The sequence below is a fragment of the Anolis sagrei genome, chromosome 1, assembly GCF_037176765.1.
Source record: "Anolis sagrei isolate rAnoSag1 chromosome 1, rAnoSag1.mat, whole genome shotgun sequence".
Taxonomy (NCBI): Eukaryota; Metazoa; Chordata; class Lepidosauria; order Squamata; family Dactyloidae; genus Anolis; species Anolis sagrei.
The window spans coordinates 21,689,194-21,796,710 of NC_090021.1; the positions used below are offsets into that span (position 1 = coordinate 21,689,194).

Here is a 107,517-nt window from a genome sequence, read left to right on the forward strand (position 1 = left end):
GTCCCAAAGGCAAAGGTAAATCCAGAAAACAATGATTAGAACAGGAACATGAATTCCAAAATAAGTCCAGGAAAAAAGGAACAAATCATGAACATAAATCCAAAGGTAAATCCGTAAAACAAGAAGCAAAACATGAGCATGAATCTTGAGTCTTGACCTAAGGCATGAACTAGGAACAAGACAGGAGTGCCTCACTCCAGTAGCCACTCTATGAACACCTTCGCAGAAGCATAAGAGAAGCTTGGCCTGTCATTGAAGATTGAGAAAACCAAAGTCCTCTTCCAGCAGTCACCAGCCAACCCCTTTCCAATGCCAGAAATACAGCTTAATTGTGTAACATTAGAAAATGTTGACCATTTCTGCTACTTGGCAGCCATCTCTCCACAAAAGCCAACATTGACACTGAAATTCAACACCGTCTGAGCTCTGTGAGTGCAGCTTTTTTTCCGAATGAAGCAGAGAGTGTTCGAGGACTGTGGACTGTCTACAGACGTCACATGCAACTCCTGGAATGATTCCATCAGCTCTGCCTCCAGAAAATCCTGTAAATCTCTTGGGTAGACAAGCAGACAAATGTCAGCATGCTGTAAGAAGCAAAGACCACCAGCATTGAAGAGATGGTCTCCGCCATCAACTCCGCTGGACTGGCCATGTTGTCCGGATGCCCGACCACCATCTCCCAAAGCAGTTGCTCTTCTCCGAACTCAAGAATGCAAAACGGAATGTTGGAGGACAGGAAAAAAAGATTTAAAGATGGGCTCAAAGCCAACCTTTAAAACTCTGGCATAGACACTGAGAACTGGGAAGCCCTGGCCCTTGAGCACTCCAGCTGGAGGTCAGCTGTGACCAGCAGTGCTGCAGAATTTGAAGAGGCACAAATGGAGGGCAAAAGAGAGAAACATGCCAAGAGGAAGGTGCGTCAAGCCAACCCCGACTGGGACCACCTTCCACCTGGAAACCAATTCCTTCACTGCAGGAGAACATGCAGGTCAAGGATAGGGCTCCACAGTCACCTACAGACTCACTGCAAGTACACTAATCCTGGAAGACTATCCTACTCAAGGGATCACCTAAATAAGTAAGTACTCCAGTAGCGACGTTGCTTGATCTAAAACCCTAACAGCTCTCTCACTGATTCAAGGACTGCAAAACATGAACGCATTCCTTTGATCTTGAGAGGCCTGCTTCTACCTCTCATTCTCACAGATTCTTTCTGATTTCCTGAGCCTGAGTCTCTGCCACCTCAGAAGCCTGGTATCTCTGTCTAAGCCAGCAGCTCCCTCAGATGAGCTAATGTTATCCTCCTCTCCATTCCTGTTGGATTCCAAAACAATTCCACTTTCACACTCTGTTGCAGCAACAGCATCTTGCTCCAAAGCCCCTTCTATTCCCTCATCTACAGAAACATCTTGCTCTAAAAACCCCTCTGTTTTCTCACCTAAAGAACCATCAGCCCCCAAACACCCAAACTCCTCATTTTCATCTGGCTGAACCACAACACTTTGTTAGTTTTGCTGGGGTTAACTAACATTTGGCTTGCTGTCTACTCATTGTCTTCATTGTGCCTGAATTTGCTTGCTTTGTTTACCTCCCTTTTGACTGCCCTCTTACTTTTCTATTGTGCTTGCAATATTATTTGCCACTATTTTAAACTATGCATTAGTTTCCCCAGGAAGTTCCACAGGCCCTTCCCTTTCAAAATTTTAGAAAAGCATTGAAGAGAAGAGCCACTTGTTTTCACTGGCCTTTTCATATTATTGATGTACCTGCATTTGTTTGTTTTGTTTTGTATTTGTTTAACAACTGATTTCATTTTATGTGCCATCTTGAAATGATTTAAGCTTTGAAAGCACTTTAACACTCATTTAAATCACCCTGGCAGAAGGCAATTTATAAATTGTAAACAAAGAATTCCCCCAGGCAGCAACCAGCCAGGCCTTGAAACTGCAGGCCATTAAATGCTAATCAATGTGGCCAATTGCAACATTCACACGTTCCTCAAGCAGGCAAGAGTCCTTTCCCTCACCCTGGACATTTCACAGATATATAAACCTTACTTACTTAGTTTCCAACAGACCCCTCAACTTCTGAGGATGCCTGCCATAGATGTTGGTGAAACGTCAGAAGAGAATGCTTCTGGAACATGGCCATATAGCCCAGAAAACTCACAGCAACCCAATTTATAAATAATGTCTCATTCTGCTACGGGGATGCAGGAATGCAGCTATTGTCAGTAGAGGCCTGGGAGGTAAATTGGGCTGAGAGAGAATGAGAAAAAGCTCATTCTCTGCCATGCAGTGAGGTCCTTGGTAAAGTAGCCCTCTTCTTCTTGATTTTCTCTTATCCCAAAACAGAGATTATGCATCAGTCTGCCATGCTTTCATAGTAGTATGGTTTGCCTTACATTTAGTGGAATTTATATATCAAACAAGCCGTCTGGTTGCGCTACATCCCGATCTATGTAGAAGGGGATATTCAACATGTACAGAGAGTGACCAAAAGGGTAAATGACCTAGAAACCATGAATCCCTTTAGAGAGCTGGATATTTTATCCCGGATGATGTTAAGAGGCGACATGATAGCAATGTTTAAATATTTGAAAGCATGTCACATCAAAGATGAAGGAAGCTTGTGTTCTGCTGTTTCAGAAATTAGGACACGGATTCAAACTACAGGAAAAGAGAGTCCGCTTAAACATGGTAAGGGCTTTTTGATATGCTGGCTTGGAGTCTAGTGGAGTCTCCTTCCCTGGAGGCTCAATGACCATCTGCTGGGAGTGCTTTGATTGTGTAACCCTGCATGTCAGGAGTTTGGACTGAATGTCCCTTGGGGTCCCTTCCAACTCTATGATTCTATTAAATAGTAGAAAGTGCTGTAGCATTTCAGATTTCTCTGCAACCAGAAAATGAGTCCATCAAGAGGGAGAGTTTATTCCAGCTCTTTGCCACCTGTAGTAGTTTTATTTTAGGGTTTTTCTATTATTACATTCATCTATCTGCAGTACCGTATATTCAGCTACTATCAGCATTGACCAGATCTTGGCTGTTGCAGGATCTTGCCCTTATAGACTTTTCCATCAGTCACTTGTCTCCAACAAAGGATCATTGCCTTGCCGCGGAGCACCTCAATGATGTCACGAGCGAAACCTTGAAGAGACACCCAAGACGAGAAGGTCATGGCAGAGAGGTCTGACCAAACACAATCCCTGGAGAAGATAATATCAACCCATCCCAGTATTCTTGCCATGAAAACTAAATGAATCAGTACAACCAGAGATATGTTGGTATGCCATCGGAAGATGAGACTCCCAGGTTGGAAGATGGAAGAAGCAGAGGCAAGATGGATGGATGGTATCCTTGAAGTGACTGGCTTGACTGAAGGAACTGTGGGTGGTGACAGCCGACAGGGAGCTCTGGGCAAACTTGGGCCCTCCTGGTGTTTTGGACTTCAACTCCCACCATCCCTCAGGCCCCTTCCTTTTCCCCCTCAGCCGCTTAAGCTGTAGGAATGGCGGGAGTTGAAGTCCAAAACATCTGGAAGGCAAAGTTTGCCCATGCCTGGTATAACCTCACACTATTTAAGAAGTATACAGGCAGTCCCCAAGTTATGAACAAGGTAAGTTCTGAAGGTTCGTTCTTAAGCAGAATTTGTATGTAAGCTCTGGATAGCAGAGAGAAGGGTTAACACCCCTGATGCTGAAATTTGTAGTTTTCTAAGTCCCCAGGGATGCCTGGCGAGCTCATTAACTGTGGGTGCCAAATCCAGAAGCAAAGACCTCACCAAGATGAAGGAAAATGAGAGAGACTTTATTCAATTTGCACAAAAGGGACACTTGTACAACACGGATACTGGGAGGGTACAACTGTAAATATGTATTCACAAACAGACATCTTTATACACCTAAGTTTCCATTCACTGACATTGTTCCATTTCAAAAATTCCCTCCTTCTCCCCTGATTGGCCAGCTCCAGGATGTCAGCCAGCATCCTCCTTGGCTTCTGATTGGTTGGGAGGCAGGTTTAAGCTGGTGTTTGCTTTGATTGACTGGGGCACCAGTGACACAGCTGAGGATCTCCTCCCAGCTGAGCAGGGAAGCCTCAAGGTGGTCCAAGGGAAGGAGTTATCTCTGGAGGTTGTGCCCGCCACTTGGGTGTGTGGCGCTGGAAAATGACAAACAAAGACATGTCCAAAAGCCGATTTGACAGGATTATGCAGATATGGGGTCCTGTCGAAGAACACAGTGGGGCTGTTTGTCCCAGACATTTCCTTATGCCAGGGGACAAAGGAAGAGTCCCAAAGATGTATATTGGTTGATGGGATTGCAGTCAGTTTCGGTCCAGAGCTTTGTCTCTTGGAGGTCTGGGATCCCCAAAGGGAAATTGCTGGGCTGGAAGCAGATGGGCTCCTTCCTGCTGGGAAGCAGGAAGGTCCTTTATCCATGGATTATAATAATAATAATAAATAATAACACTTTATTTCTATCCTGCCCTATTACCCCAATGGGGACTCAGGGCAGTTCACAACATACAGCAGCAATGCCATAAAGTGCTAGCAAAAAAGCAAATAAACAAACCATAAACCAAATAATAACATTTTAGATTATGTCCCGTCTCTGGCTGTCAACCCGAGTGTCTGGAATTGCTCAAGAGAGGGGTTCCTGGAATTCATAGTCCTTGGGTTCATGTATACTTGCCTTCATTTTATTAAGTTTAATAATAATAATAATACTCCTGACCTCACAATTGTGCTAAAAAACCAAGTATGGATCAGGAGTATTATTGAAGAAAAACAACTGGAAAAGCTGACATAATATGAGAATTTAAAGATCGAACGCAAAGACTGGTACAAGACAGTCAAGGTGGTCCTAGTGGTGATCAGCACACTGGGTGCAGTGCCTAAAGACCTTGGCCTGCACTTATACACAATCGGCGCTGACAAAATTACCATCTGCCAGCTGCAGAAGGCCACCTTACTGGGATCTGCACGCATTATTCGCCGATATATCGCACAGTCCTAGACACTTGGGAAGTGTCCGACGTGTGATTCAATACAACAGCCAGCAGAGTGATCTTGTCTGCTGTGGACTCATCTTGTTGTGTTTCAAACAATAATAAATAATAGATGACAAGAAGAGCAGACTTTGTGTGGTGCTTGGTATGAACCACTTATGGAGAGGGAGTGGGGGTCTCGCCATGGCTTACCAGCAGCTGGAAGGATCATCTGTAGCATTTTGTTATAGTTTTATAGTTTGCAGAAAAGGAAAAAGAATTTAAGATACAATAATGAAGAGATAGAAAGAGATACACAATAGCTTTGGGAATGGAGGTGCTTGGGTTACTTTGTGGCCATCCAGCCAGCTCTCTGGCTGGGATAAGGGAAGAGGATCAGCTGGCTGGTCTCTGCTGGAGCTGTGGAGGCCAGCTAGAGTGGACCGGCCCAAACCTAGTGGTTGGGCCAGAAGTACTTGTCTGAGTGTGAGGGTTCGGAGGCCACGTTGGGTGAGCTCCTGGTGGTCCTGGGGGAGGCCCCAAGGAGACCGTGGGGACAGAGGCCGTTTCCAGTTCATTAGATCTTCCATCCTTGGAAAAACTATAAATTGCAGGGTCCAATTTATGCATCTTTTTCATCAGGGGTGGGCTTGGGATCTTCAACAACACCCCTGTGGTGTTTGTTTTGATGTAGATGCCCCTATTCAGAAGATTTCACAATGCTTTCTGTCCCTGTGATAATTGGATTTTGAAAATTTTGGCTTGTTGTGGGAACAAAGATTGGTGATAAAGCTTCAGTGGAGACCCCTTTTCCCCATGATAACTCTCTCAGGACTAAATTTCCCTTCCGAGGGGTAGATTTTACTAACTTCCTGTTGTCTCAATCCGTTCTTAACTAGAAGTCATTTGTAAGTCAGATGTTTATAACTCGAGGATGGCCTGTGTAGGTATATGTTAGGGTGTGCATGCCTCCAAATTGTCTGTTCACTTACCTCCTGGAATATAAATCCTACTGAACCTAATGGGGCTTTTTTCAAGTAAACATATTTCAGCTTAAAAGGAAAAATAGTTAGACAGCAACCCCTTGTAAAACTCACTTGGTTTGATTTTTAAGCAGTGTTGGAATCCCAGAGATGTCTCCCAAGGGAGTGACAGAACTAATGTTCTGCTAATTTGTTAAAAATGGAAATAGGATGGCCCAGGCAACTGCTGCAATTTAGCAAGAAAAGACAAGGATGAAGTTAAAAAGCTGTGAATAGGGAAAGACTTTGAAGCATAGTTGATGATTCAGTTGAAAAATGGGAGCAGTGGGGTGAGCTATCATCTTGAATGGCATTTTGGTTTGGTTCCATCGTCTATATAATGTTTAGTAAGGCAATTTCCTTGAGGCTGAGCATTCAGTGCAAGACAGCAAAGTCAAGCAGATCTTCATTAGCTAACATCTCAGATGTCATCTACATGCATGTACTTTTCCTAAAGAGAGAAGTGGTGAAATTAGATGGAGAAATCTGTCCCGTGGTTTCTTAATGACCCTATTCCACACGATAATTTTTTATGTGACCTGAAATATATGGGCATATAAAATAGATATAAAAATTGAACATTTACTGATCATACATCAGCATTTTCAAGGCTTGCTAAACAAACTGATTTTCCTTTTTATGAAGTACAAATGAAGCATTTTCTGCAGAGATTACTGTAAACACTGCACAACTGATTCATGTAAATGTCTAAAACAGCCACTAGGTGGTGTTCAAAAAACTTTTACTGTTGACAAATATTTCGAGAACCCCAACATTAAGCTAAGGGGACCCCATTTGGGAGTTGGAACCCACAATTTAAGAAGCAATGCTGTAGACTATGCATTGAATTAGATCAGGTCCATACACCTATGCCCTTTACCTTGCCTAAAAAGACAAATAAATGGATCCTAGAGCAAATGAAGCCTGAAATCTCCCTAGAGGTTAAAATAACAAACTGTCATGCTTCGTACACATCATGAGAAGACATGATTCCCTAGAAAGGACAATGATGCTTGGTAAGATAATACTGATAGTAGTTTGAGCTCTGGACTACAACTTGGTCCAGAGTTCCCACTTGGCTAGGAAAACCTCTGGATGAATATGGAGCATGTCATGCTCTTTCAGTCTAAGAATAACAACAACAACAACAACAACAACAACAACAATAATAACACTTTATTTATATTCCGCCCTTCTCCCTGTTGGGATTCAGAGCGGATTACTGTGTAAACAGATACTGGCAAACATTCAATGCCTTGTTACAATACAATGAGATACACAAACACAAGCAAAGGCAAAAACTTCTCCTTTCATTTCCAGCTTTGGAGGCAGTGCTCATCTCTGGCTCTTGGCATTTCCAAGCTGAGGAGCTTGCGTTGTCACCTCCTGGTGGTGTGACCGGCATGACCGCTTGAAGAGTCTTATGCCTTTCCTGCCAAAGCAGTACCTATTTATCTACTTATATTTGCATGTTTTCGAACTGCTAGGTTGGCAGGAGCTGGGCTAACAGTGGGAGCTTACTCCGTCCCATGGATTCAAACTGCCAATCTTCAGGTTAGCAATTCAGCAGCACAAGGGTTTAACCCATTGCGCCACCATGGCCCTAATTAAAGAAAGCAATTTAAGAAAGTTTGAGGACCCCTGCTCGAGTGCATTTGATTTATTTATGCAATCCTTCGCTGAGTGCTTTGTGCATCTGAAGAGAATGGGCGCCGATCCATGCAAGTCTGTATGACAATAAATGGATCAGACTTTAAGGTGCCACAGAACTCTTGCCGAATCACTGCCAACCTATAATAAAAGGTTTGTCCAGAGACAGATCAATCATGGTCTAGTACCTCTGAGATAATAGCCAGTAATGGAGTTTCCCATTCCTTGGCATCCCTTTCCAGCTTCTGGCACTCTTAATGATATTTTGTGTCCGTCTGCTGTAATGGGGGTGGCTGGTTTGGCACTTTGCCCCTGTTCTAGACAGGCAATGATCCAGAGGCCCTACTGGGCCCATTTCCATTGTTCATTATGGGAAAAAATGTATTATGGGGATTTGTCATTGGTTGGGATGTGGAAACTTTCTTATCTACATTTAGCCCCATTCCAGCTTTGCTTTCTTCCATACTGTATTTAAAAACAATAGGCTCTATAGTAGGCATGGGCAAACTTGGGCCTTCCAGGTGTTTTGGACTTCAACTCCCACAATTCCTAACAGCCTACCCTTTATTTTTCCTTAACCCACATCATCTTTGTGAAACCTAAGCAGGACTAAAGTGCTTGTGCTATTTATTGGTTGGGTTTACAGGGCAACCTTTAGTTGGAGCTTCCTCTATCTGTACATATCAAAAGTTTTATGTAAATGTGTTCCTAAAAATAGATTGAACAAATAAAGCTTTTAGTGATGGATTATATAAAGAGGGAACACCTTGCACAGTCTAACAGTAATTAGATACCCCTGGGAAACCTTCGCTGCAGGTGATAAAGAGCCTTATTTATATTGGCTGAAGCTGCTTCTTGAGTATTGTATCTTTTGTATTTAGAGAGTAATGTAATTTACTCTGAACATTTTAACACCTAATGATAAAAATGATAAAAGCCCAATGATCAGCACAAATCAACCTTTTCTTTCTTTTCTTTGTGTTGTTCCCCTTGTGTGGCAAGATTGCAAAAGCGTATGGCTATGGTCCCAGAGTCAGGCGCAAAAGCATTACATCATTGGCTCAGATTGATGAATGATCTCAGAGGAACTCAGTGATTGATGCCACTATTTGGGGTAGAAAAAAGTGGGATATACATATGGAAATAAATAAATAAGTTTAGACTCAGATGGGTTTTTTGGGTCTTCTCTAAAAGATCATGCTTTTCTAAAACTTTTGTATGGAAAGAACAAAGAAAATGGGAAACTTAAAAAAAGGTATGAATATTTGTCAGATTGTATGATACAAGATTATTATATCACGGAAAGGAGAATAAAATCGCTGAGCCTGGAACCACAGGTTTTGGCAGTGGCCAGGGGAGCTTTTGCACAATTAAAACTTGTGCGCCAGCTGCGCTCGTACCTTGGGAAGTCTGACTTGGCCACACTGGTCCATACTCTGGTTATATTCCGTATAGATTACTGCAATGCGCTCTATGTGGGGTTGCCTTTGAAGACTGTTTGGAAGCTTCAACTGGTCCAACGAGCGACAACCAGGTTGCTCAGTGGAGCGACGCTCAGGGAGTACACAACCCTGCTGTTGCGTCAGCTCCACTGGCTGCCAGTTTGCTACTGAGCACAATTCAAAGTGCTGGCTTTGGCCTATAAAGCCCTACATGGTTCCAGCCCAGGCTACCTGTCCCAAGTATCATCCCTTATGAACCAGCACGTAGATTAAGATCTTCTGGGGAGGCCTTGCTCTCGGTCCCGCCGATCTCACAAGCACGGCTGGCAGTGACAAGAGACAGGGCCTTCTTAGTGGTGGCCCCTCCATTATGGAACTCTCTCTCTAGTGACATCAGAGCAGCTTCCTCCCTATTAGCCTTTAGCGAAAGAGTGAAAACCTGGCTCTATGAGCAGGCCTTTGGAAACCAGGGCAATGCAGTATTTTGAATTGAGATCTTGTGCAATTTGACCTTGGAATGGACTCAGACCATGAACTTTGGAGTGCGTGTTTTCTAAGTTTTTAATTTTAATCTGTTTTAACTCTGTTTTAATATGTTGCAATGTTTGAAATGTTTAGGTAATTGTTCTTGAGGCACATGTGTGCCACTGTAAGCCACTTTGAGTCCCCCTCTCGGGGTTGAGAAAGGTAGGGTACTGTTGCAACCCAGAGCAGGAAATGAGACCATAAGAAAACCCCAACTCCACTCATAGTAAAAAGGTGATTTGAATGCCCCAACTTTGGCAGTCTTTAGGAGGAGCCTGAAAATGTGGTTGTTCCAGTGTGCCTTCCCAGAATAAGGAAACTCCCAGCAATATGTCCTCTAAATGCACTTTACTATGGCTCTAGGAATGTCTGCATGCCCCATCCCTCTCTGAAAACTCTATCCTAGTTCATATTTCATCTGTTCATGCTCAGCATTATCTTTAAATTTTAATTATTACATTTGGCCCAGCCATAGGTTTTAAATGTCATTGTGTTACTGTTAATGTTTATTGCTTATTTTTGTTATGAGTTTAATGTTATTGTTTTGTATTATTTGTTGTTATTGCTTTTATTATTGATGTATTGTGGGCTCAGCTTCATGTAAGCTGCACCTAGTCCCTTGGGAGATGGTAGCGGGGTATAAATAAAGTATTATTATTATTATTATTATTATACTATGTCCAATTCTGGGCATCACAATTGAAGAGAGATGTTGACAAGCTGGAATGTGTCCAGAAGAGGATGTCGAAAATGATCAAGGGTCTGGAGAACAAGGTCTGTGAGGAGCGGTTTAAAGAGCTGGGCATGTTTAGCCTGAAGAAGAGAAGGCTGAGAGGAGACATGATGAGGGTCCTGTATCAATATGTGAGGGGAAGTCATAGGGAGGAGGGAACAAGCTTGTTTTCTGCTTCCTTGGAGACTAGGATGCGGAACAATGGTTTCAAACTACAAGAAAATAGATTCCACCTGAACATTAGGAAGAACTTCCTGACTGTGAGAGCCGTTCAGCAGTGGAACTCTCTGCCCTGGAGTGTGGTGGAAGTTCCTCCTTTGGAGGCTTTTAAGCAGAGGCTGGATGGCCATCTGTCAGGGATGATTTGAATGCGATTTTCCTGCTTCTTGGCAGGGGGTTGGACTGGATGGCCCATGAGGTCTCTTCCAACTCTTTAATTCTATGATTCCTGACTGTGAAAGCTGTTCAGCAGGGGGACTCTCTTCCGCAGAGTGTGGTGGAGGCTCCTCCTTTGGAGGCTTTTAAGCAGAGGCTGGATGGCCATCTGTCAGGGGTGATTTGAATGTGATTCTCCTGCTTCTTGGCAGGGGGTTGGACTGGATGGCCCATGAGGTCTCTTCCAACTCTTTGATTCTATGAGGCGACAATTGAAAGAAGGAGGAGGAGGAGGAGGAGGAGGAAGAGGAGGAGGAGGAGCAGCCTGCTCTTGTTTTGGAGAGCGTCAGTACTACGCATGCGCTGCCGCAGCCAGCCTTTGCAAGAGTCACAGCAGCAGAAAGAGAAGGAGGAGAAGGAGGAGGAAGAGGAGATATCCTGATTGGGGCTCTCCTTTTGCCGGCATCCCGATCCCTTCCCTTTGAGCTTCCCATTCCAGGAAGGGAGCCTCTCCAGTGGGTGCAGGAGCCCCTCTTCTCCTCCTTCCTCTCCTTCTTCTCCTTCTTGCTCTTCTTGCTTCTCTCCCGGGTCCAGGATGGCGGCCCCCCTGACGGACAGCGAGAAGAGGAAGCAGATCAGCGTGCGGGGCATCGCCGGCCTGGGCGACGTGGCCGAGATCCGCAAGAGCTTCAACCGGCACCTCCACTTCACGCTGGTCAAGGACCGCAACGTGGCCACCCCGCGGGACTACTACTTCGCCCTCGCCCACACCGTCCGCGACCACCTGGTGGGCAGGTGGATACGCACCCAGCAGTACTACTACGAGAAGGACCCCAAGGTGAGGAGACCGGGCACAAAGGGAAGCAAGCAGCCAGGTAGGCAGGGGCAAGCTTGGGCCTTGCCTCCAGGGGGGTTGGACTCCAACTCCCATCATTCCGAACAGCCTCAGGCCCCTTCCTTTTCCCCCTCAGCCGCTTAAGCGGCTGAGGGGGAAAAGGAAAGGGCCTGAGGCTGTTCGGAATGATGGGAGTTGGAGTCCAACCCCCCTGGAGGCAAGGCCCAAGCTTGCCCATGCCTGGACTACACTGTAGAATGGATGCCCTCTGCCCTAGCTCAATGCTATGGCATCCTGGGAAGTTCTTCCAAGGCCCTAGACCTCTTTTATGTATCTATACTAGGCATGGACAATCCTGGACCCTCCCTCCAGGTGTTTTGGACTCCCAACTCCCACCATTCCTCCTAACAGAGGCAAAGGGATTAAATACAGCAATTGCATCATAGAAATGTGATCTATTTCTTGTGGATAATTGAATATATATATTCATATATATATACACACACACACACATACATACACACACACACACTTATACATACAGGCAATGACCAGCATCAAATTATATATATATATATATATATATATATATATATATTACAGTCAATGACCAGCATCAAATGATTATCTATCTATCTATATTACACTAAAATGTTGTTATGTGCATATAGACAGACAGACAGACAGACAGATAGATACTAGCTGCCCCCTACCTCACGTTGCTGTGGCCCAGTTTGTGTTTATGTGTTTTGTGTGTGTATATATTTGTGTTTGCTTATGTTTTAATTTTTGCTTTGTATTGAATTGTTATTGTTTGCTGTTGTTGTGTTGAGGCCTTGGCCTTTGTAAGCCATATCAAGTCCTTCGGGAGATGCTAGCGGGGTACAAATAAAGTTTAATAATAATAATAATAATAATAATATATGTGGTTTTGCACATGTGTTGTAATTTTTTTTTAGTTTTTAAAGTCTCTTTTGCTGTGTTTTTCAGTGTTTTTATGAAACTGGTTTAATAGGTGTTTTGTGTCCAAATTTGGTGTCAATTTGTCCAGTGGTTTTTGAATTATTTTAATCCCACAAATGCACATTACATTTTTATTTATATAGATTATACAGTAAGAATATGTTGTATGTGTGTGTGTATATATATATATATATATTCATAATACATTATAATATGAATTATAATTATGAATATATATATATAATATGTGCATATATTATAATATGTGCATATATATAGTGTGTGTGTGCGTGTGCGCGCATGTGTGTATAATTATATAAAGCCCCCAGTGGCACAGTGGGTTAAACCGCTGAGCTGCTGAACTTGCTGACCAAAAGGTCTCAGGTTCGAATTTGGGGAGCGGCGTGAGCTCCTGCTGTTAGCCCCAGCTTCTGCCAACCTAGCAGTTCAAAAACATGCAAATGTGAGTAGATCAATAGGTACTGCTCTGGCGGGAAGGTAAGGGCACTAGGAAAATGGGTTTATATAGCTGGAGCTACGTGTGAATGTTTCAACTGACCACCTTGATTAGCACAAGCATGTGGACAATTTCAACAGAAAGGAGGAAACAATGAAAATGAAAAAAATCTGGCTACCAGTATTGAAAAAAACTCTAAAATTACAACAGCACAACAACAGAGAGGAAACAAACAAGGACATCTAATCACCTCTCAACAAAAGTTTGCTCTAGGCATTGTCAGGCCATTATATACTAACCAAGGTGGTCAGTTGAAACATTCACATCTAGCTCCAGCAGACAAGAGTCCTTTGTCCCACCCTGGTCATTCCGCAGATATATAAACCTTTTTTCCTAGTTCCAACAGACCTCACTACCTCTGAGGATGCTTGCCATAGATGCAGGCGAAACATCAGGAGAGAATGCCTCTAGACCATGGCCATATAGCCCGAAAAAACCTACAACAACCCAGTTACCCATCTTTCAATGGGAAGTGTGGGCCTACTTTTGGATGATGAAATAGTCAAGTTAATTAGGATTGTTGTTGTGTGCCTTCAAGTAATGTCAGACTTAGGGCAAACCTAAGTCTAAGGTTTAGGGCAGGGGCCAGATAAATGACCTTGGAGGGTCGCATCCGGCCTATGGGCCTTAGTTTGGGGACCCCTGCTCTAAGGCATCATATAGTTCTTACCATCAGGAGATATTTCCTAATGTTTACATGGAATCTCTTTTCCTGTTGTTTGAATCCATTGCTCCATGTCCTAGTTTCTGTAGCAGCAGAAAACAAGATTTTTCCATCTTCAATGTGACATCCTTTCAAATATTTAAACATAGCTATCATGTCACCTCTTAAGCCTCTCCAGGTTAACCTCATGGCAGTAGATGCATATCTAACAGAGATGTTGGGACAGTGAGCTTGTTGTGTTTGGAGTGTGCCAGGTCAGACATAGGCTCCTGCTGTGTTTTTGTGGGGAGTGTGGGGGACACAGAGCAGCTCTGCATATAGAAAGCAAAGTTGATGGGGTGGGGGTAGTGAAGTTTGAACTCTTCACCCCTCTTACACATTGGCATTGTGGAGTGAGAACCTTTGTTTGGAGGAGCATTAAGTGTTTGTTTGAAGGCTGTCCTTGGCTGTTAGTTAGTCATTGGAGCTGGGTGTTACCTCCTGTCCCAGAGTGTGTTGCCAGAAGGACAGTGACTTTGCCTTCAAAATGTTATTTAGTCTTTGGAGGCTTGACTTTACACGTCTGTCATATTATTAGAGTACCTTCATAATGCCATGGTTGCAACCCATCGATTTCTAGTATTGCAAGGAGCTTAAAAAAGCCAAACAGAGCTCCAGTGCTGACTTTCAGATCCTAGGATTCCTGGTCAGTCGTAAGGCCAAACAGGGGATAGGGTTACAGCCTGTGTTAGACGGGGTTACACTGCCCCTGAAGACACAGGTTCGCAGCTTGGGAGTGATCCTGGATTCATCACTGAGCCTGGAACCCCAGGTCTCAATAGCGGCCAGGAGAGCTTTTGCACAATTAAAGCTTGTGCGCCAGCTGTGCCCGTTCCTTGGGAAGACTTGACCACTCTGGTTACATCCCGAATAGACTACTGCAATGCTCTCTACATGGGGCTGCCTTTGAAAACTTCTCAGAAGCTCCAATTAGTCCAGTGGTCAGCGGCCAGGTTGTTAACTGGAGCTGCGTACAGGGAGCGTACCACTCCTCTGTTGCGCCAGCTCCATGGGCTGCCGATTAGCTTCTGGGCACAATTCAAAGTGCTGGTTTTAATCTTGAAAGTCCTGGCCCAGATTGCCTGTCCGAACGTATCTCCTGCTATGAACCATCACGAAGCTTAAGATCGTCAGGAGAGGCCCTGCTCTCGATCCCACAAGTCTTGCAAACGCGGTTGGTGGGGACGAGAGACAGGGCCTTCTCGGCAGTGGCCCCCCATCTGTGGAATTCTCTCCCTAAGAATATCAGGTTGGACACCTCCCTCCTGCCCTTTAGAAGACAACTGAAGACCTGGCTCTGGGGCCAGGCGTTTGATTAGAGGCCAGCAGCAATAGGAAAAGGAAATTTGGATTTTGCGACATGGATTCTCCCGGCTTGGCTTGGTTTTTACTGGCACGTTAATCTATTAATTTATTAGGTTCTTGTGGGTTTTTTCGGGCTATAGAGCCATGTTCTAGAGGCATTTCTCCTGACGTTTCGCCTGCATCTATGGCAAGCATCCTCAGAGGTTGTGAGGTCTGTTGGAAGTAGGAAAAATGGGTTTATATATCTGTGGAATGGCTGGGGTGGGGCAAGGAGCTCTTCCCTGCTGCAGTTAGGTGTGAATGTTTAGCTGATCACCTTCATTAGCATTTGAAGGCCTGCCTGAGCCTGGGAAAATCTGTTGCTTGGAGGTGTTAATCTGTGCTTGGTTTTTTCCTCTCTTTTGTTTAGCTGTTATAATTTTAGAGTTTTTTAATACTGGTAGCCAGATTTTGTTCATTTTCATGGTCTCTTCCTTTCTGTTGAAATTGTCCACATGCTTGTATTAATTTATTGTTAAATATTACTGATGATGTACAATGTTTTAAAATGATTTTATTGTGAATTGTAATTTTTATGGTATTTATGCTGTTAGCATCCTCTGCTCATGTGAGGCCACGCTGAGTCCCCCGTGTGGGGAGAAGGGCGGGATATAAATATATGAAATAAATAAATAACATGCTATTGTTGTGTAGTGTAGATGAACCAGCAGATTGAAGAGATACAGATACAACACAGACTCACATTTTCAACGAGAAATGGGAATCCATGGAATGTTAATGGTGGTTTCCATGACTTTTTGCATACATGTGCCTTCAAGTTGCCTGTTAATTTATGGAAACCCCATTAATTTCATAGGGTTTTCTTAGGCTTGAATGCTTAGACTCCTTCTACACTGCCATATATCTACTTTGAAGACCCTTAGAGGGCCCTTAGAGGTGGTTTGGCCAGTTTCTTCCTCTGAAATATAGCCTTCGGCACCTGGTATTCATTGATGGCTTCCCATCCAAAATACTAAGCAGAGTTGACCTTGCTTCCAAGATCGGATCTGATGTGTTGCTATACCTGCTCCAGCTTTCAGTATGAACGTCAAAGGAACTGTTGAAGATACTTAACCCATTTCAATGCATTTATAGACCTTATGCAGTTCAGACCCAAAATCAAGAGCAAACTCACTGCTTACAGCAGTGGTTGTCAACCTGGGGTCCCCAGATGTTTTTGGCCTACAACTCCCAGAAATCCCAGCCAGTTTACCAGCTGTTAGGGTTTCTGGGTGTTGAAGGCCAAAAACATCTGGGGACCCCAGGTTGACAACCACTGGCCTACAGGGTCAAAAACAGTGTTATATCATTGGGTTGTTATAGGTTTTTCAGGCTATATGGCATGTTTCACCTGCATCTTTGGCAATCATCCTCAGAGGTTGTGAGGTTGTGTTATATCACTGCTTTTGCATTGTTAAGCATGTTAGGAATTGTGGGAGTCCAAAACACTTGGAGGCCCGAAATTTGCTCATGCCTGGTGTATTCACACCATCTTCGTTAGTGGTTGCCACCATGTTTTTTGGACAGTGCAGAGGACTCTTTGTTTTGTCCTCTACTCAACAGGCCACCACCTGATTTCTAGTGTCCTTGAAGATTAATTCTTCACAGTGCACTTTCCACATACCATTAGCTTTTATTACTCTTTTCTGTACAATCTCCAGCTCGATAGTAATGAGAACATCACTCACTGCTTGCCAAGCACGATGCAGTGGTTTTTCCATCCTTCATTATGGCAGGAGATCATTCCAAAAGTACCAAACTATGTGATGTGTGTGGGTGTATTTGTGTGCATAAGGACAAAAAATAAAGGAAAGTAAAAAGACTAAGGGCCCTTCCATAGAGTCATATAACCCAAAATATCAAGGCAGATAATCCACAGTATCTGCTTTGTACTGCATTATCTGAGTCCACACTGCAATATAATCCAGTTCAATGTGGACTTTATACAGCTGTATGGAAGGGCCTAAGTTTGCAATCAAGGACATCTTCTGATGATAAAGGTTAACTGAGGAAATGGTGGCTGGGAAATAGGAACTTTTTCTCTCTCCTTGATAGAGGTTCAGTCTTCAAAAAACAGCAAAGCAACTTAATTGTTTTTAGTGTTGTTAGCTGCTTTAGGTCTCTTTTTAGAGAGATAAAGCAGGAGAATAATAATAATAATAATAATAATAAGAAGAAGAAGAAGAAGAAGAAGAAGAAGAAGCCAGAATTGAAAAGTCGACAACAGATCCCATGTGTAGACTCAGCAAGGAAGCAGATGAAACAATACATCACATCCTCAGCTGCTGCAAGAAGATTGCACAGACAGACTACAAGCAGAGGCATGACACCATTGGTCAGATGATTCATTGGACCTTGTGCCACAATTACCATCTGCCTGTGACAAAGAAATGGTGGGATCACAAGCAGGAAAAAGTTACAAACGTGTCAAGCTACTGTGGGACTTCTGGATTCAGACAGACAGAGTTCTGGGGCACAATATTCCTGACCTCATGATCATGTTAAAAAACAAAGTATGGATGGTCAATGTTGCAATCCCAGGTGATAGCAGGATTGAAGAGAAACAACTGGAAAAGCTGACACGATATGAGGATTTAAAGATCGAACTGCAAAGACTGTGGCACAAGCAAGTAAAGGTGGTCCCAGTGGTGATCAGCACACTGGGTGCAGTGCCTAAAGACCTTGGCCTGGACTTAAACACAATCGGTGCTGACAAAATTATCATCTGTAGAAGGCCACCTTACTGGGATCGGCACGCGTTATTCGCCAATACATCACACACTCCTAGACACTTGGGAAGTGTCCGATGTGTGTTCCAATATAACAGCCAGAAGAATGATCTTATCTGCCGTGGACTCATCTTGTTGTGTTTCAAATTATTATTATTATTATTATTATTATTATTATTATTATTATTATTAATGTCATGGTAGGTTGAGCAAAATCTAATCATCTGGTGCCTGTAAGGACTGGTTGAAAATGTATCAAACCAAAATAAGTCTCTCTGATGATTTATCATTTGGGTTTGTTCCTAAGTAAACATGCATAGTAGTTTCAGAAGTGTAATGTCCTTATCACTCCTGGAATCTGCCCATTATATGTAGAATTGGCCAGTATTATCTTAGATCTGTTCAGGGTTTCACAATTCTGCCCGCTGCTTCCATCCCCATCTCTGGAGCTATCCAGGCCATGGTTTTCCATGGTTTTAGCTGCAGCAAATGCAAAAAGCTAGCAGATGGATGGGCTTGAATCTGAGTGATATTTGACAATCTGGTCCCCAGGCGTTTTGGATAGATGTCCTTAGTTGTGCTGTTGGATGCAATCTGGCAGATTTTATCGTGACCACAGAGAGTGAAGTCATTCTGGTTTCCCTTTCGCAAACAGAGGATGGATTTGTCAAGTCACTGCAGCAAAAGGTGTCGTGTGAAGGATACATTCTCAGGGGGTTTTCTCACTGTGTTCTTGAGCTTTCTTAGACACTTTCCATGCATTCCTCACCAAATGGCTAATTTTTCCAAAAAGCAGTCATACTTATGTTGGTGTATATATATGTGAATGTGTGTGTATATATATGTGTGTGTGTGTGTGTGTGTGTGTGTGTGTGTGTGTGCGCTTCTTGGCAGGAGGTTGGACTGGATGGCCCATGAGGTCTCTTCCAACTATTTGATTCTATGATTCTATATGTTTATTAATCCAATTGAAGAGGCACAATAGTAATAATAATAATATTTTTAGAAAACTTTATTTCTAGTCCAACCTCTGTCCCGAAAGGGACTTAGAGAAGTTTACATACAGAGACAGGCAAACATTTTACAAAGTAGGAGCCCCAGGTGGTGCAGTGGGTTAAACCCCTGTGCCGGCAGGACTGAAGACCGACAGGTCACAGGTTCGAATCCGGGGAGAGGCGGATGAGCTCCCTCTATCAACTCCAGCTCCTCATGCGGGGACATGAGAGAAGCCTTCCACAAGGATGATAAAACATCAAAATCATCAGGGTGTCCCCTGGGCAACGTCCTTGCAGACGGCCAATTCTCTCACACCAGAAGCGACTTGCAATTTCTCAAGTCGCTCCTGACACGACAAAATTTTTACAAAGTACAAACAACATCAGAAATAATAACAATAGTAAACTTATAATGAAAAAAATAAATATTGAAATTGGAACTAGGTAGCAATAAACCAATTAGACAATAAAACTAAGACATAAGTGAACATTAAACATATATCATTAAAATCAGTTGAAATAAATTGCATTGGAAATGGCTAACAGACGTGTTTATTAAAAATATATTGTAGCCGTCATATAGTGCAAATGGTTCGCCAATATCCCGATGGATTAAAGCATCTTAGTCCTCCTCCTCTCCATACGCTAAGGTGCATAAGTGCATTTTCAGAAGTTTCTTAAAGGAGAGGAGATTGGGAGCCTTTTTTATTTCTTTAGGGAGGGAGTTTGGGAGACGAGGAGCAATCACAGAGAAGGCCCCCTCTCTCATTCCCACCAGTTGTGCTTGAGACGGGGGTCGGACCAAGAACAGAGCCATCTCCTCTGACCACAGTTTACGAGATGGCCTATATAGGGAGATATGATTGGACAAACAGCCTGGACCCAAAAGGATTAGGGCAGTGGTTCTCAACCTGGGGACCCCAGATGTTTTTGGCCTTCAACTCCCAGAAATCCTAACATCTGGTAAACTGGCTGGGATTTCTGGGAGTTGTATGCCAAAAACATCTGGGGACCCCAGGTTGAGAACCCCTGGATTAGGGCTTTATAGGTACTGACCAGCACTTTGTATTTAGCCCAGAAGTGGACCGGCAATTAGTGAAGCAGCCATAGCATGGTAGTGGTTTTCTCCCTGCATGGCGCTCCAGTTAGTAATTTGGCTGCTGATCTTAGGACTACTTGTAGCTTCCGAACTATTTTCAAAGGCAGCCCTATGTAGAGAGAGTTGCAGTAGTCCAAACTGGAAGTGACTAAGGCATGGATAACCATGGCCAAGTCTGGAGTCTCGTGTGCAGTCAGCAAAAGGAATGGGGTATATTGACAATTTAAAAAATGGGATTTAGAGACTGCACTTTCCTCATTGCTGCTTTAATTCATTTAACTTTTCGTTTTTTTAAAAAAAACTTCAGCAAAAAATGTTGAAACGTATGCACATAATTGTCAAAAGTGTTGTTTCCAAATCAGTTTGACAATCAGAGAAAGGTTGTAAAAGTAGAGTACTCAAATATGAAAAATATACATCAATAAAGATAAATCCCTCAGTTTAGTAGTTGAGCATGGCCAGCCCTGGAGATAGAGAACTACTATAATTTGCTGCTACTACAATTACAATTTGGATGTTTGTTGTTGCGTTGCTTCTGGTGTGAGAGAATTGGCTGTCTGTAGAGATGTTGCCCAAGGGATGCCCAGATGTGTTACCATCTTGTGGGAGGCTTCTCTCATGTCCCCTCATGGGAAGCTGGGGCTGACAGATGGGAGCTCACTCCATATTGCGGATTCTAACCACCGACCTTCAGGTCTTCAGGTCAGCGGCTTAGCTGGCATAAGGGTTTAACCCATTGCGCCACCGAGGCTGCTCTGTGTTGTATGACCTGATAAGATACCAGATAAGTCCTGACCTCTTGTGATCTCAAAACACAATGTACTCCTGTCCCAGCATCCCTATCAAAAAGAACAATGGATGAGGATTTTGAAAGTTGTTATCCACCAGAATGGATTACAGCTGACTTAAACTTTTCACTCAGCTACCCAACTTGAACTGTGATGCAGAAATTGGGAAATATTTAGGTTTTATAACGCCATGTAACATTTCAAATTTTCAGACAGAAAGAAAAAAATCCTAGTAGGTGTTCTGAAAAAAACTTGAGTCTGCTTAGCTTTAAGTAAAGGTAAAGGTTTCCTTTTGACATTACGTCTGGTCGTGTCTGACTCTGGGGGTTGCTGCTCATCTCTATTTCTAAGCCAAAGAGCCGGTGTTGTCCATAGACACCTCCAAGGTCATGTGGCCAGCATGACTGCATAGAGCACCATTACCTTCCCACAGAAGCAGTACCTATTGATCTATTTAGATTTGTATGTTTTTGAACTTCTAGTTTGGCAGAAGCTGTGCCTAACAACGGGAGCTCACCCCACTCCCAAGATTCCAACCATTGGCCTTTTGGTCAGCGAGTTCAGCAGCTCAGCAATTTATCCCACTGCGCCACAGCTTTAAACACCTATATATTATTATGAGAGGGACACCCACATTGTGCGGATAGATTCAGTGCATCATGTGAGTCTTCCCAGCTATTAATATTTTTCAGCTAGTGGTTCCTTCTTATGTGGGACCAAATATGCTTCATCATGGCTGTTGTGGGAGCGTTTGTCAGGAAAAAGAAAAAAATAAGAAATGAATATTTTGCAAACTACCACCAGCACTTGGCTCCTTTCCCTAAGTTAGGTACTTTGAGGCCACATTCTTGCGACACACCTATAGTATATTTCCTCCTTTGGTGTCCCTTAACTTACCACATACAACCCAAATAAAGAAAATGCTACTAAACTCGATCTGAGATGTGGAAGATAATATTCCTTAGCTTATTAAGCATGCGTACACAACCATTCAAAACATTATCTAGTCAAGCAGCAGTTTTTTCTTTGTCTAGACCAGTTCCCAACATTGCATCCTATTTGTAGACATCCTTATTTCTGTCCATTCAGCAAAAATGTCTTTGTAACTCACAAAAGAGCAGACTTTTGGGAGTTGTAAGCCAACAGTTTAAGGGCCTTGTGATTGGAAAACACAGCTCTAGGCTTCCGTTCCATGAATGCACAATAAAATATTTCTGTGAAAGAAGGTTTCAGTCTTGTTAGCTGGCATAGCTCTGTATTGCCAAAGGCTTTCATGGCCGGAATCACTGGGTTGTGGTGAGTTTTCCAGGCTGCGTGGCCATGTTCCAGAAGCATTCTCTCCTGACATTTCACCTGCATCTATGGCAGGCATCCTCGGAGGTTGTGAGTTGTTGAAAACTAGGAAAATTGATTTATGTATCTGTGGAATGACCAGTGTGGGAGAAAAAAGTCTTGTCTATTGGAGGTAGGTGTGAATGTTGCAATTGGCAATCTTTAGTCGCATCTAATGGCCTCGCAGTTTTACATCTGGTTTCTTATTTCGTAGGGGAATATTTTGCTGGGAGGTGATTAGCTGGCTCTGATTGTTTCTTGTCTGGAATTCCCCTGTTTTTGAGTATTCTTTATTTACTGTTATGATTTTAGAGGTTTTAAATACTGGTAGCCAGATTTTGTTTATTTCCATGCTCTCTTCCTTTCTGTTGAAATTGTCCACATGTTTGTGGATTTCAGTGGCTTCTCTGTGTAATCTGACACGGTAGTTGTTAGAGTGGTCCAGTATTTCTCTGTTCTCAAATAATATGCTGTGCACAGGTTGGTTCATCAAGTGCTCTACTTTGGCTGATTGAATTAGTCTGCAGTGCTTTTCATGTTCCTTGATTCTTGTTTGGGTGATGCTGTGTTTGGTGGTCCCTATGTAGCCTTTTTTACAGCTGCATGGTATCTACTATGGCTGACTTCTCTGGTTGAAGTAGTCTGCAGTGCTTTTCATGTTCCTTGATTCGTGTTTGGGCAATGCTGCTGCATTTGGTGGTCCCAATGTAGACTTGTTTACAGCTGCATGGTATACGGTAGACTCCTGCAGAGGTGAGAGGATCCCTCTTGTCCTTCACTGACCGTAGCATTTGTTGGATTTTCTTCGTGGGTCTGTAGATAGTTAGTAGGTTGTGTTCCTTCATCAGCCTCCCTATGTGGTTGTGTTTCTTCATCCGCTTCACCTCCCAACAAAGAATTCCCCCAGGCAGTAAGAAGCCAGGCATTGAAACTGCTAATCAAGGTGGCCAATTGAAACATTCACACTTGCCTCAAACAGACAAATGTTCTTTCTCCCACCCTGGAAATTCTACAGATATATAAACCCCATTTTCCTAGTTTCCAACAGACCTCACAACCTCTGAGGATGCTTGCCATAGATGCAAGTGAAACGTTAGGAGAGAATGCTTCTGGAACATGGCCATGCAGCCCAGAAAACTCATAACACCCTGGCATTAACAGCCTACGGCTGTTAGGAATTGTAGGAGTTGAAGTCCAAAACACTTGGAGGGCCCAAGTTTGCTCATGCCTGTTATAGGCATATGTTCGGAAACTATCTAGCCAAGTTGAAACATTCACACCTAGCTCCAGCAGACAAAAGTCCTTTGTCCCACCCTAGTCATTCCACAGATATATAAACCCATTTTCCTATTTCCAACAGACCTCACTACCTCTGAGGATGCTTGCCATAGATGCAGGTGAAACGTCAGGAGAAATGCCTCTAGAACATGGCCATATAGCCCGGAAAAACCTATAACAACCCATTGATTCCGGCCATGAAAGCTTTCGACAATACATTATATCTAGCCAGGTTTAGCAGGACTTTAGCGAGTCTTAAAAGACATCATCTGAGACCCCAAACTTTTCCAAACTCTGCTTCCGTTACTAATTTAGCGTTTGGAATGAATCTTTTCTTGATTTTTTATCCTGATTGCTTTCTAGGAATCTGTATTCCAGGAATGGCAAGCCAATATAAGAGCTTCAAATACCTTGTTAGTTCCTGCATCCATTGGGATTAACTAGACCTCCTTTCTTAAAGAGGTCTTTCAGAGGCTATGTACTGATGACCTTGAGCAAATAGCCTGGGTTAATAATAGTCTCTAATCTGGGTTAGTAATAGTCTGTGTAAAAAAAGGGTCTCATCTCAGCCACCATTTAAATCAACTACATGACAGTTCGACATCACATGAGTAGTAACAATGCTTTCCAACTATTTGCTGAAAGCTGTTAGGTTTTTAGAGGAGAAGATGACTCCACTTTGTCCTTTCATTCTTTCCTTGACTTTGATGCTGAAGTTTATGTTGTTTCTGTTGTTCCCAGGTACAGGCAGTCTCCCAAGTTACGAACAAGATTTGTTCTTAAGTTGAATTTGCTTGTAAGTCAGAACAGGTACAATTTTGTTTCAGTTTCACATAGGATTTTTTCCCTACCTACCCTTACCTGGAGCCCCCGGTGGCGCAGTGGGTTAAACCGCTAATCTTCTGAACATGTTGACCGAAAGGTCACAGGTTCGAATCTAGGGAGTGATGTGAGCTCCCGCTGTTAGCCCCAGCTTCTGCCAACCTAGCGATTTGAAATTATTATTATTATTATTAGTTACAGTATTTATATTCCGCCCTTCTCACCCCGCAGGGGACTCAGGGCGGATTACAATGTACATATACATGGCAAACATTCAATGCCATAGACACCCAACATATATAGACAGACACACAGAGGCTGTTTAACATTCCCGCTTTTTCATGAGGGTATTCTGGCCACCAGGGGAGCTGTCGCTTCACCATCCATTTGTGACACTGATGAAGTATTTCCTCATTTTATGCATGCTTGCTGGAGATTTTTATGGTGTCCTAAATTAGTTTTCCCGCATAAGCGGTACCTAAATTTCCTACTTGATAGATGCAACTGTCTTTCGGACTGCAAAGGCCGACAGCAAGCTACACCAATTGGTCGGAAACTCACTCCAACCCAGGCTGGCTTCGAACTCATGACCTTTTGGTCAGTAGTGATCTTAATGCAGCTGACTCCCAGCCAGCTGTGCCACAGTCCCGGTGCTGAAAGTTTTTAGACCAACCAGGAGCATCTCCTATGGAAATCAAGACGTACATATATCACCAGGAGTGGAGGACAAAATATTCAAATGTGAGTCAATCAGTAAGTACTGCTCTGACGGGAAGGAAATGGCGCTCCATGCAGTCATGCTGGCCACATGACCTTGGAGGTGTCTACGGACAACGCTGGCTCTTTGGCTTAGAAATAGAGATGAGCACCAACCCCCAGAGTCAGACACGACTGGACTTAATGTCAGGGGAAAATCTTTACCTTTACCTTTACTTAGCCTTACCTGAAATTCCTTGGTACTCAGTGTTTACTGGTGCGCTCCATCAGAGTATTAACATATTCAAAGTATTGAACAGGTCGTTCTCCAATTAGCTTTCATCCCTGATTAGATCTGAGATGTCCAGGATTCTAAGCTGGTAACTTTTCCAAGGGTTTGGCATATTACAGGGATGTGATGTTGCTCAGGTAGTATTGGAAGGGATATGACCCAACTCCAGCCCTAGAATATTATCATAATGGTGGTGTTTACATTTTATTTCTGGCTGCTATTCATCATTTATGGCAGGCATGGGCAAACTTCAGCCCTCCAGATGTTTTGGACTTCAACTCCCACAATTCCTAACAGCCTGAGTGGGAAAAGGAAAGAGCCTGAGGCTGTTAGGAATTATGGGAGTTCAAGTCCGAAACATCTGGAGGGCTGAAGCTTGCCCATGCATGTGCTAGATTCTCCTACTGTTGCTGAGAGCATCTAGGAGCTAACATACTATGACCATCACCACAAAATGTTTTTGTGGTCTCACAGTTCCTTGTTCTGCCTCGTTGTGTTGTTTTTTTATTGCCAGCACTGATCTGGACCTTGCCTGCCTACTTTTAATTTATCTAAATCATTTATATTTGTTTATTTCTGATGTTTAAAAAAATCACTCCAGCTTTCCTTTTATGATGCACGGCTTTTGGAAAGAAGCTTACAAGATTACAAAATATATGACAATATGATTATAATGAAATCCACATGCACAACAGAAGCATTAGCTCAAGTTTTGTTTTTGTTTTTTTTTTGTTTTCTAAGTACAAAATGTAAACTGGAACAAATGTGTGTTCAGCAAAAGTCAGTACCCTTGAAATCTTCTGTAATGCTCTAAAGCAACGTTTCTCAACCTGGGGGTCGGGACCACCGGTGGGAGGGGTTACGAAGGGGTGTCAGAGGGGTCTCCAAAGACCATCAGAAAACATAGTATTTTCTGTTGGTCTTGGGGGTTCTTTGTGGGAAGTTTGACCCAATTCTGTCATTTGTGGTGTTCAGAATGTTCTTTGATTGTAGGTGAACTATAAATCTCAGCAACTACAACTCCAAAATGTCAAGGTCTATTTTCCTCAAACTCCACCAGTGTTTATATTTGGGCATATTAAGTATTTGTGTCAAGTTTGGTCCAGATCCATCATTGTCCACAGTGCTTTTTGGATGTAGGTGAACTACAACTCCAAAACTCAAGGGCAATGCCCACCAAACCCTTACAGTATTTTCTCTTGGTCTTGGGAGTTCTGTGTGCCAAATTTGGCTCAATTTCATCACTGGTGGAGTTCGGAATGCTCTTTGATTGTAGGTGAACTATAAATCCCAGCAACTACAACTCCCAAATGACAAAATAAATCCCCCCCAACCCCACCAGTATTCAAATTTGGTTGTATCGGGTATTTGTGCCAAATTTGGTCTAGTGAATGAAAATACATCCTGCATATCAGATATTTACATTACGATTCATAACAGTTGCAAACTTACAGTTATGAAGTAGCAACGAAAATAATTTTCTGGTTGGGGGTGACCACAATATGAGGGACTGTATTAAGGGGTCGTGGCATTAGGAAGGTTGAGAACTACTGCTCTAGTCTAAAGAGAGGCCACAGCATAGACTACTCACCATCTTAATCGTATTTTCTGGTAAGCGAGATACAGTAGGTCAACCTTCTACTAGGCCTTCAAATGATATAATCCCAAACCATTTCAGATTTTAAAGACTTTCCAGTGAATTGTATGATTATTTGATACCTGTATTAAAGAGATAGTGTAGCCAGCGCTTTATATGAGCTTTATGATGTAAAACAGAATAGAAAATAAACAGGATGATCTTGTAAGGTTAAATAAATGCTACAGAATCATCGGAGTTGTAGTTTTGCAAGGTCTTAATAGCCTTTTCTCCAAAAGGTATTGGTGTCTCACCACACTACAACTCCCATGATTCCATAATGCTGAGCCATGGCAGCTAAAGTGGCGTCAAACTGCATTAATTTTATAGTGTAGATGCACCCTTTAGCAGCACCATGGCCCTTACAAACTGTGAAATCCCAGGAGTCATTGCCTCAAAAGGAAACATCTCCAAATGCCTTCTAATGCAAGCATTTAGCTCCTAACAGCGTAGCAGCTGCCACCTCTTGTGAATCTGCTCACAGCGATATCCGCATAATCTTTTGGACAGGATCTCATCAGGGGGCCTTTTGTTTTTAAAACGGACATCAAGGTTTCCTGTGGAAGTTTTGTGGCAAACAGTTGTCAAGAACAAAAGGAACTACATGCTCCAATTGTGATGCTCTGATATGCCAATTGTGCACTTACGTAGTTGTCAATGGGTCAGTCGATCGTGCATTCAATAAAATATTAATTAAAATCAGTTAAGTATATTTTAGATTAACTTGTGTGTAACTATACATAGAGTGAAGCAAATATTAGCAAGTGGGGTTATTTGTTAATAAAACAGTCTTTCGAAGTGTTTACAATTAATATTGGTAATGAAATTTAGTATTATTTATTTACAGTGTTTATATTCCGCCCTTCTTACCCCGAAGGGGACTCAGGGTGGATCACAGAACACATACACGGCAAACATTCAATGCCGTTAGACGTACAGGATAGACAGATAGATAGAGGTATGTGTCTCGGCTTTTTTCGAACTTCAGCGTCCTGGAGGTTATGCTCGATTCTGGCCACAGGAGGGTGCTGTCGCTCCATCCTGTATGACAACAAGCCTTTTTGATCACAGACTTTCCTCCTTGTTCTTTGATCGCTAGCTTTTTTTATGATGCCGTAAAATACCTCCCTGCTTAAGCAGTGCCTAATTTCTCTACTCACAGCTACTGCTTAGGTGGAGAGTAAGCTGGACTGAAGGTCGGGTGCTCACCCCGACCCAGGCTCAAACTCCCAACCTTTCAATTGGGAAAGATCTATTGCTGCTGGTGATTAACCAGCTGTGCTAAAGCCCAGCAGTCCACGACTTACTAACAACTCATAGTTAAGAACGGGGGTGAGATAACAGGAAGTGAGAGAAATCTACCCCTAAGAAACGAAATTCACTCCTGAGAAAGTTATCATGGGGAAAAGGTGTCTTCTCATCAATTTTTGTTTCCACAAGTCAAAATCTTAAAAATCTGGTGATCACGGGGACAGAAAGTGAGGTGAAATTTTCTGATTCAGGGGCATACAGCAAAACAAACACCACAGAGGTGTTAACCCGTCCCTATGCTATCTAAAGCTAAATATGATATATATTTGGCTGGTGCTATACTTAAATAATGTACCTGTTCCGACTTACAAATTCACCTTAAGAACAAACCTACAGAACTGTGCTTGTTCGTAACTTGGGGAATACTCTACTGGTAATCTTTTTTGTCGTATCAGGAGCGACTTGAGAAACTGCAAGTTGCTTCTGGTGTGAGAGAATTGGCCGTCTGCAAGGATGTTGCCCAGGGCACACCGAGATGATTTGATGGTTTTTATCATCCTTGTGGGAGGCTTCTCTCATGTCCCTGCATGAGGAGCTGGAGCTGCTAGAGGGAGCTCATCCACCTCTCCCCGGATTTGAATCTGTGACCTGTCGGTCTTCAGTCCTGCTGGCACAGGCGCTGGCTATGTATTATGTTCCTTCAGGTTTCCTATGGAAGAGAGTTAATCCCTAAAGCAGAGTTTTTTTTCTTTCAGCTGCTCATCTGAATGAATGTGTGGATTGTTATTAAGTCTGTGCAAACCTGAGTGTCCCTTATTTGAATTGCTTGGTTTGGAGTTTGGAATTTTTCTTAGATTTTGGACTACCAGCATTTCTTTATGTGTACATAATGAGATATTCTGGAAATGGAACTCAAGTCTATAGCCAGAATTTGTGTTCCATATACATTTTGTACCCCTAGCCTAATATACAATGCTTTTTAAAAAAAAATGTGCATGAAATAAAGCTTAAGTACCTTGAACCGCTAGAAAGCAAAAGTGTCACTATCTCCGCCATCTATGTGGACTATTTTAGATAGGTGTTTTGGATTTAGGGATTCCACAAAAGGGATGCTCATCCTGTACCAATTGCAAGGCTCTTCCTCCATTTTGAATATCATTGGAAAAGTGATTTGCATCAAATAGACATGAAGGCCATGTACAGTTAATGATGATGAGATCAGAGGGCATCTCCTTCAGGTTTACTATGGTTTGAGCAAAAGTGAAGGATTTCCATTCGAAGTCTGCTTCTTAAATCCTTGTCCATTTTAACTGAGAGTTAGACCAAGACCTCATCAATATTTCAGAGCTGCTTGAGAAATTTGATCAAGTTGATTGGTGAGGTGTAGCTTATTTTATCACTTTAAATGAGATTTGTGCTTAGTTATATATAGCATTGTCCTCCAAAGGTTGCTGAAATGAGCTCCATTAACATGAATAGGGCAAGACTCCCTGCTGGAAGTTATGCCACCAAAGATTTTATTTATTTTTTATTTGCAGTATTTATATTCCGCCCTTCTCACCCCGCAGGGGACTCAGGGCAGATTACAGTGCACATATATATGGCAAACATTCAATGCCATTTAGACATACAACATATATAGACAGACACAGAGGCAATTTAACATTCCAGCTTCCGGATTCATGAGGGTATTCTCAATTCCGACCACCATGAGCTGCCGCGTCACCGTCCTCTTGATGGACACTTGGGGTACTTCCTTATTCTTCCGCACACTTGCTGGAAGGTTTTATGGCATCATAAATTAGTTAAATTAATGTCCTTGCATAAAGCAGTACCTAAATTTCCTACTTGACAGATGCAACTGTCGGGCTGCATAGGTCGACAGCAAGCTAGACTATTAATGGTCGGGAGCAACACAGGCCTGTCTAAGCCATCAGGTGAACTGCATTCAGACCCCGCATCCCTAAACCTAGGCCCAGGAAACAGACCATCATCCCCATTCCCTTCAGAAATATCTTCATGAACAGCATCCCCATTCCCTTCAAAAGAATCAACTTGAACATGAACAACATTGTCATTCCCGTCATCCAAAGCAACTTGATTATTAAAGACAATCACGGGCTGAACAGGCTGACATACAACCGTATTGTTGTTAATGTTTTAACTGATATTTGATAATGTTTTAACTAATGCTTAATTTGTGTTTATATTGCTTTTGTTTGTTTTGTTGCTGACATCTAATGGTTGCCAGTTGTAACCCACCCTTAGTGCCCCCCCCCCCCCGGGGAGGGGGTTGAGAAGGACGGGGTTATAGCTTTCTTTATTCAGCAATGTGCAGACTGGGATGTGAATCAACGCACTGCTCATAAACTCTAATGGTGTTTTCTCATCCTTTGCTTTAGCGGATTTATTACCTGTCCTTGGAATTCTACATGGGACGAACGCTTCAGAATACAATGGTCAACCTGGGACTGCAGAATGCCTGTGATGAAGCCATTTACCAGGTATGTTTCTCCTCTGAGACCTAGTTTGATAATGTCTCTAATTTTTAGCCTGCTGTAACATGAGATGCTTGGGCATATTGTCATGGTTTCTGCCTAACAATATACATTTAGACTGAAAATTAGGTTGTTAGGGGAACCTGGGCTATGCAACACGTTGCCAGGAGGAGCTGTGGAATCATTATATCTCTGTATTGTCGAAGGCTTTCATGGCCGGAATCACTGGATTGTTGTAGGTTTTTCCGGGCTATATGGCCATGTTCTAGAGGCATTCCTGACGTTTCGCCTGCATCTATGGCAAGCATCCTCAGAGGTAGTGAGGATGCTTGCGAACCGCACCTCCTCCAAAATGAACTGAACCACCTAGACTGGGCTCTCCAGGCCAATGGATACTCCACCTCAGACATCAGAAGAGCTGCAAGACCAAGAACAAGCCACGAGAGTAAAGATGAAGATCCACCCAGAGGAAAAGTGTTCTTGCCATACATCAAGGGAACCACTGACTGCATAGGGAAGCTGATGAGGAAACACAACATACAAACAATCTACAGACCCACCAAGAAAATCCAACAAATGCACCGTTCAGCAAAGGACAAGAGGGATCCTCTCGCTTCTGCAGGAGTCTACCATGTACCATGCAGCTGTGGACAAGTCTACATAGGGACAACCAAACGCAGCATCACCCAAACACGAATCAAGGAACATGAAAGGCACTGCAGACTACTTCAACCAGAGAAGCACCTGATGAACCAACCTGGACACAGCATATTATTTGAGAACACAGAAATGCTGGACCACTCCAACAACCACCATGTCAGACTACACAGAGAAGCCATTGAAATACACAAGAATGTGGACAATTTCAACAGAAAGGAGGAAACCATGAAAATGAACAACATCTGGCTACCAGTATTAAAAAAACTCAAAAATTACAACAGCAAAACAACAGAGAGTAAACAATCAGGCACATCAAATCACTCTCAACAAAAGATTCCCCCCAGGCACTTCCAAGCCATTAAATGCTAATCAAGGTGGTCTGTTGAAACATTCACACCTTTGTCCCACCCTGGTCATTCCAGAGATATATAAACCCATTTTCCTACTTCCAACAGACCTCACTACCTCTGAGGATGCTTGCCATAGATGCAGGCGAAACGTCAGGAGAAAAATGCCTCTAGAACATGGCCATATAGCCCGGATAAACCTACAACAACCCATTATATCTCTAGTCTTCTGCTGTTTTAATCCTTTAGCTCAAATGCTGACTTCAAGGTCCAGTGCTTAGTGTTTCTGCCTATATACTTACTTAGCCATGGCAGTTGAAGTGGAATCATACCTCTATAACTGTGCAGTATGAAAGAGACCCTGTTTTTGAAAAATCTCTTTTTTATTGTTAAATCATTTGGGTGGGTGGATGCAACAAGCAAGTCCTGGAGGCTTCTAGGAGTAACAATTAACTCCATTTAACGGACAGAGAAGAGATGGGTGCATACAGAATCCAGGGCCAGAAATATAGCCTTATTTTCCCCACTCCTGTGTTAGAAGTTAGACCACTTTTGCAAATTTGAATCAAATCATACTTTGAGATCCTAGTCTGACAACTTCTCACAAACTATGGCTTATTTATTTATTTATTTACAGTATTTATATACCGCCTTTGAAGTCTTCTGCCAACAGTTGACCAAACAGGCACAGAAAAGAGATGTAGTAGTCATGGGCGATTTCAACTATCCCGATATTTGCTGGAAAACAAACTCGGCCAAGAGTACAAGGTCCAACAAATTCCTCGCTTGCCTGGCAGACAATTTCATGGTCCAGAAGGTAGAAGAGGCAACAAGGGGATTGGCTACTCTTGATCTCATCCTAACAAATGCGGAGGACCTGATCGATGCGGTCGAAGTGGAAGGATCCTTAGGGGCAAGTGACCATGTGCTCCTGCAATTTGAGGTACAAAGGAAGGCCGAAACTAAGACAAGTCAAACCCGCATTTTGGACTTTAGGAGAGCTGATTTCCAAAAAATGAAGGAAACGCTGAGCAGCATTCCGTGGACACAGATACTAAAAGACAAGGGAGCTACGGATGGATGGGAATTTCTCAAGAGTGAAATACTCAAGGCGCAATTGCAAACCGTGCCAACAAAGAGAAAAAATAGGACAAGTGCAAAGAAGCCAGAATGGATGTCCAAAGAACTTCTAACTGTGCTGAGACACAAAAGAGACATGCACAAGAAGTGGAAAAAGGGAGAAATCACCAAAGAAGAATTCAAACAAATAGCCAACACCTGTAGGGAAAAGGTCCGCAAGGCTAAAGCAAAAAACGAGCTCAGACTTGCCAGGGACATTAAAAACAATAAAAAGGGCTTCTATTCTTATGTCAGTAGAAAAAGGAAAAACAAGGAGGCGATAGGACCTCTTCGAGGAGAAGATGGGGCAATGCTGACAGGGGATAGGGAAAAGGCAGAACTACTTAATGCCTTCTTTGCCTCGGTCTTCTCACAAAAAGAGAGTCTTCAACCTCAGCAAGATGGAGTGGATGAGGGATTGGAGGACATCCAACCCCAAATTGGGAAAGAAGTCGTCCAGGAATACCTGGCCGCTCTTAATGAGTTCAAGTCCCCAGGGCCAGATCAACTACACCCCAGAGTATTGAAGGAACTAGCGGAAGTCATTTCGGAACCATTGGCAACCATCTTTGAGAGTTCTTGGAGAACGGGAGAAGTTCCAGCAGATTGGAGGAGGGCCAATGTGGTCCCAATCTTCAAGAAGGGAAAAAAGGACGACCCAAACAACTACCGTCCGGTCAGCCTCACGTCGATACCGGGCAAGATTCTGGAAAAGATTGTTAAGGAAGTGGTCTGCAAACACTTAGAAACAAATGCAGTCATCGCTAATAGTCAACATGGATTTATCAAAAACAAGTCATGCCAGACTAATCTGATCTCTTTCTTCGATAGAGCTACAAGCTGGGTAGATGCGGGGAATGCCGTGGATGTAGCGTACCTGGATTTCAGTAAGGCCTTCGACAAGGTCCCCCATGACCTTCTGGCAAGGAAACTAGTCCAATGTGGGCTAGGCAAAACTACGGTGAGGTGGATCTGTAATTGGTTAAGTGGACGAACACAGAGAGTGCTCACTAATGCTTCCTCTTCATCTTGGAAAGAAGTGACGAGCGGAGTGCCGCAGGGCTCCGTCCTGGGCCCGGTCCTGTTCAACATCTTTATTAATGACTTAGATGAAGGGCTAGAAGGCATGATCATCAAGTTTGCAGACGACACCAAATTGGGAGGGATAGCCAATAGTCCAGAGGACAGGAGCAGGATTCAAAACGATCTTGACAGATTAGAGAGATGGGCCAAAACTAACAAAATGAAGTTCAACAGTGACAAATGCAAGATACTCCACTTTGGCAGAAAAAATGAAATGCAAAGATACAGAATGGGGGACGCCTGGCTCGAGAGCAGTACGTGTGAAAAAGATCTTGGAGTCCTCGTGGACAACAAGTTAAACATGAGCCAACAATGTGATGTGGCGGCAAAAAAAGCCAATGGGATTTTGGCCTGCATCAATAGGAGCATAGTGTCTAGATCTAAGGAAGTAATGCTACCCCTCTATTCTGCTTTGGTTAGACCACATCTGGAATATTGTGTCCAATTCTGGGCACCACAATTCAAGAGAGATGTTGACAAGCTGGAAAGTGTCCAGAGGAGGGCGACTAAAATGATCAAGGGTCTGGAGAACAAGCCCTATGAGGAGCGGCTTAGGGAACTGGGCATGTTTAGCCTGAAGAAGAGAAGGCTGAGAGGAGATATGATAGCCATGTATAAATATGTGAGAGGAAGCCACAGGGAGGAGGGAGCAAGCTTGTTTTCTGCTTCCTTGGAGACTAGGACGCGGAACAATGGCTTCAAACTACAAGAGAGGAGATTCCATCTGAACATTAGGAAGAACTTCCTGACTGTGAGAGCCGTTCAGCAGTGGAACTCTCTGCCCCGGAGTGTGGTGGAGGCTCCTTCTTTGGAAGCTTTTAAGCAGAGGCTGGATGGCCATTTGTCAGGGGTGATTTGAATGCAATATTCCTGCTTCTTGGCAGGGGGTTGGACTGGATGGCCCATGAGGTCTCTTCCAACTCTATGATTCTATGATTCTCACCCCTGGGGGGAACTCAAAGCAGTTATTGTTTATTGAATAGGAATGGGTTTCAGACATCTCAATAGTGTATTTTTGTTTTGTTTTGTTTGTTTTGCATTGCAGGCTATGATCAGAGTTATCTCTGAATCCTGTCACTATGCAAATGCACCATTTGTCTTCTCTTGCTGCATCTGCACTGTAGAATTAATGCAAAATGACATCACTTTAGCTGCCATGGCTCAGCGCTGTGGAATCATGGGAACTGCAAATTTGCAAGGTCTTCTCTGCCAATGAGTGCTGGTGCCTCATCAAACTACAACTCCCAGGATTTCATATCAAACTACAGTGTAGATCAGGCCTGGGCAAACTTGGCCCCTCCAAGTGTTTTGGACTTCAACTCCCACAATTCCTAACAGCCTACCGGCTGTTAGGAATTGTGGGAGTTGAAGTCCAAAACACCTGGAGGGCCCAAGTTTGCCTAGGCCTGGTGTTGATGTATCCTCTGTTTCTTTTCCTCCCACTTCTTTAAACTAAGCCATACTTCTTACCTGTTCTTTGTTGAAATTTGAGTCAGAGCTTTGTCTGTTGAGAGCCTATTAGTTTTTATGCCCCACGGTTTCAATCCAATCTTCCCACACAGTTGTTTATTGCTAAAATGGCATGACTCATGGATTCCTATCCTCCTTTTGGAAAGCACTGCCAAATATTGTGTCATGGATCCTTTCCTTATTATCAGTGGCTGTAAAAGTGATATATGGTTAAGCTTGAAGATTCAGAGTTATGTGGGGCTGAGGTTGTTTTCTTTGGAAAACAATCAAGCTAAGGACATTCACAGGTGGGGGGAAAACAAAGGCAATTACATCGGTTGCCTTTGAAGCTCCAGAACACACAGCATGCAGTACAGAAGATATGTCATCTCACCGCTATGTTTTGATTTCTACTTAAAATTAAAGAAAGGAGTTATATTTCTTTGTAAGAGTATTGGTACCGGGAGAAAGAGATATACTGTCATAACTTAAATTATGCTAAAATTAGGGAGTTATGGAGGTAATACGATATCTATACAGCTGTTGCACTCCAGGACAGGAAAAACCCTCTGACTGTAAACACCACACCGTTGATTGGAAAACAATCCTTTTGTTGAAGATAATTAATAAAAAACACTTTAAAGAAATAGGTAAATCCAATTAGGTAAGAAGATAGAGCCCCCGGTGGCGCAGTGGGTTAAAGCACTGAGCTGCTGAGCTTGTTGATCGAAAGGTCGCAGGTTCGATTCCGGGGAGCGGCGTGAGCTTCCGCTGTCAGCCCTAGCTTCTGCCAACCTAGCAGTTCGAAAACATGCAAATGTGAGTAGATCAATAGGTACCGCTCCTGCGGGAAGGTAACAGCGCTCCATGCAGTCATGCCGGCCACATGACCTTGGAGGTGTCTACGGACAATGCTGGCTCTTCGGCTTAGAAATGGAGATGAGCACCACACCCCAGAGTCAGACATGACTGGACTTAATGTCAGGGGACTACCTTTACCTTTTTAAGAAGATAGAAATCCCTCCGAATCCCTCTTTGAAGGTGAGAGGGTCGGTATATAAAACCACAAAATAAATAAATAATAAATAAATAGGAGCAAAATTAGTCCAGGGTAAAGTTCAGCAAAGTCAATAAAACAAAGTCCACACTTCTCTAATATAATTCAGAAAAAAACAGGAAACATTAATCTAAGGCATGATTAGGCATTTATACATTCCAAGAGTCCAAACCATGAACAAGAATCTTCCAAGCAAAGCTTCCATGAAACAAAGGACAAGAACTACACTTGAATCCAACGATGCTTCATCTGACAATATATCCCATACTTGAAACGTTTATCCCCTTGTTAAGCTATTCCATGCACTCAGGAATTGGTTTCGCTTTACTTGAGATCCCCATATCTTTTTCTGTCGGAGCCTGGCAGAACGCCGAAGGCACTGTTCGGCCTGTCTGTTTTGACTAATTTCCTCTCACCTTTCTATTTGCTCATTAAGTCTTGCAGCTGAGCCACGCGCCCAGTTGTTTTCAAGCCCCAAATCCTGGGAACTCTCTGGTAACAATTCAGGGAGTACACTATCATCCCCACACCCTTCAGGGACATTCTCATGGGAAACTACGCTTTGCACAGGGATCTCCTGGTTCTTCCCTGCATCAGTATCATTGACCAAACCATTGCCATCTTGAGATTCATTGGCATCACTTTTTACATCCAAAGCACCCTGATCCTGAAACACAATCACAGGCTGAACTCCAACAACATTCTTCCTAATGTAGGGTGAATTTGCACTGTAGAATTAATGCAGATTGACACCTCTTTAGCAGAAAACAAACTCTTGCTGATGTAGGTGTTATTAGCAAATGCAGCTTTATGTAGCCTGTGTTTATTTTGTAATATTTTCTTTTCATATATTTTATTGTATTTCATTTTATGTATGATTTTGTGATTGCATGTTGGGTTCATTTTGCATTGTTGTAATTGTTGGGCTCGGTGTCATGTTAGCCACCCTGAGTCCCCTTGAGGAGATGGAGGCTGGGTATAAATAAAGCTTCACTATTTATTTATTTATTTATTTATTTATTTATTTGCAGTATTTATATTCCGCCCTTCTCACACCAAAGGGGACTCAGAGTAGATCACATAACACAAATATGACAAACATTCAGTGCCGTTATACACTGACAGGACAGACACAGTACTTAGATAGAGATATAGAGGCTTTCCCCATCTTCGGCGTCTTGGAGGTTGTACTCGATTCCGGCCACGGGGGTGAGGGGGTGCTGTCATTCCATCCACAAATGCCAAAGAGCCCTGTTCACAGACTTCCTCCTTTGATTGCATTGCATTCCTTATGGTGCCATTAAAATACCTCCCCGCTTAAGCGGTACCAATAATAATAATAATAATAATAATAATAATAATAATAATCCTTTATTTATACCCTGCTAACATTTCCCGAAGGACTCGGTGAGGCTTACAAGAGGCCGAGGCCCAACACATCAATAAAACAACAGCATAACAAATACAACAATAAATAAACTCATAAAACAAAGCAATAAACATTAAAACAATAGCAATAAACATTAGACAATAACACCACGATGCATTTAAAACTAAGGCCAGGCGAAATGTAATGATTAAAATTTTTTAAAATGCTGGGCATGACGGGGAAATTGATAGGTCTTTGGAGATAGGTGCAGTGTGCAGATAATCTTAAATCTCTAGTAAAGTGCATTTGGGACATGATGTTTGGAGTTTCCTATTCTGGGAAGGCACACTGGAACAACCACGTCTTCAAGCTCTTTCTAAAGACTGCCAATGTTGGGGCTTGTCTGATGTTCTTGGGGATGTCCTATTTACCTACTCACAGCTGTTTTTGATCTGCTACCCTGTTTCCCCGAAAATAAGACATCCCCTGAATATAAGACCTAGTAGAGGTTTTGCTGAATTGCTAAATATAAGGCCACCCCCGAAAGTAAGACCTATCCATGTTTTTGTTTGGAAGCATGCTCCTCCTGGTGGCCGGAAGCTGCAATACCATCCCTGCTGTGGGAGATCATTAGAGTCTCCAGACAGTGTGTGGAAGCCAGGTACTTTGCAGCCTTTATTTTTTGTGGCCCTGTGTATGAGGGCCAGTATATTTATTATATACTGACAACTACTGTACAGTATATAATACATGTTCTCTTTTTTTTGTTCAACAATAAATAAGAATTCCTCTTCATGGAAAAATAAGAAATCCCCTGAAAATAAGACCTAGCACATCTTTGGGAGCAAAAATATAATATAAGACACTGTCTTATTTTCAGGGAAACAGAGTAGGTGGGCAGTGAACTGGGCTGAATGTTGAGCACTCATTCTCGACCCGGGCTTCAAACTGCGAACCTTTCGTTTAGCAAGATTTGTTGCAGCTGGTGGTTAACCTGCTGTGCTAAAACCCGGTCCAGTGTTGTAGAATTGCAGGAGTTGTAGTTTTACAAAGTCTTTAGCCTTTGCTGCCCAAGAGGGCTGGTGCTTCATCTAGCTACACTTCCTGTGATCCCATCTTATTGAACTATGCAATTAAAAGTGGTATTAAACTGAATTAATTCAGCAATGTAGATACACCCATAATTGAATTTCCTTCTGGACACAGTGTGTTGGAATCTGGAGTAGACTCACTTAAATCAGTGTGACTGTGGCTAGGAATGATGTGGTTTTTTTGTTTTTGTTTTACTTTTCTCAATAGCTTGGTCTAGATCTGGAAGAACTGGAGGAAATTGAGGAAGATGCCGGCCTGGGCAATGGAGGACTCGGTCGACTGGCAGGTAAGCAGGGAATTTTGGTACAACCATCATATCTTGCTTTATGGTACTTGCTTTTCATTCAGCTTTCCACTTATACATGAGTATATACCAGGCATGGGCAAACTTCAGCCCTCCAGGTGTTTTGGACTCCAACTCCCACAATTCCTAACAGCCTACCGGCTGTTAGGAATTGTGGGAGTTGGAGTCCAAAACACCTGGAGGGCCGAAGTTTGCCCACGCCTGGTATAGATGCACTCCAGGACTTCACCCCTCTTAATCTGGTTTGTTCATCCTATTCCCTCTGAACAGAGTTTCTGGCAAGCAAAGTAATTTTCTTCTTTTTTGAGTGATGTTTATTTCTGACTACTAATTTAAACAAAATCTTGGTTGCTTGCCATTTCAGCTTGCTTTCTGGACTCTATGGCAACGCTGGGACTGGGAGCCTACGGCTATGGGATCCGCTACGAGTTTGGCATCTTTAATCAGAAGGTTGTTGATGGTTGGCAGGTGGGTTGGCGAGGAAAAGATCATTCCATATTTGATTGCCTCTCCTTTTTCAACTGCTCCCAGAGATAACTATGCTCAGGAGAAGGTTGTGATAGCCGAAGAAGCTTTGCTAATCAGACGCTTAGAATAATATTGATCTGTTCCAATTCTGATCGAACTGGCACTTGATTTCTGCCTGGGTTTGGGGATAAGTATTGAGATGGTGTGGAATGAACCATGGATGCAACATTATGATGTTGACCCTTCATAGAAGCAAGCAGACAATTCCCGTATAGCAATCAATGACAATAGTCTTGCGTAGGTTAGAGGTAAACATGCACAGCTCATACACATACACAGTGTTGTTGGCCAGAGCAGCCTTTTACAATTTGGTGCCCTCCAGGTATCTTGGACTATAGCTCCCACCATCCATTAATATGTCTAGTGGAAACACTGGAGGGGGCCTTCTCAGTTGTTGCTCCATAAGCTGAAACTCCTTTCTCTGTGAATTAGACTGACAGCTTCCCTACTTTCTTTTCTCGGGGGGGGGGGGGTGTCTAGATGCTAGAATTAATGCAGTTTGACACCACTTTTACTGTCCTGGCTCAATGCTATGGAAATGTGGGAGTTGTAGTTTGGTGAGGCACCAGCGCTCTTTGGCAGATGTCTTTGGTTGGAAGTTTTTGTTGTTCATCTTTACTTCTACTGCAACAAGAGTTTGTTCAGGCTGGGCTTACCCTAGCATGCTAAACCACTGTGCTGCAGAAAAATCCTGCCGATCAAAAGGTCGACAGTTCAAGCATGAGTTGGGGTGAGCACCCACCGGTAGCCCCAGCTCACCTGCCCACCTAGCAGGTTGAAAGTAGAAATGCGAGTAGATAAATAGAGAACGCTTTTAGTGGGGAGATAATAAAGGCATCCTTAAGGACATCGATTGGAGGAAAGCTCCTCGGCATGGAAGGTGGAACAACAGCACTCCCCTGTGGCCGGAGTTGAGTAAAGCCTCCAAGATGCCAGAAATAAGATGGGAAACTGCCTTTACCTCTGTGTTGTGTCTCAGAGTAAGATTCACCTTGCTCTCTGTAATAAACCAGCCACAGTTGTGAGGTATATAGTTTATTGTGAGGTTTCCAAACAAAAGGCAGTTCATAAGCAGTGAAAAGATCAATAGTACAGGTTATAATCCAATATAATCCATATTGCCAAAGCAGGAGACTTGAAGCACAGGTTCAGTGTAAAGTCCATGAAAAAGCATGAAATGGCATGAAGCAGCCTTTCCCAAGGCCCGGAGCTGGAGCTAGCCTTAAAGCAACGTTGGAACTGACACCCAAAAATCCCCAGAGCAGAGCATATATTCACTAAACATCAAAACAATAAGCTTTTCCACCAAACTGATGATCTCAACACTTGGCCGCAATCCGTGGGCTCCGTCTTAACACCTGGGCACCTTGACCCTGGTTCTCAGCGTCTGTCTTATCACCTGCATTCCTTTCCTGTGAGAACTGCGGCCTCTCTACAGATACAGGCTGTGACTGAGAAAACTGAAAGCCAACATCATCAGCTGCACTCTCTGCACTCTCACTCTCATCCCCATCATGCTGTACTCTCATCCCCATCATGCTGTTGTTGTTGAACCACAACACTCTGCTTGTGTTGTCTGTCCTTGTTGATTGTATAATCGACATTGAATGTTTGCTGTATGTGGGTTCTGTAAGCTGCTCTGATTCCCCTGATTCTATATAAATAAAAATGTAATGTTCGTTTGTGGGATTAACAGAACTCAAAAACCACTGGGCGAATTGACGCCGCATTTGGACACAATACACTTATCAGGCCAACAAGTGACCATCACTCATAAAAACACTGAAAAATACAGCAGAGGAGACTTAAAAAGCCAAAAAACAAAAATTACATTGCAACACATGTGCAAAACCACATATATATACGCAAACACACATATACACAAATATATACACACACAAAACACATATACACAGACTGGGCCACAGCAACACGTGGCAGGGGGTGGCTAGTAAATAAATAACTTTGTACTATAACACTATGTGACACGCTCTTTGTTCCTGGGTTATAAATGTCATTTTCTAATTGGGTCTATCATTTAAAAAACATGGAAAATGTTTCCGACATCCTGCAGCACATTTTGCTATAGTTTTTCAATGAGTATCTCATTGAGTCTCAACCAATGCAACATAGTTTTAAGTTTCTGGAGTATAACAGCTACTTTCAAAGTAAGTGTCACACGGTGAAACAGGAAATGACACTTTCAAACCAGGAACAGAAGGTTTTTCAAATTTTGTTACATAGTGTTATGGGAGCCAGGCCCCAAATGGTTGGAAAGATGGATGCCAAGGGTGGGTGCCAAAGGAGTCTCTCTTGAGAGTGAATTCCACACCCACCAAAAAAGATCCGCACATTAATAGCATACTTTCTCCTGTTGGTACACCTTGACAAAGGTCTCTGTATTTAATCTCTTTCTTTCTTCTTTAGGTAGAAGAGGCTGATGACTGGCTGCGTTATGGCAATCCTTGGGAAAAAGCCCGCCCGGAGTACATGCTTCCTGTGCACTTTTATGGACGGGTGGATCACACTCCCGATGGCATTAAATGGGTTGACACTCAGGTATGTTATTGTTGTTGTTCATTCGTTCAGTTGTTTCCAACTCTTCGTGACTTCATGGACCAGCCCACGCCAGAGTTCCTTGTCGGTCGTCACCACCCCCAGCTCCTTCAAGGCCAACCCAGTCACTTCAAGGATACCATCCATCCATCTTGCCCTTGGTTGGCCCCTCTTCCTTTTTCCTTCCATTTTCCCCAGCATCATTGTCTTCTCTAAGCTTTCCTTTCTTCTCATGATGTGGCCAAAGTACTTCATCTTGGCCTCTCACTCAGGTATAGTATTCTAGAAATATGTGTGGAAGACACACATTAGGAAGAACTGAGATTGAAAGATACTTGCTTTGGGCCACAGCTCAGAGAATATCCTGAAGCCAGCAAGACTATCTGAAGTTACCCACATCTGTGGTGGACATGTAAAACCATGGATAATAGCAAACCCTATTAAAATAAAGGTCTTCTATAATAATATAATAATAATAATACACTTTATTTATATTCTGCCCTTCTCCCGTAGGGGACTCAGAGTGGGTTACAGCATTTACATACATAGGCAAACATTCAATGCCTTAACAATCACATGAGACACATAAACACAAACAAAGGCAAGGCTTCTCCTTTCATTTTCGGCTTTGGGAGGCAGTGCTCATCTCTGGCTCTGGGAGCCTGCATTGTCACCTCCTGATCATCTGGCCGGCAAGATTGCTTGGAGCATCTCTTTGCCTTTTTCCACCAAAGTGGTAACTATTTATCTACTCACATTTGCATGTTTTAGGACTGCTAGGTTGGCAGGAACTAGGACTAACAGGTGGGAGCTCACCCCGTCTTGTGGATTCGAACTGCCGACCTTCAGGTCAGCAGTTCAGCAGCATAAGCATCACCATATCCCAAGACTAGTGTAGAGTCATACTGGAGGACATAGAAAATGCCCAGAGAGCATCTATTTTGTCAGATGTGGGCCAATGAAACCATGGATAAGGGACCTGCAGATACAGGAGTCATGTTATACCTTAGTTATTTTACACTTTAGCAGTCATAGGTGTACCTAGAGGGGCAAAGTTTGCCCATACCTGCTCTAGAAAATGCCTAGAGAGGGCATATTTTGATGGATGTGGATGAATGAACCTGTGGATACTGGTGCTGCGATACAGAGGTCATGCTGTATCAGTTCAAGAATGCAATGGGGGATTGAAAGCCAAAAGCTTGGATAACCGGGTTGTTGTAAGTTTTTTTGGGCTATATGGCCATGTTATAGAGGCATTCTCTCCTGACGTTTTGCCTGCATCTATGGCAAGCATCCTCAGAGGTAGTGAGGTCTGTTGGAACTAGGAAAAAGGGTTTATATATCTGTGGATAACCCTTGTTCTCTGGCATCAGAGAAACCATTTCTAACATATTTATTTTTCACAATCTCATCACAATGCTGGAGGCAAAATGGGCTGCTGGCATCTTAGAAACAAGACGAATTAATGTTTATCATGAGTTTTTCCAAGCACAAGAGGCCTTTATTCAAAGTATGATTTTGTGCTGAAAGCCGTGCAGGCCATATTTGGGTCTCCTGTGTGCTGGAGCCCTTTCCATGTACACAATCCTTGTGGCTCTCAACCTTTGTTGCTTGGCAGCATCTAATTGACTCCAACAAAAGCATTCCTCGGAGCTACTGATTAAACAAGCAACTGTTCTTTGCTGTTGGAACATTCAGGGTTGGGAACCGGTGCCATCCTTCAGCTATTCAGAAGGGAAACATGACTAAACTCTGAATTTTCCATACATCCTTTAAAAAAACCCCTCCTAGTTACTTGGAGCAGCATGTTAGCTGCACAGCCGTCCCATGAGTCACATCAGATTTAGGCATAGCGATTTTCTCCCACTGAGTCCCTTCTTTTCATAGCAGAGATTTTCAATCAACCAAATGGTCACGCTGTACAACATTGCTTCTTTCTCTATAGTTAATCCTACAGTGTAGATGCACACCAAATGCCTATTTGAGTTGGAATATATTTTGTGCTGCTGTTTTCTTTACTTTTGATGCATCTATGCTGAGCAGTTAATGTAGTTTGGCCACTTTTGAACTGGGTTGTTGTAAGTTTTCCGGGCTCTATGGCCATGTTCCAGAAGCATTCTCTCCTGACGTTTAGCCTGGATCTATGGCAGGCATCTTCAGAGGTTGTGTGGTCTGTTGGAAGCTAGGAAAATTGGGTTTATATATCTGTGGAAGGTCTAGGGTGGGAGAAAGAACTCTTGACTGTTGGAGGTAGGTGTGAATGTTTCAATTGGCCAATTTGATTAGCATTTGATGGCCTAGCAATTTCAAAAAACTTACAACAACCCAATGATTCCAGCTATGAAAGCCTTCGACGATACACATTTGTACTGTCATGGTTCAGTGCTATGGAATCCTGAGCATGCTTTGGCAGAAGAGATCTTGCAAAGATCTTGTAAAACTACAAATCCCAACATTCCATAATATTGAGCTATGACAGTTGACGTGGCGACAAATTATATTATTTTTATTTATTTATTTATTTATTTATAGCATTTCTACCCCACTCTTCTCACCCCTGTAGGGGGACTCAGAGCGGCTAACAATGGCAACGATTAGATGCCGCAATAATTACAATAATAAAAGCAAATTAAAATCATACAATACAATACATTAGTTATCCAATCGTAAAGGCATTTCCATTATAACAACCATCTGGTCCAATTCACTCTTCAGGTGCCGTTAAATCCATTAGCCAAAAGCCTTTAGCCACAACCACGTCTTCAGTTTTCTTCTGAAAGAAAAGAGGGAGCCCGCCGATCTAATTTTGCTGGGGACCGAATTCCACAGGCGGGGGTCACCACCGAGAAGGCCCTGTCCCTCATCCCCACCAGCCGTGTTTACTTATGCAGTGGAGATTCATCCTTAGCCTTGTAGTTGCAAGAGACTCTGTGCAGCATATAGAAGAAGAAGAAGAGGAGGAAGAGGAAGAAGAAGAAGAAGTACAAGAAGTAGTAGTAGAAATAGTACTTTATTTTTCTACCCCGCCTCCATTTATTTATTTATTTATTTAGCAATTTTGTATACCGGTCTTCTCCCCTCTATTGGGGGACTCGGGCCGGTTTCCAACAATAATATCACAAAACAATCATTAAAAACATCATATAACATATTGAATTAAAACGTTAAAACAGCAAAATGCAATCACATAATAACAGTGGTCAGTCGTCATAGTGAATTCGTTGTCCGTCATTCATCGTCATCCATCCGATCACAGAAATATTGATTCACTCGTCGAAAGCCAAACCCCATAGCCAGGTTTTCACCCATTTTCTGAACGGCAGAATGGAGGGGGCAGTTCTGATCTCCAGTGGGAGAGAGTTCCAGAGTCGAGGGGCCACCACCGAGAAGGCCCTGTCCCTTGTCCCCACCAGACGCGCTTGAGAGGCCGAAGGGACTCGGGTTGGCTTACATGGGGCCATGCCCAAAATAACATACAATTAAAACAAGGCAAATAAACATTAAAACAGCATACAACCAACATCATAAACAAAATAAAACAGATATCATAAGCAACAACCAGAAATACTTCTAGTCTCATTTTAGGGGGGCTGGTGTACAAACCAGTTAGAGAATAGGCTGGTCAAAAGGTGGTTAGATCATATTGCAGCATAGGAATTGGGCAGTTGTAATAGGGTCATTTTAACTTGCAGTAATCAAATACAGGAACTTGATTTTAGGCCATGGTTAGGGACCATCTCTCAAAGGAATCATCAATCAAATGCACAACGGCACATCCATGTCTTCAGTTCCTTACGAAACATGGATAGGGAGGGTACTAGCCTGATCTCCCTGGGGAGGGAGTTCCAGAAATGAGAGGCCACCACCGAGAAGGCCCTTTCTCTCATCCCCACTAACTGTGCCTGAGACAGGGGTGGGAGTGAGAGAAGAGCTTCCCCGGAAGATCTTGGAGACTGTGTGGGCTCATGGGGGAAGATATGGTCACGAAGATAGGCAGGTTCTGAACCGTTTAGAGCTTTATAGGTATTAACCTACCTCTGTGCAGTTAAGCCAACGTTTTGACAGCTACTTATTTAGCCTGCCTTTCTCTGTTCTTTTCTATAGGTCGTCCTTGCCATGCCTTATGACACCCCGGTTCCAGGATACAAGAATAATACTGTCAATACAATGAGACTGTGGTCAGCCAAAGCACCCAACGATTTCAATCTTGAAGAATGTAAGTTCTTTTCCATTCCATGATTAGCCTTTATTTTTGGAAACTACACAACTTATGAAAGGGAACCTTCAAAAGAGGGGGTTCTCCAATGCGACTTTATGTTACAATTCGAGAAAGTTTATGTGTGTGTTTTCCCCCACTTCTACTAAGGACCTGTTCTCTTAACTCCAGTGAATGTAAAGGGGCTGACTATATATTTCAGATAGATTTTGGAAAGCCATGCAAAGGCTGCTCTGCAGAGATGTTTACTACTTTACTGATAATGTTCTCTCCCTCTCTCCCCTCTCTCATCTAGTTAATGTTGGTGATTATATCCAGGCTGTTCTTGACCGAAACTTGGCAGAAAACATCTCCAGAGTGCTGTATCCAAATGATAATGTAAGCGACTCTGTAAAATCCAGAATGGGAAATGTTATTTCTTTTGAATCCACCAGCCAATACGGTCATGTTTGCAGAGAGATTCTGGGATTGGTGGCTGAAAAGTTGCCAAATGCTGTTACAACTTCAATTTAATTTTCCTTGTATATTGCCCTGACCAATTCCTCTTTGGAGCAATATTGGCTGGAATCCAGACTTATCCAAATGCTTAGTGGAACTTCTCTGTTTTGTTTCCCAGTGGAGCTCCTTCCTCTTCTCCAAAAGTTTCTTTTGAAAGCTGGGGACTGCTCTAAAATGATGCATTATACTCAAATATGATACATGGAATTCCACCTAAACATTAGGAAGAACTTTTTAATTATATTAACTATTTATTTATCATATCAGAAGCAAACCTAGAGTACAGCTGTATGTATTTAAAAAACACAAAGTTTTAAAAACTTGTCCTCTGGTGTCACTGTAAGAAGCTCCACATTGTGCATGTGGCAGGGCTCAGACCGCATTGTAGGTGGTCTGTGGTTTGCTCTCTTCCACACTAGCATGTCATGGTCTCCACTTTGCAGCCCTATTTCTTAAGGTTGGATCTGCATCTTGTCATCCCAGAGTGCAGTCTGTTCAGTACCTTCTAGGTCATCCACTCTTCTGTGTATCCAGGAGGGATTCTCTCACCCGGTCTCAGCCACTGATTGCGGTGCTGGGTTTTAGCCTGCCACTTTTGGACTCTTGCTTGCTGAGGTGTTCCTGCAAGTATCTCTGTAGTATAATTTCTCCAGTAGTGTAGGGTGTACATATCCTGTTGTTTTTTCCATGTCAGGAGCGACTTGAGAAATGCATTGAATAGAATGCATTGAACAGGATTATATGAGTCTACACTGCCATATTTTTTTCGTGTCAGGAACGACTTGAGAAACTGCAAGTCGCTTCTGGTGTGAGGTAATTGGCCATCTGCAAGGACATTGCCTAGGGGACAACCGGATGTTTTGATGTTTTACCATCCTTATGGGAGGCTTCTCTCATGTCCTTGCATGGGGAGCTAGAGCTAACTGCGGGGGCTCATCCGCACTCTCCCCGGATTTGAACCTCTGACCTGTCGGTGTTCAGTCCTTCTGGCACAAGGGTTTACATTGTGCCATTGTAAAAAGAAAACCAAATGCTTGCTTCTTCCCAGCAAATCTGAGTGCTGTCAAGAGTCAGGCAAGGGAAAATGTTATCCATTGCATATCCTAAAGTGTGGGTAGGTAGTTGTGGTCCTTCATCTATCCTAAAACCAATTATGAGCCATAAATGGCAATTAAAGTGGTGTCAAAATGTCAGGAGAGAATGCTTCTAGAACATGGCCATATAGCCCAAAAAACCTATAACAACCCACTCAAAATACATTAATTGTACAGTGTTATAATAATAACGGCAATAACGGAGCGCAAGGAGCACACAACCCCCCGTTGCACCAGCTCCACTGGCTGCCGATTTGCTACCGGGCCCAATTCAAGGTGTTGGTATTGGCCTATAAAGCCCTAAACGGTTCCGGCCCAAGATACCTATCTGACCGCATCTCGGCCTATGAACCCACCCGGACTTTGAGATCTTCCGGGGAGGCCCTGCTCTCGATCCCGCCAGCCTCTCAAGCACGGTTGGCGGGGACGAGAGATAGGGCCTTCTCGGTGGTGGCTCCTCGGCTGTGGAACGCCCTTCCTGTAGACGTTAGGCTGGCACCATCTCTCATGACATTCCGTAGAAAGTTGAAGACCTGGATGTTTGTGCAGGCGCTTGAGTAATTCAGTGCAATTTTGGTAATTTGAACATAGGAACGGAACAATGGACGATGAATTTGGATCACGCTTGGATGTTGAGGCGATCGGGGATGGGATTTGGGATAACTGTGTATTGATGATTGCTTATTAGTTATTAATGGAAATATGTAATTTAACTGTTATTGTATATTAATTATTGCTGTTTTTTTGTCTTTGCTGTTTGGAAACCGCTGTGAGTCGCCCTCGGGCTTGAGATACAGCGGTATACAAGAATAGTAAATAAATAAATAAATAATACATTATTTGTAATATTGTTTTGCATTGTTTTGCTTTACTGGAAGCTGCTCTAATAATTAGGCTAAAGGGCAAATGGGTAACCCTTCTCCCACTCCTCGTTCTTTAGTTCTTTGAAGGGAAAGAGCTGCGTTTGAAGCAGGAATACTTTGTGGTGGCTGCCACGCTCCAGGACATCATACGGCGATTCAAGTCTTCCAAATTTGGTTGCCGTGACCCTGTGAGGACTTGCTTCGAGACCTTCCCTGATAAGGTGAATACATAACATGAAACCTGAGCCAAAAATCACAAAATGCACCATTTCAAAATCACCTCCTTTTAATTTAGAAACAGGCCAAGAAGCATTGAGACCAAGCCATTGTTGATGGAATATTAATCTCACTGTGATTAAATATGTAGTGATGATTTATTTGTATCGTTATTTCAGCACTTTTTAATAATTTTAATAATTTATTACTATAATAGTCATATTAGACTGATCATTATGTCAAGGACGTATGCCTGATACAGAACCAGTCGTCAATACCAAATATTCCTGTTAGTAGATTGGGAATTGAATTTCACTTAGTAGGATCAGTTGGTGAGGTTGAAACCATATTAGATTTGAATGTTTAGTGTCCCAGATCTTCAACTCTGGTGGATGTCAACCTGTCTTTTCTTTTTGTGCATGTGATACTGTCATTCGTTTTCCAGGTTGCCATTCAGCTGAATGACACTCACCCAGCACTCTCTATTCCTGAGCTCATGAGGATCTTCGTTGACGTGGAACATATGGAGTGGGACAAGGTGAGTTGGGGAAGGAGTGGGAAAGAGACACTTCTGTACTGCACTGGTTATTCGTACCACTTGATAGCACGAAGAAGGTCACCAAAGGTGGAACAAGATTTATTAGGACATAATATTTCATAGGAGCCCCTGGTGGCACAGCGAGTTAAACCGCTGGACTTGCTGACCACAAGGTTGACAGTTCAAATCAAGGGAGCAAGGTGAGCTCCTGCTGTTAGACCCAGCTTCTGCCAACCTAGCAGTACAAAAACATGCAAATGTGAGTAGATCAGTAGGTGCCGCTTCAACAGGAAGATAACAGCGTTCCATTCAGACATGCTGGCCACATGACCTTGGGGGTGTCTATGGACAATGCCGGCTCTTTGGCTTAGAAATTGAAATAAGCGCCACCCACTAGAGTTGGACATGACTACACTCAATGTCAGGGAGGAACCTTTATCTTTATCTTTTAAGATTTCATAGACTCTATTATTTACAATATTTATATTCCACCCTTCTCACCCTGCAAGGGACTCAGGACGGATTACAATGTACATATACATGGCAAACATTCAATGCCATAGACACACAACATATATAGACAGACACTGTTGTGATAGAGTCTGCTAGCAACGATAGTAATACTGGTAGTATTAGGAGAAGCAGGAAGACTACTCTGAATTGGCTGGCGTCTGACCTTGACAGACACACAGAGGCTATTCCAGCTTTCAGGAGGGTATTCTGGCCACCAGGGGAGCTGTCGCTTCTCTGTCCATTTGTGACACTGGTGAAGTACTTCTTCATTCTTTGCATACTTGCTGGGGATTTTTATAGCGTTGTAAATTAGTTAAATTAGCCTCCTCACATAAGCGGTACCTAAATTTCCTACTTGACAGATGCAACTGTCTTTTGGGATGTAAAGGTTAACAACAAGCTACACAAATTGGTCGGAAGCTCACTCTGACCCCGGGCTGGCTTCGAACTCATGACCTTTCGGTCAGTAGTGATCTTAATGCAGCTGACTCCCGGCCAGCTGTGCCACAATCCCGGTCTCTAGTCCTTTTCATTTGAGGAAGTAGATGGTAACCCATGGAATTTCTGCCAATAAAAATGGCTGAGTTTTTATTGTGCCCATGAGAATCCCCCTTGAATTCCTTGCAACAAACTATCCTTCTGAACAATGTCTTTGTGTATTTCTAACAATATTTATTATGTGCTTTATTGCCTTACCTCCCCACAATAGCTTACACATTAAAAGAATTGGTAGTGGAAGAAAATGAAACAAAATCTGTCAAAGACAGATTTGACAAATGGTTTTTTAAAAACTAACCAAAAACAGACAGACTATCCAGTGACATTTGTGTTCTGTCGCTGCTGGGCTTGAAACGAAGAGCCTTTAAAACAGGACGTGCACCTTTTGGCCCAACAGGAAGCCAGGGGGCCCGAAGAGAAATTTTGAAGGATTTTCACCATAAACAGGCTTTAGAAGGCTTATGAAATAACAAAGTTTTTATTGGTGAACAATCAACAGAAACTCCTTTTGTCTTCAAAGGGTTAAACAAATACTTTCAGGCTTCAAACAACTGGTGGCTTCTAACTGATTCTTTGCTTTACTTTAAAGGAAAACCCCTTTCTAAATTTCTCCCAGGATAACTATGAACTTAAACCTTATTGATGTGGATTCACTACCGGGCTGAACTGCGCCTCAACGCCGAGCGAACCTATCAAAAGGCTTGTAATCACTTAGCTGGAATCCTTGATGCTTAAAGCTGTTATTCCCTCCGGAATACTTCAGGGCTGTAAAGCTGTTTGCCTGGAACCTTCGAGAATCTTTAGATGATCTTAAGACTGGTTCTCCCCTGGGAGATCTTAAGGGTCGAAGCCTTTTTACAGGAGGAAATCTGTACACATCCTGTACATTGACTTCCCTGTAGAAAACTAACTGAAATGGTTCCTCCCTCTTCCCAAAACCCAGAAAAAGAGGCGGAACCAAAGCTAAATTAAGATGGACCAGGGGGCTTGCCCTATGACTGCAAACTATAACAGGAAGCCACCCTGTTGCAAAATCTCAAGCCTGAGATTGCAAACAAACATTTAATTCCAAGCAAATAAAATTGGAGCTCCTGGAACAGCTGTTCCAGAACAATTTGCTAATTTGCTAATTCTTTCATCCTAAATATCCTAAAAGCATCAGATCATGTCTAAGTAGGGTCAGCCCTGGTTAGGGAAAACTACCCTAAAATATATAGCAGAGCATCCAAAAGCAAACAGGATACAAAAGTTGAGCATCAGCTAATTACCGAGCAGAGCATGAAGTGTGCCATGTGGTGTGGCTGTAAAGAATTCAGAGCTTAGGAAGCAAACATGCAGAGTCCAAACTTTTTTTAAAAAACCCACAAAAGGTTTGTTTACAATAATAAAGAACTAACTTTATTTCTTAATAATCAAGAACTGGGTGTGAGCTACTCTAACACCCATCTCTTCTAAGGTTTAAAAAAGAGAGGGAAAATTATCCAAGCACTACATCTCTCCTGACACACAAGCAGAGAGAGATCTCAAAGCACACAGCACATACTCTCCATACTAAAGTGTAAGAAGGCAGAAGTCAGAAGTCAGATGTACAAGCAGCAAGGAGGGTTCAACTTAAGCTTGGTGTATATAAGATATTGTTTGATTGCTCCATGTATTCTATTGAAGTTGGAGGCTTCTACCTTACTTCTTTTCCCCCATTTGTTTTTTGGTCCTAGGCCTGGGATATCACAAAGCGAACGTGTGCATACACCAACCACACTGTGCTGCCCGAAGCTCTGGAGCGCTGGCCTGTTACTATGTTTGAGAAGCTCCTGCCCAGGCACTTGGAGATCATCTATGCCATCAATCAGAAGCATCTGGATGTAAGTAGCCTGAATCTGATCAGAGGAGGTGCTGTGTTAAATGGACAGAGAAGCTTAAAGGAGCAAACTCAGTCTGTACCTGCGTCAAGGTGGGCAGCCTCCAATTCGGCCTCTTTATAGAACTTGGTGGAACCCTGTTGGCCCTTGTACAAAACATTTGAATGGCAATGCATTGGAAATGGCTGATCTATTCTGGTTGAAACACAGAATTCTTCCAAAAGTAGAGCTATAGCATTCACAGTGATCTTTTCTTGGGTCTGTCAACCCCTTGTTGCTTGATCCTTTTAACTGGAGATATTGGAAGTCTGTCTAGAGCTGCTTGTATGAAGAGAGAGGGGCTTGGATATCACAGGCATATAAAATGCTGTTTGCTTCTTGTGTGTCATTGACAGCATGTGGCTGCCCTGTATCCTGGAGACATTGACCGCCTGCGCCGAATGTCTGTGATCGAAGAAGGGGACTGCAAGAGGATCAATATGGCCCATCTGTGCGTCATTGGCTCTCATGCAGTCAATGGGGTGGCCAGGATTCACTCGGAGATCGTGAAAAATTCAGTGTGAGTGTCCCTTGAGCCTCAGAAAACAAGTTGTTTAGCCAGGCATGGGCAAACTTGGGCCCTCCAGGTGTTTTGGACTTCAACTCCCACAATTCCTAACAGCCAGTAGGCTGTTAGGAATTGTGGGAGTTGAAGTCCAAAACACCTGGAGGGCCCAAGTTTGCCCATGCCTGGCTTAGTCCATCTGAAGAGAACCGAATCCCTCTACTCTCTTCTATTAATTATTTCTATTAATGCACCTAAAGCTGTCTTTGCTTTTTGGAGCTTTGCAGCATTCTGTGATTCTGCTCCTTGTTATCATCTGGCCTTCAATGAGACTTGGCCAATGCAGAATATTTTTCTGAATGTTTTATTATCCATTCTTTTTCTAGATTTAAAGATTTCTATGACATCGAGCCGGAGAAGTTTCAGAACAAGACAAATGGGATCACTCCCCGGCGATGGCTCCTGTTGTGCAACCCAGGGCTCTCTGATATCATTGCGGAGGTGAAGCATTAGAGAAAATCAATCCATGGATAGGAATATTTCCTATTACTTTATAATGGAGGTTCTTGTCATCAGAATGCATCTAAGCTTAAAGAAAGGAATGGAGGAGATTGCTTAATTCTATAGAATCCTGGGATTTGTAGCTCGGTGATGGGGCGTAATCTATATAAATAAAAATGTAATGTTCGCTTGTGGGACTAACATAACTCAAAAACCACTGGACAAGTTGACACCAAATTTGGACACAATACATGTATCAGGCCAACAAGTGACTATCAGTCATAAAAATACTGTAAAACACAGCAGAAGAGACTTTAAAAGCCAAAAAATAAAAAAATACATTACAACGCATGTGCGAACCCACATATATAAACACAAACACACATATATATACATATACACAAACATATATACACACACATATACACACACAGATTGGGCCACAGCAACACATGGCAGGGGACGTCTAGTGTATAATAAACCATGTGTAGTTCATGTTTGATCAGTCCACATGCTGCCTTGCCAGAGAAAGAAAATATGCCAAACAGATGAACAGTAAAAAAAACAAGAAGTTTACTCTTTGTAAATCCAGAACAAATGTACAATGTGATCAGTTACACCAATTCTCATAATGTCCTTTTATGAGAGATATAAATGGTATTTCATTTGTCCATGTAGAAATAAACTCCTTCAGCAGCTTATGAAGTGAGAGCACACTCCAAATTCTGTCTCTCTCTGCTTCACTCTTCAAAAACTGTCTCGATTTGCACTTGCAAAGCTCAAGCCTAAACAAAAATGTAACAGTATCCAAAAGTCCCAGGCTCAACCTGCTCCCCGGGCATTGCCTGACCAATCAGCTTCATGCATCTTATTTTACACACATACACACACTCATTCTTTGCATGCTCCAACAGACGAGACACCAAAACTCTTCGGCAGAGAAAGCTACAGACCTTGTAAAGCTACAACTCCCATGATTCCATAGTACTGAGCCATGGCAGTTAAAGTAGTTTCAAACTGCATTAATTCTTGTGTGTAGATCCATCCCCAATTGCCTCTGCAGTAAATAAAGCCAGTAAATAAATAAACAACACATGTTCTTGACAGAAGAATCACTATTACTTTATGAAATTGTTTATGAAATGGTTTATTAGTTTATGAAATTGCAGTGCATACAATTGCAAAAATTATGTTAATTCATCATAGTTGGGTTTAACGCTTAATTCTGGGTTAAGTAGGTGACTAATTCAGTTGCCAAACATTCCCAATGTTTAGTTTTAAAGGAAGAGCCATTGGCCATCTTTCCCAAAATACTACAGCATTATGTCTCAGCATATTTTGATGGAGAGATTCTGGGGAATGCAGTGCAAAAACAAGCAATATTTGTAGGATTTGCTTGTTTGGGACCAATCTCATATAGTGCTGTTTTCCAGAATCTCATAAATGGGTGGATGTTATACTCTTGTGAAAATACCATATGAACAAATCTGTTGGTTGTTTTTTCCGCCCTTTGTTTTAAAACCACAGAAAATTGGGGAAGATTTTCTGACGGATCTCAGCCAACTAAAGAAGCTGCTGGACTTCGTTGATGACGAAGCTTTTATCAGGGATGTAGCCAAAGTTAAACAGGTAAAAAGGCAACGTGGAAAGAACAGAAATAAAGGAATATATCCCATCTTGATCTGAACCTTGATTATATATATATATATATATATAGAGAGAGAGAGAGAGAGAGAGAGAGAGAGAGAGAGAGAGATTTTATATATATTATCAATAATATTATATGTATGTGTGTGTGTGTTTGTGTGTGTGTGTGTGAGCTCCCGGTGGCGCAGTGGGTTAAACCTCTGAGCTGCTAAACTTGCTGACCAAAAGGTTGGCGGTTTGAATCCAGGGAGCAGCGTGAGCTTCCACTGTCAGCCCCAGCTTCTGTCAACCTAGCAATTCAAAAACATGCAAATGTGATTAGATCAATAAGTACTGCTCCAGTGGGAAGGTAGCGGCGCTCCTTGCAGTCATGCCAGCCACATGACCTTGAAGGTGTCTGTGAACAATGCCAGCACTTCAGTTTAGAAACAGAGATGAATGCCAACCCCCAGAGTTGGACACGATTAGACTTAATGGCAGGGGAAAACCTTTACCTTTAACTTTACCTATATATATATATATATATAGAGAGAGAGAGAGAGAGAGAGAGAGAGAGAGAGTAATCTCAACCTCAAATTTCTATTTGCAGGAGAACAAACAGAAATTCTCAGCCTACTTGGTGGAACAGTACAAGGTGAAAATCAATTCTTCCTCCATGTTTGATGTTCATGTCAAGAGAATTCATGAATACAAAAGGCAACTCCTCAATTGCCTTCATATCATCACTCTATACAATCGTGAGTATTTCAACTTGCAAACTTTTGAAGTAGCTTCTTGTTCAAGGTAGAAATAGCAGTAAATACAAATAATAATTCAAATTATTATTAGCAGTGTGAGTATTTCACTTCTCGGTTTATCAAGCTAACATATCCTGCTCCAGTGGGAAGGTAACAGCGTTCCATGCAGTCATGCCGGCCACCTGACCTTGGAGGTGTCTATGGACAATGCTGGCTCTTTGGCTTAGAAATGGAGATGGGCATCAACCCCCAGAGTCGGACACGACTGGACTTAATGTCAGGGGAAAACCTTTACCTTATCCGGTAGCAGACGTGATCTTCTTTCAATATCTCTCTTTGATGTCTCAATAGTCTACATTCAAATACCTTTTTTGGGAGCATTTCTTTCCTACCTACAGTCTGAAGAAATGCTGCTCCCATACTCTTTTCCATGTACATAGGCGTGTTGTATATGTAGCATAAGAGAATCCGATGCCATTTCGTTTTGCCTTCAGTGTGAACCACTGACTTCAATATTTACCAGCTTATTAGGCTTGCCCACTATGAGGAGGCACGTTCAGGAAATTAACCAGAATCCATAATCCATCTTCTTTTTGTTGTGTTGTTCTTTTTTAGGCATCAGAAAAGACCCCAAAAAGTCCTACGTACCAAGAACTGTTATGATTGGAGGAAAGGTAAGGGATCACATCTCTAGAAGCTGTGACATGCACATTTTCTCATCTTTCCTTCTGTTATTCCAAGTTAACATGAGGTCATGTTTTGCAAAATTTTATAATAAATTTTTATTAGTAGATTTTCTATAAACAACACTGAATAAAATAAGTTGGGGGGGGAAGAGGGGGGGAAGGAAATAAGGGGGGGGGAAGGGGGGGTATAGGGGTGAGGGGGTGGGAGGAAGGGGATGGTGTTTAGGGAAGGGGGCTTAGGGAAGAGGGGTTGGGGGGGGGCTGTCTTCTTCCGCTCCTCTTCTGTGCGGGATTTTTCTGTGTAATTCCTTTCCTCTTAGATGTATAGAGTCTCTTTATAGCTTCATAGGAGGTGGGTCGTTTCTACTTTTCTGATTTATTTCATTACTGTCTCTTCACATTTTCTTTTTCTTTCTCTCTTTCTTTCCCCCCTAAATTAATACCTTTATTTTGTTTTCTTTCAGCCATGTTCTCACTGGTGTCCAGTCTGTCATCTTCCTCGGTTTATTTTGTATTTTAGATATTAGGAAGGTTAACTTATCCATGTTCATTGTGTCTAAGATTTTCTTTATCCATTCTATTTTGAGGGGTCTTGTTTTCTGTTTCCATACTTTTGCATAGCTCAAGCGTGCTGCGGTGGTGATATAGACAAAGATTTTTTCCTCATTATTACTCCAAGAGTCGTCTGTGAAGCTTAGTAGGAATCGTTCTGGTTTGAAGGGTATTTTTTTTGATAGCACTATCTGGCACATGGTGTGGATTTCTTTCCAGAAGACCTGAGCGGTCTTACAGTACCACCATATATGTATAAACGTCCCTTTATGTCTCTCGCACTTCCAGCATCTGTCACTTGAATTTCTGTTAAATTTAGCTACTTTTTCTGGGGTCATATACCATTGGTGAAACATCTTCATTAGGTTTTCTTTGAAGTCGTATGCGTACATATAATTTAACTTTTTGGTCCATAATGACTCCCATTCCTCTAGAAGTACAGTTCTTTTTAGATCCCTGCCCCACTTTATCATACAATATTTTATTTGTTCTCTTTCAGTACTCCATAGCAGTAATTGTTGATAGATCTTTGTTATTACCTTCTTTGTGCTTTCGAAGATTTTTTGCCATGGTGATGTTTTCTCTTCAAAGCCCAGGCTTGAGTCTTTCTTAAAGTGTTCCTTTATCTGAAGGTAGTGAAGCCAGGATATCCTTGGGAAGTTTAGTCTTATTTCTTCTTGCGTTTTCAGCTTTACTTCCCTTTGTTCTTTCTTTAAGAGATCCTTGTAAGAGGGCCATTCATTCCAGCCTAGCTCTCGTCTATGGCACGCCTCCAGAGGTGATAACCATTGCGGGGTTTTGCTATGGATCCTTTGTTTGTACTTGTTCCAAATCCTCAGGAGGGCTGAGCGGACGATGTGGTTTCCGAAGTTCTTTTCTATGGCTTTCTTCCCGTGCCATAGATACCCATGCCATCCAGTTCGTAATTCGTGCCCTTCTAGTGTCAGTAATCTTCTGTTTCTTAATAATATCCATTCCTTCACCCATTCTAGTCCGCTGGCTTCGAAGTATAATTCCAAGTCGGGCATTCCCAGGCCTCCTCTTCTTCTTTCATCTATTAAATTGGTGTAGCTAATCCTTGGTTTTTTATTATTCCAGACAAATTTTCTTATTTCTTTATTCCATTCTTTGTGCATTTGGCCTTTCCTGACTATTGGGGCGTTTTGAAAGAGATATAACATCCTGGGGAGGACGTTCGTCTTTATGACAGATATCCTTCCCAGCAATGATAGATTCAGATTTCTCCAATTCTTTAGGTCTTTTTGTATCTCTTTCCATTTGGTGTCGTAGTTGTTTTGTAGCAGTCGTGTGTTTTTAGCTGTTATAAATATTCCTAAATACTTGATTTTTTGAGTGATTTTCATGTCTGTCAGTTTCGCTAGCTCATTCTGTCTTACTTTGGTAACATTTTTAGTTAGAATCATTGATTTTTCTTTGTTTACTTTGAGGCCTGAGACTGCGCCGAACTCTTCTATTTTTTGTACCCATTTTACAATATTGAGGAGTGGGTCTTCTATAATAAAAATCAGATCATCTGCGAATGCTCGCAGCTTGTACGTCTCCTTTCTTATTTTGAGGCCCCTCAAATTTTCGTCCTCTCTCACGTTATTTAACAGAATCTCCATAGCCAGAATAAATATGAGCGGAGACAACGGGCAGCCCTGCCTCGTGCCCTTCTCTACCCTGAAATTTCTTGAAGCCTGTTTTGCAAAATTTTAGATGCACAAGTGTGGCTTTATAAAATGACAATTTATGGTGATGGCAAAAATATATTCAAGTGTGAGTCTAGTTCAGGCAGGGGCAAACTTGGCCCCTCCAGGTGTTTTGGACTTCAACTCCCACAATTCCTAACAGCCTACCGGCTGTTAGGAATTGTGGGAGTTGAAGTCCAAATCACCCAGAGGGGCCAAGTTTGCCCCTGTCTGGTGTAGGAGATGCTCCTCCTAGGCAGCCATTCTGATTCCGATCAATACCAGATAAGTTGGAAGAGACCCCCAAGAGCCATCCAGTCCAACCCAATTCTGTCATGCAGGAACACACAATCAAAGCAGCCCCAAAAGATGGCCATCCAGCCTCTGCTTGAAAACCTCCAAAGAAGGTGGCTCCACCACTCTCTGAGGCAGTGTATCCCACTGTTGAACAGTTCTAAGTTTCAGGAAGTTCTTCCTAACTTTAGATGCTATTCTTGTGGCCTCTTTGGCTTCATTACAGTCATCCTTGTCCCCTTCCAGGCTGCCCCTGGCTACCACATGGCCAAGATGATTATCAAACTCATCACATCCATTGGAGACGTGGTCAACAACGACCCTTACATAGGGGACAGGCTGAAAGTCATCTTTTTGGAGAACTACAGAGTGTCCCTTGCAGAGAAAGGTAAGACGACTTGGGACAGAGATTATTAATCTAGCTTACTATCTTCCATGCAAGAAATGATTCAGTGATGGTTCATGGGGACATGGAGGCGCAACAGATTACCAGGCGCTGGGCTGCTGAAATTGTTGACAGGAAGGTTGGCACTTCGAATCTGTGGGACAGGGTGAGCTCCCACTGTCAGCCCCAGCTCCTACCAACGTAGCAGTTCAAAAACGTGCAAATGTGAGTAGATCAATAGGTACCACTCCAGTGGGAAGGTAATGGCACTTCATGCAGCCATGCTGGCCACATGACTTAGGAGGTGTCTATGGACAACGCCAGCTCTTCAGCTTAGAAATGTAGACGAGCGCCAACCCCCAGAAGCTCTTCAGCTTAGAAATGGAGATGAGCACCAACCCCCAGAGTCGGACCTGACTAGACTTAATGTCAAGAGGAAACCTTTACCTTTACTAAACCTTTTCCATAAACTTTTAAAATGATAGAACCAATTAGGAAATGACATTTATGACCCAGGAACAAAAATCATGTCCCATACATAGTGTAATAATCTTGTGAGGTGGATCAGGTTGAGAGTGGCACCTAATGAGACACTTAGCTTGGATTTTCGAAATACTTAATTAACATTGTAACTGCTACATTAGTCATAGGAACAAAAAGTATGGTTAAAAAGGGACGAAAATACTTTAAACCCATCCACTTTCCACTTCCATTTTAGTGATTCCTGCTGCAGACTTGTCTGAACAGATCTCCACCGCTGGAACGGAGGCTTCAGGGACCGGGAACATGAAGTTCATGCTGAACGGGGCCCTCACCATTGGGACGATGGATGGCGCCAACGTGGAAATGGCTGAGGAAGCTGGAGAGAATAACCTGTTTATTTTTGGCATGCGAGTGGAAGATGTGGAGGCAATGGATAAGAAAGGGTTGGTAACAAATAATAATAATAACTTTATTTATACCCCACCATCACCATCTCCCCAAAGGGGACTCGGGGCGGCTTACATGAGGCCAAGCCCAGTAATACATTATAGCAAAATAAATACAGAATGACAAAAAATAACAACACAATAAAGTAAATAAAACATAAGAGCTAAATAAAACAGTGCAAAACTCTGATAGAGAATCAAAAAACCCTTGGTGATCACTCAGAGATCTCTGAATAGACCCTGTGATGTAGTGTTTGCCTTACCCTTCCCTTTCTAAGGATTACTCAGACTGCATTGGTTTTATATTTGCGTCCTCCTTAACACACTTCTCTGAATTAATTCCAGTGTGTCAATGACTTTTTTTCCTTGGTGGAAAGATATTAGTTAGTTTGTGCAAGCAGATGGTGGAAAGTAATATTTTTCTACTAGTGTTGCAGAGAAGACTGAAATAATAATAATAATAATCATCATCATCATCATCTTTGAAAAAGGAGACGGAGGGCCTGATTCTGGCAGCCCAAGAACAAGCCATTAGAACAAATGCCATCAATCCAGAATCGAAAAGTCTACGACAGTGTAGACTCTACAAGGAAGCCGATGAAACAATAGATCCCATCCTCAGCTGCTGCAAAAAGATCACGCAGACAGACTGCAAGCAGAGGCATAACACCATTGCTCAGATGATCCATTGGAATTTGTGCCACAAATACCATCTGCCTGCGACAAAGAACTGGCGGGTTCACAAGCCTGAAAAAGTTACAGAAAATGAACATGTCAAGCTACTCTGGGACTTCCGAATTCAGACAGAGTCTTGGAGCACAATACTCCTGACCTCACAATCGTGTTAAAGAACAAAGTATGAATTGTCAATGTTGCAATCCCAGGTGACAGCAGGATTGAAGAGAAGCAACTGTAAAATCTGACACGATATGAGGATTTATTTATTTATTTATTTATTATTCAAACTTACATGCCGCCACTCCCCTGGGGCTCGGAGCGGCTTAGAAAACAAACTGGAATCTAACACAAATTAAAACAACAGATCAAAGGTCAAAAGCCTGTTGAAACAAATATGTCTTACAAGCCCTACGGAAGGCTGGTAAGTCCTACAAGGCACGAACTTCTGGTGGCAGAGTGTTCCAGAGTGATGGTGCCACTACTGTAAAGGCTCTGCGTCTAGTTGCTGATACACACAAGGTTTTAAAACTGGGAACTTCCAATAAATCTTGATCCTCAGAACGGAGAGATCTCTGGGGTTGGTAGGGGGTGAGGCGGTTTAAAGATTGAACTGCAAAGATTCTGGCACAAGCCAGTAAAGGTGGTCCCAGTGGTGATCGGCACACTGGGTGCAGTACCTAAAGACCTTAGTCTGCATTAAACGCAATCGGCGCTGACAACATTACCATCTGCCAGCTGCAGAAGGCCACCTTACTGGGATCTGCACGCATTATTTGCCGATACATCACATAGTCCTAGATACTTGGGAAGTGTATGACGTGTGATCCAATACAACAGCCAGCAGAGTGATCTTGTCTGCTGTGGACTCATCTTGTTATGTTTCTAATAATAATCATCATCATCATCTTTATTTATACCCCGCCACCATCTCCTCAAAGGGGACTCGGGGTGGCTAACATGAGGCCAAGCCTGAAAATACAATACAACAAAATAAAATACAAAGCAACAAAAAATTACATCACGATAAAATAAATAAAGTAAGAGAATAAAATAAGCAGTGCCAAATAACATAGTGGAAAATAAAACACAATGGATGGGCCAAATGCACAAGATAAAATGATAAAAACCTAGATGAGATAGGAGTGGAAAAGTGTATTTGTGAGAGAGGAGCTCAAAGGGATGACCAGTGGGGTTAGGGCTTCATTAAGGGCGGGGAGAAAGTGCATCATGAGGTCAACTCTGTAGATAGAACAGACAGAAATAATCCTTTATTTTCTCATTCAGGTACAATGCTAAGGAATACTATGACAGGATCCCAGAACTCAGACAAGCGATGGATCAAATTAATAGTGGTTTCTTCTCGCCGGATGATCCAGGACGTTTCCGAGACATCGTTAACATGTTGATGTATCATGACAGGTGAGAACTTTTGGGGGCTCTTCAAAAGTTGAAGAGCTGCTCTAAGCTTTTGGGGTCTTCACTGATGCTTCAGAGAGAGGTCATTTTATTTTGTATACCTGGGAGTGATGTCGCATCACTTGTGTAACTGAAAGTGGTGTCACATCACTCTCAATAGTATTGGGAGCTCTAACAGCCGGTAGGCTGTTAGGAATTGTGGGAGTTGAAGTCCCAAACACCTGGAGGGCTGAAGTTTGCCCATGCCTGCTCTATTTGTCAATTGAGGTTTCCAAATCTCTGTGCTTACAATTGTGTTTACTTCAGTGCTTACAATTGCCTCTACACTCTTCTTTGTTTCAGGTTTAAGGTGTTTGCTGATTACGAAGCTTATATCAAGTGCCAAGGGCAAGTGGACCAACTGTATATGGTAAGATTGGCCTTTGATGAAGGCTGATTGAATTAATTTCTGACTAGTTAAAAAAAACCAGGGCTTTTCTATGAAACAGACAGGAATCTCGTAACACCTCTGGTATTATAGTATGAATCAAGTAGCAGAAGAGAGCTGCCATTTGGATACTTGAAACTGGAAACATAGTGACGTATCTTCATAGGGATGTTTGAGGGATCTGTTAGGTTTTCTAAATGGCAACTGATGTCATAGGCAGAATATCAACAAAAGAGATAAAGAAATTCTGTGTACACAAGTAGTGTATACAAATATACAAAAAAATTACATACTTGAAACTAGGGGGTTATGGGTTCACTGATGACTTAAGAGTCTGATGGGATTGTGGGTTTTCCTGGGATTCATTCCGATACGGGCCAAGAAAGTGAAGGATAAGGAGTCTAGTGAAGATGAATTGATGAAAAACTCTCATGGGAAAGCACCTGGTGATATTGACCTAAGCAAGGAAGCGTGCTTGCAAATTAGAGCAGATAGCCAGCTTCATATATCAACACGACTTCATGGGAAATAGATATTCCAGGGCAGATGAAATGCTTTCATGTCTGTTTATTAGGAGCTAACGGGTACTCTGTTTTCAGCTCAGGCAACGTGGCTTTCAGGTATAGCTAGGCCTGAGTTCTATGGTTCTTGTTTCAAGTCTTGGTTTTGGATTTAAGTATTTTGAGGGCTATAAAACTCCCAGAATCAACTAGCTAGAAGAATTAGAAGTACTATTTTCAGGAACATAGTAAATGCTAATAGGTAGAACTGATTTTCACTAATGTTTCATAGTACAGGGTAAGGCAGTATAACTTCCTTTTTTCAAAACTTAATAAAACCCATTGTATGAATCAGAAATTTTTATTATTTCTTTATAATGTAGGTGCATACCTAAATTTTATTTTTTTTACGTAGTTTTGAAGATCAAATTAGGTAGGTGACATCCCCCATTCTCCATACCTGAGTAAACCGATTTCTGGCATTTGTCGTGACTCTTGCCAGCATAGCAGGCGTTATGTTGGCAATTTCTTCCTGGATGTTGGTCTTAAAATCTTGTAGGGTCCTTGGACGGTACACATAAATACGGGATTTTTTAAAAAAGCCATAGAAAAAAATCACAAGGGGCCAAATCTGGAGAGCAGCCCAGCCACTCCAAATTCGCTGGAAAAGTAGGCCTCAATGGCAAAAGCATGCTCCTCGCTGTTCCAACATATGATGACGACTGAACTGTGTCAGGACAAAACTTTATACTCCCGCCTCTCGAACGAGACCACTAGCGTTCCGCTATGTCTTCAACCGACTGAATGGCGCGCATTTTAAAAAAGGAAGTTATGCTGCCTCACCCTGTACAATACAATTCAGAGGAAGGGCAAAACTGGAGTTTGGAAAAGTTGAGTGCTCATCCTTTTAGAATGGGTTTGACTATCCACTGATGTTTGAGACAAAAATTGTTTTAGATTTCAGATTATTTCCCTGAGATTTTGGAATACTTGCATTTGCATATGCATACATAATTAAGTATCTTCAAGATGGGACCCTAGTCTAAACGCAAAATATTTAATACAGTAACATCTTATTCACCTAGCCTGGACATACTTATTATACACAGTATTTATAATATCTTTGTGCATGATATATAACGTATATATATTGAACCATTAAGAAGCAAAGGCATTCCTATCCGGGCCACTCAGGTGGATCATTTTGGAGTATTGGATTTTGTAATTTTGGATAATGATTACTCAGCCTGTGCTCTGGATGGATAGCACAGGGCAACACACATTCTGATGGCTCAAATGTTATTCCTGTTCCTGGGTATATTTGACTTGCTGATTCCAAAAATGGCACCAGTTTTTCCCCTATCAGCTCTAGTTTTTGATATACAGAACATATGCCATATACCAATCTTCATCTTCTTGCCCATAGAAAATCAAGTTAACTATATCTTGATAACTAGAGCTGATGTGGTCTATCCAATGCAATTTTTTGAATCAGTGTCTCAAATAACCCCGGAAACAGACCTAAAAGCCAGGACACCAAGATTGTTATAGCAAAATCCTTAATGATAAATCATTCTTGTCCTCATCGCTGCACTTTACTCATTAGTTCTATTCTCTAATGTTGTGGCACCAATCAGCCCACCCACAACAAGACATTGAACTTTGCTTTTGGTTGTTGGCTTTGATGTTATTTTATATGCTGTTTAATGGTTGTTGTTTTTATTTCATTATATTGCTTTTGTTATTATTTTGTAAATATGCATTTTAATATGATATGTTTTAACTGTTCTGTTGGATGGAGGTGGGGTATAAAAATAAAGTTGTTGTTGTTGTTGTTATTGGGGGAGGGGTGAATTTGGTATAGTCTCTGGAGTTCCATTACTGAGTCTTCTTGGATATTAAACTTCTCAAACGTCTTGCCTGTTTTCTCCCTAGAACCCAAGAGAGTGGACGAAAAAGGTCATCAAGAACATTGCGTGTTCTGGCAAGTTTTCCAGCGACCGGACGATCACGGAGTACGCCAGGGAGATCTGGGGGGTGGAGCCCTCGGCGGTGAAGATCCCTCCGCCCAACATCCCCCGGGAGTGAGTGAGTCCGCTCGCTTACTTGGAGCAGTGCATGCAGACACCCTTCCTCCTGGGTCGGTTTGCCACCAAGGCTCTCCTGCTCCCCAATGAATTTTCCACAGATGAATCCAAACGCGCATTCTTTACCACCCTTTGGTTGTCTCATACTTATCTAGACGTGGTGGTGACTTGAAGAGGAGGTAACTGGTGTCTTAGATGAACTTAGTCAAGGAAGCAAAGAGGTGACCAAAACCTTGTTGGGTTCGAAACCTAAAGCATGGCCTCCAGCAGGAGAAATGAAAGTAAATAAGGCCATGTTATAAAATTGTGTCTAACCAATGCAATTTATGTGCATGCTACGTATTTCAGGAAGCAACTCCAAGTTTGTAGATTTTGTTCCAACAGCAGTCCATCCTGTTCAGTGAATTAGAAGACGTTATTGACTATTATAAAGCAACAGCAAAGCCAAGAATGATGTGGTAGAGATTTTAAAAGATGGGTTGGAAGCTTTTGACAACATGGACAGATGTATCCACCCCACTTTTTAAAATAAATGTGTCATTCAAATCCCTCCAGACCCATAAACAGTCCTCATTAGTCTGCAATAATTTTGAATTATTTGCATGAGCTTGGGGGGGGGGGGGGGGCGCGAAATCAGATATGGACATTGAAGGAGCTTAATGGTGTTGGACGCCTAATAGTCTCATCTCCATAGGACCCATGAAGCATAGGAACCATTAAGCCAATTATGTCAAATTGCTGCTCCCACTATCTCTCAGCAGTATTGCAAATGGTGCATAGGATTATGGGCATTGCAGCCCAAAAATGCTTAAAAGAGCTATAGGGTCCCCATTTCTCCCTTAAATTAAAAAAAAATCCACCAGTCATATTGGCTGGTCTAATAGGTAAGTTATCCACAAGGCAAGCATAAAAACAAAAACAAAAGTGATGAGCAGGTTGGTTGAGGCTCCTCTTTGAAGGTTATTGTGCCTGACACATGAGTCAAGATTTACATTGGCAGTGTCACATTGTTCAGACTTGGTGTAAGATATTCTACAAGAGACGCTTCTAGACGGTTCCATTTCCTACCCAGCAGTGTTCGTGCCTCAATATTGCTTCCAGATGTCATATTCCTACCTTATTAAAACAGCACTGAACATCCCAATAGCTTTAGTCTTGATTTCCAATAGTAGCACCCATCCTTCTTGCATAATGCTCAGTGCTTGCAACCAAGGACACTGAATGGGCTGCTCTTCATCTATAGATGCTGGGGCAATTTAGTTAGAGATGTGTTTGATCACAGTTGGCCTTAGAGTGGTGACTTAATTTGCACTTTAAATACAAAACATCCAGATCTGAAATCATACACACAGAGTAGGAAGAGACTCCAGGGGCCATCCATTCCTTCAGTGCAGGAATACACAATTTAAGCACTCCTAAAAGATGTGTCTGTTTAGAAACCTCCAGAGAAAGAGACGCCGTCACACTCCAAAGCAGCATGTTCCACTGTCATGAATGAATAAGGTACATTCCTATAAACTTCCAGAACCAAGCAGTTCATTAGAAGTGCTAGTTTCCTTTTAAGGTTAGTGAAGAAATACATCTACCCCGGTGGCGCAATGGGTTAAACCCTTGTGTTGGCAGGACTGCTGACCGACAGGTCAGTGGTTCAAATCCGGGGAGAGTGGGTTGAGCTCCCTCTGTCAGCTCCAGCTCCCGATGCGGGGACATGAAAGAAGCCTCCCACAAGGATGGTAAAACATCAAACATCTGGGCATCCAGATGCTTAAGCGGCTGAGGGGGGAAAGGAAAGGGCCTGAGGTTGTTAGGAATGGTGGGGGTTGAAGTCCAAAACACCAGGAGGGCCCAAGTTTGCCCATGCCTGCCCAAAACCTTCCAATGCAAGTGCTCACGTAATTCCTTCTCCCAGCATGCATGTGCCTTCAAAGTTATGGAAACCCCATGAATTTCATAGATGTATTGTCGAAGGCTTTCATGGCCAGAATCACTGGGTTGTTGTAGGTTTTTTCGGGCTATATGGCCATGTTCTAGAGGCATTCTCTCCTGACGTTTCGCCTGCATCTATGGCAAGCATCCTCAGAGGTAGTGAGGTTCATAGATTGTTCTTTGGTAAGGAATACTCAAGAGGTGGTTTTGCCAGTTTCTTCTACTAGAATTAAACTTAAGCACCTGCCAGTCATTAAAAAAGTAGTGAAAATGTAGAAGTAATTAGTGGATGCATTTGGAAGAAGCTGTCAAGAGATCTCCAAAAGGTTCAAAACATGTTTATTTCTTACTTCCTGATATGTTTCATTTCACCTGTCCATGTTATTTGAATTCCCCCCCCCCCCCCAAAACATGTTAAATTGCTCTTTTGTTGTGATGAAGGAATCAATCCCTTTTTTTTCTGCCTCTGGTCCCAAGCTTTCTATTGAAGAGTAATGCCGAGGAGCACGTCTACTTGGTTAACGGAGGTATATCTGTGTAAGGCAAATAGTCCAGATGGCTCCATCCAAGATTACATGATTTCTCATCATCTTGTCCAGTGAAATGCCTCCTTGTTCTCCCTTGCTTCAGCTGGTGAGGTATACCCTCCTCTGCCAAGTTTCTAGAGCAGGTTGCCAGAAAATGGAGGGCTATATGGGGGTGGCGTTTGTGTGCAAATCCATGAGTGGAAGATAGTACTGGAAGCATCCCAAAAAGGCTTAAAGAGGTTCCCAGCTGCCCTTTCCATACACAAGCCGCATGATGTATTTCATCTGTTGATAGAGATGTCGATGTAAGCCTTAAGTGTATTTGAGACAAGGGCTAGCCTTGTGATTTCTAGTTTATTAAGTAGGCCTATACTTATTCCATTGTTTTTGAATATGACAATTCCAGTTGCCTTCCTTTGCATGTTGAATTCAGTCCCGTCCATTCCAATGAATCAGAGAAACACAGGCCTTGTTAGGTTGGTGTATTTGCTGCATATTCTATGATTCTATATTATCTTCGTTCTTTTTGTCAAATTTTTAAAAAAGACATTTCCAAGGACACTGCTACATGTTTTAATAGGATTGATTTAAACTCGTTCCTGATTGAATTGTTTACAGGTTGACAAAATTTACTGTGTTGTTTTTTTTTCCCCTGTGCAAAACTCCAAAAATGTTATGAAATGGAGGCTATAGTTCTACATATATTTTTACTTGGGAATAAGCTCCATACAAGTAGGGCTTAATTCCCATAGAAACGCCTACGGTTGCACTATAAATGTCCTCTGTGTTTGTGAAAAAACTGATCTGCTTTGAAATCATGTGGGTTTGTACTGTTGCTGTTATCATTCTAAGAAAACAAGGTCATGACTTATTCCTAAGGATTCAGTCTTTATCACGTCTTGAAATTTGTGTAGTGTTGCTTGCATACAACTACTCCTGTCCCACATACGTTCTTGCACTGCCCTCTAGCCAGTCATTTGTGAACACTGACATTTCTTTCATGGTCTATGCATCAAATATGGTTTCTCTTCAAAGATAGCTGTCAGCTGATGCAAGAGAACTAACTGTTAGTAAAGTGATTCCTGAATGTCCAAAATGTTCAATTGCTTGTTAAATAAATACATTTGCTACTGACATATCATTTTCCAAAAATGTGGAATTTTGAGTTGACACATCTTTGTGTGTGTGTGTGTTAAATTACTGTTACCTTCTTGTGCTGTAAAAAGATTAAAAATCACACAATCATAAATGTCGCATTTGAATTCAGTGTTCTGTATCTATTATTATTTCTTTCTTGCTTTATGTGGGTTTTGCGGGGGGGGGGAGTTGTGTCAGGAGCGACTTGAGAAACTGTCAGTCGCCTCTAGTGTGAAAGAATTGGCTGTCTGCAAGGACATTGTCCAGAGGATGCCTGGATGTTTTACCATCCTGTGGGAGGCTTCTCTCATATCACCGCATGGGGAGCTGGACCTGACTGACAGTTCACCCCGCTCCCCAGATTCAAACCACTGACCTTTTGGCCAGCAATCCTGCCAGCACAAGGGTTTAACCTGCCTAATGTGTGATACAGTGGCCAAGAGGCAGAGCACCAAACTAGAAGCAACTTTGGTCATTGGCAATTTGTTGTTGCATTTTGGTCTTGATGCATGGGCTCCCATGCTGGATTCAACATGCTCAGAATTGTTTGGGAGAGATCGGGAAAAGAGAAAAGAGATTCCATGCAAAACGTAAGGAAGACCTTCCTGACAGTAAGAGCAGTTTGGCAGTGGAATGCACTGCTTTGCAGTGTGGTGGAGTCTCTGTCTCTGGTGGATTTTAAACTGAGATTAGATGGCCATCTGTCAGGATTGCTTTGATTGTGGGCTTCTGCATTGTAGAATGGGGTTGGACTGGATGGCCCTTGGGGTCTCTTCCAACTCTTATAATTCTACGATGAAAGAGCAGCGTAAACAACTCACACAACTGCAATGCAGCAAAAAGCCTTAAGGGCAAACTGTTCCAGCAGGGTACTTTCAAAGCTGCAAAGGAACTGGTTAAATCTGGATGGTAATAAAATCACGATTATAACAAATGCTACAGAGATTATAATGAATTGGTACAAAAGCAATCTCTATCCAAAAGAGTTTCTAAGGTACAAAGAAACTGCATCTCTTACATACTGAAAATTGCTTATTGCTTTTCAAAATCCCAAGTGTCAGAAAAAAGTGGGTGCACAGTACAAGATACTACATTCAGTGTCATCTCACAGAATGCGGTCAGGCTTGGGACCATAATACACCTGATGTTAGCTGTTGTTCAATGCCTCTGGTAGGTGATGTGTTGGGGGAAAAACACACTTGTTTCTGTTTAGGCCCAAAACAAAGAGCACCTGGGCAGGATCCAGAATCCCTTGTGCCCTCCTCACACTTTAAATTGTCCCCAATTCCTACCAAGCCACAATCCTAGACAGTGATCCCTAAGAGGACATTTTAAAGAAGGACACGAGGGCAACAGCAGCAAAGTTACACTTATAACTATATCATTAGCTATCATTCACGTGTCAACCATTTCAGCCTCTGTGTCTTTTGAACCAACATTAAAAAACAAAAGCAGGCCACCACCAAAAAAGTCAGAAGTCACTCGCTTTATTAAAACTACACACCTTTTAGATATAAACATTTCCATTTCAAAGCATGTCACTGATCTAACAACTAGTACATGTGTGTCAGGAGAAACAGCACTAGTGCATGCTTTGGACTCTTATTGGTGTAGCATGGGAGGAATTGTTATTTCCACATTGGTTCGTACTTTTATCAACACTACAGTGGGAGGAGTCTGCAGCAGCAGCATTGACTGGAATGTTTCTTTTGTTTACCACAAAAGAGCCAAAATAGCATTAATGCAATTAACCCAAAGCGCTGTGTGTTGAAAGAGGGTGTGTATGTGCAGAGAGACAGACTCATATAGGGCACAATCTACTGCAGAGATAATTGTGACTCACAATCTTGATAGACTTCACTATAGTAGAAAAGTCTACGCAATTAAGCTACTACCTCCTTGCAAGTATGATGGAGCTGAAAGATATATGTCTGATGCATGCAAAATCCAAGTATTTCATTTACAATCATTACTCATCAATGCCTTTTACGTACTGAAGAATTCACTTCTGAACTCTAGGATCACTATACTCAATATTGCATGTGTATTGAATGACATACCTCAAGGCTCTCCCCACAAAACTAAGAGGACTACTGTAAAGTAATTCATTTGGGTTCAACTGCCATGCTGCCTTGAATCCTCTGTTTCCAAATTACAGCGCCTTAGATTGTTTTCTATGTCAGGCTTGCATGAATGATGACTTAGAATCTTAAAGGTGGCCAGTGAAACATACCAAGAAGTCATATCTAGAATTACAGAAGGACTGCCAGGACCAGGAAAGAATGGCAGGTTTGCGTTAAGTGCACAGAAGCTGTCTGTGGCTTTTGCAGCATCTATTCTAAATACCTTCACATATGGTTAAAAGTGATCCTGAATTATCCTAATGCAGTTGATACAGATGGGATAACATACAGTAAAAAGCTGACATGACCTTCCATGAGCAAACAATTTGATGGAATATATAGATATTGCCTCAACAAACAGTACCATCTGTCTGGTAGCAAGTGACAGAAATAGGCACCGCAAGAGCACTTTTCATCTTACATATATTTCAGATGAACCAAAGTATACACAACCTTCAAGCACCTGGCATAGTCCCTTTTCTCCTCCCTTCAGTCAGTAAAGCCTCTGGATTTCTATTATATCCAAACCAGAATGGTACGTGACTTCCAGACAAGTCAGACATGGTAGGAAACTAAACCATGGTTTAATGCGGGGTTTAGTTGGATATAAAGTATGCTTAACTGTGGTTTCATGGCTAGTTCCAGACCTACATCAGTGGTTCTCAACCTGTGGGTCCCCAGGTGTTTTGGCCTACAACTCCCATAAATCCCAACCAGTTTACCAGCTGTTAGGATTTCTGGGAGTTGAAGGCCAAAACATCTGGGGACCCACAGGTTGAGAACTACTGCCCTACACAGCGATAGGAGTACAGCATCTTCACCCAGGTGAAGGAGCTTTGCCCCTGACCTTGGGTTATTATGCCATGATTTTGAAGAGTTGAACACAATGGACTGATTTCATGAGGTTCACAATAACAATATGGTCAAATATCAATAAAAGAGGTAAACATAAAAATCATATTCCAACATTTATTACCATGAGTTACCGGCATGTTGCCTGCTAAATTTAAATTCAGCAATTGCTTTGCTACAATAAAGGGAAACTAGGTTCTCTGCCTGGCATTTGCCAACTGAAGGGAACATTTGAGTTTGATCAGAAAGTTTTCACATAGCTCTAGGTCAATAATATCAACAAAAGTACAAAGATAAAGCCAACCTTTAATTTTAAGCAGAAAAAATATATTCGTTTTAATGGATTAGGACAGGAAAATAACAAAGTTGTTCAATTTTCAGTACCTTTGACTAGTCTAGATTAAAATAGGCATCTCACACATGTTATGCTAACATTTTCCCTTTTGAGGGAATCTGGTGTGCTATTCACAGAGATGAAGTTAAAATATTCAGTTATATGGAATCCCTTTAAAAGAAAAAGAAAACTTCTGACCAGCTCTAATGTACCTGAGTATTTCTTAAAAGGAAAATGACAGGGTTCGGGGTATAAAGAATCATGATTACTAAAAGATGGGTAATAGATTTCTTCCCTCCAAAGTGCATATGTGTCTCTCTATTAGAGGTGATTGGAAGACATCTTCACCACAGTGGAAAAACAAATGTCCCATCATCCCTTGCAGGACTAAGCTCAAAGGCACCCCCATTTTTAAAAAGGTGTTCTTCCAATAAATCTCTCCACCTGTAATTTATATCACTTAAGTTCCATGGACACCTAAAGACAATGGCCTGGAAATGAGGAGAAATAATATTAAAGGAGATATACTCGTCTATGAAGAATATATTATCTATATATGTGAGAGTGCTATGAAATGTGAAAGCAAGGCAATAGAGAAAGGGACACTTATTCACTATTAGATTATCACTACTAAATAGTTACCTTATTTTAAAGGAGAAACATCCTTCATTTCTGAAATATCTTCTTGTAAATATCCCAACTTCCGTCTTTTTAAAGGAATTTAAAAACCAAAACAATCCATTCATTTTCACCAATTCCCAATTAGATAACTGACCGGAGAAAAAGCATTCTTCACCGAACTAACTTCTACACGAGAACAACCTGTAAATCTAGTAATCTAAGTGCAGCATTGAAATATTATAGCTGTTACATTTTTTTGCAGATAACTGCAGTCCATTTGCGATTCTGAGTGCAAGTTTTTTTGTCCTTTGAAGACTGTTGCGAGCCAGCACACACATCTGTAGGAATGTTTATAACTTTCATCATTTTTTTTTTTAAAACCAAGTCTTTCTTGTGCTTGAACATAATTGTTCCAATTGGTCTGGTTCCCTTCTTCTTTAGAAGAAAAACATAGGTGGGGTTGAGGGTCAGAAGCCAACTAAATTTGCTCTTCATACCTACTTCCCCCAAAGCCTGGGATTCCAAAGGGATGCATGAGGAGTGGAGCAGCAATCAGAGACTTATCCAGTGCCTAGATTTCAAAACAAGGCAGGTGTTCATTTTTCCTTTTTCTTCCTCAGGGGACATAATTGCACGTTTACCAACCTGGTAGTCTTCAGTGATGGTGCTTATGTTCAGATTTCCCCATGAATTCCCTACGAAGGAAAAAAAAACAGGCGCAATTTTCAGAGAGCAAAATGTTTTAATATTTCAGCCATTCTTTCTTTCAGAATGAGGGATGATGCAGAGAAATAGACTTGGTATCTATCTATGTGATAATAACATAGCTGTTTTTCAGCATGGGCAAACATGGGTAAACCCGTGCTGCTCTGGGCCAGAATGATGAGAAAGGGGGCCAGGAAGGCAGTTTCACCTTGTCTCCTGCCTATGCCATCAGTTGGGAGCCCCTCTCCCCAGCACCAACTGATGCTCTGGGCCAGAGTGAAAAGAAAGGGGGACAGTTCCACCTTGTCTCCAGTGCTATACTAATAATATATTGTATATACATATAATATTTATAATATTATAATGTAATACAATATAATAATACAATATTATAATTTTATATTTTATATTACATGTAATATTACTAATAATATTACAACATAATGGTATAGTACAATATAGTAATATATAATACTGATATTGTGCTATGCTAATAATCTAATATATTGTATGTACATATGTATATGTATATGAGTATATATATGTGTGTGTGTGTATGTGTGTGTGTATATATAAAAATATCTTGTAAACTGCTCTAAGTCCCCTTCAGGATGAGAAGGGCGGCATATAAATGTCGTAAATAAATAAATAAATAAACAAACTTGGGCCCTCCAGGTGTTTTGGACTCCAACTCCCATAAATCCTAACAGCTTCAGACCCTTTCCTTTTCCCCCCTCAGCCACTTAAGGAAGGGGTCTCAGGCTGTTAGGAATTATGGGAGTTGGAGTCCAAAACACCTGGAGGGCCCAAGTTTGCCCATGCCCGCTCCAGTGTCCAGTGTTATATGGGAGTGCAAAAATGACTCCAAAATAAGAGAAGTAAACTCATACATATGTATGTTTTATGATACGTCATTCATTTTAGTTACATCTGCGGAAAGCAACATGAACACTACAACAAACATTAAGAGGAAACCTTTTAATTACCTTAATATTCGAGGTAGTTCTGGGCTCTTGTAGATGTATTTATGCCTGTAACCTAGATCTGTGTGAAATGGAACAAACTGGACTTTGAAATCACGGAAGCTCCGAGATGGGGCTGCAATGTTGTATAGCTATAAAAAAAGTTTCAAAGTCAATACAGGCTGATAAAGTGTCTGCCCCAATTATAGAATAATGTTAAACGGAAAGTAACATTCACTTTTATAATCCATTTTGATTTAGTAATTAATAGCAAGATAGTGCACACTGAACGTCTGCCTTCAACAGAAACCAATGCCTGTACTCTCAAAGTACGTTGCTTGTATTTATTTCATGTCAGAGAGCTATAACATCCTTACATCCTTTTACCATCCCTATAACTAGATGGTAACCAAGTAAATGAAAGAATAGTTTGACCCAATCTTCAAATATATGCTTATTAACTAAGTCTGAGTCTCAGTCACTGTGCTCACAATATCTAGATTAGTATTTCACCATATTTAAATACAAGATCATACAACTAAAAGAAAATAATTGGATCTCAGTTGTTTTGTAACACTGTTACAAAAAAAGAGATCTGAGTGTTCAATCAGAATTGATGCCACATCACAATGCATATACTCATACAGTGTTCCCTAGTTACTTCGCAGTTTGCTTTTCGTGGACTCGCTGTTTTGTGGTTTTCCTTCCTTGCTACTCATCGGGATGAGTCCTGGTTCTGCCACCAGGATGTGGCCCGGTGAGTAGCGAGCAAGCAAGGGAGGGCGAGTGAGTGAGTGAGGGAGGGAGGGAGGGCCGCAAAGGTATAAGCAGGAGCCTGGCCACCTCTTCTAGGCTGCTGCTTCTGCCCCCGCTGCTGCCTTCCCTCGCTTGCTCACTCACAAGGACGGATCACAGCAGCAGAGCCAGGACTCGGCCTGGTGAGTGAGCGATGGAGGAAAGGGCGAGGGAGGGCAGAGAGGGTAGCAAAGACGGCGGTGGCAGATAATACGGAGTGTCGGATAAGCGGAAGTTGGGTATCCGGGACTCTGCTGTATACAGCATCCCTACTTCGCGGATTTTCACTTTTCGCTGGTGCTCCTGGAATGTAACACCCGCAATAAGTGAGGGAACACTGCACTTCGGTTGCTTGACACCTGGCCCACACAAGCCTATGCAAGAAGGTACTTTTTGTCACTCAATGTTTTTCTGCGGTGGAGAACTCATGTGATATTTCCAAACAGAAACATGAGCACTTTATTTGTATTCCGACCTATCTCCCAGAGGGGACTCAGGGCGGATTCAAACAAATACAGACAGAAAAGCACACATTCAATACTTATAAACACAGATACACAGAGGAAGGTAAAAGTTTCCCCTTACAGCTCTGGGGGTGGTGCTCATCTCCATTTCAAAGCCGAAGAGCCTGCGTTGTCCATAGACACCTCCTAGGTCATGTGCCATTTACCTTCCCGCCAAGGCGGCACTCACTGATCTAGTCACATTTGCATGTTTTTGAACTGCTAGGTTGACAGGAGCTGGGGCTAACAGCGGGAGCTCACCCCACCCTGCAGATTTGAACTGTCAACCTTCCAGCTAGCAAGTTCACCACGGCCCTTTATCTCTCCTTTGCCTCCCTTCTTTTAAAAGGAACATGAATTCTCAATTCCCAGTAATGTTAGAATCTCTCACTGCATACCACAATATAGAAAAAAAGAAAGATTGCTTTTAATGAGTTACGCGGTGGTCAAGATTTCAGCTCTGTACAATGGTGAAAAAATTCAGACATGAAAAAAATATAGAAAAGTACACGAAGTTAGAAGATATCAATGGTGCAGACCGATTTAATCTTGTTCTTAGCTCAGGGCTGAACTACATATGAAAATGTGGATAATGCCATAACGATGGCTACTACTAGAAGGCGGTTTTCTCAGAGACCTTCTAAAGAAGAGCTACAGCATAAAGCAGCCAGCAAGGAAAATGTTAAGTACTCAGCCTCCTCTGAAATCGGCCGCCTTTCAGAGCTGCTCCCCAGAATTAAAAACATAGTTACCTAGAGATTGGCCCACAAAACCCAAATTAAAATACAGATAAAGCCTCTTTTACTGCACTCATTCTTTCAGGATATTTATAACTTGAAAGGCAGGCACTGAAGATGATAGCTGAAAAATCATACCTTTTTTCCAAGATGAAATGGAACTACAGGATCATCTTCAGCATGAAGAATAAGCAGAGAACATGAAATGTGCTTCACGCTGTAAACAAAATGAAATGCCAAACACATCATTAAAGTTTTTTTTAATGTACCTATTTAAGAGAGAATGCCGACGACATTCAATATACATTATCTTATTATAGCACAGTACAGTCAGCCTTCCACATTTGCGGGATTAGGTGGGATGATGGGCAATGGAGAGGGAGGAAGGCAAATATTAAGGAAGAGGTATAAAAATGGATGAGGCTTCGATGGGAAAGTGGGGGGGGGGGGGAAGCAATGGAGGATGGAGATTCAAATCTGGATATTGTTTCAATGGAAAAGTGGAGAAGGAAATAAAGGCCTGATACACTTGGCAGTATAGCACTGGAGAGGTAGAGGGACAGGAAGACAGATTGGGGTGAGCTGGTTGAGTGGTAGATACAAACTCATGAATAGTCAACTCTGCAAATGGCAGATCAGAAAACTAGAAACAATCTGGATTATATGCCATTTAAAAGGTCAAGTTTTTTTTTTGGGGGGGGGGGCAGGAAAGACCAAGAAAAAGTTCTGAATGAAAAGAAGGACAAGAAGCAAGTCATGCCAGCTATACAGAAGTAAACAGAGAGGAAGCAATTTCTGTGTGATTTTTCTTTCTTTCAAGGAGGATGAACATATGGCAGACAAAATGGGTATACCAGATATAGATGGAAATGGAATAGCAACAGAGAAGAGGGGCTAGCCAATCCATTAGGGGTGGCAGCCAATAATCATAGCATAAATAATATATAAAGGCAAGATTTCTTTCCATTGAGGAAAAGATAGCTGATCTAGAGAAGCCAAACATATCAAACTGGTTTAAAAAGAAAAGTCTTCAGAGATCTGCATTTGCTACTGGGATCCTCATCCTCTTGAAAAATAAAGTAAGATTCAAGAGATACAATATATACTCACTTTTCATCATTTGCAAACTTAATTCCACTTGACGTTATAGGGTCAAGGAAAAACCAGTCAAATCCTGGGAAATATCTATATATCTGAAGAAAAAAAATGCAAGCCTGTGACTAATTGGCAAAATTGTCCACCAAGAATAGAACTTTTTCTGAACACAAACAAAAGAATAGCTTGCATAGAAATCTAGCAGATATAAGAACATAGCATCAACATCATCAGCATCACGGATTTCTAAAAAACAGCAAAGTATTATTAATAAATATTCCATAGTCTCATTAAAATAATAAGAGGGAAAGGAGAAGATAGGTTTTAGCTTCGTAAAGGCCATTCTGTATTGATGAACTTTTGACAAGGAGACAATGGTGGCATCATTATGAAACAAACCAATGTAGAAGGAAGGAAAGAAAGGCAGCATCTCCCTTCAGCCTTCAGTCCAATCCTAAGGTTTAAAGGCTACTTTGTGTTCGCAATGAAGGACTGAAGAACTTCTCTTTCACACACACACTCCTTATCATTAGAAGGTAACACCACATTAAAACGGAGAACAAGGTCTTCAACAAGGAACTTACACTTCCCAAACAATTAAATGGAGCACTACCATCTATTCTTTACAGGGATTTTATAGAAACCATTAGCCAGGATATATTGGCACTGATGCCTGGATCTCCCTGGATCAGGGTCCTCCTTACAAAGTAGCACCTTGGTAGTGCTACTTACAGTTTAAGTTTGCCTCTGATCACCTGATATTTCAGAAGAACCTACAAAATAAGATTTATTTATGTTTCCATAATAAGCATGCAAGTTGCACTTTCAGTTCCTTTAATAAACACCCAGACACTTGATCTGTGTCATATGAAAAAGTATCAATATCCTTCTGAGTAGTGTTTGGGTTTTGTTTTGTTTTTGGTCGTGTCAGGAGCGACTTGAGAAACTGCAAGTCGCTTCTAGTGTGAGAGAATTGGCCGTCTGGAAGGACGTTGCCCAGAGGACGCCTGGATGTTGTGATGTTTTAATATCCTTGCTTATCTCTAAATTCTTATCTCAATTACTTGGAGTCAAAGAAGTTCAGATTTCAATTACTCTTAGAATTACCACATTCATTTGCAAACTATATTCACTCTTCCAAATGGAATTCTTTGATCATTTATGGACTACCAAAGCTCTCTGTAGAGGGCAAAAAGCACAACGTGAGTGTTGAAGAATCAATAGTAGGGGGAAAAACTTTATACATGCTTATTCATTGACTAACACTTTAAATATGACAAAAATAAAAAACGATCACATCCTCAATGTTATGCATGTATGTCAAGTGTCACAATAAGAGATGGCAATTTCAGCACATAAATCTATACTTACTACACTAAAGGGGTGGCTTTTTGCTTCTTCGCGTATGTTTGTAAAGGGAGATTCCAAGATCAGAGCATCAGGGGGTGTTTCTGAAAATGAAATGCAAAAGGTTACAGTACTCTACCATTAAGGCAAAGTCCTCGAGCTCTATAGATTTCCCTAGACATCAAGTCTAGTCTTGTCCGACTCTGGGTGATGGTGCTCATCTCCATTTCTAAGCCGAAGAGCCGGCGTTATCTGTAGATACCTCCTAGGTCATGTGGCTGGCATGATGGCATGGTGCGCCGTTACCTTCCTGCCGAAGCGGTACCTATTGATCTGCTCACATTTGCATGTTTTCGTGCTGCTAGGCTGGCAGAAGCTCGGGCTCACTCTGCTCCCCAGATTCGAACCACAGACCTTTTGGTCAGCAAGTTCAGCAGCTCAATAGTTCAACCCGCTGTGCTACCAAGGGGCCCACTACATGGTAGCCTTCTTGAAGCTGCAGAGCAATGGTACACTTCCTTAGCACAGTTCAATGAAAAGGAAGAATTTGGCTGACCAGAAATGAGATTCTATTCTCAGTTTCCTTACAGGAAAAAGGACTGACAATATTCTTTAAAAAGTCAAACTGCAGTTGTCTCAAAAATACCCATCTCAAATCAAATGGACTTTTGCCAACCAAAAAAATGGGAAGTAGAGTGCTTTACAAGCACGAATTCTAATGGCAACTAGACAGAAGTGGTAATTTGAAATGCCAAAGAAGTTATTTTTAACTCACAAAGAAGGAAAGCTTTACTTTTTAAAAAAAGATTCACTTAACTCTTTCTAAAAGATAAGAAACAGATCCTGTATGTTATGTAAGTCCTCTATAAATAAAAAGCAACTACAGGCCAATAATTTTAATTTTAGAACTCAGCTTCATTTTGAAAGCACAGAAAATTATAGTGAATAAATATCAACACATCCTTTTTTCAAAGACCAGAGGAAATTGGGAGTTAATTTATAAGATCACCCAAAGAAAGCTCTCTTACCTCTTTCACAAAGACGCCTCACTAAGTTGGTTGCAACTCTAGAAGGGAAACATGCCTAAAATTAAAATGCTGATTACATCTAGTCCTCTTATTATAACTCTTTTATATCTTCATTTAACCCATGTTTACTAAAAGAAATAAGAGCTCTTTGCTTAATGAGATTCATTTGTAAGCATACACAGGATTAGGACCAAAGTATTAAGCTGTTTGGATTCACTTTGTCTAATGATGTTCTTTTCAAATTGAAGAGTTCTTAAAAGACTCAGATATTGCGATTTTTCTTTCTTGATGCAAAAGTCATTGGCCTGAATCCTAAATTCTTATAGATGGAAATATGTTGCTAGTGGAAAGAAAGGGGAAGGAGACTTTTGCCAATTTTCCAGTCATCCTAATCTAGCTCTATAAATCTCCTCAGAAACGTTAAGGAAGTCAGTGGAACATAGGAAGTAGTGCTGTGAATTTCCAAGGTTAGCAGCAAAAAATCCCCACCTTTTTGCCTTTTGTCAGCAGGAACTTCTGCTGATCTGGAATTCTTTTCACAAACAGAAGAAAGCTTTCCATTTATGAAAGGACAACTTAACATCCAAACCATTGTCAAGAAACACACTAGCTATTTTATATCAAATAACAAGGGAAGTCTACTAATTCTGACACATGAATGTCTAAGCAAAATCTGAAAGAAAGAGCTTTATATTTGTTCCATAGATTCTATGATTAATTCAATCAATTACAGCAGACTCTGTCTCTCTTTTTATGTTTCTGCATTGTCACATTATACTTTCTTATGCAGACTGAAAAACAGCTAGCCCTCACAGCTCTCTGGCTTGCTTTGACTCCAAACAAATGCACTACTGTTTTCAATACAGCAATGCCTTTGGCAGCATCTATGCCGAATCCATTGATAGCAGAGTTCAAACGACATACAACAGAATATGAACCATGGAACAAACAGTCACAGTGAGTGCATTTTGAACTCATTAATAAAGGTTCTGGGAATGTGCTGCCTGAAGTTAAGAAAGCAATTTCTTATAAGCTGAGCCAAGACCCTGAGGGAATGGAGACATCAACCACATAGAATGGAGGGGTTGAAGGAGGAGAGTGTATAAATTAAATTTAATATAATACTTAGTGGTAACATTCTAGAGAAAATTGCCTGTCCAATGTCATTTAATGGGTTTCATCAAGAAACATTTTTTAAAATATACCCTCAAATCAGAATATTCACGTTTCCTTTAAGGTGGAATTTTGGTATCCATAAGAAATGCCAAATCCTTATACAATGTGGCATTAATGAAAATGAAACAGCATCTTTCCTATAAATCTGGATGACCCTTGAATTAAGGAGGCAGATAACATGTGATCCCTATGGGTTGCCATTAATAGTTTTGCAGAGATGTTTTGCATGCATAATCTAATGGACTACCTTCTGACAAGCAATAGTCCTCCAACATCTGCCTAGACTTTTGACTGCCTTTGGGGAAAATTCAAGGTGTGGGTTGGGCAAAATGGTTTGGAGTTAGCCAAGCGAGAAAATAATTCTTACCATGTTGCACATGGAGCACACTATTAGTACATCAAAATCAGGTGGCAAAAGCCTCTAAATCTGTCCATAGGTTCATTTCTATTCTATATTGGCATACGTTTTATTTTTAACACATACAACTTGAATTCCAGATCTACAAATCTGGTATATGTTATCATTTGCTAATTAGTTTTGTCTTAACATGAAATTCTAGCTCAGCATTGACATTTAAGCTAGTGCTAACTGAACACAAATCAGTGTAGAGACTATAATTATCCCATCTCACCATCATACGAACATACTAAATTCAAAATGTTTAGCCACTTGTATCTTTTTCCAGCCCTGCTTAAAGTCACCTACAATCTGACAACTTACCCAGTGCCTAAAGAGTGCCCCCATATATAAACTGGGTTATCTCCACTTCTTGCTTTTATCCAATCAAAAACATGAAGAGCATCATAGGTCATTCCACTCTCTGAGGGAGTGCCTATTGAGTCTCCCCAACCTGAAAGAGAAAATGCATTATTTTAGGAGTTGTGTTCCCAGCTATTACACAAAATACTTTGTCCAACTACATTTGTGATACAGCGAAAAAAACAGAGTAGCTCAAGATATCACAATTCTAGCAGTTCAGCTGGGGGATGTGTGAGTGGTCTCTAAACTAAGGCACAAAGGTCAAGTTGCATCTTTTTCTCAATGGTTTGGAGACAAATCTCAGGGGAATGAGGTAACCTTAAGGGGCTGTGGGAGTTAGGCCTTGAGATGGAGATAACAAAAAAGGGTAATCTCATTTCTTATCTCTATCTTTCAAATCATGCTCTGCTTTGGCCAGGGAATGCAGCCCCAAAATTATAAATGAATGGTATCTTACTAACAAATTAGTTGAAATGTTTAAAAGTCTCAGCCCAATTTTTTCTGACAGTGTGAGACCCTCCTTGAATATACATAACATATTTACTTGAATCTAATGCTCACCATTTTTTTTCAAAATTACCTTGCCAAAGTTAGGGTGCACATTAGTCGCATAATAGGATAACCTTAGTGCTGAGCCAAAGCACTAGGAGAAGAGGCATCAGGAGCACCTGGAGTTTCTATTTGAGGGATGCCATATATAATTTAATTGTCATAACTCAATGCTATGCAATCCTGGGATTTGTAGTTTGATGAGGCATGAGCACTCTTTGGCAGAGGAGGCTCAAGACATTGCAAAACTGTACCCCCTGTGACTCCATAGCATTGAACAAAGGCAATTAAAGTGGATTCATTGTAAAGCATAGACAAACTCCAAAGTTTCGTTTCCATTGCTTAAAGCTTAGGTGTTCTAACAAAATTGTTTTTTAAAAAAGGAATTTTAAGCAGGCAGCAAATGCAATTGGCACATTTCAAAGAGTGTACCTTTCACTGCTGTACATTACATTAGCCAGCAATTTATTTATTTATTTTGTTTCAGGGTTTTGAAAATTCAGGTGTGCATTAGATTCATGTAAATACGGATAATATGTGGTTTGAACGCACTACAACACCCCATTTTTTATTTTCAGTATTTAAACTAATCTCAGCCATCACAAATCAGATAAGTTCCTCAATGGTGAGATTTGTTACTGCTTAATAATTAATAAACAATGGGCAATGAAAACAAACTCCTAAATTACAAATACAGGCAGTCCCCAAGTTACAAACAAGATAGGTTCTGTAGGTTAGTTCTCAAGCTGAATTTGTTTGTAAGTTGGAGCAGGTATATTTTTTTAGGGTAATTCCAGCCATATATATATATATATACACACAACAACAACAACAACAACAACAACAACAACAAGACTTTATTACGGTCCATGACCAGCACAGAATGGGGCAGTCTAATAGGAGGGATAAAACATTAGAGCAGCACTAGAGGGAGGGACTCAATACAAGTCCAGCGGAACCTCAGATACAACAGGTTGCTACAGCCGCACTCCTGTCAGGGTGCTGCCCTGCAGGGTCGATCATCATCAGTCGAATTTTAAGTGCTGCAGTGCAGAACTTAGCAACACTGTAAGTTATTGTAGTGCTAGGGTCCAGGGTGGTACCATTTTTTTCCAGTGCGCCCTGGGTATTTAAGAAGCCATGGTGTAATGAGATTAGTTCTGACACATACTCATACATACATACATACATGTTCTGGATAGCACAGCAAAGGGTTACACCTCTGTTAACTCTTTTGCTGCCTATGCTCCTGTTCAGAAGATTTCACCTCACTTTCTGTCTCTGTGATCACTGGATTTTGAAAGTTTGGCTGGTTGTAGAAACAAAGATTGGTAAGAAAGCTTTTCCCCATGATAACTCTTCCAGCGAAGGAAGATAAATGCTTTTGAACTGTGCTGCTGGAGGAAAATTCTGAGAGTGCCTTAGATCACGGGAAGATCCAACCAGTCCATACTTCAGGCAATAAAGCCCGACTGCTCGTTGGAGGGAAGGATATTAGACGCAAAGATGAAGTACTTTGGCCACATCATGAGAAGACAGGAAAGCTTAGAGAAGACAATGATGCTTGGGGAAATGGGAAGGAAAAAGGAAGAGGGGGCGATCAAGGGTATAATGGATGGATGATATCCTTGAAGTAACTGGTTTGACTCTGAAGGAGCTGGGGGTGGTGACAGCCAACAGGGAGCTCTGGCGTGGACTGGTCCATGAGGTCATGAAGAGTTGGAAGCGACTGAATGAATAAACAACAGCTCTTCCAGGAGTAATTTCCCTTTGGAGGGGTAGATTTCTCTCACTTCCTGTTGTCTCACCCATTCTTAACGCATAAGATGGATGTTTGTAACTTGGGGACTGCCAGTATTTTCTTCCCCACTTCCTATTGAAATCAAAATAGCAAACAAAATAAAAATAAAATAAAATGCGAATTCCGTAATAAATACATGATGTCAAAGAATCTCTCTTCTCTTGCAAAAGATGCTTCGAAAGGCCTACTCAGCAATTAAACCATCAACCAGAAATGGTAATCCATCACTGACGACAAAAGCGGGAAGACACGTGTTCCAAAACCACCCTTACAGAAAGTGAGCTTCTGGAAAGGCACTTTGAATGTTGAACCACAGCCTCCTGAAATCAATCCAGTATTATCTTAATACATCTTTCAATGAAAACTATTAATGTTTGAAAGCTTCTCTAATAAGAGATTTGGAGGGAGGTACTTGAAGCCTTTAAGAGCTGAAACCTCCTAAGCAAATAAGAAAAGCTCTTAATGCAACATAGTAAACGAAAGCTTTCTCCTAAAGTGAATACAAGCTCTCATTTGAAAAAACTGGGATGGGTGCTGGGACAGTTGCAACAAAAGCTCTAACTGCAATTTAAAGTATTTCTCAAAACTAAAAGACTTACCTCGATAATCAAATGTGACTACGTGGAAACCAAGTGAACTCAGAACCTATAAACAGAAACCAGTCATGGTTATGGTTCTTACTATTTTTTAAAAGAATGCTAAACTCTGCATATTAACATAATATTTCCCCTTAGCGACTGATATACCCAAAATGATTATTCCTATAGGGTTAGGGAAGATTTAAAAATGCAATTAACATGCTGATGTGATAGTTTTTTAGTTTTTTGAAACAATTTTTTTGTTTGTTTTTGAAACAAAAAATGGTATACAAATAAGTAACTACAGATACATAAGCTGCAAATATACATTAGTTGTATATTAAGTCATATGAACAAAATATGCAATTCTAACCTTATACAGTTCAACACGATGATCGCCTCCTCTATTAAAAGAAAATGAACAAATCACATATTCGTTTAATGTACCCAAGTGTGATACGCTATCTTCTTGACATCTTAATATAAAAAACCCACTGCCTTTTAAAATAGAAACAAACACATTTAAACCCCATTGCTTTCAGCAGAATATTTAGCCAAATGTTTAAAGCTACAATCCTACATTCAAATATGTGAGAATAATCCACGTTAAACTTAACAGCACGTTCAGTACAGCATAACACCTATGTACTGAAAAGCACATTTCTTTTTCAGAGATGTATCACATTTAGAAGTTCATAGCCATGACAGGATCGTGATCACAGGAAAATGTATATACTAAAGGTTTCATTTTTACATATTGGGGAAATTTCTCTTTTTGGTTTAGAACTCCACACACTTTCTAGGTTCAAAGAAATGATGTGTTTGAAAGCGAGGAGAGACATCCCACTTTTTACAAATATAGGTCTAATCACAACTGTTCTATGGAAGTCTAATTTCAACTGTTAGTCCTAAAGTAGAATTACTGAGTCAAAAGGAATTTAATTCCTTTGCTTCAACAGGTCTACTCTAATAGGAGTTAACATACTGAAAAAAACCAAAAACCTCTATTTGGGACAAACAAGAAGAATTAGGACACAATCTACATGTTTGTCTGGAATCCCAAGTTGAAAGAGCACCCATCTTCAATTCTGACAACAATGAGGGTAATAATAAAAGTAGCACTATAATCCTATACCGACTTAACTAGGAGTAAAATCTATTGGAATAAATGTTTCACTATAAATGTGGATAAATGAAATAAATGTTCTACAATAAGTGAAATTTGCTGCACATTTAGGGTATTTTGAAAGCTGGAGGTGAAGGATGACTGCCTTGCCCTGCATACAGATATGGTTAGGCCTATCATCTTCTAAAACCATAAAAACCAAGATTTTATCATCTCTGCAGCTGGCATATTTTTATGTCTTACCTGGTTCCTGCATTTCCATGTAAGTAAAGGATCACAGGGTGATTAGAACCCAAAATATCTTCGTACCATGGCTGATCCTTGCTTTGAGCATCCTTCCATAGTACTGTAGGAACTGTGTGCCTAAAAGCAAAGGGAAAGTTAGAAATCTGTTTCCCTGTACTTTCTTCTCCTATCCCTTAAATAGGAAGGAAAAATAACCAATAAACCTGGCATACAGAATTAGCCTAGAAAGTAATACATTCCTAATGAATTCTTAATTCTGTTGAGGTATTAAGAATGTGACCGAAAGTCCCTTAATGTGGAATAGACTCTGAATGGAAAATCTCAGATCTCTTGTTACGTGTAGCACAAGACAAGACATCTGAAATTTTCCATTTGGGGTCTCTTACACTAGGGGTCTAATTCTAGTATGCAGCAACCAAGGAAAAGTGCTTGAGTTCCTCAGTATTCAGGGTTCATAATCATCTCCTGGAACCATCAGCATTATCTCTGAAAAATCCTGCAAATCTCTTGGGAAGACAGGCGGACAAATGTGAGCATGCTGGAAGAAGCAAAGACCATCAAGCACTAAGCATGCTCCTATGCCATCAACAGTGCTGGACTGGCCACGTTGTCCAAATGCCCAATCACTGTCTCCCAAAGCAGTTACTATACACCCAACTCAAGAATGTTGGTGGACAGGAAAAGAAATTTAAAGATGGGCTTAAAGCCAACCTTAAAAACTGTGGCATAAACACCGAGAACTGGGAAGCCCTGGCCCTTGAGCGCTCTAACTGGAGGTCAGCTGTGACCAGCAGTGCTGTGGAATTCAAAGAGGCACAAATCGAGTGCAAAAGAGGCCAAGAGGAAGGTACGTCAAGCCAGGCCTGACCGGGGCTGCCTTCCATCTGGAAACCAATGTCGTCACTGCGGGAGAACATGCGGATCAAGAATAGGGTTCCACAGCCACCTATGGACCCACTGCCAAACACTACACTTGGAGGACCATCATCCTCGGGCTACGAGGGATAACCTAAGTAAAAATAAGTAATCATAATGAAACTGCTCTCTACTTCAAGCCAACAGAAACACCCACCTCTGAATAACTGAAATTTTAACTACAAGGATGTAAATTAATTTTTGATACTCTCTTAATAAAAACATATTGTGTGACATCTTTAAGACTAAAAGACATATTATGGTATGAGTTCTCATGTATACATCCTGATGACTTCCTGAAATATATGCTAGTCAAACTAGGACTTCACTTATATTTAAACAGTACATTTAATTAGTAGTGAAATACAGACAGTAAGGTGACAAATTCAAATTCAGAATATTTCGCACTGTTAACTATAGTAACACAAACACTAGGGACTGAAAGAACAGACATTGTTATTCGTTCCCAAATCCAACAATAGGTTTCCCAACAGTAGGGAAACCCAGCTGGGAAGAATAGACTAGCAAAAAGTCCAGTATTTCTCAGTAAAAGTGGGCCCCACCGTAATGTTTCAGGTTGCTTGTCCAAAGCTTCACTGGACTCTTATAAGTAATTGCATGCCGATAAAGGGGTATCTGAAGCTGTGCTCAGGTCTTTGCCCAAATATATGAGGGCTCTAAGTAGAAGAGAGTATGCATTCTGGCTTTGACCCTTTAAGCCAACTTGTGGGTCCCCGGATGTTTTGGCCTACAACTTCCAGAAATCCTGGCCAGTTTACCCACTGTTAGGATTTCTGGGAGTTGAAGGCCAAAAAATCTGGGAACCCCACAGGTTGAGAACCACTGCTTTAAGCCCTCACCACCCCAAGTTGAGCACAGATGTCTTGAAGGGGATGTTCTACTCATGTTCACATAGAGCTCTCATATATTCAGACAAACATTTGAACAGGACTTGAGTCATGCACACAATTCAGAGTGGATCTCATGACATTCAAAACAAAAGAACTGTACCAATTCAGTCTATGACTTATGTTTTTCAATTTGAAAAGATTAGCTTAAATTTTCCCAGTCTCTGAACATGACTCAAGTGGATTAATGCTAGATTGCAGGCTACCTGTACTACAAAACTGCAATTACTTCACATTGTGGCAAGTTTTCATGACAGTTCACACAGAAAGAGAACAAACAAGAGGCAAACAGAACAACCCAGCAGATGTTTTTAAAAACTGCTTACTGCAACTGATCTTAAAAGCTGAATCACCACAAAGCAAATACACCCACTCATACTAATCATGCACATCACATGAACACTGGATGCCACTTGAGCTTTTCTCCATGAGCCAGTAAGAGAAAATTTAAGTTCAATTAAAAACTGTTTCTGTTCAACATTTCCCTGCATCTAATAATCTCAACCCAATGATTTCAAGTATCTGCTATCATCTGAGTATTTTAACTCAACACAAATTCACTGAATTATCTGGCAGATCTTCCCAAGCATAATTCACAAAGTGTTATTGAGATATACCATGCAGAATATAGAATATATTCTTCTTAAATACTAACAATGAATTCATTATCTTACTCTAGAGCAGTGATTTTCAAACTGTGGGTCCCCAGATGTTTTGGCCTTCAACTCCCACAAATCCTAACAGCTGATAAACTAACTGGGATTTCTGGGAGTTGTAGGTCAAAATACCTGGGGACCCACAAGTGGAGAACCACAGCTCTAGAGCCTAATTGAATCTAAACTGGATCACTCACATGAAAGAAGACAAAAAAAAGCAAACTTGGCATATACTATAACCATCCCCCCTTTTCCATGAGGGAATATTTCTGAAGTTAATATGGAAACAGGCAATTGTGCAGAATAGCAAACCCTAGAGAAACTTTTGTTGGAAAACCCTCTCTAGGAATTATCCAGGTTCTTCAGGCAACTTCCACTGGAACTGTCACATAATCAAGATGAAGTGCAAAGAAAACTTCTACAGAAGTATTTTCTCTAGAAATTTGTTAGGTCCTCCAATGTGACTCTATAGTAACTTCCAGCAGAAGTTGCCTGGAAAAACTAGAAAATTCCTAGAGATGACATATTTTGTTAGATGTGGGTAGGTGTTGTTGTTCATTCGTTCAGTCGTCTCCGACTCTTCGTGACCTCATGGACCAGCCTACGCCAGAGCTCCCTGTCGGCCGTTACCACCCCCAGCTCCCTCAAGGTCAGTCCAGTCACTTCAAGGATGCCATCCATCCATCTTGCCCTTGGTCGGCCCCTCTTCCTTTTGCCTTCCACTTTCCCCAGCATAATTGTCTTCTCTAGGCTTTCCTGTCTCCTCATGATGTGGCCAAAGTACTTCAGCTTTGTCTCTAGTATCTTTCCCTCCAGTGAGCAGTCGGGCTTTATTTCCTGGAGGATGGACTGGTTGGATCTTCTCGCAGTCCAAGGCACTCTCAGCACTTTCCTCCAACACCACAGCTCAAAAGCATCGATCTTCCTTCGCTCAGCCTTCCCTAAGGTCCAGCTCTCACATCCGTAGGTGACTACAGGGAAGACCATGGCTTTGACTAGGCGGATCTTTGTTGCAAGTCTGATGTCTCTACTCTTCACTATTTTATCGAGACTGGACATTGCTCTCCTCCCAAGAAGTAAGCGTCTTCTGATTTCCTGGCTACAGTCTGCATCTGCAGTAATCTTTGCACCTAGAAATACAAAGTCTGTCACGGCCTCCACGGTTTCTCCCTCTATTTTCCAGTTGTCAATCATTCTTGTTGCCATAATCTTGGTTTTTTTGACATTTAGCTGCAACCCGGCTTTTGCGCTTTCTTCTTTCACCTTGATTAGAAGGCTCCTCAGCTCCTCCTCGCTTTCGGCCATCAGAGTGGTGTCATCTGCATATCTGAGGTTGTTAATGTTTCTTCCAGCAATTTTCACCCCAGCTTTGCATTCATCCAGCCCCGCACATCGCATGATGTGTTCTGCATACAAGTTAAAAAGGTTGGGTGAGAGGATGCAGCCTTGCCGTACGCCTTTCCCAATCTTGAACCAGTCTGTTGTTCCGTGGTCAGTTCTGACTGTTGCTACTTGGTCCTTGTACAGATTCCTCAGGAGAGAGACAAGGTGGCTTGGTATGCCCATCCCACCAAGAACTTGCCACAATTTATTATGATCCACACAGTCAAAGGCTTTAGAATAGTCAATGAAGCAGAAGTAGATGTTTTTCTGAAACTCCCTGCCTTTCTCCATTATCCAGCGGATATTGGCAATCTGGTCTCTGGTTCCTCTGCCTTTTCTAAACCCAGCCTGAACATCTGGCAGCTCTCGCTCCATGTATTGCTGGAGTCTTCCTTGCAGGATCTTGAGCATTACCTTACTGGCATGAGAAATAAGGGCCACTGTACGGAAGTTGGAGCAGTCTTTCGCATTTCCCTTTTTTGGTATGGGGATATAAGTTGATTTTTTCCAGTCTGATGGCCATTCTTGTGTTTTCCATATTTGCTGGCAAATGGCATGCATCACCTTGACAGCATCATCTTTTAAGATTTTAAACAGTTCAGCTGGGATCCCGTCGTCTCCTGCTGCCTTGTTGTTAGCAATGCTTCTTAAGGCCCATTCAACCTCACTCCTCAGGATGTCTGGTTCTAATTCATTCACCACACCGTCAAAGCTATCCTCGATATTGTTATCCTTCCTATGGGTAGGTACCATTCATCAAATCTTTAAGGGACAACTCCTAGATGGATCAACCCAAATAATTAAACGAGATTGAACATGATGTGTGGAAATAAAGACTGTCTGAAGGAGAATAAAAACTGGGATTGTGGAGAAATAAAAAACGACTCATTAGAAGAATAAAAAATACTGGAAGAGTGCAAAGCCTGCTGTAAATCTCAACACAAGGCCTCCACACTGCAATATTTTGTTACACAGCCCACTTGTTCAGAACTATTATTGATATGTGTCAAAAGGCTCAAATTCTACCTAAATATCTCTTTTCCATTTGCACAGAAGTAATCTTAGGAACTACCTAATTACTACAGTAATACTGATTTGTTCCATGAACAACACTGAACATCACTGGATATGAATTACGTAGTCGTTGTGTGTGCTTCCAATTCATTTCCAAATTATGGTGACCTTAAGGTGATTCATTCAGAGGAAGTTTGCCTTTGTCTTCCTCAGAGGCTGAGCGGGGATGACTTGTGCAAGATCACACAGTGGGTTTCGATGGCCAAGCAGGGACTCAAGCCCTAGTCTCACATTCTCTACAAATCAATTGTAAAAAAATACTCTTGCAAGACATTTTCATATCTACAATGTAACACCACTTGGAAATGAAAGGTAACTTTTACCACACAATGCCTTGTTTAAGTAAGCTCTGACTGATCCTCATGGACATTTTCAGAAAATTTGCTAAATCCCATGTCATCTTTTTAAAAAACATTGATACATCAATTCAATTAACAAACTTTTGCCATACACGTCTTATACTGATATACACTTTACCTTAAATGATGCTTTACATATTTCTTAGATGTGTATCACCCATTACCTATGTCATCTTATTTAAAGAAGCAAATCAATTTTTGTAGTTCTTCTGTATTTCAGGTCATGACCTTCAGAACAGTTTTTTTTAATCTTTAATAACACTAGTCTTCCTTGCAGTTTGAGCTAGTTACATTTTATGTGTTGTTCATTATATTTAACTTCAGTCCAAAGAACAAAGTGTCTTTAGAAAGTCAAGGTTGTGCTCCCAACAATGAATGAATGAATAACATACCCACACATAGAAAAAAACTGAACACTTACAGGAGTATACATGGTGGTACACTCTCTCAGCATGCTCTCTCAACACTGAAATCAAAACCATGACTTCTGGCAGCACAATAAAAGGATTCTAATAGATAATGGCATTTCTTACCAGACTCCAATAGTTACATCTTCCTCTGGTTGCAAGTAATAGTTACAGGTGTGGTTTAATCCTTGGTCCTGGGGCCTTTTCAAGTCAATGAAATAGGGTACTCTCACTGAAAGAGAACAAACATTTCCTTTACTTTCTGTATACTTGCTAATCAAAGTATAAGCAAGGCTTTCACACATACAAATATAAAACCACACGATGCCCTATGTAATAATATAAATCTCATTCAGAAGTATACTGGCTACAAACTACTGAACATTTTCAAGCATTAGGCAGAGCAGGATTGTTTAAGGTTATAAACATGACTAATGAGAATAAATGATAAATCAACATTTCTCAATTATTAGTTAGTTCTCTTTATTGTGCAGCCACCTTCAAAAAGGTTCTTATTAAATTCTAACTATTATTGGCAAAGGAGACTAATAAATTGCCCAATGCTAAAGGCAGAATACATAATTTTGTAGTTTTATTTAAAAATTCTAGTCCTAAAATTGAAAGACTGTTTTAGAAAATAATGTTATACAAAATATGGGCAAAAGCAAAGTCTACAAACCATCTAGTCACAATGATCAGGATATGGCCATACCAAAAACAGCACAGCAGACATTATTGGAGAGGCCAGAGAGGGAACAATAGCTTTTTCACTAGATGGAATTAGCATATTCTCTGCCGATGTCAACAGCAACAAAAATACAAGGCAACATCAAGTTTTTCCTTTATCAGCACTTCATGAGGAAGTAACAAAACAGAATCAGATGCTATGTACTTTTAAAATGCACACTGGACTACTGAGACACTCAATTTTAAAATATAAAAGGGAATAAGAGAAAAAAATCATGTGAATCTTGCAAAACAACAACAAATTCTGATATTTTTATGAGTACAGTATGATCCCCATTTCCATAAGGGATACATTCCTGTACTTACCGTGGAAACAGTGAATAGTAACAAACCCTATGTAATGAACAATTTCTGCCATTACCACAAGTCAACTTGGAAGACCCAGAAAATTCCTGGAGATATATCCTACAAATAAATTGTAGTAACCTATTTTGTCAGGTACAGGTAGGTGAAACCACAGGTACCAGTCCCACAGCTATGAGGGACATATTGTGTAGGCATACGTGAAGATAACGATTCTTAATAACTATGAATCAGATGTCTTAACGACAGTAGTCTTCCGGTGTTAGGTTTTCACACTGTCTCCCAAATATGTGAACAGCTTTTTGAGGAATGCAAGGTCGATGTGCCTCAAATGCTAGACTACAGGTAGCTCAAATAAGGTGCTGGGACCAAATACAGACTCCAAGGATGATTTTGTAGCCCTTGGCCTCACCAAACACCTGTAGTTTACCTTGTCTGTCTAAAAAAAAGATACTTTGCCCTTTTAGAAGCCTTCAGGAATAGCATTTTTTTCTTTAAAAGAAATAAATACACTTTTTTCAGATATAGGACCTCCAAACACTTTCAGATTTGTGGAGAAGCAATTTTTTGAAGTCTATTAGACCCAGATGATACCAAGGAAAAAAAACTTGATCCATAAACCTGCTGCAGTTGCCCACCCCATGGCCTTTCCCCTCTCTTTCTCCTTCCTTCTGTCCCTTTTGTCTTCCCTCCCTCCATTCCCTCCCTTCCATCCTTCTCTTCCTCCCTTTCTTTCTTATCTTTTTCCTTCCTCCTTTCCTCCTGGGGGATGTTTAGCTGGAAGAGGAAAAGGTAGAGAGGCAACATGAGAACCATGTTTCAAGATTTAAAAGGGTGTCCCATTGAGGTGGGGGGGACGACGACGACTGACTTTCTGCTGCTCTAGAGACCAGGGCATAAGGGAGCAATGGTTTCAAATGGCAGAGAAAGAGATTCAACTGAAAAGATTAGGTAGAACATCCTGGAGAGTGGCCTAGGCTGCCTTGGAGTGTGGTGAAGTCTCCTTCTCTGGAGGCTTCTCCACAAAGGATGTCTATCAGGAGTGCTTTGATTGTGCCTTCTTGCATGGCAGGGGTTTGGACTGGAAGGCCCTTGGGAGTTTCTTCCAGCTCTATGATTCTAGGATTATAAATCAGAAGTAGGCAATATAGGGTCTAATGGATACACTTTTCTCTCCCATCCACCATCTCATCCTAGCCAAGGCTAACCCTTTTGGGATTCAATCGTTTTTTCGTCTTTCCTTCACTTTCTGCCTCCAAAAGAGAAGAGGAAGGGAAAGGGACTTGGGGAGAACCCCATCCTTCCCAGCCCACTCATCCTACTCCGGCCTGCCATGTGGCCCTCAAGTTAGAAAGTCTGCCCGTACCTGGTTTAGAGGCTATGTATCCTTTTTCCTTTGTATGAAAAGTTAGTTAGCTATATGGTAAAATGCCCACATAGTTTTCAAGACACTGCAAAAAAGAGATGCACAATTCTTACCAAAATTCAGGAAGACGAGCTTTGCCTGAATAGCGGGACAGATTTTTACTAGAAATGGAATGGCTATGTACACTCCCAACAACCAGAGTACTACTTTCCGAAACCGAAACCACATTCCATGTCTCCTGTAAAAGAGGAGGGAAGGAAATATAAAGTATGCTACATTTATCTTTTTCAAAGATTTTTAAAATAGATTTATGATCATTTTTTACATAAGTTGCTTTCTGTTTTTATAAACTAGTATTTCATAAGCTGCTTTGTGTATACATTACTTCTAGTATTCCACAACTTTCCCAATCGGGTACCCTCTTGAAATTCTAAGCTATACCCCTCATCCTGCCATCTCAGCATGATAAACTGTACCTGGAGGGTTGAAGTTGATGAAGGCAACTTTATATATTACCATCACTTTCTATAATACTTATTTTTCACAGAATAGCACAGCAAAAATTGTTACAATCTGATAGAGAAAGGAAGAAAAAATAAGGGAAGTAAGGGATGAGTTTCTCAGTAAAAGACAGAGGGAGGTATCTTTATTTACCCCACTTTAAATACAGATATTGGGGATGGTGGGGTAGAGGGAGTGGAAAGATACATTCCATGAGTTGTTTGCCTAGTCTCTAGAAATATTCCCACAAGTAAAAACAGCATCTAATCTTATTATATCTGGGCACTTTAGACTAATCCTGCTTCAGGCTATTTTAACTATACTTTCTACAACATCCAGATTTACCAATATAATAAATATAACTTTTTAAAAACAGTTTAAAAGAGATGTGCAGAAACTCAGAATTGTGGCCTAAAGATTTTCTCACATTTCTTTTGGAGTTGAATTCTAATTTCCAGATATTACTCCATACATATATTACACACGCACACTTCCATTAAACAACTTAAAATACAACTTCCCGCCCATCCAACTAAGGACACATGGACCTTAAAGTAGGCTTTTGGCTTTGAGTAGGCTGAAATGGGCTCATATGAGGTTGACACTTTGGCACTTTAGTTGTGAATTGAAGACAGCTATTTTTAGCTACAGATGGCCTACGTTTTAAACTGTGTTTTTATTTTATTTTATGTGTTGATAGTGGTTGTTTTTATAACTTTTATGTGATATTGTTTTTATACTCATGTACCGCTTATGTCATATACACTTGTAGTGCCTTGTTTTTTAAAACACATTACAACTGTACCCTTGGTTCGCTTCTGGTACGATAAATAAAAGAAGTGCCTTGTAAACCGCCCCGAGTCCCTTTTGTGAGATGGGGGGGGGGGGGGGGATATAAATAAAGTTTATTATTATTAACATTATGAAGGAAGTCTTATTTGTAAGACTACAATACATTATTCTGCAATACAATGGGTGTTTCTTGAAAACCAACATTCAAATCCCACAAGACTTAACTTCCCTTCTTTTTTCTTCATAGAGTTTAAGAACGGATTCCAATCATTGAGAAATGTATCTAAATACTTCTCTTTTCATTGACAGTTTATCAATTTTGCCCAATTTGAGTATGCTTGAAATCCAATCTTCAGTAGTAGGAAATTCCTTTTTTCCAATTTTATACAATTTCTGTTGCTCTAGAGACCAGGGCATAAGGGAGCACATAGCCACATAACCATACAATATAGCACTCAGTAGTTTTAAGTTTTTAACCTGTCCATCATGTATGCCTAAAAAGAAAAATTCTGGCTTTAGAATCTTAATTTTGAAGAAAAAAATGCATTGACCACAGAACCTGTCTCCAAACTTCTTCATCTCTCTGCACTATAAATAGTAATGATATAAAATAATAATATGGCCGCTGTGGCTATCTGGATGAGGAAGAACAAGCTGAAGATCAATCCCGACAAGACAGAGGTCCTCCTGGTCAATCGTAAACCAGATCAGGGTATAGGATGGCAACCTGTGCTGGACAGGGTTACACTCCCCCTGAAGTCACAGGTCCGCAGCTTGGGAGTCCTCTTGGATTCATCGCTTACACTTGAAGCTCAGGCGGCGGTATCCGGGAGGGCTTTTGCACAACTAAGACTTGTGCGCCAGCTGCGACCGTACCTCGCAAAGGTTGATTTGGTCGGGGTGGTCCATGCCTTGGTCACCTCTAGATTGGATTACTGTAATGTGCTCTAGGGCTGCCCTTGAAAACAGCTCGGAAATTTCAACTGGTGCAACGGGCGGCGGCCAGGATGTTAACTGGCGCTCCTTACAGAGAGAGGTCAACCCTCCTGTTTAAGGGGCTCCATTGGCTGCCGTTTACCTACCGAACCCAATTCAAGGTGCAGGTGCTTACCTATAAAGCCCTGAACGGTTTGGGACCTGCCTACCTGCGTGACCGCATCTCCGTTTATGAACCCACGCGCTCCCTTCGTTCATCCGGAGAGGCCCTGCTCACGATCCCACCTGCGTCACAGGCGCGTTTGGTGGGGATGAGGGACAGGGCCTTCTCTGTGGTTGCCCCCCAACTCTGGAACACCCTCTCCAAAGACATTAGACTAGCACCCACGTTGGCAGTCTTTAGGAAGAACTTGAAGACCTGGCTATTCCGATGTGCCTTCCCAGAATAGGATAACCCCCAGCACCATGTCCCAGAAGCACTTTATTAGAGTTAAGACTCTCTGCACATTGCACTTGCCCAGAATTCCAATATACCACCGTCACATCCAGCACTTTTTAACCTGTACCCATCACTGGCCTGGCCCTGTTTTTAATGCGTAATAGTGTAATGTTTTTGTCATTGCTTATGTTTTAATTTTTGCTTTGTATTGTATTGTTATTGTTTGCTTTTGTTGTTGAGGCCTTGGCCTTTGTAGCCGCATCGAGTCCTTCGGGAGATGCTAGCGAGGTACAAATAAAGTTTAATAATAATAATATCATATTATTAAAATAATAATAAATATTATAACTACTTCACAGTTATAATATTCCTAGAACATAATGGGGTTTTTTTTAAAAAAAAATAAACCCTAAAATTAGTTTTTTGGGAAGCTTTCAAAAATTAAGTAAAAGATATGACCTATGAAGTAGAATGAGTCTAGGAAAGTTAAAGTTACAAACTTATTTTTGCCAGTTAGTCTCACAGGTGCTATATAAAGGACCACATTCTTTCATATAAATCTGTATGAGATTTGAGGTCTTAGGCTGAGGCCTACTGGTCAATCATCACTATGAGGCTAACTGTGTTTCTCAAGTAGTGTACATATAAGGATTTGCATTTTTCGTAAGTGTTTGTAGCTGCATTGGAGTACCAGATCAGATTAGAACATGTTTGGCCTATGAGATGTTTTCTGCTAGAGATATATACAAGATAACGTAACTTTTAATTCAACATACTGAAGTATGAGGAAGTGGAACTTTCTGTCAGGCATACTTCTCTTTTACAATTTTAGCTTTGAGGAACTTTTTTTAGCTTAAAAATTTAAACTTTGAAATATTTTAAAACCCCTTGCAAAAAAAGAATATGATTCCAGAAAAATGCAGCCTGTAGAGTTTAGCATATACAGCAATCACTTCTCTTATTGTTGTAGCCCGTCTGTTGTTAAAAATACTGATGTAGCAAATGTCAGGGTTATTTTGTGACAATGGTTTGTGACTCTATAACCTTTAGCCTCTATAGTCTTCAAAAGCACATCCTGTTTTATTTATATTGTGATCTCCTTTGAGTTTCTATGCAATTTGCAAATCAATAACTGAGATCATTCTGCATGAAACACATAGAGTAAGGGCCAAAGGCCTAAAGTCAAATATCTTTCAAGGTTGTTGGGGTTGTGTTTTTTAGTGCAGTGTATCTAACATTCAGTCTTAATCAACTCAGCAGATTCTGCCTACCATCTTTTCTTTGATCCTTTCTTTAATCTCTCTTTTATCTATCCCTCTCCTTCATGTAGAAACTTCCGGTTTTTTCCTTTTATAAGAGAACACCATTTCTGCACTTCTCTCATCTGCAACATTAGGGGACCTTAGCTAATGCTAGAGGCTTTTCCACCTCCACAAAATCTTCTGGAACATTACAATATAGTACATTTGCACAAAAACTTACCTAGATGAATAAAGATAAAGCAGCTAATTCAAAGGAGTTTTCAAAAATTTCTAAGTACATGCTTCACATATGAATCCTGTAACTTGTTTGTTTTACAGATCCAGAAATTCTGCTGTGACAACCTATACCAAGGATGGACAATTTCCATGGATAGCTAGGGGCCCAAACAGATGGAATCCACATGGGGTAAAACTGATCAAAACTACTGTGCCACAAAATATTAATGCTCTGTGAGGAGGAAGCCACAATTTGCCTTTGAAAAAAGTTGTATAGGGATAGGAGCCTTGTTTACAACATTATTAGTATTCTCAGAAATATTCTGTAAACAAGATGCATTCTTCAAGTGCTTTGTTTCAAAGACACTCAGTCATTTTTGGTGGCAGTAAATGACACACTGGCATTTAAAACACAGTGCATGAAGAGTGAATGCCCTCTAAGATGAATTAGCACTTTCAGGCAGCTTTGGGAACATTATTAAAACAACCCATGCACACTTTATTTTAAAGACAGTTTTAGCCTGTTGGTGCAAAAGCACAATGAACATTTAGCACTTGGTTTGCAAAAAGGGGGAGGAGATGTATGCAGTTCATGAGTCATAGGTAGCATACAGAGATTTTTATTTATTTTTTTTGCCTATTAGCTGAGAATTGCCCTCAGTTCAGCCAATCATCTCTTTTACTGTGCTCTTTCATAATTTTCCACTGGCCCCATAATATACTGAAAAAAGTGACAGGAAAACAGAACTCCATAAGCAGATAAATCAGAGTCACATTTATCTGGGTTTGTATCTGGACTCCAACCCCAAAATGTAGAACAGGAGAACACGATCTCTGACCCCAATTTCCTAGTTTGTGTTTTTGTCTGTTTTCTAACCCTACAGCTTCTTTCTTCTGTTTATAGTGATACCTTGACTTAAGAGTTTAATTCATTCCGTGACTGGGTTCTTAACTCAAACTGCTCTTATCTCAAAGCAAATTTCCCATTGAAATGCTATTAATTCGTTCTAGCCCCCTGAACACCCCCTCATTTTTGTTACATGTTTTAAAATAAGAAAATGTACTTTATAAATAACAAATAATGTATAAATTAACAGAAAATTTAAAAAGAAATATAAACTTTAAAATGGTAGAAGCACTAAGTTGTGGCAAGGAAATACATTTGAGGCAACAAAATGTGTGTTGGCCAGTGTAACAGCAAGATAAACCATGGAACAAAAAAAAATATCAACTTTAAAATGGTAAAAGCACAAAGTTGTGGCACAATGGTAGAAGCACAAAGTTGTGGCAAGGAAGCACAATGTAAAGAACTTGAAGACCTGGCTGTTCCGATGTGCCTTTCTGGAATAGGAAAACCCCAGCACTATGTTCCAGAAGCACTTTATTAGGGTTTAAGATTTTCTGCACATTGCACCTGCCCAGAAATCTAACATGCCACCTGTCACACCCAGCACTTTTTACTCTGTACCCATCACTTGGCCCGGCCCTGGTTTTTACTGTGTTATGGTGTAATGTTGTTGGTATTGCTTTATGTTTTTCAATTTGCTTTGAATTGTACTGTTGTTGCTATGCTGTTGTTGTCTTGAGGCCTTGGCCTCATCGAGGCCGCATCGAGTCCTTCGGGAGATGCTAGCGGGGTACAAATAAAGTTTAATAATAATAATAATAATAATAATAATAAAGAGGCAGAAGCATTATTTTCTTCATACTGTACTCATTCCAGCCTCCCTCCTTGTCTTACTCTTGCTCTCTTTGTCTCTTAATGAAGCCAAACATACCAGAAATAAAAATCACACAAAATCAAATAACACAGCGTTCCTCAAAGCGGACAAGAGTAAAGCAGACAGCAATCTCCCAAAGCAGACAAGAGCACAAGGCACAGAGGCTGCTCCCTTGAAGCCCTAAAGCCATGTACTCCGGCACTAGTGCTCCCTCTGGCACTAGCTCATAACTCAGAATGCTGCTTGTATGTCAAAAAGAAACCCAGGACAAGTGACAGCTCTTAACTCAAAATGCTCTTAAGTTGAGGTTTTACTATATATATTACATGCAGAATTTGATCAATTCTTCATCTACCTTTGAGTTTGTCCCAGACTGATTGTTGCAATGTGCTTATAATTCAAATCCAACTTATGGCATCTATATTTTATGGGTTTCTTGTTAAGGTTTGTTCAGAGGTTTGTCACAGCCTTCCTTTAAGGCTGAGAAAATGTGACTTGCCCATGATCATTTATATAATTTCCAAAGCTAGGCAGCCATTTGAACCATATCTGCTCAGCTTTGGAAATCCTAGTTCAATATTCAAACCTCTATACCTCATTTGATATGCCTATCAAATGAAAAAATCAAAATGTAAGGACTAAAAGACAGTGTCACCTAAAATAGAAAAATCAATACAAAACATCACAAGCGCATAAACATCTCTATTAGTTAGTCATGGTCTAGCAAAGAAGAAGAGGCATTATTTAATAATTATCTGCCTAGCATCCTAGTAAGAGATAAAAACTAACTCTAGAATTGTAGAAACAGAGCAAGATCTTGACCTTCTCATACTGACTTCATTGCAAATGAAATGCTATAATGAGATGCCATTGCAGCCAGTCTTCTTTTGATCAAAACAACAGCAATTGTGTAGTCCTGCACCACAGTTCTCCATATCCTGAGGAGAATTTCAGATTATATATTTCCAAAGACAGAATATGCATGTGAAGGAAAACTGGGAGGAGGGCAGGAGAGAAAGGAAAAGGAGACATTATCTACTCTAGAGATAAGAAAATAGCAAGAACATAAGGCAACCTATGAACTTGCAAACCAAAAGAAGTTCAAATTTTGCATGCATGCTTTTTTCTTGCTGTCAAAGAATATCACAATATCACAAAGAAGGTCACATACACTTGCTGGGTTTCCAGAACACACATACACTGAAGCTCATTCTATCACCCATTAAAGAGCATTTTCTACTATAAAACAAGTGGCCCAAACCTTGCAGGGTGTGGGAAGGGGGGGGGCAGCTGCTGAATCCCCTCCCCCCCCCCTCACAATTGCTTGTTGTCCCAAATGGCTATGTATCTATGGAGTCCAATTGTTCATCATAAAATATCATTTTTGGCATGTAAAAGTTGTTTCTGGAAAATAGAAGGAACTGAAGTTCGTGCAGCTGAGTCACACAGTGTAGCTTAGTATCTCCAATAGTGGGTGGGAAAAGGCTCTCCAGGACTTAGGCAGGTGTCTCATCTGGGCTTGGTTCCACAAATTCCTTATCTGGAGTTACTAAGAACTGAAACTGGCAAGGTCTGCTCTACAATCGAAGTGTTGACAGTGGCAAAACACATGAGAGAGAGATATGCCAGGAGAACCATAAATATGTCAAAGAAATGCAATTAGATATATCTAGGTTTCATTCTGGTTGCAGAGAAGGAATAGACATGAATACACTTTGAAGATTTTTAAAAAATAAATTTTGAGGAATGATTGGCAAGATTCTGTTGCTAGTCTCAATTCTTTCAGAAAGCAGGAAAGGGTTGGATAGGTGAAATAATGAGTCAAAGAAACCTAAAAAGGCCCATGCTTATATGAATAATAAAGACATGGGACCTTAGTGGTGGAAATGTAATCTTATTTCAGCAAAGCAATTTAAAGTTACATTAGAAAGGCCTGCCACAGTTTCCCTAATGGCCAAAGCATAGTGGTAATACACACTTTCTACATGTTGCAGATCGGGGATGCAATATCCAGTTAAAAGTTCTGAGACAAGAGTTCTGAGACAAAACTTCTAGCACCTGGGAGAACTGTCATGGAAGTATACACCAAGAGATCAATTATGTCAATGTTTAAAACAGCTTAAATCTGCATACCACAAAGAAACCAATAAGCCTTCACTAAATTAAAATCGTGTTCTCATACATTGAGAAACTTTCCAATATGTCCTGCATGGACTTAAATGAGACAAAACTAAAGGATTTTTGAAGATTACACAGAGACCTGTACATAAACATCTACAAAATATTCACTATCCAAATTCAAGAAGAATAATCCAGAAAAATTAGAATCCTTTGCAATCTGTGTAAATTTAATAATCCAATGAAGAAACATACATGAATCTGATGGGATGGCATTTTTTTTACATTTGACAAAGCAGGGCATAAATATTTGATGGAAGTTAAATATTTAAATAGGTAAAAAAACAAATCAACATTAATTTCAGTACCATGAGAAAGAAAAATGTGGGAACTGTAGTGTAGATAAGTGCTAAAATTGGCAAATGATTATCAAAATGTTTTATAGCTGTGAGAAAGCTTCTTTCTTTTGTATGTGTTCTCCAACTATCATTTTTTCAGGCAAGCTTTCAAAGATGAAGGCTTTTAAGATCAAGTCAGGAAGTGCTATGGTTTTAACTTGAATATGCATTGAATATGTTGAGTCCCCTTCAGGAGAAATAAGCGGGGTATAAATAAATATAATAATAATAATAATAATAATAATAATTCGCTTGACTAATGTTATACATAGAGGAATGTGACTAATGTGTTGTTAAGCGGCTGAGGGGGAAAAGGAAGGGGTCTGAAGCTGTTAGGAATGGTGGGAGTTGGAAGTCCAAGACACCTGGAGGGCCCAAGTTTGTCCAGGCCTGCTTTAGATCAAGAGGCATGAATTATGCCCAAAATTATCCAGTTTGGTCTTGGGCTCAATTCCAAATGTTGGTTATGCTTTAAGAAGTTCTATATGCCTTAGGTCCAGACTATCACAAAGATATATCTTCCTATCTCTGGTCTGTTCTCCAGTCCCCACATCCACAAAGATATAATACTACTACTACTACTAATAATAATAATACAAAAGAATGATACGAAGAAGAAGAGGAGGAAGAAGACCTAAGCGGCTGAGGGGGAAAAGGAAAGGGCCTGAGGCTGTTAGGAATGGTGGGAGTTGAAGTCCAAAACACCTGGAGGGCCTCAGTTTGCCCAGGCCTGTTTTAAATTAAGAGGCATGGCATTATTATGGTTTAATGTGTACAACAGTTTTAAATGGTATTTATATGCTTATTGTTTCTAGTGATTTTGTTATGTTTTATATGGTTATTGTATAATGAGGCATTGAATTTTTGTCTAGATGTATGATGTATGCCGCTCTGAGTCCCCTGAGGGATGAGAAGAGCGGGATAGAAATGAAGTAAATAAATAAATTATGCCCAAGATTATCCAGTTTGGTCTTGGGCTCAATTCAAAATGGGTTGTTGTAGGTTTTTCCAGGCTATATGGCCATGTTCTGGAGGCAATTTTTCTCCTGACTTTTCGCCTGCATCTATGGCAAGCACCCTCAGAGGTAGTGAGGTAGACCTGTCCAGAGGAGAGCGACTAAAATGATAAAAGGTCTGGAGAACAAGCCCTATGAGGAGCGGCTTAAGGAGCTGGGCATGTTTAGCCTGAAGAAGAGAAGGCTGAGAGGGGATATGATGGCCATGTATAAATATGTGAGAGGTAGCCACAGGGAGGAGGGAGCAAGCTTGTTTTCTGCTTCCCTGGAGACTAGGACGCGGAACAATGGCTTCAAACTACAAGAGAGGAGATTCCATCTGAACATGAGGAAGAACTTCCTGACTGTGAGAGCCGTTCAGAAGTGGAACTCTCTGCCCCGGAGTGTGGTGGAGGCTCCTTCTTTGGAAGCTTTTAAACAGAGGCTGGATGGCCATCTGTCAGGGGTGATTTGAATGCAATATTCCTGCTTCTTGGCAGGGGGTTGGACTGGATGGCCCATGAGGTCTCTTCCAACTCTTTGATTCTATGATTCTATGACCTCACTACCTCTGAGGATGCTTGCCATAGATGCAGGCGAAACGTCAGGAGAAGAATTGCCTCCAGAACATGGCCATATAGCCCGGAAAAACCTACAACAACCCAGTGATTCCGGCCATGAAAGCCTTCGACAATCAATTCAAAATGTCGGTTATGCTTTATTAAGTTCTATATGCCTTAGGTCCAGACTATATGATTGTATCTTCCAAACTTTGGTCCGTTCTCCAGTCCCCACCTCCACAAAGATATAATAATGCTAATAATAATACAAATATATATATATATATATATACTAAGAAGAAGAAGAAGACAACGACCTAAGCGGCTGAGGGGGGAAAGGAAAGGGCCTGAGGCTGTTAGGAATGGTGGGAGTTGGGGTCCAAAACACCCGGAGGGCCCAAGTTGGCCCAGTCCTGGCTCTGGCCTAAGCCCGTTCAATTGTTATGAGGCAGAGCCAGAGCAAGAATCAAGGCAACGGGGGAAAAGGCCTGGACGCCGACCCACCCCCTGGCGCACCTGAGGCAGCCCTTCCTGGGCCTGCAGTCGGCGAAGGCAATGCGGCAAAAGGCGAGGAAGGGGCCCGGCCGCCCTTTCAGGCAGGACTCCATCGCCTAACGGATCCTGCCTAGAATGGTCCTTCCTCCATTATCAGAACAGCGCCAAGGGCATTTCGCAGGGGCGATGCGACGGTTGCCATGGCGACCCGAGGGCCCGGATGATGGGGGGGGGGATAGAGAGAACAGCGAGTGGGCCGCCCGTTGCCGTGGAAACGCGGCCTTCACTCTCTCACTCACTCTCTCTCCTCTGAAGCCTTACCTGCCGAGCGTCCGCTTCATGCCGTCGCTGCCCGGCAAACGCAGGCTCGTCCTCAGGCTGAAGCCCTTCTCCAGAGGCTCATGCTCCAACGTGACGGACTCGTTCCGCTTTCTCATCCCGGCGAGGAGGTTCCCACCAGCAGCAGCGGCAGTAATACCAAGCAAGCCCAGACTCGCTCTGAGGGAAGACGCTCTCCGCCGCTACATCCTCTCAGCCCAGCAACAGGGCAGGGCGAGTGAGAGGCACCTCCCAGGCTCCACCAATCAGAAGCGGTTCCCCCCCCAGCCACGTGACCTGCCTCCCTCCCTGCCTCAGCCCAGAGAGAGGAGGCACTGCCGCTTGACTGCCCGGGACCAAGGTGGCCGCCGAAGCCTCAGCGTTGTCACGTGACGTCCCAGCCCGGGACCAAGATGGCCGCCGAAGACTCAAGAGCTCAAAGGAAAACAAAACGTCACCTATCTTTTCCCTTCAAGCCTTCACCAAACAGACTTTTATCCTTCCAATAAGTGTTTTTCTTCCTGTCATAAAGCAGCATTTTAAAATTATATAAAATATCATTCATTGAAAATCCCAGCCACTGCTCAAGTGAGAATATATTATAAACTATTATTTCATACTTTACTACAATGATTTTTTGATGACATATATGTATGTATATATATGTGTGTTCACTCGCTGGAACACCTCAGCAAGCAAGAGTCCAAAAGTGGCAGGCTCAAACCCAGCACTTCAACCAATGGCTGATACCAAATGAGAAACTCCCTCCTGGGCACACAGAAGACTGGGCAACTTGGAAGGCATTGAACAGACTGCGCTCTGGCACCGCGAGATGCAGAGCCAACCTTCAGAAATGGGGCTACAAAGTAGAATCCTCGACATGCGAGTGTGGAGAAGAGCAAACCACTGACCACCTGCTGCAATGCAACCTGATGCAGAGCATCTTCCCCCCCAAGCATTTGTAGTTCGCCAAGGGCCAGACAATGGATTCTGCTGCTTCCTGACCCAGCACACATAACTGGGTTCCTGTTTCCTCTCTGTGAATTCTCTGGCTTGTGCACTGGACCCTGGCCCAAAGATCAGGGAAATGTAGTTCTCCAAAGGACATTGCCCCACTCTCCACCATTTGCGGATTCCTTGAGGACTTTCTCTGCCCTCTCTGACTGACTTGGTGCCCTAGCGTCACGGACTTCCTCTATGAACTCCAAACCAAGCCGCTTGAGAAGCATGGCCCCCGCCTGTGGGTGCATGCCCTTGTTGCAAAGGATCATACCTCAGGAACTCTGCTGATTGCCTTTATTAAATTGCTGTGGGTTTTCTAATAAACTTTGCTGGGATGGGGAGGGGATGGGGACCCTTTTCATGAAATCTATGAGTTATGAAAGACTGTAAAGAATATATGTATGAAGTGTGTGTAATATGGAATGTAATGGAATGAGGTGCACCCTCACCCTTTCCTTGCCTTTCCCCTCTTGAACTTTACCCTATAAAAGAATATGTGACCAGGGGATTACAGTTAAGGAAATCCAATTTCCTTGGAAGGAACTCCATTCATATTGACATTGCATGGAAAATACTGGCAAATCTATGGCTTCGTTTTTCAGAGTTCAGACAAACAAAAGCCAGAGATTTTGTCAGCCAAAAGCCCGGAAAAACAGACTGATAACACCAATTGTGGTGTTTGTGCATGCTCCCTTGTGACAAAGGATCTCTTTGCCCACAAGGTTGAAGATCCAGACACCACCCATAGCCACCCTTTTTGCCTATACACATCTTTTATCAGGACCCAGGAAATCCCTTGTTCTCCCCATCCGCCTCCCTGCCGTGAAGAGATAAAAGGTGTTCCATCAGCTGGCAGACGCCTCCCAGGCATTCCGCCCCTCTGCGCTGTCAAACTAGAGCCCGCCTCCTGGCCGCTGATTGGACAATCTCTGGAGGCGCTCCGAGGGCTCTGATTGGCCCTCTGGAGGCAACAGCGGCCGGCGATTGGAGGGAGGGTGGGACCAGCGGCCAAGCCTCCTCCCAGCTGTTCCAGAGCCGGCCAACCAGGACAGAGGGGACTGACAGGAGGCGGGCGGGAGATTCAAGCCAGGATTCCTTTGTTCTGTCTGTATAAATATGCCTGAAAATCACTGTACTGTATGCTTATAGAGGAAATATCCCTGTAATGCATCCTTTTCAGCTGAATCGCTAAATAAACGCCTCGGTCGCAGATTGCCTCTTCAGCCTCTGGCGAGATTGATTTTCAACGTTTTTGCGTTTTTTTGAATTGGC

At 41.6% G+C, this 107,517-nt stretch overlaps 2 protein-coding genes across 3 annotated transcripts; one reads left to right on the top strand and one right to left on the bottom strand.

The window, feature by feature from the left end:
* Positions 1-11,090: 11,090 nt before the first annotated feature.
* On the top strand, positions 11,091-69,161 carry PYGB (glycogen phosphorylase B). Its single transcript, XM_067463198.1, has 20 exons — positions 11,091-11,573; positions 30,418-30,519; positions 38,897-38,975; positions 39,358-39,461; positions 41,949-42,080; positions 46,182-46,293; positions 46,589-46,671; positions 48,826-48,969; positions 49,410-49,502; positions 52,229-52,375; positions 52,768-52,931; positions 53,303-53,417; positions 54,945-55,046; positions 55,654-55,801; positions 56,417-56,475; positions 59,271-59,412; positions 60,128-60,335; positions 62,301-62,435; positions 62,775-62,841; positions 65,295-69,161. The coding sequence occupies exons 1-20, from the start codon at positions 11,331-11,333 to the stop codon at positions 65,445-65,447; spliced, it is 2,532 nt and encodes an 843-aa protein (XP_067319299.1). The 5' UTR covers positions 11,091-11,330; the 3' UTR covers positions 65,448-69,161.
* Positions 69,162-70,507: 1,346 nt separating this feature from the next.
* ABHD12 (abhydrolase domain containing 12, lysophospholipase) lies at positions 70,508-105,517 on the bottom strand. Of its 2 annotated transcripts, none has more exons than XM_060754533.2 (13): positions 105,247-105,517; positions 94,606-94,730; positions 92,203-92,308; positions 86,372-86,491; positions 85,376-85,406; positions 85,024-85,069; positions 82,036-82,165; positions 80,139-80,176; positions 79,135-79,214; positions 77,779-77,861; positions 76,807-76,885; positions 74,658-74,785; positions 70,508-73,661 (listed from the first exon to the last, which is right to left on the bottom strand). In XM_060754533.2, exons 1-13 carry the CDS (start codon positions 105,360-105,362, stop codon positions 73,622-73,624), a joined length of 1,122 nt encoding a protein of 373 aa, XP_060610516.1. In that variant the 5' UTR covers positions 105,363-105,517; the 3' UTR covers positions 70,508-73,621. The 2 variants fall into 2 exon arrangements, with proteins under 2 accessions (XP_060610516.1, XP_060610517.2); XM_060754534.2 differs by lacking the exon at positions 105,247-105,517 and adding an exon at positions 104,947-105,083.
* Between the last annotated feature and the right edge of the window lie 2,000 nt (positions 105,518-107,517).

Coding starts and splice junctions, on each gene's coding strand:
- PYGB (XM_067463198.1), top strand. CDS start 11,331: ATGGCGGCCCCCCTGACGGACAGCGAGAAGAGGAAGCAGATCAGCGTG. Junction 53,418..54,944: donor TCTCTGATATCATTGCGGAG/GTGAAGCATTAG, acceptor TTAAAACCACAG/AAAATTGGGGAAGATTTTCT. Junction 55,047..55,653: donor ATGTAGCCAAAGTTAAACAG/GTAAAAAGGCAA, acceptor TTCTATTTGCAG/GAGAACAAACAGAAATTCTC.
- ABHD12 (XM_060754533.2), bottom strand. CDS start 105,362: ATGAGAAAGCGGAACGAGTCCGTCACGTTGGAGCATGAGCCTCTGGAG. Junction 80,177..82,035: donor GGGCACTCTTTAGGCACTGG/GTAAGTTGTCAG, acceptor TTTCCCTTCTAG/AGTTGCAACCAACTTAGTGA. Junction 74,786..76,806: donor CATTTCATCTTGGAAAAAAG/GTATGATTTTTC, acceptor CTTTTTTTATAG/CTATACAACATTGCAGCCCC.